The sequence below is a fragment of the Lates calcarifer genome, linkage group LG16_LG22 (assembly GCF_001640805.2).
Source record: "Lates calcarifer isolate ASB-BC8 linkage group LG16_LG22, TLL_Latcal_v3, whole genome shotgun sequence".
Lineage (NCBI taxonomy): Eukaryota > Metazoa > Chordata > Actinopteri > Centropomidae > Lates > Lates calcarifer.
This window is the reverse complement of record NC_066848.1, coordinates 13182351-13326529: the sequence shown is the minus strand read 5'-3', so window position 1 is coordinate 13326529 and position 144179 is coordinate 13182351. Positions and strand designations below refer to the sequence as shown.

At 40.4% G+C, this 144179-nt stretch overlaps 7 protein-coding genes across 9 annotated transcripts; 3 read left to right on the top strand and 4 right to left on the bottom strand.

Moving 5' to 3' along the window:
• Window positions 1–8133: 8133 nt before the first annotated feature.
• On the bottom strand, window positions 8134–10074 carry olig3 (oligodendrocyte transcription factor 3). Its single transcript, XM_018696938.2, has one exon. The coding sequence runs from the start codon at window positions 9777–9779 to the stop codon at window positions 8880–8882; it is 900 nt and encodes a 299-aa protein (XP_018552454.1). The 5' UTR covers window positions 9780–10074; the 3' UTR covers window positions 8134–8879.
• Window positions 10075–27934: 17860 nt separating this feature from the next.
• si:ch73-52p7.1 (uncharacterized protein LOC100321084 homolog) lies at window positions 27935–36248 on the bottom strand. Of its 3 annotated transcripts, none has more exons than XM_018696995.2 (2): window positions 36136–36248; window positions 27935–30453 (listed from the first exon to the last, which is right to left on the bottom strand). In XM_018696995.2, the coding sequence occupies exon 2, from the start codon at window positions 30373–30375 to the stop codon at window positions 29527–29529; it is 849 nt and encodes a 282-aa protein (XP_018552511.1). In that variant the 5' UTR covers window positions 30376–30453; window positions 36136–36248; the 3' UTR covers window positions 27935–29526. The 3 variants fall into 3 exon arrangements, with proteins under 3 accessions (XP_018552511.1, XP_018552513.1, XP_018552514.1); XM_018696997.2 differs by lacking the exon at window positions 36136–36248 and adding an exon at window positions 33272–33869; XM_018696998.2 differs by lacking the exon at window positions 36136–36248 and adding an exon at window positions 33292–33869.
• Window positions 36249–38698: 2450 nt separating this feature from the next.
• On the top strand, window positions 38699–53875 carry ifngr1l (interferon gamma receptor 1-like). The gene is made up of 7 exons (NM_001361161.1): window positions 38699–38876; window positions 46919–47036; window positions 47674–47855; window positions 48506–48702; window positions 48934–49102; window positions 49435–49550; window positions 49675–53875. Exons 1-7 carry the CDS (start codon window positions 38810–38812, stop codon window positions 50044–50046), a joined length of 1221 nt encoding a protein of 406 aa, NP_001348090.1. The 5' UTR covers window positions 38699–38809; the 3' UTR covers window positions 50047–53875.
• A 783-nt stretch (window positions 53876–54658) lies between these two features.
• On the top strand, window positions 54659–61799 carry il22ra2 (interleukin 22 receptor, alpha 2). Its single transcript, XM_018696941.2, has 6 exons — window positions 54659–56796; window positions 57253–57373; window positions 58552–58733; window positions 59133–59275; window positions 60276–60435; window positions 61043–61799. Exons 1-5 carry the CDS (start codon window positions 56733–56735, stop codon window positions 60423–60425), a joined length of 660 nt encoding a protein of 219 aa, XP_018552457.1. The 5' UTR covers window positions 54659–56732; the 3' UTR covers window positions 60426–60435; window positions 61043–61799.
• Window positions 61287–86471, bottom strand: map3k21 (mitogen-activated protein kinase kinase kinase 21). The gene is given in 11 exon segments (XM_018696940.2): window positions 61287–65395; window positions 65479–65683; window positions 65685–66313; window positions 66574–66668; window positions 67045–67195; window positions 69282–69404; window positions 69709–69949; window positions 71691–71866; window positions 72263–72411; window positions 72563–72743; window positions 84722–86471. Coding segments are annotated over 11 exon segments (3111 nt in total). The 5' UTR covers window positions 85518–86471; the 3' UTR covers window positions 61287–65030.
• A 149-nt stretch (window positions 86472–86620) lies between these two features.
• pcnx2 (pecanex 2) lies at window positions 86621–115792 on the top strand. The gene is given in 42 exon segments (XM_018696939.2): window positions 86621–87921; window positions 87923–87943; window positions 89650–89852; window positions 90688–90805; window positions 90906–90942; window positions 93326–93849; window positions 94052–94246; window positions 94446–94928; window positions 95031–95208; window positions 95988–96138; window positions 96243–96385; window positions 96796–96874; window positions 97052–97187; window positions 98185–98327; window positions 98605–98758; window positions 99176–99208; window positions 99631–99690; window positions 99692–99803; window positions 99960–100070; window positions 100688–100779; window positions 101119–101228; window positions 101387–101495; window positions 102083–102175; window positions 102302–102452; window positions 102961–103102; window positions 103206–103383; window positions 103569–103677; window positions 103787–103916; window positions 105346–105404; window positions 105528–105743; window positions 105844–106097; window positions 106898–107131; window positions 107631–107734; window positions 108578–108722; window positions 108928–109158; window positions 110368–110525; window positions 110678–110794; window positions 112331–112509; window positions 114066–114232; window positions 114337–114411; window positions 114530–114706; window positions 115345–115792. Coding segments are annotated over 42 exon segments (6417 nt in total). The 5' UTR covers window positions 86621–87789; the 3' UTR covers window positions 115519–115792.
• Window positions 115793–124416: 8624 nt separating this feature from the next.
• rgs17 (regulator of G protein signaling 17) lies at window positions 124417–136858 on the bottom strand. The gene is made up of 6 exons (XM_018696943.2): window positions 136667–136858; window positions 133744–134149; window positions 129093–129223; window positions 125753–125827; window positions 125421–125652; window positions 124417–125229 (listed from the first exon to the last, which is right to left on the bottom strand). The coding sequence occupies exons 2-6, from the start codon at window positions 133744–133746 to the stop codon at window positions 125041–125043; spliced, it is 630 nt and encodes a 209-aa protein (XP_018552459.1). The 5' UTR covers window positions 133747–134149; window positions 136667–136858; the 3' UTR covers window positions 124417–125040.
• Window positions 136859–144179: the final 7321 nt, after the last annotated feature.

Sequence of the window (144179 nt, the reverse complement as noted above, 5' to 3'; positions counted from 1 at the left end):
GTTTCAGAATCGTTACAAGCCAACTAAATACAAAGCTAAAGAAGATGGTGAAAAATACATTTGACATCAAGCTGTAGACCACCCCACCAGTGTGCACATAGATGAACTCATGGTGGCCTGACTGGGACTATTTAAGAGAATATAGTTCAGTATTTAGGGAAATAATTAATTTCCATATATAAACAAATTGAGAACACTTTGATGTCTGTGTATTGATTATGGAGTTAAAGGCGGGGGGTGATTAGCTTAGCTTAGCATAAAGACTGGGAACAAAGGAAAACAGCTAGCCAGGATCTGTACAAAATTTAAAAACATGCCTAGAAATACCTCCTAAACTGATCAATTAACACATTGTATCTTGTTTGCTTAACCTGTACTCAAACAGAAATGTATAACCCAACAGTTTGTCAGATGCTGTGTAGGTTGGACACGCAGATTGTTGTTCATAAAGAACTAGTAAGCTACAGAGCATACCTCCCCCTAAAAATGGTCATTGCTACATTTCTGTTTGTGTACAGCTAAAACAAATAGCTATGATATATCATGTTAATAAGTGAATGGTTTGATGATACATTTATTAACATATTTATAAAACGGGACTTAATTCATTGGTGTTTTTGTTAGTCCATCAACTTTTATTAAGATAGAGAGGTGCTTGCCATATCTAGCAAAGAAGTAATGGAAACTGAGAACTAAAGTCTGGAAAATTAAATCATAAATGTTACCATTAGGTCTCTATAGCTCTGGGTTGTTTGTTGTTCATGGCTGTTATGTTTATTTGTATTTTATGCATTTATATGCAATATTAAATGTCTCTTGTTGTATTTTTAATGGCTACTAAAGGGTGAAGTTTCCCTTGGAGAGACAATAACATGAAGTGACATAAAGTGAAGTGAGACTATTTTTATCTTATATGTAACGCACATGTTCTAGCTACACACATACTGATCTCTGAGGTGATATAAATGTGTGTCTCTCTTTGCCCTCTCCACCAATAACCACCCCGTCCAGAACGTCAGAACGTGTTGACGCATTATTTACATGTTTGTTTGTTCTCCAACAAGCTGTCTGGGTGTTGTTAACGTTGATATTGATCAAAATCACCAACTGTGACGGAGTCCGCCTGGCAGTGCCATCAATGAGGTCCGAGCATGCCAGCTGAATCCAGGCCAGAGGGAGGAGGCTAATGTCTGCTTTAACATCACCGCCAGCTCACAGAGAGGGTTAGGTAGCGGGCTAACGCCTGGGTTAACAGCACTGCCAGATCACATACTCAGAGACAAACCTGAGGAAATATAATGAAAAGGTTTTGAAATCCTCAGAGAAACCTTAGAGGTGGCTGATTTTCTTTGTTGAAAAACCTCCTCAGATGTACTTCTATCAGGTCGTCTGGCCCAGTTGAAGTGAAGTAACATCTGGACAGAGTGAGAGAGAGAGTGAGAAGGTGTAATGTATATGTTACTTCTGCTTCCAACTGATGGATGAGAGACAAAAAGGTTATACTAACTGCAGGGTGTGATTGTGGGCTTATGCCAAGCCACGTACCTCAAGTTGGAGGGGTGTTATGTCTGTTTTTACACTGCTCCTAACAGAGTTGTTAGTGCGAATTCCCAAAGGCTCCTTTGAATCCATCTTTTTGAGTTCAGTATCAAAAGAAAGAAAAGCTGAGGCCAAACTTGGATTGAGTCACCCCAGTCACTCACTATAAATACATTTAAAACAATTCAAAGAAATTCTATTTGGATGTTATTTTTATATTGAAATTTGAAATTAGTCATATCTATATTTCAGTTTGTGCATCACCAGTGCGTCGCACAAAAATCTGCACCTCAAACATTTGCAGTGGACTGGCATTTTAAATACATCCATTGATGCACCTGTAATTAAATTCACAAATAAACCAATGCATCTGTAGTGATTATAAAGTAGTCAGTAATCAAAGCAGAATCTGAAATCTCAGCATATTTCGGCCTCTTTCCTCAACATGCTGTGATTGCTGTGTGAAGCTTTTACTATGAACTTTTACAACATTATAGAATATTCATTCTATCATGGTTTTTATTTTAGGTCTTCATAACTTCAGCATAAAACTGTTTGAATCCATTTTATACTGGTCCTTACACTGAGAAAGAATGACACTATGAGATGTCCTGATATACTTAATAGCTCATTATGTATTGTCACTTACTAGTGTAAAGTCACAGGCTGTTTGAATGTATCAACAGTGAAAGTGATTTCACAGCAAGCGAAGACAAAGTGCAAGTCACTTTAATTACCATCAGCTACTAAAAACATGCGCTGTATCGACCACAAAAGGACGTCATGTTGCCTTCAAAGCCCCCCAAAAAACTTGGTCCACATTCAATTCATTTCAAAACTTTTTTGTCCCCTGTTTTCATTTTGTTTTCACTGAAGAAAACATTATCAAACATGTTTTTATTTCATTTTGGACCGGACCGTACAAAGACGTGGTCTGATCTCTCTATTTGTGTTGTCTGTTCTTGGCTTCAGTCATGGCTCGCTCTCCTCGCGACCATGTTTCACTTTGTCGCCCGGCTCTCCCTGCTGAGAGGGGATTGTCACCCAGCACTGTGCCAGGCCCGGGGCTGGCACACAAACATATACACACTCACTTGCAAACACACACACAAAAGCACATACATACACAATCGACTCTCCGTCTCCTATATTTAAGAAAAACAAAATAGTTCTCCTGCTCTGTTTTCCCTGTGTCATCGTGCTGAGAGACTCGTTCCTCCGGGCAGATTTGAAGCATGTGGTGGCCAGAGATTTAGATAGACGTATCGCGCCCATTAACATCTGCTCCCCTGGCCTGCTCAGCTCTTTCCAGAAGGCCACCACATACACACCCACCCACACATACATATATATGCACTCACATTCACATACACACACACTGTGGTTCATCCATGGTTGACAATCAAGGACAGTTGGTTTTGAGCAGTGTCAGGACAGTTAGACTCTCACGGGGAGTCTCCAAACTACAGGCGACTGGCACACAGACAAACACTCAGAGAGCACATTTACGGCCAAACACTGAACGCCATCTGTCAGTCACTGTAGGAGGATATTACTGCTGACACACACACACACACACACACACACACACACACACACACACACACACACACAGGCACTTTCTGTCTGGCTGAATCTGTATTTATTGCACAAAATTCACACCAGAACTGGCTTGTGTGTGACTGTGTGTGTGTTTGTGTGTGCACAAGCACGTCCTCTTGTGCATATTTTGAACATGTGTGTCAACACAGCATGTCCATTTTGTCAGGGAGGTTGTTTGTGCGGTGCATTTTCTTTATTTTACGGGCCCATAATTAATAACATTGACAATGATCATGCTCACATGGTTATTTACTGGATGAAGATATTTTACTTTAGTAAAAGTGCAATTCTATGTAGATGACATATATAATACCCAAAGCCCAAGGTGGGATGTTCACATTACTTGTTTTGTTTTACCAAGAATCCAAACCCAAAGATATGACATTTACAATCATATAAAATTAACAAAAATACTTTAACTAATTCTTTTACAGGATTGTTATTATAACTGATACATTAACATGTCAGCAGTATTGTAATGCTGTAGCTGGTGAAGGGGGAGTCATTCTAATTGGTCTGCTGTTAGCCAATGGTGGAAAACATCTAAGTACATTTACTTGTGTGTTACTTAAGTGGTACTTAAGAGGTACTTGTACCTTAATTGAGCAGTCCCATTTCCTACTATTTTATACTTCTACCCACTACATTTCAGAGGGAAATATTATGCTTTTTTCTTCTCATTTATGTGGAAGCAATAGTTACTAGTTACTTAAGCTTTTACAGACAAAACATTATCATCTTGTAAAATAAGACAAATTTGTTACTGATCAAAAAACCAAGTAGTATATTAGGTAGGTAAAACCAGCCCTACCTTTGCCAGCTACAGCAGTAAAATGCTACTTGCATGTTTATGCTTCTTAATAATCCACTACTATAATATATGGCAATGTAAGAGGCAGTTTCATTCAACCAAACCTTTTGAACACAAGACTTTTACTTGTAATGGAGGAACTTATTTAACTGCAGTTCACCTATAACATTGCATCACATGTTTTGTACATAAAATCTCAATCTCCACAGTAACTACAGCTGTCAGATAAATGTGGCTGGACAAAAAGTGTCATATTTACCTCTGTAATGTAGTAGAGCAGAGGCATAAAGTCGCGTAAGGTACACTCAAGTAAGGTACCTCAGAACTGTACTTAAGTATATTTCTAGAATAATGTACTTGATTATTTTCACCACCACTTTTCTTATCTTTCACATATTAACAAATATATGTCTGAAAAATAACAATTTTAACTACCATCCTAATGTTTTATACAAAAATCATGTACAGGTGAGAGCTTTATTTATAACACCTTAGATTACCTTCATCTATTTTCCACTGACTCGTAATAACAGATGATAGAACCAGCCTGAAACAATAATGCACATGGATGTCGTTCTGCAGCCCCATCCTCTCACTTCCCGCGACCCTGCATGGACAAAGGAACGTGTCAACACCACCTCTCTAACTGCACAATTAACATGCAAATGAGCTCAGTCGCTAATGGCGATGGCAAAGCGCTCTTATGATGGAAATATGCTTTCTGTTTTGGCAGTATGGGTTAAACATTAGTCTATGGAATCAGCTGAGGACAGGAGGGCAGAGGGCCCCAAGGCTTCCCTGAGGGCACAGAGAGAGAGAGTGAGGGAGAGAGAGAGAGAGAGAGAGAGGTAGACTCACAGAGGGAATGGTCTCTGCACCTGCTTCACTAACTATGACTATGACACACACACACACACACACACAGAGCATGACCAGGCGGTTATAATCAGCCTCGTTCAGGCTGTCAGCCCGGTCAATAACTTATCCCCTCAACTGCTTTTGTTCTAGCAGCAGCTCGGCTGATGCGGCTGCTGCCCCTTATTCAACTGAAATTTATTTTCAATTGCTGCCCTCAGGCACCGGCCCCGCAGCAGCTCACTGACCGAGCAAGTAAACAAACCAGCAGAGCACTTCACACACAGGCAGGACTCTTCAGACTCAATGCAACAACAGTCTGCGATTGCCAAATGAGATGTTTACACCAACTCTGGAGTTATAAAAGCCTTAAATGCCCCGACTGTTTGTACATATCTGACTAAAAAGCCTTACATTCACAGCTTTGTAAAGCTCATATCTATGATGGATCTGGCAAGCATCTGTCAGTGTATTTTTTAATTAAAACAACTTTACACATTTTCAGATTTGGAGGTTACGCTTTTGGAAAAGGCAGCTCAGTTCGCAGGGCCACAGACCGAGGCTGACGGCATTTGTTGCCTTGTTAGCATCAGTGTCCAAGAGTGAAAAAAGGCCTGTTAGTGTGTGTATGTGTGTGTGTGTGTGTGTGTGTGGAGAGAGGGTGAACAAAGCAGTGTTGCTACAAGTGATAAACCTTGAGTGGCTCCCAGTAACAGGTGTGTGTTCTGTAAAGGACCAGTCATTTGTCAAGCTTCATGAAAAGGGGAGCTGATGGCCACAAGTCTATTCAGTCATGGCTGAACTAAAAATACACAGGATTTATGGAGAAATTATATCTTTTATCTGCCTGTTAGTAATATTGATGTATGTTGTGTTTTAAATCGGAACAATTTAAAAAGAAGAAATTCAGCTCTTGAATAGTAGAGCTCTGACACTTTATTTTGTTTTGGTATTTTGCATATTTGACCTCTTGGTTGCAAACTTTCCACAGTTTTAGCTTATTTTATTATAATGGTGTTACTCTTTTATTCATCAGTTCACAAATGACCTGTCTCTCATTTATGCTGTGAGGTTTTGATGCTTGCTGCAGACTTTTACAAAGCAGAGTAAGTGCTAAAAAGTTGCTTAAATACCTGTGAAACAAACAATATTTCTGCATTTTATAACTTTTTTTTTTGGCAGCTCTCTGACGCATTTTTTGTTTTCTCTTTCAATATGTGAATCTTTAATATATTCTGCATCATTATCATGTCATTTCCAACTTTCTGTCTTTGCCTCCTTTAATGAAAAAGAGGAATTTGGATCTCAGTGGGATTTTCACGATTATGTAAAAAGTATAAACGATTATCATTTTTGTGAACCCATGCTAAGAAGATAAGCCCTGCCATTATGAAAAACACAGTGACAGAGAACACGTTCAACCAAGTGTATGATAACTTTTTTTTTCATGTTTACATTTACTGTATGTTTTTGGCTGGATTGTATGAATTAATTAAATGTCATCACATATATTTCACAGTGCAGACCAGTGGCCGTGGTGCAGCCCTGTCACCATATGATCATTGTAGAGTCTGAGAGAGAAATGCATGATTTACACCTCTAACATTAAAACTGAAAAATCTCTTCAGCATGCAACTGCTATGATTTGTATTAGCCTTGTGCATTCTATTTGCATGTGTGTGATTGTTCTGTGCATTATGGTGTGGCTTACTTGCAACCCCCCCCCCCCCCAATGAATCTAACAGTGCTTGATGGCAGCAGCAGCAGCAGCAGTTGTCTCTGCTTTACTCAGCTCCTAATTAGCCAGAATTAAGAAGTATTTCTCGGCCCACTGAAGAGTCCATTTCCTTTGAAACCAGAGCATAATAAACCTTAAGTAATTACCCCAACTCATGACTATTAACTCGCAAACCGCCAGCTTCCCTTGACAACATCCTCCTCAGTGTTGTGTGGTTAAAAGGCCATTGCAGCTACCCAGCTATTTACATCCCATCTGGCAGCCTGCGAGGGACAGACAAGCTATACTCATTCCTAAAGACAAAAAAGGAGAAGAAATGTAAAACGAACTCTTTCACTCTTTCTCAACTTAGCCACAGAACTTGTGTTTTCTTCCCACCAAATAAGTTACAAAAGGGCTTCTTCTCCTTTTCTTTTTCTGTCTTTCTTTATTTTTGTTTAATCCACACACTCATTTGCATGCGGCGAGGCCGAGGAGGGGGCTGAATGTATAATCTTCCGCATTTAGTAGCCTGTAATCCCGACGTCTTTCTGTGATGTGATTTTCTCCTCTTGGTCCCCCATGAACAATTAACTTGTAATCTCCACAAACATACATTCTGTCGCTCGCAGAGATGAGACGGAGAAACACCCAAGGGACCCGGGGCCGGACAAACTGCTCTGCGCTCCCCAAGGCGGGGATCACTTTCTAGCTGCTACGGGGAACAATTCAACTGAGGCTCCATTAAGGCTGCAGCCGGGAGTACCCCCCCCCCACCCACACACACTTTTTTCTTAACGTTTCTGCTCGCTGCTCGGAAATGTTAAATAAACGCTGTCTGACCACGTCTGCGGAGCTCATCGTGAGGTGATGTTACTGTGGGCGCAAAGATGAGACAGGAGAAAAATAAAATCAGCAGCTGATACAGTGGGTTTGAATGTCAGTTTAAATTTGGCAAAGTGTTTTGCAGTTAGAGAAAATCGACCTATATAGCTTTCGGCCATCTCTCACTTAATTTTAGACCTGTATTGTAAATATTAATTTTAACAGACAGACGAAGAAAATCATTAATGTGCTGCTCATATACACCCAGGAAATCTAATAATAATTTAAAGGAAATAAACAAATCCAATGACCCGAGAGTAATTTCCGCCCACTCACTTTTAAATATATATTTTCTCTGTAATCAACATATTTGACTAATTTCCAATTAAAATCCACTCTGTTCTATTAAATGTTATTATCTTCGTTTATTTCAAACAAGTGAAAAAAGGAAATATGTAACCAGAGGAAATACAGAGTCTGTTAAAAACAAGCACTTTTTAAGTTGAGGCCTTGTTTGAGTTTGCAATGATGTAAAATTATATGTTAAAAATAAGATTGAATAGAAGATGTTTTAGGTAAAATAAAGGAAGAGATTTAGGACCAACTTTTATTGATCTTGGATAAGGAGGAGTCTAATAATTAAAAGTTACATTTACAGAAACTAGACTTAAGTGTGACAGAGTTGTCGAGAAAGGTATTGTTTTTATGTTCCAAGTGGCAATTAAAAAAAAAAAAAGAAGAAGAAGAAGAAGAAGAAGGTAAGACAGTGGATATGATCCATAATTTCAGTTTTATTGAAATTTCATCCAGGGACGCTGGGTGATAATAAATATTTCATCAGTCATCAACAACGTACAAAAATAAAGACACGGGGTCTCTGGGCATAACAAATTCAGTTCAGCAAAAACAACCATGCTGTGACAGTTATACCATCATGCAAAAGGAAAAAAACAAAAACAAAAACAAAAAAAAGATAAAAATAAAAACTGGAAATTAGAGCACAAATGGACAACCAATGACCCACAACATAAAAATCAATCTAAAACTTAGATTTTCAAACAAATTTCCGCAGTGGCAGAATCATTCAACCAAACACATAAATGACATTATTTTTCATATAGAACTCAAGTTTTAAAATTCCTTGGTACAAGGCACAGAGAGCATTCTTCGTTTTCACAAAATGACGCCTGATACAAAAAAATAAGGTGAAATTAAATCAAAATGTTCATGCAGCCTCCGTCACCTTTCACATTGTGGTGTGAGACAAAAACTCAGTCAAACATAAGAGGCTCATGGCGTCTTGTTGCATGACACAGAACTTTTTTTTTTTACCCTTCAACTGGCAAAATCATCAGTCTTTATAAGTCCTTGTTACAAGGAGGAAAATAATACTTTTTTTCTCATACGCCAAACAAGAAAACAGACTAAACAACAGCATGCATCAGTGAGGTCAAATCCACCCTCATGCCCTGAATTCTTTATTTACAAACATCATTACATGTCTCTCAGTCTCTGCGTGTCTGTCAGACATCATTTCATCCCGTCCTTGCCCTCCCCCGTGAGTCTCGTGAGGCCGGTGGAGGTGATGGGGATGTGAGGAGGAGGAGGCACCTGGCAGATGGTGCAGGGACACGGCAGCCCGGCCCAGTGCTGGAAGCCGGAGCCCAGCTGCAGGGCCGGTGGCGCAGCCGGGGAGCCCTTCATCAGGGAGTGGGGCGCTCGGATGGACGTGAGCCCCGGCAGCGCGCTGGACAGGGTGGAGGACGTGGAGGAGGACAGCGCGCTCCCGAGGAGAGGGTGCACCTGGTGAGCGGCGGCCGCGGCGGCGGCGGCGGCGGCGGCCGCGGCGGCCTGGCCTCCGGAGTGTCCACCGGTGCCGCCGGCGTGCGTCACGGTGCCGCAGTGGAAGGCCGAGTGCTGCCCACCGTAAATCTCCCCCACCAGCCGCTTCATCTCGTCCAAGGAGCTCGTGAGCATCAGGATGTAGTTCCTGGCGAGAAGCAGCGTGGCGATCTTGGACAACTTCCGCACCGAGGGCCCGTGCGCGTAGGGCATCACCTCGCGCAGGCCGTCCATGGCCAGGTTGAGGTCGTGCATGCGCTTCCGCTCCCGGCCGTTAATCTTGAGACGGAGCTGGTACATTTCCTCCTCGGTGACTTGCTTCTTCAGTTTGTACTTGTTGCTGTTGCTGCTGCTGCTGCTGCTGCTGCTGCTTCCCACGGACACAGACTTGGCGTCTCCGGACCGCAGGTGCTCGACGCCGGTCATCTTCTGGCGCTGCTGCTCGCCGCTCTGCGTGGAGGAGGACACGGAGGAGCCGACGTGGTGGTGGTGGTGGTGATGGTGGTGGTGCGGGAGGTGGTCTCGGAGAAACATGCCGTCCATGTCCGGGGAGGAGGCTCTGCTGCTCGGGCTGGAGTCTGAATTCATTTTATGGGTTCGCTTCCGAGGTTGTTGGGTAGGAGGTCGCTGCTGGCTTCCTCCCTCTCTCTCTCTCTCTCTCTCTCTCTCCCTCACTTTCACTCTCTCCCCTCTCTCTTTCTTACTCCCTCTCTGTCTGTCTCTCTCTGTGTGCTCCTGGAGCCTTTGGTCAGCTGATGTTGTCTGTATCCCGTCTGTCCCCACGCTTCTGTCCCTCTTATCACATCGGTGACCACTTCTGCTGCCTCTGTGGCTGCTGACTTTCTCTCTCCGCGTGTCTCCGTATGTCTGCGGTGAGGAGGACACTGATAGTGGGTATTTATACATGCGGGCGGACAAAAGCGGCTTTCCTATTCATAACGCCTAGTTAGGAGGATGACGTGCCCGTTAGAAAGGGGGCGGTGTGCTTTGACTGTCCCAGTGACCGCGGTGCGCAGCCATTCACTGCCATTGTCAGGACACTGTCGGGGGGCACAGCTTCGTCTTCTTCTCTTCTCTTCTCTTCTCTTCTCTTCTCTTCTTATCTCCTCTTTTCTTATCCTGTCTTCTCTTCTCGTGGACCAGAAAGTTGCCTTTTCCTTGGGACAAGCTGGTCAGTTTTAAAAATTGCTTCTTTAATGAGATTTTTTTGTGTGTGTGTGTGTAACAGTTGCACGTCTTAGAATTTATTTTGAAGGGTCTTTATTTTTCAGAAGCTGCAGAAAAACTCAGTCCGTCGTGGCCTGCTGTGGCTGCTGAGGATTTTCATGCGTTGCCTAATTTTTTACGCAGAAACTACAGTAACAGTAACATTGCGCGAATATATATATATATATATATATATATATATATATATATATATATATATATATATATGTATGTATATGTGTATATATGTATAGGAATTGGAGACCATGCTGTGTAACTTCAGCAGTCTCCCTCTCTCTTCTCTCTCTCTCTCTCTCTCTCTCTCACACACACACACACACACACACACACACTCTCGAACGCAGTGTCCACCCTGAGGAGTGGTGTTTATCGGACGGTCAAAATTGAAACCAAACTCGGTGGTGGTTGCCTGAGGGAATGAGGAGGAATGAGAAGGGAAATTGCTTTTCCCCATTCAGCGGCTCCTGCTGCAGCGGGTGGTGCAGGGCCTCCGCTGGGACAGAGGTAACATGCCCGCTCCGACACTCGGCACTCTGCTGGCCATATGGCAGCATGTGGGCGTCAGGGTTTATCCAGATACCTCATGTCTGGACCCTCATAAAACTTCTCACTCATCGTTTGCATGTGTTACTGAGGGGATCTTTTTTATTCTTATTCTTATAACTTTTTTTAATCCATATGTAATAAAATAGGAACAAAGTATTTTGCTTAATAATACTCTGGTAAATCTAAAAATGTAGACTATAGTAGATGACAATTTAAATACAAAAAACAGCTTACAATACAATTATTATAGCGTTTAATTAAAGTGGTAATTTGAGGCAAACACAAAAATCCATTCCGCACACATAAAAACAATATAAAAATACAAGAGTGTTACGAATACCAAACTACAGTTAAAATAATTATAAACGTTAAAAAATCATCTGTCGAAATATAAGCTTTATTTTTTAACATAACACAATAAATCAATGTATTAAAATGAATACTATAATACTATAATTATGTTATTGATGAATGAAGCAAACAGGCAGGAGTCTTAAAGTTGTGCTGTGTTAATATGTTGGGAGATTAATCTAAATTGGGTCAGTATTGTCTATATTGAGCTGCTGAGGGAACTCTCTCCACTCTGAAGAGTCTACTCCAGATCGGTTTTGTGGAGGTGGAGTGGAGGAACGGGTCACCAACAATAACATGTGGAAGTAACTGAAGCACTCTCTCCTCTGACCACCACCTCAGCATCTATCCATCCATCCATCCATCCATCTGTCTATCCATCCACCCATCCGTCCGTCTGTACACCCACCCACCCAGCACTTCAAACCAGGATAATAAAGTCTGTCTCAAACTCTACTCAGTGCTCTATCCTTCTCCAATGAGATCCCCCTGGTAGAACAGTAAAAATGTGTATTCACGGCCTCATTGTTGGCCCAGCAAAAGAGCCCTTCTCATAAAGGTGCTGCCAATGCAAAGAAAAGCGCTGGTCGGCTTTGCTCTCTCTTGGTGGCATTTGAAAGTGTAAAGCTTTGAATACCAATTGCTTGAACTGGACATATGTGAATCCGCTGTAAGCCTACTAATCCTGTCCCCAAGTGTTTCTTTGTGTGTGGGGCAGCCTCGCACACCCAAGAGAAAGTGTTCCTAATCCGGCCAATGTGGAGAAATGTGTGAATGAGAGGGACAGAGGCGAGCTCAGAGGAGGTGTGTGTGAGCATGTGTGTGTGTGTGTGTGTGTCAGGCATCAATTTGTGCAGGAACACATGCTTTTGAACGGGTTTCTTTTGCTTTATTTATGTATTTTGGTGTTTTTCAGTGTGTGTGTGTGTGTGTGTGTGTGTGTGTGTGTGTATGTGTGAGTGAGTGTGTGTCCATCTGAGGCCCCTAGCTCCACACCACCAGGACACTGGTCTAAATGGAGGCAGTTATTCACCATTCCCCACACTACTGTCGCAGCAGGTCGCCCCTAATGTGCTCTTTTCACTGCGTAAGCTCTTCGCTTTCCTTTCATTCCTCTGTTGGCATCTTTTTATCTCTTCCCCTCTCTCCTCCTCTCACACGCTCTGTCTCTACTCCTTCTTCTCTCCACTTTTTGGCTCTGCTTGCTTCTTCTCTTGCAACCCTCTCTCCTTTTTTTTTTTTTATTATCTTTCTTTCATAAGCAGCTCTTTGCCCCATCACATTGTATATCTTGGCTGCAAAAGGACAGTTAGACACTAAAAATCACTGGGTCCAAATTGACTGATATGTCAATGGTGGTGTAAAGCAAGAAATTCATGAGAGTTTTGGGGTGAGACCTGAGTATGTTGTGTGTAACACTGAGTCAAAATAACCAGATTTTTGCATCAAGAAGAGACCAAAGCTATGACTTATAGGCTTGTTATTCTGCCAAGTTGCAGTGTTTCTTTTTACTGAATAAGAATCAGCATTGTTAAGACTAAGTATTGACGCATGATTACATAATAAAATTACTTTTCCAAAACACAACAACATGAAAACAACATGGGCTAATGGTAAACTTTACTAAATTTCGCTCTGAACTTACAGTCTGTACAGACTGTCTGGGTCCACAATTTTCTCCATCTGAGCCTTCAAGTCCCATATATTCCTCAAACCATTTATTCTTAACAATTCTCTGGTATCAAAAGTGTGAAAATCACTGTTTTTCTCAGGTATGTAAGGGTGTAGGATCTTAATTTTCACAGTATGCAGGCAGCAGATAATGTTTTTCTTTCTCCTCATTTTTGTTTCATCGGTGCAATAGATTATGTGACCACCCTGTCAGTAATTCCTTCTGAGGCTCCTGGGCGGAGTTTGGTCGTCAGGCAGATTTAGCTCACCTGGTCTGGCTGCACTATATAAACTGGTTGCAGCCAGTCTCTCTCCCCTCTGGCTTCCACTCTGTTTGGTTTTGGTTGTATTCTGTTTGTCTTAATGTTTGTTTCCTTTTCAATTATGTTAAATAAATGTGTTTTAGTAGAACTTACGTGTGGTCTTCCCTCCTTTTGTCATGGCTTCTGAGCCGGGTCGTGACAATTAAAAGAGAGAAAAAGAAGGAAGAAGCGTTTTTATGTTAACTTACTGATGGTGCAGGGCCAGTGTGTCAGGTACACTGCAGTTTAACATGGAGGTATAACAACTGTTCCCATCCCAGAATATAAAAAATGTTTTGTGTAAACTTGCCAAGTACACCTGATAGTTAGGTAGGATTGAGGTCGCATCACATTCCCACCACAAACTAACTGCTTCAGAGTTCAAGAGTTCAATTGAGATTGAGACCCCCTCCTTCATCAAGGGTCTCTGCGCAACAACTGTCTTGACATGTGCCCAAAGTGCAAGTGTGAAAACACCCTAACTTACAAACATGAAAATGTCTTGTCCTGCACCATAGTTTGTTGGATCAGCTTCTGAAACAACACAGACACATCCTTCCAGTCGACTGAGACGAAAAGGATCATTTCTGACACTTCCCTTTTGTCCCTCTATTTAATAACTTACAACTTAGGGGGAAAAACATTTTTGACCCCAAAAGTGATAACAAAATATTTTCAGTTGGACGAATTTTAATAAAAATGAAGATGAAAAAAAGGCTATGAACGTCTTTAAAATGTTTACAGGCAATCTTTAGTTCAGTCTATGTCGTATAAGTATCAGGACCCAAGGTATGTAGGAATGTTTTGACAAAACATCCTTACATTTAAGGTTTAAATACGAAGAGAAAGTATGTTCTGCAGAGACAACCAGTCCCCCCTCAGCCCCTCTCTCCTGGGTGGGCCAGCTACACTCCGTCTAATGAGCTCAGGGCAGTAAACAATGAATGGAGGTGACCCTCCAGCAGCACGTGAAGACAGTAGTCGGCAGCGGCTGTCTCACTATCACTGACACAAACAGTGTCAGCTGAACATCTCCGAGCTGAAAGGAGTGCAGTGACTAATGGGAGACAATACACACTCAAGAGGGAGACACAAGGTCAAGGTCACAGCCAATGCCATTAAAGTGTAAAAGACCTGTAACATTAGCAGTTGCTAACTGTTTAAAGCACTGTTAAAATTATTTAATGTAAGCCTTCCTTCTGCTTGAATCATGACAGTACTATTAGCAATTTTTCTTTATTGTATATGTGTAATCTCACTAAAAAAATGACACTCCCAACTCCTGTTTGTGGCTCTGTCAAAAACATAGTGACTATGACTTATCCAAAGTCTAAATCTCAACAAAAAAAAAAAGAAAAGAAAAAAGTTTATGCAAGTTTTTGAGTGGGGTTGTGGGTATTTGATATGTGCTTGTGACCCATGAGTGTAATTTTTTGCTGTTTTATTATTTGACACAAGGAGCAGTTAGTAGTAGTAATTTCTGTTAAAACTACTGTATCTACATGTACGTGTACATTTCTTTTACAATGAAATAAATCATGGTGTGATTAAGGATTAAAGTTTCTGGTACAATCCTAGAAGCATGATACTGTAACTGTCCTTTCATACTTCAATCAACATTAAAGAACTTTGTTTTTATAAGTTGCTGTTATCACATTCAGCAGACTCATCTTTCAGAAAATAAGATAAATGGAAAATAAATATCAAGAACCAAGGTCCACAAGGTCCAAATTAAGTTATTACACTACAAATAGTTGATGCTAACTTGTTTACTGATGGTCAGACTAAATCACAACCAGATATTTGCATAAACTGCACAGCGTAAAAAGGGAGGCTGTTGAATGTGTAAACCATATGAAGTTAATTTATCTACTGCATGTTGTTGCACAAATTATTGCTCATTGACTCTGGACTCCTGCAGGCCAGGAAGATGTCTGTGCTCGTCTTTAAGAATATATGGAAGTACTCTACTGTCTATAGAGATTTACTTACTGCATATTGACAAAGGGAGCCTGCACGCTGATTTTAAAATGTATTGTCTTTTCACTTTTCTCATGATTTAGAATAATTTGGAAATGATGCACATTGGGTTTTCTGTTTTTCTTCCTTTGGGAGATGAATGTCTATTTGTGCAATGTTAATAGCAAAATTAAAATATAATGACAACTTGTACAAACTTTTAAATTACATTAATTAGACTCATCAGAGAGTTTATTTAAAACTCTTTTACTTGTAGGAATAAAATCCAGGCCATTTTACAGAGAAGTGACTAGGTGCAGTATATTACACCAAATACATATGTAACTATTGATCTGCACTTCTTTCATTTTGCCCATCAAAGACACCATCAAACTGCAGTTTGAAGTTTCACAAAAAGAGATTTCACAGAGGTTGAAGCATTCGAACGGCAGCTGGAAGACAGCAACACGAGTATTGAGATCTCAGAGCGAAGCCAAGCAAAACCCTCCAGCCTCCATCAAAGTAGTTCTGAGATTTATTTTTCTAAGATTAAAGTGTAACGTGTGAAAGGTAAAACGATGCACTGCACCTCTCAGAAATATTTGGCTAACTTTTAAAAGCCTTATTTTTCCCTTGCATTTTACTTTAGGAAAATTCTGGGTAAAAGAGAATATCAATAAGATTTCTGTCTTTCTCATTCTTGTTTTGTGAAAAGTAAACAAACCTTCAAATTATAGCAAGCCTTTAATTAAGAAGACGATCAAACGATTAAAAGCTCGTTAATTACAGACCTCACAGCCATCTCTGCCAACATGAATATTGAGGTCCTAATTAATATTTGTGGGGCTGTTTTGTTCTGGGAAGACATTGGCGTTAATTAGGCAAAAACAAGTCAAATTAACATTTCAGTAATGAAGAAACATACCTTCATGTTCTTATTTCTCTCTGTCTGAACACGCTCTGATACAAATTTGGCATCTCAAAGCTTTCTGAAGCATGTTGATGATGAGTTTTATCAAACAGAGGCAATGAAGTTTTCTGTCGTGCATTTTTCATCCCGACGCACAGCTGCTCAAGGTGTGTATCTCTTGATTGTCTTTCTGAAAAGAGAAATATTTACTGCTGTGAGAAAAGTCACAACTTTGAACATTTGAATCCTTGCTTTGCCACCTATGGATGAAAGCACTCTGAAATTATTTGCAAATGATTTAACACCACATATAGTGAAAGTGCTGCATCAGGCCTCACCACAACACACATACTGCACATACATTCAAGTTGTTTATACTAATTACAGTTTTTAAATAACACAAATGTCTTTCTTCAACAGTATGACATACCACAATACAACATTTCAGTGAAAACTCTATCACCAATTCAACAGATCATATTAATGTCATAGTAACAAGCATTAAAATGAATCATTGCCTTACCATTAGAAGTTTTCTTAGCAGCTAACTTCCTGTAAAACTTCTTGAATCAAAGAATGTCCCAAAGTATGTCAGGTCAGCATTCAGTTTTGACAAATCCGCAGTGCTTACTTTGGCCCACAAGGCACAGTGTAATACCCATTGATCACCACTGTTTGGTGCTTTCAGTGGCATCGTTTTTGGCAGTCTCTTCAGTTTGCTTGTCTGTGCTAGAAGCTGCCTTTGGTGTCTTGAACAATAAATGGCCCTGTTGTGGATGTAGTGTTTTTATTTAGCTGAATTCTTTTGATTGGACAGCACTACAGATGTTTCCTCCTGTCAACAACTGATTGGTTTACACATTACTAAAATTCTTAACTAGCTAAAACATTTCTTAAATTTAATGGTGCTATCCAATTTAGTAAAATAGTTTTCAAAACTAGGCAGTAGTTACTATTACCATAGGGAAGGATGATCCATTGGTTTTTATACAGATTATACAAACTAGATCTAATTTGTTTTGGAGGTTTTTATTGGCAGATTTGGTTACCTTTAGATAGAGACAGGTCAGCAGTTTCCTCCTCTTTCTTTATGCTAAGCTAAGCTAAGCTAAATGGCTACTAGCTGTAGTTGTATATTTAACAAACAGCTGCAAGAGTGGTATCAATCCTCACATAAGCATGTTTCCCAAAATGTGAAACTATACTGTTAACCTTTATAATCATCACCTCCAATATCATCTTCACCTCGGTCATCAGTCACCCTCCTCCTCCTCCTCCTCCTCATTAGACGCACGCAGACACAAGCACACAAAGACACACACCCACAGTTAACACACACCACCAGCACTTAACCAGCCTCCAGGCCAGCCCACCAGCTTTTGCAACAAGGTTCTCCTTTTAACTGTCCCTTTCAGAGCGGGACAATCGGACACCTCCCATCGCCTCCTTTCAGGCTGCAGCTCCAGCCTCGCCTCCTCTCCTCCCCATTCTGCTCCCTGTGTCACTTTGTGTCCGCTTCGCCCCCTCGCAATGGGTGCACATGACCAGAAAATGAAGCAGGGGTCTCAGCAAGCGGAGAATGAAAGCGAGTATGTTTGTGTGTGTTTGAGGGAAAGAGAGGGAGAAGGAGAGAGATTAACATGTAGGATTTAGGCTGGCGTGATGGGTGATGGTGTGTGAGTAGGGTTACATGTAGGGACGAAAGTTTGGATCAAGTCTGGCACATGCATGCATGTGTGTGTGTGACTGACTAATGTCTATCTATCTTAGTGTAACAAGATCATCACAGAAAGGGTTGTAATCATGCACAGTCACAAATACTGTACTTTCATACAAACATACAGTACGTGGGACTGCATACACACATAGGAAAACACACACACTCCATTAGAGCAGCATGCGAGGCTGCAGGGTGTGAGGCCTGGTTACTGTTAGAGAGATTATCACATCATTAACTGCTAATGAAAAACCAATTCAGACAGCTCTCCTCCTGCGCTCCCCTCCTTCTCGCTCAGTCTGAGGTTTTCTGGGTAACAGGGGCAATGAAACATAAGCCATTCACGCTTCTCGCTTATTTTTGTCAAAGCTGCTCTGGATTGTTTTTTATAAACAACAAATTTCAGACAGAACAGGCATGGCTGATTAGAGGAGAAGAGAGGAGAACCAGCCATAAAGTAAATTTCCATTAACATTTTCCACCAACATTGTGCAAATATTAGGAGTTTGACACATAAACAGCTTGTGGCACAGACTCTCTAGACAGGTGCCATTAAATATCACAGAAGAACAGTGCATGACAAGATGACATAATTAAAAAAGAGCCAATCAAACACAGGTGAACCAAGTGGAAAACTTAATAGAAATCTGTCATTTATGTTGGTTTCATGTATTACTCGTGTATTAGTTTTCAGTATCCCCATCACTCTAAAACACAAGTAAAAAACTGTGATATTTTGGAATAGAATAGAATACAATGCCTTTCTTATCACTGATCAGCTCCATCACACCAGTACCATCTGCAAACTTGATAAAGGTGTTTGTGCTGTGGATTGAAAATGCTTTTATATTTTCTATAACAGTTCTCAGCCTTTCAAAATCAAAGAAAAATCATATTTATATCTTTACAAAAAAAATCTTGCCCACTGCAACTTTTACATCTGTCACCACTGTTTTTGGTACCAGGAAGTATAAAGTGTAGCTCAAGCAGAGTTATAACATCAAAACGCCTCCTTAATACTGTCTTATATTCAGCACAAACGATGAGGAAATAACACAGCTGGTGCCTAAGTCATCTGCAAATGAACTGAAACACAGACATGTGTATCTAGATGGGACAATGCTGCTAATGGGGCTGAAATTAATGCTCAGGTCAGAGGTGGGTATTTCACCAACAGACGGTGTTAAATTAGTGAATGTCTCAAACAATAATCACTATAGAGCTTAATCGTGTTCTGACAAATATACAAATAGATATACACAAAATGAATACACACACATGCACACACTGTGTGTGACAGACATCAAATACAACAATACACACTGTATCACACCTATTGATTTGATGCTGAATTTGTTCAAATTCAGGTCTATGTCAGTTATGTTGAGTCTCAGCCTGGGGTTGTATTGATTCAATTTTTATTTTTTTCACTTATGCACTCAAGACAAGGAGTCATGTCTCTCATATTGTTGGCTGTGTTCAGATCAAGGCCTCATCGTCCCTGCCTGAAACCGAAATACACAGCATCCCTTAAAAATGTCAGATTTGTGCAACACTATGTTGTTAATGTTGAGATTAAGAGAAAAAGAGCAGCTGCAGCAGCAGCAATAAATAACAGTGTGTAACTCCCTCTGAGTGGTATTAGTTTCTCTTCAAAAACTTTCAGTGTTGTTGCCATTATTTGTTCAGCCTGCCTGCTGCTGACCTTTTTTCACTGTCCCCAGCATTCATTTGTGCTGTAAATAATACACACTAGTGCAAGTAGATGCTTTATTTGTGTATTAAAACAAACATGATCTTTGACTTGCTTTTCCATAGAACCATGCGAGCAGATGTCATACTTTCTTAAATAACTTTTGACCTTGGGTTTCAGCAGTTTCAAAGGTCAGCACTCTTCTCACTCAAGGCCCATCAATGAATCAACCTGTGGTATAGAGGTGACAGTAGTTACTGTTAACTCACTGTCTGTTGTTGTTGCTTCTCAAAGCTGAAACCAGACCTTCTTTTCTTGAGCTGGAAGGATGAATTGCCGATGAAATGAATCGTCTGCATATTCTAATGCTCTGAGAGAAAGTTTATGGCACGAGAGAGAAAGAGACAGAGGGAGAGTGAGGAAACAACTTCATCAAACGCATCATCTGTCCTGCGACTCTTTGCCTCATGACATCAGTTTGCTCCTGTGTACAGCAGTTTTATATTTATGTGTCTGCTCATGCACACTTTTCTGTACGTGTTTGATGGCACGTGTGGCATGTGTATGTGTGTTTTGACTGCATGCAGCAATATAAAAACCACACCAGCACAGGCCACATTTTTCAAGTTTGTTTGACGCATTTAAAATGCTAATAACCAGTTTATTATGTGCTACATCAAATGCAAATGCTTTGTTTTACTGCCGTGAAGTTGGGCCGACGTTAGCATTTGCATATCTTATGTCTGTCTCCTTAGCATGCATGGAGGAACTGGATAGCGGGCAGACTCCCAATAAATAACATTAACAGGCGCATTAGATAAACAAGCTCCAATGATGCTGCTATTAGGGAATGCAGAGCCATAGCCCGCTTAAATGTAGGTGTTTGACACAACAGCATATGGTGCGCAAATTCCCCCAAATCAACCTAACGCCAGCGTTATCTGGAAATGTCAGGGAGAGCAGACGGATTGAAAAAACATCGCTTTAACGGCAGACGCTTTACGATGTTGAGAAAATGCTGCAGAGGAATTTGCCTCTTTAAGACCAACTGGCGGCTGGTGCCCCTTGTGTGTGTGTGTGTGTGTGGTGTGTGTGTATAAGTATGTGTATGTACTTGTTTGTGTGTGTGTGAATGAGAGACACAGCAGTTAAGACCATAGTTCAAACTCTAATTGTAAATGAGAAACTTTGTCTGGTTTAATGTTTAGTTCACTTTAAGTCTTAATCACCTTCAGGCTCCATTCAGAAACTCACTAAGATATGAAGTTCCATAAAGAAAGTCATATAGTCCCGTTAAACCATCTCTGGCTGTTGTATCAGCAATGCATTATAAATATGGGATGGAACAGGATGACACTTTAAGGTAGTCGATTTTTGTCACTTTTTCCCTTTTTTTATTTTATTTTATTTTTTTACAATGACAGTGTGATGTGGCATGTTGACAGGTATTTATTCATGTGTTTAACACACTGATGGAAAGCTATAAAGGAATATACCTCTGAATGTTGGCTTTATATCATTATTACAACATACTCAGAGACGAAAAAACACTTACACTTGTATGGGTTACTGTAAGTTCATCACAACAACAACAACATACTTATACAATACTATAACATAATAAGGTAGTTTCTAGTTTCAGTTGATGGTTCTAATAGCTGGGACAGTAACATAAAAATGCTACATTTACCTTTTGGTGTTTTATGATGGGATGTTAGCTCTCCTCAAATCAGCACCATAAATAGTTTTGTCAGGTACACTTGCTAGTAGTTTAGCATACACTGATAGTACCTGCAATAACTTAAAAGTTTCAGTGGCTAAAAGGCCACACACTTCATAGCATTTAATAACAATTGCAAACATCTGAAACTGACATATTTGGTTGGAGAATTTGGTAACCTAAACAAAAGAACAACAGAAATTATGGCACTTAAATTCATAGCAGTGGTGGGCAGACAATACAGCACAGATACTACTGTAGATAGATCTTGCTATATTATAGATTTTGCTTTGATTGTCAATACTAATGAAGTAGGATTAGTACCAAAAAAAAGGAGCAGTCTCATGTTAGACTGATCTTGTGTTTTGACATACCTTATGTTTGCCCAACCATGATGAAGGTTCAGATTCAGAAGTAGCATAGAAATGAAGCATTTGCCTCATAGATCATGACACATTATTCTAGACAGTACATCGGCAACTGTTAACAATAGATCTGTTTAAATGTCAGGGATTCTGGGCCTAGATTACTTGGTACTGGACAGAAATTTGTGGTATCTCTAACATAATTCACAGGGCATCACTCATCAGTTACATTTTCAATTACATTCAATTTTTATGCACTGATAACATGTAAAGTTGCTGGACCAAACTGCTAAAAACTGTGATTGAGAGAGAGCACTCAGTGAGGTTCAGTGAATCAGTGAGTTCTGAAATAGAAATTATGAAAAATGGTGCCAGAATCCAGCAATATAAACAAATAAGTACTCAACTCAGCTGTTATTCTTTGGCTTTGAACTTTGAATCAAAGTATGAAACATGGTGAGTAGCTGAGACAAAACAGTGTCATGCACAAGGCCAGCCCTGGTCACACACCTCTGTTTGTGGATTTCAGGATTTCCCTGACAGTTGAATAACACTGAACATCAATCTTTTAAAGTGTTATGGTATTGTGTAATAAATATGTAATTATAGCTGTGTTGGGATAGTCTCCCTTTAACCCAACATTATCCTCTCTCTTTTCCTCAGACCTCCTCTTTCCTCTTTTGTTCGCCTTTTCCTTCATTCGTAGTCACTGTACACCCAGGCACTCCGGATGAGTGTCTGCTACATACCACCAAACAAATGCTGAAGTGTAGATGCTAATGTTCTCTTTTTGTGATTCTCTCCTTCCTCCTTCCAGTCTGCCCAATAATCTTTGCTCCTCTCTCCTCTCTCCTCCTCCTCTCTCGGCCTGTCCCCCTGCTCTTAATCCGCTCCACAGCCGTGAAAACTCTCCATGAGAGAGAGATGACCCGTTGTAATGGGTGGAGGCAACCACCCACCCACACAACCGCGGAGGGTCCCTCCAACACACACACACACACACACACACACACACACACACACACACACACACACACACACACACACACACACACTTGGCTTAGTTTAGACTGCCCAAATAAGACATACTGAGCTGAGAACACTCTACATGATTTAAACCCCCATTTTAACCCTTAACAACTGGGTTTTAAGGTTGTGGAGAATCTGCTCTGCTCTCACCATAGACAATCACAGTACTTGTCTGGAGCTAAGACGATTTGCTGATTAGTCAACTGACAGAAAACGAATCACCAAAAATTGATTGTTAAGTAAAGGATAAAGCAAAAAGTGTCAAAACATCCTCTGCTTTCAGCTGCTCAAATGTGTGGATTTTCAGCTTTTCCATCTGTTTTACATCCATCTACATTGAATGTCTTCATGACTCTACAGCAAATTTGTATACTACAGTATACATAGCCCTGAGAAGAAAAATAAATTATATTTATTTATTTTTTAATTAAGAAATTAAAACATCAGGAAATGGACAGAGAACATTTAAAATTAACAGGTTTCTGTATAGATATAACTGAAGTCACAGAGAGTAAACAAAGATCAGATAGTGAGCAGATCTCCAGAACGAGGGAAAGACATCACAGTGTATCACGGCAGCTGTTTTGCTGAGCTGAGTGTGTGCAGGTGTTGAGCTCTCAGTGGGATCATTCAGCCATTTTCCAGAACTCTTGTTTATTAGACTGCTTAAAGGACCATACAGCTGGTTTTGAATGTTGTTAGCCCGTTGAGTGCGGATTGCATATGTTTTAACATCCCTGCTGACTGTTTTCCAAAGTATGCCACAAGTTTTAATTTGACAGTTTCACCTCTAAACTGCAAAAGTTTCATCTAGAAACTTACCTGAGAAAGACAATCACAAAAGTAAAAATAAGTCACCTTATTTCCCAAACCCACCAGTAGTCTAGAGATTAAATAATTGATCAGTGGGTTGACTAAAAAAATAGCTAATTAGTCATTTGAGTCATTTAAAAGAAATAAGAATGACAAAAATTCAGCTTCTCAAATCAGAACATTTGCTAGTTTCTCAGCTTTCTATAACAGTAAACTCAAAATCATTAATTTTCTTTGTGTTAATTACTTCATAGACATAAAAAGTTAAAGCAGTTTGATTATTAAAAAAAAACCCAAACAACATCTCAACATCAAATGACCACAATATAAACTGGATATATAATTAACAATATAAACTAAAATAATGAAGGTCTTCAAGCTACAGTAGCTCACACAGTACTATAGTGGTGCAAATTTCTAACAAATTTTCACTTTATGGAATGATCTTATTTCCTCTTCCTGGTGAGTTCCCAGGCCAGATGAGATACATGGTCTCTCCAGCGTATTCTGGGTCTAAATGATGAAATTATCTAAAGACGATGGAGTAAACCTGATACTTTTGTGGCTGGAGCCCCTGGGCAGTTGTCTTTGTTGCCAGGTTAGTGATTCAGTCTGGGGCCCAAGTTGCAAATTTAGTGTCTGTTTAAACTTGTGCTGTTGTAGCCTTTATGTCAGTAATGTTGGCATTTCAATTTTCAGATTCATGCCATGTTGAAACTGATCCAGAAATGGTACTACATCCAACTTATTAAGACTCCTGACTCCTACTCTATTGTACAAAAAAACCTCTATTGATGTTGAGTTCAACTATTTGGATATATAAGAAATAATATGACATTTTCTCATTAATAACTTACACAGACTCCCTTTTTAATGGCATGATCCTTCACAATTTAGCTTAGATGAAGAAAAATTCCTGAGAAATACACAGTCAATTTTCTTTGCTAGGGACCTTCTACACAGGGACGCCTTGACGCACACCCTGCAACGAACTCATCCATCTCGCCTAAGGCTCTCTCTCTCTCTCTCTCTCACACACACACACACACAATACCCCTGCCAGTTAGCAATGACCAGGCTAGCCACATAGCCATGCTACAGTAGCATTTCCTCTAGACCAGCTTCTCTGGTCCTGCTTCAACAGATGGCCCGACAGGTCCCTGGACAGGGCTGCAAGGTGGAGGGAGGGAGAGGGGGGAGTGAGTATGGGAGATTGGGGGACATAAGGGGGAAGGAGGGCGGGGGGGTTTGCAGGGGGTTGGCACCCTCTTAGGAGGATTGACGGGGGGGTGTAGGGTGGTTAAGGGAGGGAGGAGACATATGTCCACAGCCCTGGCCCCTGCCGATGGACTGTCTCTGCTGGCTGACTGAGGCTGGCTCACTCTCTCTCTCTCTCTCTCTCTCTCACACACACACACACACACACACACACACACACACACACACACTTTTGTACATCTATCTTTGTGAGGACACCCCTGTTTCTGTCACTTAGGAGGACACTGACTTACATTCATTCATCCCCTGATAACCAAGCTGTAACCACATAGCAAATCTTAACCCTAACATTTAACAGTTTACCGTGTGAGGATCAACTTTTGTTCCCATATGGGAGGTGAGTCTTCATGATGTGGCTGTGCAAACTCATTTTTGCCCCCACAATGTAGTATAAGTATACACACACAGCTACACAAACTTCCTACACTAAACCTGGCAGATTGCTGCAGCACAGCCCCTCTCCCTCTCCATCTGCACCTAAAAGACCCACGCGCCCTGACAATGAGGTGACCATGTCACTGCCTGAGCCGAAGCAGAGGGATGGAAAGAGAGTGAGAGAGAGAGAGAGAGAGAGAGAGAGATGCAAGAAGAAGGGGGGAGGAGGAGAGGAGAGGGAGGACACATTAACAAGCTATAATCTCAACTGCCTTATCCATAATGCATTGTGTGGGCCAATTTACATGGTGCTGGTCCCTCTGGGAGAAAGGAGATCATCCATCACATTACTTTATTAGCTCCCTCACACTCTCTAACAGATGCACACACACGCGCACACACACGCGTGCGCACAAACACACGCACATCATTATTTTTCTCTGCCTCCCCTTCTCTCTCTCCCTCTGTTTTGTGGGCCTGTTCTGTCATGGTTGTTGTTTCAAACTGCTGCTGCCTCTATAAAACAACTCCAAACCAAGTCATGGTGTGCAGACTGTGACAAGCGGGGAGTGGGGGGGGGGGGGTTAAAAAAACAACAAAAACCCAGTAGATTATTGAAAAAAATGAGACAGCCTCTGGTTTCAGTATGAGTCATGGGGGAGTCTGGAGTCAGAGGATTTAGGTTAACGTCAGAAATCTGATGCTGAGCTTTGTTTTTTCTAGAACCAAACTTTCTTTGTGTTTGAGTAAATAAACCTCACAGCTGTAAATCCACAAAATATAATTAATCCCTGGAGTATTTCCTTAAATTAAAATGAAACTCACGAATTTCTCCATTAATTTTGAAAAACTTTAACCTGTACACAACAGGCTAAACAGAGGCCCTCTGTGTATTTGCATATAGCTATTTCAGACCTGGTAATATCAGAGCTGAACACCAAGAAAGAAAAGCCCCTTTATTCTGCAAGTATAAAACTATCAAATGATTTTCTGTGCATGATCAAAATGTTGATTGTTCTTCTTTGAACATAATTCAACTCACAGAGGTTGTTTTTAATGCATTTTTCCAGTTAAAATTAATTGAACTGCACTTTTAAAGGAACTCAACTGAACATCAGTTTCTGAATAATTTAGCCACTGAAACCAGTATTAGAGATTATAGTTTATTCACAGACATTTGTGAAGACAGCATTTTGGTTGTCTATCTTTTTACACACATCCACATACATCTTTCAGTTAGTTGTGTTTGTTTATTGTGAATGAATTTCATTCAACCTGTGATAGAATTATAAGACACAAAATCTAAGCTAAAGAAATGTGATTGATAAGATAATTTCCTGTGAACTGTGAAGTCAGTCTAGATACCTTAAAATAAACTAAAAGTTCCTGAGTTTTGTTTGTGTGTGTATTCAGAGATTGAAATGTCCCATGCACTGAAATTAATTGTTGGCACCTTAGCCACACACACACACACACACACACACACACATCCATCAGATTCCGCAGTCATCCTGTGAATAAAAAGAGCTGTAATTGCAATCATATATGTGGAGCTTCAGGCACTGTGCGCCATACCGTACCATTAGTATCACAAATAAGTAATAATTTGCTAATGACAACATTATGTTGAGTCAGTTTAGGGGCAATTAAAGTGAGTGATATTTACATATGCCTAATGAATCACCGAGCGTGGCAGTTCGGGCGGGCTCTAATGAATATTCATCCAGGCATTTCTCCCCTGCGCGCTGCAGTTTATAAACTGAATTATGGCTGATTTGCCCTTTTAAAAAATGAACATGGGCGCATCTCCCACAAGGAGGCGGCGAACAATAACGTCTGATTATAAAAATGTTTTACTGCTAAACTGCCGGTGAGGAGACGGCGGCAGCGTGGTTAAAGACTCACTTGGAGGGGTGAGGAGGAGGGAGAGACCACCTAAAATCAATCCAATTTAGTCTCGGCCTGTCCACCTTTTTAGACCGACATAAATATTTACAGTGCGCATTCAGGAGTGCTCCACACATCACGAGTATCAGACTGAACATGTAATTGATTTGCTTTTTACTGGAGGTAGTTTGTCAGATTATCCCAAGTGCAGGTCACGGTTCACACACCAACCCCCCCACCCCACCCCGAAACACACAGGGCTGATTCCCATAAGGAAGAGCGACCGATCCTCCCTTCACAGCCTGCTCGGCTGCCCGGCTGCTTCACCACCCCCACCAACACCAGCAGCCACCGGTGATTTCCCCGGTAATTGCCCTCGGTGTGCGTCGGGGTGGGTGCTGACCCTCTCAGGTGCAGGATCAACAGGCGGCATCAGTTTGCATTCACAGGGGCGTTAAACAAGATGGGCTGCAGCACGTTTATCATGCAAATAAGCGGCGCTTTAGCAGGTGTCAGCGCACCCTCAACGCACGCATGCGCGTACACATGTACGCGCGCAAGCAAGCGTCTTGTGACCATAGACACATGTGGTTTCAGCCTGACAAATGCAGTTGTTCCTCCTAAAGGTGTTAACTAGTGATGTTAAATAAATATTCACCAAACAACAAAAAAGAAATAATATGGAAAATAAAATTGCCACATTAACTCTTATTCATTATAAGATATAGTTTAGGTATGTGTCCACCATGTCAGAAATGCAGCTGTATGTGTCAGGACATAAGGAAGATTTTTTTTTTTTTTTTTACTACGATCCTTTTTTCATAGATTCTATGATTGTGACTATTTCTGTCAAGTACATAAACAAAATGCAACATATTATTATCTTGAAATCACAAGACATTATGGTAAGTAAATCGTTTATTTCTGTTTTTGTTGTAAACAAATGCAAGCCATGACTCTGTCGATTTATATTCTAGTAAACAAATAAATACAAGGCAATACTTAACAACATACCTCTGTCCTAAAAAAAAACCAAAACATTCCCCATAAGCTTTTAAAGTGCTGAAATGTGTCGTGACACACGTGTTGAATGTAAGGTTAACTGGATTATTTAAGAGCTGTGGATAAGTTTTTAAAAAATAGCAGAAAAAGCAACCTCTTTCCCTCAACATTTCAGTTCCAGTCTATGTCTTTGACTCACGTGTATCTGCTGCCATCTTGTGGTTTAATATTGCAAGCAAACATGCATTTCACATTTTTTTTTTAAGAATGCCACTTATGTCACAGTTGCCACCAATAATAACTTCTATGTACCTTAAAGGAGAAAGTCTCTGCTTGCTTTTATACAGGGACCAGAGACCAGAAGCCAGAGGTCAGCTGTAGAAATGCAGCAGCAGAGTTGGGAGGAATTCATCCCTCACAGATGTCCAAATTAGCTCAATGTCCTCCTTCTAGTGGTGACATTTTGGCTCACAAGTAAATCCCTTCTCATATGGGGGAAATGTGAGGCACCACCCACAGCCCTGAACAGTGTAATCTTACATGGCCGCTATGCAACACACACTTTTATGTTTGAGACCAAACAAAACTAGGGATAAAATTCTTGAGTTTCCATTTAACTGAATGAATTTGAAAGGTGCCTGATCATTGAATGCAGCAGCAAGGTCAGAGCTGTTTTTGGGACACACCTCATGGTGGAAGCTCCTGTTGTTAGACCAGAAAACAAGGAAATAAAGAGGACTAAAATTCCAATTGGTAAACAATTGTTCTGGCTTATACCGTCAGTTCAGTATAAACATCGTTTGGAAACAAAGGACACTTCAGCTGGAGGGGGCTGGCGGATTGCTCTAGTCCCACAGCGGGTCTCTCATTAGTTGACATAGTTTGTTCTAACATGCTGATAAACAGCTGTGCAAAGTTTTCACTTGGGAAAGTTATGATTAAAGCTATTAGAGAAGAAAATGAAAAACAAATGAAAGAAATATCTCCCAGTCTCGTTCAATGTCCCTCTCAGTTTCTATCCAATAAAGTTGGACAATTTTACCAGTAGACTACTTTTAGAAATTAACTGCAGCTCTGCATTTACCAGACCAAAATACTAGGATGTTATGGAAACAGTTTCTGGTCGTATTCATTGTGTCAGTGTTTCGTTGTGTTCGCTCCAAAAATAACATTTACATGGGAGCAGATTTGGAGCAGAGTTGTGTTGTTTTCCTCCTAAATGTCAGCTTGAAGAAACAAACTTACTGGCCCAACTTAAACTGCAACATAATCCGTAAACTGATGGACACTTTATCTCCCAGTTTAAGAGGATAAAGGGATTATTTTTCAAACGTAAAACAAAAAACAAAACAAAAAAAAAAAAGACACACAATTTTTCGACTTAATCCAAAATCCCTGGAGAGCAAGGAAGTTGTTGTTTCCAGATCCTAAACACTGGCTCCTCTTCCTCCTGTTGTTCCCACCTGCACCCCTCAGAGAGTAAGTTGGCATCAGTACACAAAGCTGACATATATGACAGACGTCTCTGGTAATTTTGGCAGGTGGAGGTCAGGAAAGGGCAGCACACCATCGCTGTCTATGTGTGTCTGGACTGTGTAGGCTTTGACCACCGCCCCCCACTCCAGCACGGAGCTGTGGATGATCCCCAGTCTGGCCTGTTCGTGATACGCTGCTCCCAGCTCCCTGCCCAGGAAGATGTCTTGGATCTGGGGTGAGGACAAACCCAAGGAATCTCTCTTCATGTCTGCAGTCTGGTCAAGGTATGTGTCTTTATCCCTGTTGTACCTATTTGTGTCTAGGTGAGCACTGTTATCTCTGTCTGGGTCAGCGTTTGAGTCTGTGTTCTTGGCTCTGTTTGCATCTGGACATTGGTGTATCGGCCTCTGTGGCAGGTTTACCACAGTCAGCCTCTCCAGGTGCTGCACGGCAAAATGTCCCTCCACGGAAGAAGAGGAAGAAGAAGAAGAAGAAGAAGAAGAAGTAGTAGGTGTCCCCCTGGAACCTCCAGGACCGCAGTGGATCAGAGTGAGGTGCCTCACCTCTGAGTTGTTGAGCAGGTGCGCTGTGTTTAAGGGCGACGTGAACCAAACTGTTAAACGCCTCATCCGGAAAACGGGAGACGAGTGCGACTGGGGGTGGTGCAGCATGGACAGCTGAATGTCCTTGCACCTGCAGTCCGTGAGCGAGGAGACGCTGCAGGGCTGCGGGTCCTGGCTGCAGGAGTAGTAGAAAAAGCTGTTGTGGGTCACGTAGGCCAGGCGCAGGTCAGAACGCTGCAGGGCCACCGACACACACAGCAGCACGCAGAGGAAAGGGGCAGGAGGGCTGAAGGCTGGCATCACTGCTGGAGGAGAGTTTCAGGCAGCATGCTGATGTGTGGAGATGTGCGTCGGGTGTTCAGGTATATTTACCTGAGCCTGTAGAGAAGACACAAAAAGGTAAACCTCTACGATCAAACCCCTAAACTGAAGGATATCAACAAATTTTCATCAGACTACATTTTCTGAATATTAAGTTATCCTGTGTTCAAAGGCAACCTGTGGTGAAAGAAGTATTCAGACCAAAGTAAAAGTAGTAATGCTGTCTGTTACAAGTGAAAGTCCTGCATTTGAAAGCATATTTAAGTACAACAAGTACAATATTTCTTTCTAAAATGTAATGGAGTAGAAGTAAAAATACCACTCTTTGAGTAAATGTACTTTCTACCATTAGAGGCAACCACAGCAAACCCTGCCAAAGTGACAGTAATTTAGGTTAAATTAGCATAAATTCTGAACTATCATTTAGAGTAATGGGCTTTGGAAGGACAACACAGAGTTGAATAAATGAGATAAATGAGGAAATAAAGAGGACTTGTGAGCAGGCGCCAAAATTGAGAATTTTGTTGTTTCATTGCACTAACCACAGCTGCAAATACAAACGTCCACTTCATGTGTGGCTGGGTTGAGAAACCCCAGCCATGCTTCAGTCCCGTTTGAGCACTGACAGGCTGAGACTGAGGTTTACTGTTTCACTGGCTTTTTTCTTGGCAGCTTCTTAGAGATTTGACATTTGTCCATGGCAAGATTACTAAAGGCCATGGACATGCTACCCGTAGCAATAGATAAGCAGGATTTGTCATCATTAGTTCAGGCTGCCTGTTGTGATGTGAAGCTGCTTCCTGATGCCGCCTCGGTCAGGGTCTGTGTATTTAGTATAAATGTTTTTATTTCTTGTCTCTGTGTTGCTGTTTGACCCTTCATCACACTTGGATATACTCAAACTGTAACTGAAACAGTACATAACATCAGAATGCCAGTGGTGGAAAGTAACCACATATGCTCAGTTACTGTGCACAGTTTTGAGAGACTTTGAGAATTGAGTATTTATGCTACTTTATGCAGTGTTTTGTACTTTTACATCAATACTAGCAGTTGTAGTTACTTTATAGACTCTGATTTTAAATCAGACTCTATAAACCAACCAATAGTGCATACAGTTCAGTTAAAAAAACAGCTCCACCTCGACCAGCTACATTTCAATTCTGCTTTCATGTTAATGCATCAGTGTTAATAACATACAGAATAATATAACACACTATAAGGAGCCATTATGCACAATAATGTGAACTTTACTTTTGATAAGTACATTTTGATAATAATGATAATACTTTAACTGAAGTACAAGTTTTTGAATGCAGGGCCTTTATTTGTAATGAGATTTATTATATATATATTTCAGCTTTAAAGGAGTACTCCAACAAGCAAATAATAGCAAATATCAGAGAGCAAGTGTTCAGGGCCTGCATGGCATAGGGATTAAAATACTATTTGTATATTTTCTTGCTGGCTCTCGGGGCCCTGCATTGACAGTCAGATGGGAGTAGCTCATACTAAAAGCAAAAACATTAGCACCGCAATTAACAGCCAAAAATCAACAAACAAGAGTCTTCTGTGATCGCATCACTTTTTAAGGTCTACATTAATCAATCAATGTTGGCAAGCAGTTGCTTATTTACGTATTCCACAGGTACAGAGCAACACTATCATTCATTTGGAGTTGTGTTTCTGTCTACTTGATAAATGGATTTCATTATTCTGTACCAACTCCTGAGGGAAATGTGAAGCTCTTCAGCTGCTAAACACTCCATTATGATCACCAGCCAGTGTCTGACCGTGTTTGTCTGCTGATTGGTACCGAGCATGTAGTGGGCTTTTAGAGCTTTGTCTCTGAAAACAACTTCTTGAGTCAAAACAGTAAAGTTATGGGCTGGACAGATAAACAGTGAGCAGAGCTTTGTCAAACTGAGAGGAGCTGCAGATTCAGTTAATCAATCTCTGTAGGTTGAACAATGTCTTTAACATTGTCATGTTGTGTTCACATTGTCATTTGATGCATTGTGATGATTAAAAAATACTTTTTAAAAAGGTTTTTAAAAATTGATGCGTTTTTTTTAAAATTCCATGCATCCATGCCTACATCACCCACAATGCAACACAACCACTGCCAGTTTGGTAGGAGATTCAAGTGTGTTTTGCTATTGGTTGCAAATGTAGCCATGAGCTGCTAGCCTCAAGCAGAAATGAGGAGCAGGCTACAGAGGTCTGGTAAACTCTCTAAACTCTTTTTTTTTTTTTTTTTTTTTTTTTTTTTTTTACCTCCACACCCCCAGATGTTTTTTTCATTTTCAAACTCATTGTCTTGAACCCCAACCAATGCTGACTAAAATAACAACAGTTGAGGTGATTTATCCAACTTTGCACAACTCCCTCCACAAAAGGATTATTCAACTTTTTCCACATATACAATGCTACTCTACAAGACCTATAAAAAGACTTTGATGCATAATAAAATAGGTGAAATTTTTATGTTGTAATTTTATCTTTTGGTAACATATTTGTCCTCGTCATGTCCCAGCTACTTTTAATTCAGTTCATGATTTACAGGAACAGCTTTTGACTGACTCCAGGGAGCGGGTGTGAACGTGTTCCATTTTACTGCGGGATGTCGTACATCAGCACATACAGTAATCAAATTAGCTTGACATCGGATAATAATCTTGACATTCTTGTGGCAAAACCACTGGTTAAATTCAGCACGACTGAGGGAAACAACTGTTTATATGAAAACAAAACACTCAGGTTGAGTAAGTAAACCCTGCCCTCTTACAGTTCAGGTCAAGTTTCATACAGGAGATTGTTGTTATTGGATATTGGAGTAAAATGGTCTGAGGTCGCTCCCCTGTGTGTTTCTCACCCATTAAGTGTTTTCTTTACCAAGATGTGAAAAGAGGGGATGTGGACACACACTGACAGCTGGTTTGGATCACAGGGACCCATCGTAGAATCTGCAATGGGTGTGCTCTTCCTGCTCTACATTTAGGGATGCATTGTTTGGCACTGGGAGCCCACATTGAATTTCACACACACACACACACACACACACACACACACACACACACTCTTAGAAAATTACAACTGTGGACACTGCCTTTGGATTCCAGGGAAAACATTGTTTTGAAATCTTGGCTTTCACAAAGGTGTGGGCAGATTTTCTGGTTTGGCAATAATATCAGACCAGAAACATGACTTTCGGCCTCATTTTGAAGCCGGGACAGAGCTGACCACTACATTCTTCCTTTGGCCTTGAGTCACATTAAACAGAAGTGAATTATCATCTACATTGTGCTTAACATCCTGTTTTCCTGACTTTTATTTTGGCTTCAAATCTGAAGAATCCTCTCATTGCTCAGTGTCTGTCAGCATCACAGGCTGTACTGTATATTCTATATTGGTTTGTTTCAGGTCTTCATTGAAGCTCTAAGATTTTTACACTAAGTAAAATATTCAAACCCAAGACGCCATGTTGTTTGGCTGCACGGCATGAATTTGTACTTACTGACCTGCAAGTGGCTCAGTGAGGTTTAAGGGGCTTCTAGGGTTCTTTACTTTTCTCTGTTATGCTCACTAGCAAATAAAAAAAACATCTCACAGCAGATACTTTATGAAGAGATGTTAGATGAACTATTTTCAATGATGAAAAGAAGTAATACAATTTTATGACAGTATGCACAAATAAAATGGGCTTTAAACTGTGTTTTCTCAGTAACTGCAGATTGTGATGGAGGAAGTTTTTTTCATACGTCTAACACATTTCTTCACCATCACCACCTGAATCAGTAGTAACTGTTGTGAGTCCAAGTGGCAACGGAGCAAGACAAAAAACTTTTCAGAACCAACTTTCAGGCATACAGGCAGGAAGCTTAGGATTATCAAAAGATGATCAAGTATTTTCAATGAGTGCCAAATGGAGCTTTAAATATTTCTTCTCACTGTCCTCGCTCCTGGAAGCAACACTGTGTGTATGATAATGTGACATATTCAACTGAGAATGGGGCATCAGGGGCAGACAGATGATTACATAAGACTCAAGATTAGAAATAATGTTAACTTATGTGTAACTTAGTTGTGGCTGACCTCCCAATGTGTGTTTACATTCAGGTGACAAAGCCCAAAGACCACAAGTCAGTGTTGTTGTTGTTGTTGTTGTTTTTTTTAAATGCTTGCTCCCTAAACTTAATCACATGTTTATTATTGCAACCACAACCACAAAAGTTCCTTGACAATAACAAAGTAGTCATTTCAACCCAAACCATGATCTTTGTCCAAACCTACCCGAGTTATTTTTGTGCCCACACCCAACCAATCCTTAATCATCCCATCATAAAGCAGAATTATTTTTCATCAGTGAAGCATCACAGTGTTGAAAGGCACAGACAAAGGATGTCATCCTGTCCATACGGGCGACAGATCAGAAAACGTAATCTTTCTCCGCCTGTAGCTTATGATAGTGGTGTAGTGGGGATCTCATTATTACAGTGAGAAAGAAAATTAACTAAATTCACAGTGGTTTCTTTTAAAATATTTATGTAATGACTTTAATCATGGACTCTCCATACTCAGGAAAGCTGTCCTGGGTGGATGCACTTACCCCATTTTTGAGGATTAAACTTCCCAGTAGAATTTAAGGTAAGAAAAATCTACTCCACCTTAACCAGATGTACCATTAAAAGGATGATCTCTGTGATACATCAATAATTAGAATCCAATTATATAAAATACATTCATGTTAAACAAGCCATTCTGAATAATGAATACTTTTGGTGTTACAATGTGTCTCAATCACAATTCTTTTGTATTTTTACTATAATTAAATTACTTGTAACCAAGTATTTTTTACACTGTTTTATTGCTACTTTTACTTAAATCATCTGAGTACTTCTTCCACCACTGATGTTGTCATGCCAACCACAGATTCCTTTTACAGATCAAATCCCAGTGTTATTTCACATACTTTGCACAGCCCAGCTTGGAAATGTATGAGGGTGGACAGAAAGAGTGAGAGTCAGGATTCAAAACGCCTCGATTTGCTTTTTCCTCTGGCCTCAAAACCATTCACTCCACCTCTGCTTATGTCAAGAAATATGAGTTGCAGTCCTACAGGACAGTAACACATCTCTCTGTCTGCTTCCCCTGCTGTAATGACTTTCAGACTTTCTACTCATCAAGATCAAAATAAATAAGTGTCTGATTACATATTTGGTGTGGCCACAAATCACTGATCTGGACCTGAAGTGACTCAAGGCCTCAAATATGACCACAGACACATTTTTTCTGGGTGAAGGGTGAAGTTTCCCTCCTTTTAAACTCCACAAATGCAATCCCAATTAAATTAGTCACCACTTCTACCACCTCATTCATTCTCAGGAAACAAGTCATCGGAGGTTACAACAGCATGACAAGTGATATAAGACAATGGATAAAGGATCTGTTAGTCCATCATCACAAGCAGTTTCAGTTTATTTGTGACACATCTTACTATTTTTCATCTGAACAGATCTGCGAGAATGTTTCCATTACATAACACAGACGCAGGAATGCACAAGCTATGTAATGTAATATGAGAATATACAGCAGACTTGGCTTTTCTGTTCCCTTTATAGGCTACATTAGTTAACTGCAGGACACACACATACACGTATAGCTTTTACAATAAACTAAACGGTCATCAGTGCTATTACACATACAGTTAGTTTCCTAGTTTTCTGGTGTGTAACTCACCTCAAGCTGCTGCTGAAGAGCTGATATGTGAATGCGTCAGTTTGAGGCTGGGATGGGGAGGAAAAATCACACACACAATCCAGCTGACGTCAAGATGGGGGGAAGTATCACACAGAGGAAGCTGTAACTCTCATCAAATGCCGACAGAGTTCAGCTTCAAGTGTTGTATACAGTCAGATGGGTATGTTTGTACTAATCAGAAAACACCAGATCCAAACAGCAACCCACAGTTGTTTTAATAGTTTATATTACTTTTTATTGTCAAACAGTAGGCTAGTTTGCACAACAGTAGGCTAGTTTGCATATATATCTATATCTATATATATCTATATCTATATCTATCTATCTATCTATCTATCTATCTATCTATATTTATTTTTATTTATTTATTTTTTTGGGGTCAGACATGCTCACCACATAGGCAAAATTATATGGTACATATTGTAAACTGTGTTTCATAACATAACCCTTAGGGTACTGTAAATGAAAGATCTATTTACTATAATAACTTCACAAAATGTTTTTTCAATCATTTATCTATCAGTAAAGTTAACACAATAGCTCAATAATTTACTTCCAGAAACAACGAATGTCTTTCCGAACAGGATAAGGAGGCATTTTTGGCAAAAGTCTTCGGAAAAGCTGGTGATTTCCCGGTACGTAATGTAAACACGAAACAGTTTTGCTGCATTCAAGTACTGTCGGACATATCAATATTTGGGCTTGAGCGCGATTTAATGCGGCAGAAATAACAAAAGACTGAATAACATAGTTCATTAAAGTAAATAACTTGTATCTGACTTTTATTTTATTTTATTTATTTTCTGTGCTACAATAGACTTGATGCTTTGCTACATTTCAGAGAGGATATTGTAAATTTTACTCCACTGCATTTATTTGGAAGCTTTAGTTGGTATAGTAACTGTATTTTCAGAATAAGATTTTATGCAAAAGATATGAAGAGCTGTAAATTATAATGCAGTATTTTGCTATTACAGTATGTTAAGTCCACACAATTGCCTACATATTGAGAAATTGCTAATTAACACTGTATTATTAATAATATAACTCTCTGAAAGGGAGATATTCTGCATAATGAGTGTTTTTACTTCAAGAACATTTAGCTAATAATACTTTTGTACATTTCTTGTGTAACATTTTGAATGCAAGGTTGTTTTTAGACTGTGGAAATTCTACTTTTATTTAAGAAAAGGATGTAAATACTCCTTCCAAAGGGAATTATGGAAGACAGTCTCGTATTAGTAATGTGTGTCTTCAGCTTTCTCCATCACTTTGGCTCCATCACTTTAGCAACGTCTCAGTTCACGACTGATGTTCATTTAAATGGCACCAGTGCATTTCCATATGATGGAAAAAATACAGTCTCAAGCCAATATATGCAAGGTCAGTGGTCAGTAGTATGTAGCCACTCCCATTCCTGTTAAATATCTGAGTCCACAAACACACACATGCATGCAGTACTTAACAGTGTAATTAGTTGTGAGGTGTTTGTTGTACATTTAGAAAAGCCTGCACATTCAGAATTTCAGTATCATTTCTCTACATACTGTAATTACTATGTGAGGCTTTAACCGGGATGTTTTACAACATTAAACAAGGGTTATAAGGCATAGGAGAATAGAGTTACCTTTCTCTGGCAACTTACACAAAAAGAAAAAAATGTATTTCATTATAAAGGACTACAGGATACGATTACACTGTTTTATTTGCACAGTTAAAGTGAATTTGTTTCTAAGAAGTGCTCGCCCAGGCTGTTGCAACATGATGCAAGCTTTGGAAATTTACAGGGGCACTTAATGCAGTATATACATATACAGTTTGTGCGTGTGTGTACACAGAAAAAAGGTACCCTGGGTGTCTATAGCTCCTTTATTCCCCTCACTACAAGGCCCCTGTGCACAGTATACAGTTACTATCACGTGGGGTTACACACACAGTGTTGCACCAGTGACACATGGTGACTTAGCTTTTGCTTGTCCTGGCCCCCAGGGTATGAGTCAGGCTTCCTCTGGGGTTCAGGTCAGTAAACTATTCATTCCAAATTATCTCAAGATGTTCATTTTATTAATGGTACCTTCCCTGATTTGTTTGTCTTTGTTTTTGCAATTGTTGTAAATTTTTTTGCATGTCTTTATTTATTATGTATTCATATGCTTTCAACATTGTATGTTTTCATTTGCACTTTGCACGTTTTACAAGGAGTGGCTATAGATAAAGAGTTACTTACATGCTTACTTTAAAAATGAAATGAGTTGTGTTAAATTGGTCAAATAAATAGCAAAAAATGTTATTATCATTTGAGGGAATGATTTGGGAATGTATCTAACTTTGTTGTGATGTTTAATTATCTCCACGGCACGTCTTTTTCTCAAATGTAACAGCGGCAAACTTGTATTTTGATGCGTTACTTAGATTTACGAGGTTTGGGAAAGGCAGCACCCGGGGCACGTTGCACGGTTTGTATCCGCCTTTTAGGAGCGTCCAGTGGAGGAGTACACCGACTTATACAGCAGCGCCTGGAGAGAGAGCTGAGTTTAACCCTGCGTGTTGTTGTTTCTCCGCAGCGTCACAATGAAACGTTTCATTTGTTAGTTTTATATCACCATACGTTATTAAAGTGTAACAGCAGCGAATCGCGGGTTGTAAATCGACAATGGATTCGGTGAGATTTTATCCCGTTTTCCACTTTCTCGTCTGGTTACCAGCTGCAGTGGCCCTGGGTAAGTAACTACGTTTCTCTATGTGCACTAGCTCCCACTCTTAATTGTGTGCTGAATCCAAACATATCCAACAGTTTGCGACATGGCAGCATAGTCTGAATGTTAGGATACTCTTTTGTATGTAGAGGTGAGACAAGGAGGGGTCGCTGGCCTCCTCCTCTTCACGGGAAAACACGGTGAATCCCTGCTAGCTAACCGTTAGCGACCTGCCTGCTGCTATCAAAGGAGGGAGTGAGTGGGTGTTTTCCTGTAACTTATCAACACAGGATGCGGATTCTTTGTGTGTGTGCAGGGTGTTTTTAGGTTAAAATAATGCGACATCGGCAGCCAGGGTTTATGTGAAGTCACTACGGCCAGCAAGATGTGCTCTTTCTGCTTCTGTTTGCACCTCTTGTTTTGATTCATGTCTAGTTCCTATTTAAGTGCAGAGGCTATGGATTGATCGTTGAACGGGCCTTCTGGGCCAGGTTGTTCAGGGGCCCGCTGGACCAGAGCCTTTGTGTTTGATATTTCTCATGGGAAAGTCAGTCAAATAACTATAATGACCATAAAGAGACCCAGAACAAAGAAAGTCTCCAAATGACCTAAGAAACACAAAACGACTTCCAAAAGACTGAAATCAATCTCAAAGAGATTGAAAATGATCAAAAAGTGAAACTAAATGAGTTCAGAGAGACACACAAGATACAATCTTGTGTGTCTCTCAGAGATACACAAGATAAAGACAAATGAGAGGAATACAAACAGATATAAAACAACCATAAACAGATGCAAAATAACCAAAAAAGATGTCAAATGACCAAAAGGGAATACTTTAAGACCAAAGAGATGCAAAATTACCAAAAAGAAAACACAAAATTACCAAAAAGAGAAACCAAACTACCACATAGACTCAGTATGACTAAAAAGAGATATAAAGCAATTAAAATTAGATACAAGAACACTAAAAAGATATACAAAGATATACACTTGTTGACCACAAAGAGACATGATCACGAAGGGGCACAAAACCACTACAAAAAGACACAAAATGAGTGTGAAGACACAGAGCAACCGCAAAGTTACTTTCTTCAGGGTACAATGTGTGGGGGGCTCTGTGCTCAGGGCCTTGTTGCCTCATAATCTACCTGTGGTTAAGGTGCTAAGCTAAACATACATCATCTGCTGCATCTTACCATGTTAGGTAATTGCCAAGTCCTTAGTTCATTTGCTATCAGTCATTGTTGTTTATTATTAATTATTAGTAATATCTTTGATTGATGTTTGTCATCATTGCCTTTTTATGGCCTTAGTTGTTTGATTTTCACTTGTTTGTATTGCCTGTGCTGAATAAGCTAATGGGTGGGGGGGGTTTCTTTGTTTCCTCTTTGTAGTTTTCAGTATTACACAAGACTGTGGTTGTGTAAGGTATTGCTTTAGTAGTTGTCCAGTTTTTTTAGTAAGAGGATGTTAGCAGATTCGTTATGTATCCAGAGGAGTGGGAAACAAACCCTGCACGATGCAGAAACACCTGCAGTTGTACAAAGGAAAAGTACAAAAAAAGAAATATGACATATCCTGCAATATGCAGGTATCAGTAGATATTTCTGAGAATGAGGAGCTTTGAGTTTGTGAATGTGTGGCATTTTGCTTTATTTGATGTAAAACACTCATATAGAGAACAGCCTTAAGAGGGAGGGAGGAGACAAATGATCCAGAGCAATTAAAATTTGAAAACAGGATTCACAACTTAGGGTGTTGCAGTGACTGAGATCGTGCTGGAGCCAAGCGGATGTCTAGACAATGCTTCAAATATCAGTTTACGTCAGCTTTGCTGGACCCACTCAGTGGAATAATGCTTGTGATTATAGCCATTGTGGACGATGGTGATAAGGGAGTGTCTGCTTTTGGAACATAATCAATCATCATTTAAAGAGGCATCAAGAGAATGTGTATCGATCCTCTGCAGTGTTGTGGGAGTTGGTAGAGCTAAAAATAATGCGTGTAGCCTCTGATGATGCATTGTATTCAGCACTAAGCTCAACCTTAAAAGCCATCCAGACTGCATTACAGATGCATCGAGACACTGGTCACATCGACTTGGTACCTGCATGGTGAGAGCACAAACCCATCCCTGATCACCTTGAAGGATCCCTTTGCCATCTCTCTAATCTGCATGTTGATGCTGAAAAACTGATGTTTTGATAACTGATTAAGTCAAATTTCAAGCAAATCAATCTCAGCTTTCCTTTATTCTAGTGTGTGTTTTCTGTCTTGTTAATAAATAATGAAAATAATTGTTAAGTGCTGCAGTTCAGCCTGAGGTGAGGTAACCATTACAGTCTTCCTCTTCACAGCCTGTGTACTTTTTACTGTTTACTTAAGCAGTAGTCATGTGTAGCTTCCTCAGACATGAAGTGAAATTTGTGAGCGGAATTGAAATACTCTCAGGGTGAAGGAAATCTTGAGAGCTGGTTAACTTGAGATGGAAGAGGTTTCAGGAGATGTAGATGTTGATTATTGAAGAGAAACTAGATGAGCAAGACAAGTTAATACTGTGCAGTTATCGTCCTCACAGGGAGCAGTGAAAGTCATGCAGAACTCATACAAAACTTACCTCACATCCAAATAAGCATGTATGTCATGGTATCAAATCGCATTCACCAAAGTCACCCTGTGTATTTCATGCAATACTTTTCTAAGGGAAGACCCTCTGTCCCGGAGCTGAGGGGCACCAGTGCTGTGACTCTCCTTGGTCCATCATATCTTTATGACCTTGGGTGTTTTATGACAACTGCTACTGGTCCAGCTTAGCTTAACTCTATCAGTGTCTTCACTTCTTATTCCAGAGACAGACAATGAACTGTTGCTTTTGGAGCCTACTGGAGAGTGACCTGTGGAAACACTGCCTATTATTTCCCAGTTCCTCCAGATTGAGAAGCTGCCAAAGAAAAAGAATTTTCTTTTGCCTGTTGTAAACTGGTGTTGGTTTCATCTGACGCTGACACAATCCTGACGTCCCAAGCTGATGTGAGTAGTCTGTATCTGGGTCAAACCAAGCGTATGTTAAAGGAACATAAAGAGGGGTCGCTGGCCTCCTCATGTTCACAGGAAAACATGGTGAATCCCTGCTAGCTAACAGTTAGCGACCTGCCTGCTGCTATCAGAGGAGGGAGGGAATGGGTGTTTTCCTGTAACTTATCAACAAAAGATGTGGCTTCTTTGTGTGTGTGCAGGTGTGTTTTTAGGTTCAAATAATACTGCGACATCGGCAGTCGTCTCTAGGGTGTATGTGAAGTCACTATTGTCAGCAAGATGTGCTCTTTCTGCTTCTGTTTTGCTCTGCACATCCACCTCTTGTTTTGATTCATGTCTAGTTCCTATTTAAGTGCAAAGGCTATGGATGGATCATTGAACGGGCCTTCTGGGCCAGGGACCCAAGTTGTTCAGGGGCCCGCTGGACCAGAGCCTTTGTGTGAAGTGCTTGATGATATTTCTCATGGTTAAGTCAATCAAATAACTATAATGACTATAAAGAGACCCAGAACAAAGAAAGACTCCAAATGAACTAAGAAACACAAAATGACCAAAAAGCAATACTAAATGACTTCAGAGAGACACACAAGATACAAATACAAATGAGAGGAATGCAAACAGATGTAAAATTTAAAAAATTAAATTAAAAAAGAAACACAAAATGGCCAAATAACCCAAAAGAGATACTAAACTACCACAGAGACTCAGTATGACAAAAAAGCAACTAAAAAGAGATACAGCGGGGTGAGCTTCAGTGAAGCTGCTAATTCATCTGCAATCTTCACATTGACATGATATCAGATGGATGTGTGCAGACAGCAGGTTAGTCAAGAGAAAATCTGAAATAGCCCATGAAATAAAAAATAGCAGTCCAACATTAATCATTATGGGTTTTTTTTCAGTTTTGTGGACTGGGACTTTCAAATTTGACAAGATGATCCCCAAAAAGTCAAGTGCCAGATACGTCAAAGGAAACCGGTACATTATAAATCCACGAGTTGCTGTGGCCCGTATAGCCAGTCATTGTCTATTTTCCTTTTTAATGTCAACACAAAGATATGATTCTGTGTATTGTGGCGGAGGTGTGTATACTGTAACCTGTACATCGGTTAGACAGGGGGTCTTGTGGGCACATCTGTTGACCTCTGGCACAGTGTATGATCACATGCTGTGTGGGTTTGATCTTTCTGCCTTGGCTTTCACAAGCTCTAGATTTGTTTTATACAATGAAGAGCGTAGACACTTTGCCATAAAAATGGAACAATATCTTATTGTGTTGTGTAGTGTTGGCAGATGAAACTGGAGACTACAGTACTGAGATATTTAAATGTTTAGTAATCCCCCGATGCCTTGTACATAATTATGATGAGTCATATACGATAGGCTAGTGCAACTTGTGGCAGTACTGGGGCTTTCCTACAAAACTTTGCTTTCATTTAGCCTTTGAGTAGATTTGCCATTTTAACTTAATAGCTCTCTGCGCTGCTAGTTGTGGAGATCATGAGATCGAGAACAATGAATAAACAGCTATTGAACAGTTTACCAGCTAGACATTTTATAAGAAATTTAATGGCCATGGTTGGTTATTGTTCTTTGGTTGCTTACTGTAATTGAATAATTTTCTGAGCAATTCTTCAAGTAAAAATGTCAATTTCAAAAATTTAAATGACCAGAGTCCAACTAAAAAGCAGTTTAATTAGAATATTATTGGGTTTAGGACTGTGGGTCAGACAGAACAAGAAATCTAGATATGTCAACCAGAGCTGCAAAGTTATTTTCATTATCTCCTGAATATTTTCTTCACAAATTGTGCTGTCTATGAGATGTAAGAAAAAATGTGATGAAATGCAAATGCAAATCACAACATGTTGATGTCTTCACATTTCTTGTTTTGTCTTACCAAAAGCCCAAAACCCAAAGATATTCAACTCTCTGTTAGATAAAATCCTGCCATTTGTGGAGCTGGAACCTGAGAATGTGTGGAAGTGTTTTCACAATCTTTGCTTGAAAAATGACTGAAAGGATTAACTGACTGCTAAAATAGCCGCTGATTATATTTCTGTTAATCAGCAAATTGTCTGCATGTTTCTACCTGGGCTTTAGAAAATGGTGTTTGGCATTTTAAACTATGTTTTAAATAACTCATTGAGAACATAATATGGCAACAGCTTGACGCCGTCATCTAATGTCTGACCTTGATTGCATTGTTTTGCTCTCAGTGGGGAAACTGAAGTACCTACAAGCCTTTAAATGCTACTGACGCACACCAAAAAATCTCAACATGTTACCCCCTGTGTCGAAATCACCCCACTGACTTCCTATACAGCACAAAGTTCAGTACATATCCTCTTCCTCGTCCACAAAGCATTAAACATCCCGGCCCCACAATATTTAACTAACTGCCTATATTCCAGCTAGATCACCCTGATCCTCTTGATACTGGCCTTACCCAAAAATACAGTTAAATTCCACTGTGGTGGCTTGTAGTTACTCACAAAAAGTCAACTTAAAACCTTTTAACTGTCCCAGACTTATGGCTGACTCCTTGTTTCTTTTCTGTCTTTTTCTCTCTTCACTTCTCTCAGTTTCGTCATTTTTTTTTTATTTGTGTGCGTACTTAAGTGATGTAACTTGTATGTTGCAATTTCTTTTCTATTTTAAAGCAGTGAATCACATTGAGCTGTGCATTGGGTACCGAAGTGATCAGTAATGTTAATTATTATTATTATTAAATGGGACAGAGCCATTTGTGTCTGTTGCTGTGTTGACGCAAACTGTTGTGAGAAAACATATAACAGATGTCTTTGGCTCCCACAGTTTACATGAGTGACAGGAAAGCCATGTGAGCTGTGTAGCTTTCTGCTCTTTGTGGTTGGATAGGTGATATATGTTGTTTTGTTTTGTTTTTTGTTATTTACTGTATTTGACGTTTTGTCCGTTTCTCGATGAATGCGAATATATTTGTGCTTTGTTCAGTTTGTGCCTTTGTCTTTAGTAACCTGTCCATCGCTTGTGTTTTCTTCCTTTTCCTTCCTTCTGTAAAGCATTTTGAAGTGACTGTCAGTGGCTGTGGTTGAGACGAATTCTCAGTTTTACCGAAAGTACCAAGGGAGCTTTACTGTTAATGGTATTGGAGTTTCATCTCCAGTTTGTTACAGTCAAAGATATAAAAATGAAAGTAGAGTACAGTTTCGAATAAAAATATCAAATGTTCAGTTTTCAATGATAAATTCAACCAGAGAGGAAACCATTGAATAAAAACAAGGGAACACCATTAGGTATTAATATGAAGACATAAACGGAATATGTGGTGACATGTGGGATAATGTAAACCTGTGATACTTGCATGCCAACATTTAAGTACATAATTGTTTTGTTGCACATGATTATTGTACAACACATTGTGGGTCTTGCTGCTTTCTATGCAAAATAAACATCTCTCTACATGCATGTTTGTGCAAATGAGCTGATTTTGAAAGTGTTTTGCAGCAGCTCTCAGGGAAGGTTTTCAGTCATTTTGCACACATCAAGTGACCTCCTTTTTAAGTCTGATAGCATCTGCTTTCTCTTCCTGCTTCTGGATGATGGTTTTGCTTTGTAGGCACAAATCTATCAAGCATGTCTGCTACTGCTACTGTTTTTTGTTTTTTGCCTCCATAAGGTGACACTTAACACCCTGCTTCACTCATGTAAACTTTTCAACAAGCCCAGTGTTTAGTAAATTTTCCTCAGTTGGGGGTTTGATCTTATTCCAAAAGTTGACATGTTGAATTTTTTGCAACTATCTGATTGAACGGAGTCCCTTTGTTTTGATTTTAAGTGCATGAAAACTATGTAAAAACTGTCAATTTTAAATCTTTTTTTTTGGTGTACATAAAACAGGATTTAATAGGTGAAACCTGCTTTAATAAGACTGTGAAGATATGTTGTGTGGTATATTTGCTGTGGTCTATGTACAGAATTTTTCACACTTTTAGGTCAAGTTCCCAAAATATCTATCAGCCTGTTTAGATGATAAAATGGAAGTTAAAACTGTTAAGTAGTGTGGTTAAGTGTGTGAGTGTGTTTCAAGCTACCTTGTGGGTAGAGGCCTCAGCAACCAGTTTTCACCGTTGCGGTTATCACTTTTTTTTTTCTTTACAGTATGCAGCTATCTGTGATTTCTCTTTCACTCTTCTCACATCTCTATATATTCTTTAGCCTCTGTGTTTGTCTGTGGGTGTATGTTATCATGTGCATGCACGTAAATGTTAGTTGGTAGAGGAAATGAAACTGAAATATGTGGGGGTTCTTTCTTTTTTTTTGTGAGTGGTGACTCATAAATATGAGGGTGTGTTCAGTAACTTACCTGAAACGATAATTGAAGCCTGTATTATCTTCTTTATTGAAGTTTGAAATGCCAAACCAGGACAAAGAGCAGTTTCATTCACTTAGTTTTCTGGTAAACTGGATTTAGAGTCCATTTCATGGCCTGAAGCTGGAGTGCTAGCCATTATTACCCCACCGCTAAAATTGATTTATACCTGCAATTTGTCTTCACTGAAAACCAAATTATGCAGTGTGCTGTTGAACACAGTGTTACGGGTAATGTGTCTGTGGAAAAACACTGCAAGCGGCTGACTAGGAGTATATTATGTACCAGTTTTCATGCAGTGCCCTCTAGTGGAAAGTTTATGGTAATGAATACCCAGCCACCCTCGCTTTTACAGACTCAAACTCATTGACAAGAAGGACAGTGTGAGGGTTGAGATGAGTCTCTAAATTACCTAAATATTCATAAAGGCTCTTCTGTTCAGAGAATGAGTTTCTCCTCTTTCAAAGGCTTATTCATTGTATTTCTGGACAGTATTCTGCTGCCGGCGGTAAAAGAGTTCTGTTGTTAAAAGGGGAGGTCGACCTACGATGTAATAATTTGGTGACCTGACATTAATTCCATGGTTTTGCTTTGGTGTTCGAAGAAGTTCTTTGTCCACTTTGAATGACTGAAAATATCTGCAGTCTGACATCTGTGTCTCTTGTTTCCACAGTCGAGGTGCCGTCCAATGTGACCTTTCACTGCCACAACATGCACAACATTCTGGAGTGGAGTTACAGCCAACACAGGCCAGGGCTTCGATTCAGAGTTGATATCTTGCGATATGATGGGTATGTAAACAGGTTTTTGTGTCTCTTTGTACACATTACTAGTTTTGTACGTTGTGTTGTCACACTGTAGTTTAAATCATTTATCCACCTTCATAATCCTGGATCAGGCCTTGGTTTTACATGTACAGTGCACAGTTATTGAAAGTACGCACTGTGGAAGTGTGAATTGAATTGTTCATATTTATAATCTTTTAATTAAAGATAAAAATATCCTCTCTAATGGCTTAATAAAGTTTGGTGTTATTAACATTTATATATATATATATATATTATATATTATATATAACAGATATATAACAAAATGTTTATTATTGGTTTGTGTTTATTCACAGTGTGTTGTATAGCATTTATGCTGTACATATGATTATGCGTATGTACAGCAGGTTTTAATCTATAACTGTGACTAAAACTACTGTAGACATGATTATAGTGTACTGTATACTTTCAGTCCTTTCTGTTGGTCTGAATTTCGCATAATGTAACCAATAGTATTTTTTCATTTGATCCATCCTGCCTGGTTAACACTAGCATCTTTCAAAGTTCACACCTCCAGTATGTAACACAGGCCTTTTGCTATTGATGTGTAGTATTCAGGCCCAAGCTAAGATAACTTGTCTTGTCCCATTTTTTTCTCCAGTAATGCTACTGAGTTTTGGGTGGACTCACCAGCCCTACAAGCCAATTTATCATTTCTCTCTGATCCAAGAAATGAGTACAGTCTCCAACTAACTGCTGTGATGGGTGAGGAGGAGTCCGAGCCCATTCCTACCGATGGAATCAGTTTCAGCTATTTCATGAACTCTCTTGTGCCTCAGAAATGTAAGTAGTGATGTCGGAGACTGTTGAAAATGTCGAGATGCTGTATTTCACCTAATTGCCAGATCCATCCTCTGGGCTCCACAAATGTCTCTACAATATTTCATGGCAGTCCATCCAGTAATTGTTATTGGACTAATCAATAAAAATCAGCCATTTGTTGGTCCTTTTTTGCAATTGGGTTGTAGTCTCAAATCGTAAAGGAAACTGTATGACTTGCAGGCAAAGCCTTTGGTAAAATCACTACGAACGACACTAGAATTTGTGGCATTAAATAACGTGCATCAGCTGCCACCATGTTTATACATTTTCTACTTGTATATTGATTTTTGCGAGTGACACACCATTTAAAAAAGTGGACCAGAAACATTTGGCGCAGGAGATGCGCCTGATTTTACTATGGATGTAGACAACATTGATTTCATAATACTGACAAATACAGATAACATTTTAAAAGAGACAAAAAAGATAATGGAGGATGCCCCCAGTGCACTTTAGTGAGAAATAATGACTCTAAACATAATTGTGTAACATATGATTTAATATTGTATTTGGGTTCAGGCTGTAACATATCAAGTAAAAGTTAGAATCCAACATGAAATCAAGGTTCAGCTGACAATTAATGTTCGTGCAATGTTTACGCTGGCTTCCAGGTTATTTGGACCTCCCACCAGTCAATGTCACTACTCAACCAGATGACAAGATCCTATTCCGCTTCATCCACCCTGCACTGTGGTACGGCCAAAGGTTGACTAGCAGTCAGAATCTAAAACCACGACAGAGGAAAAGCCATGGCGCACAGCACAACAAACTGCCTCTATTCAAATGCAAAGTTGTGATCGACGGCCAGGTCAGACTGCACACATCTTCACATCTTCGACAGTTTGTTAGGACATCGATGATGCAATAATCGCAGAGGAAAGTAGCTGTAGACTTTCTGTGTCCATTTCCATGTACAATTATTACATAGTCAAATAATAGCATTGTTTATAGAAGCAGGAAATACCTCTGTTAATGTAGCATCATAATTTACTAGTGTGCTAGTTTTTCTGGAGCCTCACTGTTTGTTGTGTGTGTGCAGAAGGAGCCACCCCATCATTGCCACTGTGTGGAGAGTGTGTGTGAGGGAAAGCTTCCAGTGCACAGTTCATTGGAGAAACACTGTCTGAACATTACGGGAGAGCTGGAGTACATGGCAGTTAAATCCTCACAATTATACTGTGCCATGCCAATTTCACCTGAGCAAAACAGTTGAGTAAAATTGTATTTATTTATTCATTTAATACATGTGGCCTGTCATATTTTGTCAGTTACGAGATATTGTGGTTTGTGGAATCTGCTGTGCTATTCACCGTACAAGCAGAAGAGTGCAGGCTGAATGTTTGAAAATCTGCTGCTGGACACATTTTACCCTGGAGTGCATTTGAAGCCTACCTGACAGTTGTTTCACGAAGGTCTTCATGCTTTTTTGCTGTATTAGAATAAAGCAAATCACCTGCTACTTAGTTTAAGTCAGACAGCTGTTTATATATAATGGCTATTTGTCTTTAAACATTTTCACTTTTATATCTGTTTTATCTAGAACATATCATCTACATCGTGGTCGGCTTGTTGAGTGTGTGTGTGGTTGCTTTTGTCCTCTTCTTGGTGTACCAGAAGAAGACCAGGCCCTCATCTGCTTTACCAAGTCCTTTACGTGTAAGTTCATTCCACCAAATCAGATTTTATATGATGAGCCTCATTTAAATGTGCATTATTCCATTTCATTGTGCTGAAATTTCAGCACTGATCTAACCTAACTATTCCTCTTTGTGTCTTAAAGTCATTCAGCAAAAATATACAGAACACCGCGGGACCACTTCAGGAGAAGATCACTGTGGAAAAAGTGGAGCCCTCCTCTCCTACACCTCTCCTGCCATACCCAGAGGAGAATGGATTCACACCGGCTGTTACTCCCTCCACTGAGGATCAGTTCCGTATGCCCATCGGGGTGTCGCCGCAGGATGAACAAGCAGATGATGACATTGAGGTAGGGGAATCAGGTTATGAAGAACGCGGGTACATGGGAGGCAAAGGCTTGGATGAAGATGAGATACTTGACCCCTGTCTTGGCCCGTCTGGTTACGAGAAACGTGACGTTTTGGTTAAAATGGGGCCAGATGATCCAGCTGAGGGCTACCGCGGTAACCTCTGAACATGGCAAACCCCTGTATCATGTATCGTTAGAAAAGAGTCTTAAGCTGTTAAGACTGGAACCTGCAGGGGAGCTGTTGTTACAAATATCTGTTTGTTTGGTTTGTGTCGTTTCCTTATCAATGCCAAGTTAAAGGTGAATCAAAAACTTTCCTCCTGCACTTATTGGTATTTACATTAATATTTCAAAGCAGTTCAAAAAAGCAGCATTTGTTGTTAAATTCCCACAGAACAATTGCAAGTCGCAAGATAACACAGGGCATAGCAATTACCACCAGACAGCATAGTAACACTGTACATCTGTAAGTTACCTCATCTCTGATATTTTGTGTCCTTTCTGCTGCACCAACAAACTTTGCATGCCTAGCACTGCTACTAGGTGAGAGAACATCTTGCTCATAATACTCTGGAATTAGATGCATGATGTATTTACAGTATATTTATATACCAGGTGCTCAAAGGGACTTTAAGTGCATTTAACTTAGAAGAAGTTCCAGCTTGTGGTGTTGAGGTAACTACTGTTAAGAAAATCCATCATCTCTAAGGGAATTATAAGCAGTATCCCCCAAAAAACAGACTGCAGTAAAGTGTTTTCGGCTGCAGCAAATCAGTAAACTGTCATACATGACGACATTACATCTCGTCTTGACTGTTAAGCTTCTCCCTGCTCTTGCATTGTTAAAAAAAAAAAAACATTCCATCAACTTGTGCAGAATGTATTGTCCAGGATTTACTGCTGCAAAAGAGCGGTATGATTAAAAGAGACTAAAAGACGTCCGTCACTGGTTACCCGCTACATTTCACGTCCCTCACATCCACAGATACAGACATGTGCGCTTATTTTATTCTGGCGGTTTTGTTTATTTATTTATTCTTTTTTTCTTTGCAAAGGTGCTTTTGACAATGAAAACAAAGGTCATTGATATTTTTATTTTTAGATCACTGCCAACTGCCCTACCCCTTGAATTATTTTATTCTCCCCACATGTCAGAACAAACAAAATGAACAAACAAAATGAAGAGAAAGAGAGGAAAAAAGCCCAGAATGAATGTGTTGCACTATATTAGAACTGTTCCAACTCGAGCAGTGTAGCCGCCTGTCATGCTGTCTTAAAATGACCGAGCACTTTCATATTATGTGCCATCATCATGGCAAAGACAAAGTCAAAGAGTGGTGCATTTGTTCTCAACACAAGTGAGCAGTGTTTACTGAATCATCTTTGAAATTCATCCCATTGATGAAATTAATTTATAGAGGCGAGACCTCGTAAATAATTGTTGGTGGGCTAAAAGGAAAGATGCCTTAAATATATTAAGTTACTTTTAAATGTAGTTGATCATTGATCAACAAAAACAAGAAAAAGCCTATAAACATACTATAGCAAAGTGAGTTATTATTAAATAATGACAGAGTCACAGTGTGATGTGTAAAGTGGACTGATTTGCCTCACTGATTTACCTCAGTAAGTGAGCTTTGACCTTCCATCATGTACATACTCAACATTCAGAACTTACTTCAGAACTGACACAAGGACTCGAAGGGACTTGACCTAGTAGTCAACAAAAATGACATGTACATACTGTTTCATAATCCATGTGCCTAAGTCTCTGCTGATTTTGGAAAATAAAAAACAGCTTTTTTTGAATCATTGATATTTGTAACAGAATTTTAAAAACTGATATTAGAGCGGTTTTTGCATTTCATTTTGTTCTCAGAAGTATCTTTGTTATCAAAAGGTGGTAAATGCCTTGTTTGTGATGACCGTAGTTTTAACTGCTAGCACCTAAGCTTTGTCCCATTAGGCTGCTGTTTACTGATGAGTGGATGCAGTATATTAACAGCAGATGTGCAGCCATTTTACAGCCACTTCATGTTGAGGTTCTCAGTTTGAGAAATTAAATGGGCATGGATAGACTATTAAGTTTGTTTGAATAGTTGGGATATTGCCCTGCATGCTGGAGGCAGACCTCTTGTCGCTGGCATTTATTCTTTGCAGGCTGTTCTGTACTTGATTCTGTGGACACAGCCTAGGTATAAACTAAACTGATATAAAATAGATAGGGAGTTCCTTATCAAGAAAAATGAAACTTGTGAATGAAAAACAGAATTTCAAGTCTTTTTTTTTTTCAGAAAATGCTTCGATATCACTTTTTTACTACAGAATGACAAAACCGTTTTTAGAAAAAAGATGTTTTTCATTTTCTGATTATCAATCAATCGAGACGGAGGAACATGAATTTTCCATAAAAAAATCAGTCCATCTTACAGTAATATCTATTCACACCTGTTGCTTGCATGCATGCAAAGATTACTGTAGTCATCAGTTACTGACCTGAGTGGTCAAAATACTGTATTTGCTGTGAAATAGTGTGTCTTCTAAATGTCCTTGCGCATTTGCACTTCTGTGTTGTCTGTGATTCAGATGCTAAGTTTCTTATTAGATTTGTAGCACCTTAAAGTCCCTGGAAAGCATTTGTTAGAGAATCTTTAACTATAATGTGACAGTTTTTGCTGAGTGAAATATGTGGATGAGTGTAGCCACAAGATGAATTTGATCAAGTCCTTGACAGCAGATTTGATTAGATCCCTGATATAGAGGATTGTTGGCTCCTTTCTTCACCTCCATCATCTGCCACATGGAGGAGGAGAACAAGGGAGAAATTAATTAATTCTGAGTTATTTTCTCTCATGAAATGAGTGGCTATTTTGCTCAGAGGATAAATTGAAGTGCTGTGATGTGATATAACATTATACGTCTATTAGACTTTCGGCCTTACTGTTGTATTTTTATTCAGTTTTGAACTGAATGCCTTGTACATATGTTATGTATACATACATAACATTGTATTTTGTGTTAATGTGCAGTACTATGCAGACATTTTAGATATTAAAAGTAAACTGAGGATGCTTTCAAAATTGATGACATGAATAGTTTTGTCCTGTGAACTTCACACAAAGTGCAGTTAACAGAAAAAAATTTTAATGGTACTTGTCAGGTAGGTTGTTCCAAGCATCTTGGAGGACTTGCCACAGTTTTCCTGTGGATTTAGGCTGTTTAACTGTCTTTTGTTTCTTAATGAAATCCCAGACTCACTGACATGATGTTGAGATCAGGGCTGTGGTTGAAAAGTCAAAAAGATGTTCTCTCCTTGCCAGTTTTCATTGGCTGCTAGAGAATGTAACGAAAGGACAATTCACAAGGACTTAAGAAAAGATGACTGTGGTGCTTAGAGAATCCTCCTTGAGAATGCTCCATGTTTCTGTCTCTGAAAATAGTTCTTTATGACCCTGGCTATATTTTAGGGGTCAGTGTCCTGCTGCAGAAATCTGCTTCTGTGATGGTATTGCATTATAGTGAAAACTTTTGCACTGTACTGTCTAAAACATTTGCACAGTACTGTATCTCCGAACATCCCAGATTTGTTAATGTCCATCCTCACAGTAAATGCACTATCTCAACAAATCAACAACAGACTTTTTTTTTTTGTAAATAATACTGATTATGTAACAGGAAAAAATGGAGTGTATGTGCAAGATTTTATGGTCCACCTCTTTCTAATAGACAGACAGATCTAATCACCAGTGTGAGTAATTGTCAATAATGTTTGTGTATGTTTAGTCTGCTTTTCAAAAAGCGGCTAACTGCAGCTAGCCGCGATTGTCTCCAGTTTTCAGCTGCCTACTCGTTATTCACATACCTCCATCTATAAAATGTTTGCTTTGCTATCTGCAAGCTATTCTTTGTTTGATTTTTCTCATTGTTTTTTCAGCATTACATCATTTTAATAAACATGTGGATTTTCTGCCTTGTCCTGTTTCTGTCCTGTTCTAATGATGGATATCATTTGATAAATGTAAACTGAAGTTCATGTACAGCATCCTGCAATTCAGATAGTGTCCCACATCTTGTGTTGTGTTCACCACATTACTGTATGTGAAATGCCACCAATTAAGGAAGGGAAGTTGGTATTTCATTGTAGTTAGGCAGCCAAATTACAACTGGATTATTACTGTAGGGGTGACCTACTATTTAAATCACTATTAGATTGTGTCACATAACATTACCATGTAAGGGAAGAAGCACATATGCCATGATGCTTCATGACATTTGAGCAATCCATGTTCCTTCCTCTGAAACCAGTAATTTGAGCAATGAGGGAGATGGTTTTTTTTTGTGTGTGTTTGCATAAATGTCTGTTAGTTATATTTCCTTCCTCTTTGCAGTGTGTGTGGGCGTAGGGAGCCCTTATTGTTTCCAGTAACAGTCGATAACAGACTTCACTATTAGGTGTGTGTCCTCAATTGATTATGGTACCTGGACTGCAGGTAGAAGAGCGCAGGATTTCTAGTAATCCTCAGCAGTGGTTCCCAACCTTCTTTGCCTGATACCTCCCCAGTTAGATGACCTGAAATACCTCTCTACATGTTTCATACAGTTTAACTGTCAATGTTAAGTCATTACTTTTATTAATTTATTTTAGCCAGATATTTTTAAACATTTATCGACTACTTCTAACTAACAATTTTATCCATTACCTGTAACATTTTCACTATTTTTCCATTATGGATTTTTTTTTTTTTTTATTTTTTTTTTTTTTGTCCATTACTTTCACACATTTATCCACCATATAGCCAACCATTTTATCCACATCTTAGCACTAGGCTGCTTTTAGCTTTTCACTATTTATCCATAGTTTTTAGCTATTTCAATCACTTACCCACAACTTTTATCTTACTGTTTCAAACATTTATCCCAGCCCAACTAAACTAACTCCTCTTAACTTTTAGCTAGCTGTTTTAACTAGTTATACAGTACATTTATCTGTTACTTTTGTCTTTGACTATTTTTTATCCACTATCTTTAGCTCAACCATTTTCAGCTATTTCAATCATCTGTCCCATTACATTTAGCTTTTTCAAACATTTGTCAGTTACTTTTAGCTAATGTATCCATTTAGCCTAATTTAATCTCTTTTAACCATTTATCCATTACTTCTGGCTATTTCACCGATTTCCATTATTTGTAACTAACTTTTTTTCAACCATTGTTCATTGCTATTTGATTTCTTTTAGCTAAGGATTGCTACTCTTTATCCTTTACTTTTAGCTTTCCATTTATCTATTATCTACTAGCCTCTTTTTAAGCTTTTTTTCCACCTCTTATCCTTTATACTTCACTATCTATTGTAATCCAGTTCATTTATTTAGTAGCTATTTTAAAAATTATCCACTGCCTTTAGTTATTACAAGTACTGAGTATGAAGTGCACAAAAAGAAGTAGATAATGATGTTTCCCCTCCTCTTTTTTTCTCTTAACAGGTAGTTGTTGCACTGGCATTGAGAAGAAACATTTATTACGCAACACTTTTCCCATCAACTGTATTTACTGTATTTACTGTTTCCAGTAAATCATTTGGGGAGCAGATAGTTATCACTTGTTCCGGTAACAAATACCTGTAACTGTGTCAACCTGAAGCAGGACATGACAGTAATTCTCAATTTCTGAGAACGAGAGCCTTTAATGGGAATACATCCTTGCAGAACTCACAGGGCTTCATTTGAAGAATGTAATAATAGGCCCTTTTGACATTTTGACAAGTCACAGCAGGAGTAACACAGGTGTAAATTATACAAATTTCAGGTTCAGTTTCCTGGTTTTGTGCATACTGATTGACCATCATATGGTGTGGCTCACCGGGAAACTAGAATAGAGCCAACATTAAGACTTGCGCTTTTCCCTCCGTGACAAGTCAAACTTTATGCTGTGAAAAGGCTTGTTAAAATGATATACTCATGCCTTTAAGCCTTTGCTTTGTGTTCAGGAAAAAAACAAGTTATGCTCATCAAGTAAACACATCAGTCAAATATGAATTAGAATAAAGGATGAATTGACTGATCTTGGTTTTAGGTTTACTGCCAGTGTATCAGGAAAGCTTGGTTTTTGTATCAAAAAACTGCCAATTTAGGCAAAGTTTAACTGGTTTTTCCCCCCAATTGCACAACACAGAAACTAATTAGAAACATGTATGAAAAGCAAAAAACTGCAGTTCTGTTTCTAGATAATGTTCTATTAATAGAACTAAAGGAAAGAGTTCATGCATTTTTTCAGCTTTTGAGCAATTAATAGTCACATTTTTCCTTGCTATTTTTTAAAATAATTTTTTTAATGTATGACATTGTGTTGCGTGTCTGCAGCGTCTTTATACCATTGCACCTATCAGAAGCAGGAACAAAGACTCAGTCAGCCTCAAGACCAGAAAAAGGCTCAAGACTGTTGCAGGAATGTGGAGTCTTTATTGTTACTATTCAGTCAAGGAAATGTATCATTAGGCGTTTGAGGTTTGCAAACAACATGATGGGTCGGAAGTTGTATATAGACATACAATGTGATAGCACAGATAAGGCTGGAACATTGGTAAAGTGATCCATATGTTGTCATGGGACCCGTCACGCATAAATTGCACAAAATGTACTTCTGTAAAGAAAATGTATAATGACTTTGTTGAGCTATGTAATATTGCCTCAGTGTCCTCGTTATGTCAGAAAATGTCGTAAATGATGTATGCACAATGGAATTTCAAAAGGGGGAAGTTGAAGGCATGTTAAAGGTGACAGTTTTGCTGTCAGCATCAGTGGAGTGTGGCTCGGCGTGTGTGCGTGTATGTGTGTGCGCATAGCATCAACACCATGACCTGTCTGCTGCTCGGAGCCGTGTTGCTGGGAAACCTGGCCGCCTGTGTCACAGCACAAGGTAACATCTGATATATTTCTATTTCTGTTTCTAAGCTAAGAACAAAGAAGACATTTCACCTACTTTTAGCCTAAAGAATGACGTGAGAAATAAAAATACAGAGAGTAACGAGAGTGTGTAATGTGTTCTGAGGAACTACTTTTATGTTTACATATGGATGTGCAAAGGAATCCCGAATAAGTTGTGACTGGCCATTACTAGGTACACTGTTGTTATCCTGTTGTGTGTATATATTTATAGGATAAATCCAGGGTTGTGTGCATTCATTATTTTTTCAGTGTGGTGGCGCTAAAGCACTTTTCCCTTGCATTTTTAATGAGTTCAGTAGTTCTTGCTCTTTACTTGGGAGCTCCTGTACAGTGAACACTAATGGAATTTCACTACCTCCTTCATGAATTCAACTGATGCTCTTATCTACTGTAAACCACCACAGTATGTTATCATTAACCTCTTTAGATCCCGTGGTGCTTGCTCCACCTGCCCAGGTGAGGTTTGACTCTGTGGACTATAAAAACATCCTGCGCTGGACTGCACCCCCCAACAACAACTCACTGCAGTACTACGTCCAGTGGAAGATGTGAGACATTACATGCACATACTATACTAATTATACTTATTGTACTATACATTATACTTGGAAAAAAAGTAGCAATGCCATACTGTGGAAATGAATTATTACAACTAAAAAGTTTTCAAGCACTAAGCAGCAGAATGGCTCCTGTCAGTGTCACCTTACTACACCATATATTGTACTATGATGTTATAATTACTGATATATCTGTATGTAAGTAGTGTTTTACTATTGTAGCAGGTTGAGGTGGAACTAACTTTCACCACTTTATATACAATAGTGTTGTTATATATTTAAATATACAGCTTTTCAATTAATGTACTTAGTTACTCTCCACCACTGCACTCACTCTGTTTTGTTTTTTCTTTTCTGGTGAGTTTCTTTAGAGATTTGAGTTGTTTACAATATTCTCTCATTCAAAGATAATATATTAAACAGAAGAAGAAAGTGTCAGCGTTCATCATGAAACAAGAAAAGTCATAGACTTTTCTTGTTTCCACCATGTTATCTCTGCAAAAATCTGTATTCCAAATTTAGTCTCTTCCAAAGAAAATCCTTGAATTTTGAACTAAAGACTGGTACCTGTTAATAAGAGTCTTGTAGTGGAGATCACCCATAAGCAGTGTTGGAAAGAAACTAAGTGCATTCACTAAACTACCATACACAATTACAATTTAAGGGTACTTTTTTCTGCTACTTTATACTATGCAAATATTGTACTTCACTACATTTATTTGACAGCTGTAGTTAAAAATTCTCTGCAGATTCAGATTAGTGATACAGATGCATGAATTATCTGTATTATTATTATGTTTAGATAAATAAACTTTATCGGTACCCAGGGGGAAGATCAAAAACAGCAGTATAAACATCATTAGAATAAGTCTAGCTGCAACACTAAGGTGGTGTGCACATAATCTCATCAATAATTATAGTAAAATAATATATATAATTCTTAAAATGGCTATTTTTCATAAAGAGTAGTTTAACTTTTAGGACATTAGGTATATTAAAAGATCACTGTCAGTGCAGGACTTTTACACATACAGTAACACAGTATTTCTACACTGTGGTATTGTTACTTTTACTTAAAATAAGTAATAATCCATGTAATCCAGAATGAAATAAACAATCGCCTGCTGACATCTTGATTTAACACCCATGCTCTCTCTGTTTGTCCTCAGTTATGGTGAGCCTCAGTGGTTGGATGTGGACGGCTGTCAGGGGATCCAGAATCATCAGTGTGACCTCAGTGCCGTGACCTCTGACCTCAGAGAGTGGTACTATGCCAGAGTGCATGCTTCCTCTCTGCCCTCCAGCAAATCAGCCTGGGCCCTTTCCCCCAGATTCAGCCCCCGCTGGGACAGTGAGTGTTTACACACCACCACCTCCTCCTCCTCCTCCTCTTCCTCCTCCTCCTTACTGCTTCTACTGCTACTGCTCCTTGTAGTCATTTGCATCTTCTTATCTTTGTCTTCATGCTTCCCCAAACTGATGCAACAACAACACACAGAAGAATACACAACCTGAAACAGACACTATGAAACTAAATCTTTATTCTCCAAGGAGTGGAAAAGCACTCAAATATTTGACTCAAGGAGGAGTAACATTAAAAACTAAACTCAAGGTTAAAGAGTAGCATAACATTAAATCCACTTTTTAAGTTAGGAAGTGCTCATCTTCCTTTGTTTTAATTTGATTAAAAACAAAAGCAGCTACAAAATAATCACATCTGCTTCCTGCTTTCTTCTTGTACTATCTGCAGCCAAAATCAGTCCCCCTGCACTGAGGCTGAATGTCACAGAGCAAGGGATTGTGGTCCGTGTGAAGCCCCCCCGACTGCTGGTCCGGAAGATGCCCAGCAGTATGCACTACAACATCTACCTCATACCCACCAGTGGAGAGGAGGTATACACATGCACACGCATACACACAAATAATTTCTAACAACGTTCATACTGCACATGGTCATACACATATTGAATATATGACTTTGTGACAGACAACTGCAATATGGCAATAATCCAATAATCGTAGAATCTTTAATCTGCTAATAACATGGAAAACAATGTAAGGTCTGTGCACTTACAATGAATTAGTTCCAAATAATTGCCAGTGTAACCAGAGAGACAGTATCAGTGCACAGCAGGTCAGCTGAACATGCAACAGGCAAATAAGACTCAAGTTTCAAATATAAAATGAATATTTACTTTGCTTTAATTTACTTTGCTTTAATTTGAGCTTTTCTTTAAGCAACATTCTTATTTTCCAGATAGTTAGAATTAAATCATCTAAAAAAAAAAAAAAATTAAATTAACAACTAGCAATTATTTTCAGATTTTTTATCCAATCGTCTAATTTTAGGTGTCAAAAATGTCAGAAAAGGTGATGTTTTCCTATTCTGATCAGCTGTCCCAAACTTATTGAACAGAAGAAAACATAAGAAAATCCTCACATAGGAGAGGCTGGGAGAAGGAGGGTGATTGGTGTTTTTGCTCAACAAATGATTTAAACCATTAATTGATTATTTAAAGTGTTGACGATTAATTTTCTGTCAATCGACTAATCGATTAACTGTGTCAGCACTTAGTATATGTGGATTTTTCCTGAAGCCTGGAACAAAAAGAATTCAACAGTCACACAGTGTGTAGATACAGTGTGACAAAAGAACTACTACTATTACCATTACGCAGTAGAAGAGGAAGAAGAACACGAAGAAGGAGAGGAAGGAAGGGGAAGAGGAAGAGCAGAAGAAGAACAACAAAAATAAGAACAGTAACAACAACAAAAAAAGAGGAACAAGAACAATTTAAAAAAAAAAAAACACATAAAAAGGCTTGTTATGTTACGTAAAGACTGTTTCACATGTTCGACTGTGCATCATCCTGTCTTATTCTGTCCTCTTCAGGAGGTGTTTGAGATGGACTGTTGTTCTAACAAGCTGACTCTCAAGGAGCTTAAGCACAAGGCAAATTACTGCTTCCAAGCCCAGACCGTGATAACCTTGCAGGCCAAGAGCAGCGCTCGTAGCTCTCTGAAATGTGCTACTATGCTCTGATCACACACAGGTATGTTGACACACACACACACACACACACACACACACACACACACAGACATATCTGCATCATAACAACTGAAATATGTCTCCTGAAGCTGCCTCTCCTCTGTTGTTCTCTCTAGTTCAGTGCATATTACTGACACCAAAGTCTTTTAATTGTGCAGCTTTTATTAAAACAACAGAATCCCGCTGCAGTTAAAAAAGAAAAAAAAAAGTCACTTCATCCGTGAGAAAATGTTACAAGTGGCTGTTTTGTGTGATTGTGCATCGCACAGTATCGTTAGTGAGTGAAAGGTAACCTCTCCTTTGTAACAAAAGATTACCAAATGAGAAGTCAAGTATCAGCTGTCGCATAACAATCGCCCGAGGCAGTTGGACAGAAAGAGGGAGGGAAAATGAAACTCCTGCAGGAGAAATCTTAGCAGGAGAGTTTCTCCACAATGACTATAATTACCTCTGCTCACCCCACCCTTTTCACTATTTTTAGATCTGCACGTACGGATGCATAGAACAGCGATAACGTAACACTCATTCCTTTGTGCAGCTCATTAATCTTTTTCGTCTTTCTCTCCATTGTCCCCGTCCCCACCCCCACCCCCACCCCCTTGCTGTAGACAAACTCTACCAACATGATACACTAAATGAGTGGACCTGTCATCCATCAGTTTTCATTATCCATCGCTACCTCGACGGCTGCAGCCACAAAAATCCGTGCCAATAAAAGTGATGCACTTTATTACTCAAAGCATTAAGGATCTGACAGGTGGTTTGAACTGTGTAGGTTTAACTCTCACTTTGAACTGAACATTTGACTTGAATAATTTCAGCCTCCAGGACACTGTAACTGCACTGTTTCACTTTTCTTTTTTTTTTTTTTTTAAGTTAAATTAATAGCTTTGTCAAAGGTTATGTAGAAATCTTATTTTATTTTGGTCTTTACTTTTCTATCTACATTTGAAACAGCTTACTAGGATTATCACAATAATTGGCTATATTGTTGCATTAAAGCTAAATGATATTTAAGCCTAAAGTTTAGGCTTGCTGCTGCTTACTGCTGCTTTTGATCTTCCCCCTGGGTACCAATAAAGTTTATCTATTTAAACATAATAATAATAATAATAGTACAGATAATTTACTCAGTTTAGGACCAAAACTGATCTATTTTAATAGTTTGCAGAAGTTACCTCAACACTCAACTGACCAGTGCAGCCAAAGCTGGTTTATATCCAGATCAGCCCACGAGGATCAATGAATGTAATCTTTTAGTTAGCTTTTATCACAGAGCTTTTCTTAAAATTGAATTAGCATTACTGTGAAGAAGCGGTTCTTGCTGCATGTGCCTCGTCACAAATAAAAGCCACAGACACTGTTTGCACTGCTCAATTCTTTCTCTCATGGATTTAGATGAACTTTTTTTAGTTGTAGGAAACTTTTTGTTTTATTGTCAACAAATGGCACAAAAGGATGATCAACAATATATCTCAGCACTATTTGACTTCCCTATCCTGTCTGTGGCACTCAGGCCATTAGTTCCAATTGCAGTTCTACTACATCCATCAAGGTTATAATGCTCATTTTTGTTGCTGCTGAACTGTATTGCATTATATTAAGAGGAGAGTCTGTTGTTTAGCCATGCCTAACTGATTTGAATAGGGTGGACAAAATAATAGGAACACCTGTCAACATAATGCAATGCAGCTTGTACGATTTTTTAATAAGTAACTTGTAATGGAGTATTTTTACCTTGTGGTATTGCTACTTGACTTGATCTGAATCCTTCCTCCCTCATAAAAACAGAAGCAAATACTTGTGGTCCTTTTAGCCTAAAAAAGGAAAACAAAAAGGCAATGTTAGTCTTGATGTAGACTTTATTCAAAATGTTGACAAACTTGATACTCTTGATCAATCAGGCGTGAAAGAGCCAATACTGTAATGATAACAAAAAAAAAAAAAAGGTTCACTGAAACAGATGTACTCAAAGCTAAATCTGACACATTCAGTGTGACAGAAGTGTTCAGTGATTTAAAGGAAGTCTTGTTATTTGATCAGAAGGTGACGGGGGTCTTTCAGCAATAGCTCTGCACCGCGCCTCTGAGGTTGTGTGTGAAGTTTTCATACGGAGCACTTTTCTTTGCAAGAACTCCTCACTAGCAGCTAGTTCATTTAGTGGTTTTGGTCCTGAAGACAGAGAGGCCTTAGTGCTGGTAGAGGTGAATTTGGTCCCATAGCCAGAAGCCTGAATGCACCATATCGATAGACTGGTTTCACAGATATTATCGCTGCAGTTTGTCAAAAACAGTGGAATGTTTATTTGGGTATGTCGAGTCATCTTTAACCGTAACAGACAAAACCCCCAACTGCAGACTTCAGCTTCAAAGTAAAATACATTATTTTAAGGGGAATGTACAGTACCAGTGCATTGTGGTATTTACAGATACCCTTAATTCTTTTTTAAAAAATGGGTAAATCCAGTGGTTTGTAAACTGCACCTTTAACAGCTTGATGATTAGATTAGCAAGGCCTTTACAGTGTTGGACCTGGTTTGAAAGTCAGCGGTCACAAAGTACAGAACATGGGATACTTCACATTCTACATCATCATAAGATGCCACAGTGATACACACATCAGGAATCACAATTATATTTACACCATTCTTATTATAAATGAGCCCTTGTTTTGTCCTTCAAAAGTGGGACACATTTTCTAATGAACTCTCAAAAACAGACAGAAGTAAAACAGCGATAAAAAACTGGAGGAATATAATCATCAGTTAACATTTAAGAATGGGTGTTAAGTTATTTTGTTGGTTTTGGAGAAGAAGCCCAGGAGTGACCATGGTATATATCCTGCATAGAGAGACCTCTATAACATCAAATTTACAGAGGTCCTGAACGTGTCATGAGCCCTTTATTAATCTTGAGGAAGCCAAATAAACTGGCTTTAAGTTTACAGTATAATAATGAAAGGCAAACTGTGTCTTCACCGTCTTTAGTCAAAGTCTGAACTCACATGTTTCCAGACCTTCCTGAGCTTGATAAGAAATTTAGCTACGTGGGTTGTTAATGCTTAATATGTTACTCAAAAAGTGAACAAACAGAAATTAAATGTTAACAGTGCACTTAGGTCTATTGAATGAATGACAGCGATGTGGTGAAATTGTACAAGCTGAGTAATCAAGTCAAAGTTAAGCTGAGAAGAAAAACGAACTTCTTTGCATAAATTATAAAATAGTGTGCACATGATAATACGGAATAAGGACATTAATTAGACATAATTATCCTTTTGTATTTAAAGGCACAGGGTGAATCTGGTTTATGGTACAGGTATAGCCATTTTGTGTAATTCTCCACAGCATCTTAAAATAAAAATTCTCCCATGTGGCCACTCCTGGGCTGTGTGGTAATCTGTCCACAACTTCAGGTCCAGCCAATCAGCTGTCATCAAGGGGATTAGATTATAAATTCAGTGATTTGCGGGCAGGTTTTTCTGACACAAACATTCATGGCGAACACTCTGCTGCAGTGTGCTGTGTATACTTAATATTAACCAAAAAAACTTTTCTATAAATACTCTTAGAAAAATCCATATTAGCAACACATGATAGCAACAGTCAAATCATCCCGAGTTTTAAGTGAAAAGATTCCAAGTCTGCTTTGTAAGACTTTCAGTGTTTTTCTACCTGCATCTCTAAAATCTTCAGGGCATTCTGGGAGGAAACATACCTCCGATCCAGTATGTAACCTGTCCCTTAAGCACAAACTGTACTGCAGCAACGCTGACTTTTAAAACAGTCATAAAACAGCATATATATACGATACAAAACATCTGCCAGCATTAGGCTGATAATGGATAAAAAGAAATATTTACAAACAAGGCATAATGATTTTTTTTTTGTTCAACATTTTAAGCTTACATGCATGCATGATTCTCAAGTCAAAAAAAATCTAAAAGCGTGATCGCACAACTTCGAAACTGACATGGAATGTATGTCCTGCTGGTTGCTAAGGTAAGGTCAAGTCTTTTCATATTAAATTACCTATAAAAATATATATATAAATAAAAAGGTGAGGGTATTGTGTTGCGAAAGCTGCAGCAGCGGTCAACGTTTAGCTGCACCGACAGAATGAGAAAGGAAGAGGGTGACAAAGGGAGAGAGACAGAGAGAGATAGAGACACGAGTGAACACGGGTGGCAGTTGAGCACCGAGGGATCAGAGGAAGAGCTGCTGATCCAGCTCTTGAATGTTCTGCTCAGGTTTTAGAATTATGTGTATGTGTGTTCTAGAATGAGACACGGCAGTGTGTAAGGCCTCGCACGTAGTAAGACCATCCTCAAACTGAGATAAAGGTGCACATTCTAGAACTCCCGTGATACAGATGTCTTCTAGAATTCTCAGACTTGGTTATGCTCTAGAACACTGACATGACTATGTTCTAGAACTAAGATGAAGCTGGGTTCTATATTATAGAACTTTTTTTTAAAAAGGCAGCCTGGTTCTAAACCCTCCAGGAGTTCTAGGCCAAAAAATTCTGTCTGTATGTTCTGGAAAGCTCTAGATTGTATGGAATAACTATGACCACAGCAGATGAATTGTTAAGGCTCCTAAGAGAGGAACTCTTTCTCCAGCTCAAACACAGAAGGCCGTGCCGGAGAACTCTGAATGCGGCAGAGCGGCACAGTGCAGTCTCGTTTCTGGCCTTCTGTGTCCATGTCCAGCAGGGAGCAGCCCACCTCTGACGACAGCACCATGTTTAGGTTTTGTGCCGTCTTCTCTCCAGAGTAGTGGCCCAGTGAGTAGCTCTTGTTGCGTCCTCGCAGCAGGGCCCATGCGTGGGGCTTGGCCCGGAAAGACACGGGCCGCGGTCTGGAGAAGGCCTCCCCGCCGGAGGGCTTCTCTGATGCTCCGTCCTTTTCTTTCTCCTGCTTCTTCTGTGGGGCTGGAGGAGGCAGAGTGGGAGGGCCGTTGGCTGGAAACAGACAGAGATACATTTAGCACTTTAGCACACTGTACACGTGTACTTACTCCCTGACCCTGTTGTGTATTACTCACTGTTGTGGTTGGTGGTGTACTTCTTTCTGCGTAGTCGTGTCCCTGTATTATGGTTGCTCTGCTCTGGTGGCTGGCTTTGGGTTTGCACTGGTGTCTGTGTTTTAGCTGCAGTCCTGTTACTCTGGCCTTCTGTGGATGCTGCCGGGCCTGGTCTGTATGGCTCTGTATGATGATTGACAACCACACGCTCAACTTTGCCAGGGCTAGGACTCAGACACCTCTGCCTCAGACTGTAAGAGACACTTGGTGGAGTTGCATTCCATAATGGCTGACATGGAGATGAGATTGACAGGTTGGGTGGAAGCGTGGTTTGATGAGGCCTCGTCTTTGCGGGAGCGCCCGCTCGGCGGTGACGTGCTGCGTCGGAACCGGGTTGCGCGCTGAAACAGGCCCTCCTTCTTCTTTTTCTCTTTCTCCTCGCGCTGGGGCTCGCAGTCTTCGCCGGGGGCTGAGTTTCTGAGCGCCTCCCTGATGTCGTAGCCGAGCACGACTGAAGCCAGCAACGAGCCGCAGCCGTACAGCACAGAGTCAGTCTTGCGGCGAGCTGACGTTCGCTTCAGGCTGTTGGTGGGGGTGAGCTGCGGGGTGGTGGAAGTGGACGAGGTGGATGTGGTGGTGTAGGGGTCGTCTGGGTTCTCTTGTGGGCCACCCTGACCAGCTGTTCCTCCGACCCCGGAATCTCCCGGCCCACAATGCCCACCGGGGCTCTGAGGCTGCTGGTCGTCCCTCCACAGAGGTAGATCGATGTACACCTGGTTGGGGAACTTGAGCTGCTTTGGTTTGGAGCTGCTGTCGGGACATTCCTGGGCAAATGCCTCGTCTTTACCTGCCCCCGCTGAAAACACAGAAATAGAAATTACAAACAAATGACTAATTCCTTCCCTATATTCAAGCATCACCGGTTACATTACAATAAATGACTTGATTGCATTTTGAGTGCTTCTTACAAGTAACAAGCACTCAGAAAACAAAGACATAAAAACCTATTCAGAAAAACAAATTATTAATCACTTTAGACAAAATGTCAACTGCTGAGCAAAACACAATGAATTCAAATTTTGAAACATACAGCATCACAATGGATTTCCAGCTCACCTTGATCGGCAAACAGGGCAGCGAGAGGGACAGACCTCTGTGGCTTCATCAGGCTGGTGGACCAGGGGTTACTGCCGTCTGACAGAGGTCGCACTCTGTGCACAGGTACAGAGGACACAGACAAGAAGGGTAAGGCATCTGATTGTGATGGTTAAGGTTTGAGTGGATGTTGTTAAGTTGTGAGGTTTGAGGTTTGCTGGTTTCAACAGCAACACTGTCTTGTGGTTGTTGTGGTACCACATGTGTGAAAGAAGAGAGAAGTTGGGAGTGATGCAATAGGCAACTGTAATGGAAATGAACTAAATGCAATGAAGCAGCATTGATAGTATTTTCACTTGTAGGATAAAATATTAAAAACTTTTTGTAATAAACTTTTCATATGTTGTATATTACTGTATAAAACAGGTGAGTCAAAAATAACACCTAAACATGAGGTATAGTATATATATAGACTATATATATACACTCTACCTCTCAGCAGCAGCAGGCCTTTCTTTGCTCTGTACTGAACTGGGGCCCCAGGTTCTTCCTTTCTTCTTGATTCCCTTTTTCACATCATCAAACTCCTCTGGCCTGAAGAGGGTGCTGCGGCCCCATGTTCGGTTGCTCTCATCTTGGGTAACTGTTAATACAGGGACCAGAAATGTTAATACAGACTCAAGCAACTGTAGCAGAGCTGGCAGGGAACCTGCTGCAGACATGTTAATAAGATTATTAAAGATATTATGCCATCTGTACAATCTCAGTAATGGTCTTTCTCTAGAACGGTAAGCTATTATCTCCAACTGTGCAGGATTTTAGGGCCATTCTACACTGGATGGATATACACATTTAGCTGTTTTAATACCTAAGTCTGATTTGGGAAGACCCAGTGTGACTATTTCACTTTTTCATACTAGAAAATATCACCTATGTGTATTCATTTCTGCACATGTAAAACCAAAAGCCCCAAAAAGCAGAAGCCAAAAATCAAAAAAAGGCTGTTTTTATAAAAGCTTCTTATACATGTGGGTTAGTCATTGCGAAATTGTTATCAAGATGTGAGGGAAGGCAGGGTCCACCAAACATATCAGAGCAACAGACTAGGGCCAAAATTGCTAGAATTAGGAAAATGTTCATTAACAACATTACCAGTATATTTTTAAAGGCACCAATTATTTAATTCAAGCCAAATAATATAGGATGACTGGCCCAAGTCTGTGGCATAAACCTCATCATTGTCTCTTCTCAGTTCAGGGTAAGTAGAGTACCTGTTAAACAATTTTAAGCAGCAACAAACACCACAAGTCTTGTTACAATTCACACGTCAGGAAACCCAGTCAACACGTAGAGTTCCCAGTAATGACAAGGTGTTAAGCATCAAACCCGTTCAACTGTCAAAGTTAACCAAACACCACATTCAGCGCTCAGTGCTGTTAGCCACAGAGTCCACACCCACGCTGCACGTGGGCAGCCAATAGCTTGCCTTTCCTCCTGAGCTCAGAGCAGGCTGTGAGCTCACTGGTCAGATCAACATCCTGTTGGTAAACAAACAACCTGTCCTTCGGCATATAGGACGTCACTGAGGAGGGAAACATACATGTTACCTCTTATCAACATGAGAATTATGACAGGGGTGTTGCAGTTAAAATGCTCCTAGCTTGTAACCTGCTGTGAAGTCTACTTGTGTAAGAGCTTTACTACTTCTGCTACAGCATCCCTAAATGAAACACCTTGTTAATCATTGTATGTATAGGTGCATATGTCTGTAAACATATGTCTCAGGTTTTCCTTGAGGCAAATTTGTGCTTTTGGATTCAGGGCCATATAAATAAAACAGGTATGTATGTTATATGTACGGGCATGAATGTATACATGTATATGTGTCTATGCCCACAGGTGTAATTTGTGCATTGCATGTGTCTGTATGTTTCTCATAGAAGAGGCTGTGAAAACAAACTTTTCCCAGTATTTCCTGTGACAATAAAACTTTGTCTACTTAAAGAGAATCTTATGGCTGTTAAAAACTCTGTTCCACAATCTTTAATAAAGTGTATATTTCATATTACTGTGTGGAATATATACATGCAGTGAAATCAAATCTTCCTCTTGGACACTTAAAGACCATCTATTTAATCCTGTAACGTCAAAGCATCTGTTCCAGCTCAATTAACCAACTGCCAACAAAACTGATCAGAAAGTAGCATATCAGTACATTAAAACATTTTTGGGCTGCTGTTGAGGTATGTAGGTAGCTATTTTTTGCACCTCACCCTCAGATTTAAAGTCTCCTGCGAAATTTCTTGTGCCATTTTGGACAATTCTGATCCATATAAATCATCTCCATTAGGGCCAAGCAAAACAAATGCTTCTGAGCAACAATCTCTGCCCTCTGTCTGAATGTCAGGATCTACCATAAATGCTCAAGAGGAATTTGTTCCAGTTATTGCAGGGGCGTTGGTGCGTGACTAACAACATTATCAAACTGTTCAAACAACTGGCTGACTGCTTGTGGCTCTGGGGCTTTTGTTCACACAGCTCCTGCCATTGTGAATGACACTGTTCCCATGTTCCCAGTTCCCATGACGGTCTCTGTGAGTTGAAGTGATTTCTTCAGAATTATTTTATTTTTACTGATGCAGAGGTGGGGGAGACAATCAAACCTCACGCCAAAAAAAACACAGACACACGCGAAAAAAAAGAAGAAAAAAAAGAAAAACTGAACTTACGCTGAATGGCTCGAAGCCGAGGGATGAGTGTGGGACTGCTGGGAGGAGAGGAGCTGGTGCTATGAAGACTACGTCTCTTGTCCATGGAAGGCGATGCCTGCACGGTGATCTTATGCTGGAAGTCTGCAAAAGGCATCAAGGACAGTTACAATCTCAGAAGTGTTACCATTTGAGAGATTACACACCTACATGTATCCTTAAATGTTTGACACAATGCAATGTAGTAATACTGGCAGCTAATTAGAGCAGCATGAAAATACAATTTGTTTATGCAGGGTACCCACTAGACATTGTTTTGTCAGTGAACATCTCTTATTAACTGCCTGTAATTTCCATCTTGAGGTTGGGCACAGTTACAGTTTAGCTTTTATCACCACTCCAGCTAGAAGACCACCAACACAATCATTGGTTCAGTCTGTACGCTCACCTGAGGGCAGGCTAATGCGGTTTCCATCCTTCAGTTTGAGGCGGGAACGTTTGAATTTTCCCTTCCTCTTCTTCACGTTGGGCTTGTCTTTGTTGAGCTGGAAAATGAGGATGTTGAGCTCTCTCTCCAGCACGTTGATCTCTCGCTCCGCCAGCTGCTGCTCCCGGCGCTTCAGCAGCTCCTCCTGAGACTTCTGCTGGAGGGCGGCCCGTGTCAACTCCTCTTCCCTGGAACGTAACTCCTAAAGGAAACAGGTATTAAGATGACGTATACAGTTAAATTGGCAAACTGACTATTTGACAAATCCTTGGTTAGGCAATATGACAGACAATCTTCTGCTACAGTGAGGTAGGGTTTCTCAGGTCACCCTTAAGAAACCTTTTCTCTTACAGTTGAGAAACTACAATTGCTTATGTGAAAAAGTTTTGTATGAAGCCTTTTCTCATTATTTGTGCTTGAAGCTAGCAGCTTGAGACTACATTACCTGCTTCACACCAAAATCTCTGGTCAACCTGTTGGCAGTTGGATTGTATTGTGTATAATGTAGACATCAATGCAAGAGTGCATGAGACAAAAAAAAAAACAAAAACAAAAGATGACAGCCCTGGTTCTGCTGGATCCAAACAGTATTTCTTTCACCTCTGGATTATTATTTAACGGTCATGTACTTTTACAGTCTTTTTTTCCTGTTTTGCATTTGTACTAGTTAGTTGCCCTTTCAATGAACAGTATTCCACATAACAAAGATCATTCAGGTGTCCAAGAGATTTTTGATGGCCTGGGGTATTGGGGTTTAGACATTATTCTCTTTTAAGTCAGGAGAGACACATTACAGAAAGACAAACAGGTAGAAAAACATCTTATAATGCCTGTATAAGAACAGAAAAGCTCTTGCAGACAGACATCTATAAGGCAAGCAGGCGTGTTAGCCGGGTATTAGATACTGTAACTCCTTCTGTAACAAGTTGGTTTCAGTAGATTACTGCCTGCTGTTTCAGGCTGTGTTACATAGCTAAACAGTCTTGTCTCCTCCCATGGCTTACTCTGTCTTCATTCCCTCTATTTTCTCTTTAATTGCTCTCAGCTGAGGAATAATAATCCTTACTGGATGACTTCCATAAAGCTGCTTTACAGTCAAGCCCCTTCAGCCACCCACCTAGACACAGATTACTGAGAGATGTTAACAGGAAATCTGCTGATGTACTGGCTAATTCTACAAGGAATCTTGTGAAATTTGCGATGGGAATACGTGAGCTAATGCTCAAGGTTATATGTGATTTATAAAAGCTTTACATGTTGAGCAACCTTATGAGGTTTTGTTAAGTGAGTTAATGTAGATTATGTCACTTGAGTGTTCAAGTGATTAATCTGGATGATTGTAAATTACATAAGAAAAATGTAAACATTCAAAAGATGGGTTGAACCATAACAAAGCAGAATACATATATCTATAATGCAAGAAATAAAAATAATAATTCTAAGGCACAAATTAAAGCTCTTAAAACACCACCACCAGCTACCACCTGTGGAGATTTCAGTACCCATGTCATTCAGTTCACCATTCACTGACCCAGGTCTGAGTGCTGATCCTGCTGTTTCTCCAAACACTAATTAACCTCCCTCTTCTTTAAGCCAGTGACAGGAGATTTATACAGGAAGCAGATTAAGGTCTTAACAAGGGGAAGTACGCTAAAGCACCTCAGCATTAATGACTTGTTTTGTTAAATGCGCGATTAAGCTTGTCCACTGAAAGTAACCAATTCAACTTTTTAGTCCTTAAAAGCTGTCCCAAGTGATCCAGCGTGGTTAGACTGAATCTTAATAACAGATTAGTCAACGTGTATCATCACTAAAAAAACTAAAAGAGCAGAGAATAGTACAAGGAGGATAGAAGGTCTGCTACATATACTGTACAATGTAAGTCAGTGGCTTCACATGTATGTTATATGAATGTATCTCTGAGTCCCATCCCTCTGGCCCACCTTCTCTCTGGTCCTGAGCTCATCAAACATTGCCTGGATCTCCACGCGCCAGTCGTCCTGCATGCTGTGAAAGGAGTCCTGGGGCATAGTGGCCATCACGGCCTCCTCGATGGCAGACAGCTGTTCCAGGATGCAGGAGAAGGAGGGACGCACATGGGGGTCCTGGTCCCAACACTCTGGACACACACATCACAATGTATAGACTGAATCACCAGTGTGTATATGTACTGTTTCATCTATGTTACGTTTATGTTTAACCCTGCAGAAAACTAATGATGCCTGCCACAAACAAAGTACTTAGCATTTTTTTAAATAAAAGTACTGCAGTGTTATACTGATAAAATGAAGATGTGCAACATGATAATATTATCTATATATAATCAGTATAAACAGTAAGCACTTCAGGTTTTACAGGCCTGGAGGCAAACTTTGGTGATGGCAGAAAAGAATTTAACTACTCTGGGATTTGGTCATGGGATGAAGGACAAATAAAACCGTAATAACCAAACTGTATTTTAGGACATGCTTTCTTACATCCTGCAGGTGTTACATGCCCGCCTCTACTGATTTACCTTCCATGAGCTTGGAGAAGGGTTCAGGGCAAGTGGAGGGGATTGGAAGAGTTAACTTATTTACTGCCACGCCGTAAGCAACAGCAAGGCCATCTATCCCTCGGTATGGCACCTCCCCTGTTAACAGCTCCCACAGCAAGACACCATAGCTGGTGGATGACGCACATGCAATGGAGACAAAAAGAAAGTGAAGGAACGAGGAAGGAATATTTAACAAAGCAATGAGGAATAATGTCAAACAACTGAGAAAAGTCGATATTTTACTCTTGGGTATGTGTGTGGGAGTGTTATTTGTCATACCTCCAGACATCGCTGCCTTTGGAGAAGAGTGATGACTTAATGACCTCAGGGGCCATCCAGGAGTAGGTGCCTGCCGCTGACATTTTTGTGGTTTTGTGCCACTCCCTGGCCAGGCCAAAATCTGTAATCTTCAAGGTCTTCCGCCCGATGTCGTCATTCTCAATCTTTTCAAGTAATAAAACTGAAATGAGGGAGGACAGGAGATTGTAAGTGGAGTGAAGGCAAAAAAGGGAAGATAAATAAAGATACATGAGGGAAAGGGAATAGCAAGTGATGAGTGATTGAGAGAAAAGGACGAGTGGAAAGACAGGATTGCGATGGAAGTGACAGATGTGAGTGGGGGTAGAAAGGAGAAAGACAAGTGAAAGAAAAAGGGTAACACAAAGAGTGAGGGACAGAGACAGAGACGACCGTGCAGGTGAGGAGATGATAGTCGATATTCAACAGGGCCAACAGCGGTATGCAGGTCATTTATTACTGTAGAAACAGAAGGTTGACAGCGCCACAAAGCACCTGTCCTCAGGTCCTAAAACTGTTTAGCACATTAAAGACGGCCGGAACCCTCCAAACCTCTCTGTAACGCTACACCTGGCCAGAGAGCCCTGCCACAGTGAAGACACTACCACCTGATGTGTGAAGTCAAGACCCTCTCCACCTAATCATGTGTTGAAAAAATAAAATGACTTACATGTACATTTTCTGTACATACAGTCCATACATGATAACTTCACTTATATCAATTTGAGGAAGGAAACTAGGATTTTTGATACTTTACAAGTCAAAGAGGATCTGATAATAAACATGTGTTGTTCAAGGACAGGAGTATACACACTAAAAAACATACAGCAAAAATGCTCTTATTTAAAGGGATGCAGATAATTTAAGATCAGTTAAAGTAGTACTGTAGTTAGACATATGCTATTCTACTTTCATTTAGTCATGATACAACAAGTTTTCTACTCCCTGAATTCAATTCAAGAATATGAAGAAAATGCACAAAAGGAAAATTAAGTAAAATGTATGGCTATTACTGGCTATTCCTATTAATGTAACTATTTTCATTATTGATTAACAAGTTATTTCTTGATAAACTGATTAATAATTTGTTCAATCAAAAGTCAAAAAGTAGCCTAGTAAAAGTAGAAGTCGACATCTTCAAATGTGGCTTTGCTCTACCAACAGTCCAAAAATTAAAGATACGCAGTCATGATATATAACAGAGAAAAGCAAACCCTCAAAACTAATAAGCTGGGACTAGGAAATGTTTTATATTTTTGCTCTACAACAACAACAAGAGTAGAACACATTGATTATTAAAGTAGTTGCTGATTAATTTTCTATCAACTGACCAATTGACTGTCTCAGCTGTAGAAAAATGTAAAAATTTAAATGAAAAATAAAGAAATTAAATCTCTGGGAATGTCAGTAAAAGTTACATATGTAAAGTTAAAGCCACAAAAATCTGAACAAACAAAACAAAGCCCAGCAAACAAAAAACTAGTAAGAGTAAACACTTGTATCACTTATTCCTGTATCATTAACACATTCAGGAGTCAACATCAAGACAATGGGAACATTTAAGTTTTTTTAAGCTGCCACCCATGACGAGGTGACAACTGGGGAGTAGTAACATTCATCTAATGATCAATGTTTCCTTTCCAGCAGCAATAAACCTACTCTCCATGTGCTGATACACAAAGTACCAAATATTCTTGTTGTCAGTTAACAAGAAGCAACCTTTCCACAAAGTGGTGTATCAAAAGCCAAAACAGACTCTTTGATCCTTTCATCCTCTTGGTATTATTTTCAACATTTGCTTTTGCTTCTGCCAAGATCTCCTCACATTACAAACTGTCCCATTTCATTATTTACATGCAGTTATTTTGAACGTCTATCAGCTGTGTTGATTCTACAGAAACTAAAACTTGAGAGGCCCTTTAGGTGAATTGACAGAGGCACAGTTTACAATTCAAGATCAACAGTAAGGATTACCCAAAAAAAAAAACAAAAAACAAAAAAACAACTGAGTGTTGTGCTGGCACGCACACTCTGATAATATTTCCCATGGGAAAAAAAGAATGCAATGATAAAGATACATAGTGGAAGTGTTGAAAAACACATCAAGGCATTGGTGTTTCTTCACCTAGTGTATCACAAAGTAAATGACTAGCTGTCAACAGCTTTCAACAGAGGCTCTGTTATGTGTGTGTGTGTGCTGTATTATCACACACTGACCTTGGACTTACTCCTCCACAGCAGCACTGAACAAAAACGTGCTGAACCACACGCACACAAACCTTTTGTACAATTCTCAATCACAGAAATGCACAAACGTGCAACTATACCACACGTATGCACTTATTTCATAAACATCTGAGAAACAACTGGTATGGTTTGCTTATAATACGCTTAATGATGTTCAGTCTTAGTTAAAAATACATTGTGACTAGTTACACAACATCTGTAACAGCTGAACTACATCTACGGAAAGATGTAGGAGGGCTGCAAAGGAGGATGACCGTTGACTTGAAAAACAGATAGTGGGGTAAGAAAATTGACTAAAAGACCTTGGGTCAGATGCATAAAACTCAAGAGACTCGTTACTGAATATCTCAGAACTGGCCATAAACTATACAACAGCACTTTTTCCACTTTTCACCTATACTCAGGAATTATAGATACCACATATATCTCATGTCAGGCTTCTTTTTATATGTAAATAAGCCTTTCTTACACACATTCACTTTTAAGTGTAAATGTTCATAGATGCAGTATGTACTGATGTACATTCAATTATATTTCTCAAGAAAGTTTATTTAATTGTGCTGTTATGATTCTATAGCTACGGTGACTGAGAAGAAACTATAGCTGAAAGGATAGGTTGGTCAATTAAACAGAAAAATAAATATTATATATATTGATAACTGGTTAAATCATTAAAGTTGTTTTCCAAGCAAAAATGCGTTTGCTGGTTCCAGCTTTTAAATTATGAGGATCTTCCATCTGTCTTTATGTAAATAGTAAACAGTGTATTTTTTCAGACAGTTAGTCATTTTGAAAAAACAAGCAATTTGATGACATCACTTGGTTGTGAAAGGAATTTTCCACAATTTTCTGACCTTTCATTGACAAAAAAAAATTATCAGTTAATTGAGAGAATGTGCAATTCTTAACAATCATTGTGAAATAGCACAAGCAGCACTACAGCATCCAGCTAAACTGTATGTTACCTCACTATACTGAGCTGGATACTGACTAGTCTCTCCACTGACATCCATCCAGTCAGCATATGTAAACAATAATCCCAAAGGCAGGCTTAATTTTGAATTCAGTAGACACTCATCTTACTCCCCCAGCACTATTATCTCATACTATATACATATATTCTAAGTCTGCACTCATTTTTGCACATATAAGCATATACGTATACATATAACAAATAATGCAAACCCAGGATATTTAGGTTTTCTACTATAAACATAACAGCATTTTAACACATTAGGAAAAGAACCATTTTACTTCAACTATCATTGCAGTTAATGCTGGAAACACACAAACACAACACAACTAGTTCCTATCAAACACAAAGTGTTTTGGGACATTTTTTAGCCTATTTAATAAACATTTTCATGGGCCCTGAAATGATTTCAAGCAGCATTTTAGCCATAGTGTGACTTCTATGGGTCTCCACTAATAACAGGGCTATTGGTGCCATTACTAGCCTAGGGCACAGAGGGGATCCTCTACCCAGGCTGCAACAATAGGAATTCCATTACAAACAGGTTTCACTAGACCAATGATATACTCCTACTTCCTGTTGTCAAGTCCTCTCTCAGTGATTCCATAGATTCCTCCCAGCAGGCTCTGTAGGTTTATAATGACTTATGATGGGTTAGTTACACAACCTAGAAGAACAGTGGTTTTGGGATAAACCCGTCTATGTTGATTGGCCTATAGAATATCATGCCAAATACTTTCTTTGTAGCTCCATGATACTTCAGTGTCAGCCCTCTAGAAATTTCTGATAAAAGACCTAGGTCCTGTCTACATGACTCCATGCTGACGTTATGCTACAAAAACACCTTTAAACCCCAGCCAGCCATTTTGTTTGGTTACTGGAGTCTATTAGCAGCTAAGCTAATAACAGAAAACTGCTTGTTAACCTGCGATCATCATAAAACATAGAAAGATGCTTTTTACTGCTTCAGCTCTGTATTTTTTTAATCAAAGAATGAGCTGAGAGATAAATGCACATCAAGGTTATTGTAGCCTCACTAAATAAACAACTAACAATTATTTTCATCATTGACTACATTTTGGTCTATAAAAAGTCTGAAAATGCTTGTCAATTTCCCAATGCCCAAGACCTAATACCAGACTCAACGATGATGATGATTATCAAAATAGGGTGTAGGCAAATTATTTGACTACTTGTTGCAGCTCTAGTTAAACACACTCAACACCTAAACATCTGCTGAGACACCACTTCATTATAGTTTTAAACACAATCTGTTCAAAATATGTTCAAATCTTACTAGCTTAACTTGAGCAGTGATCAAACAGACACAGTTAAGGAGTCATCATGGTCTCTTCATCGCTGAGTAATGGCTGACCTCAAGCCAAAACATGCCACCAGCCCATCTTTGAAGTCCACCTCCCATGACCTCTTCACCCTCTTCTAATTTCTAAGGTTTTCTAAGAAAGGTTAATCTCAGAAGCTTTTCAATGAGGGGCTCCATTTCAAGTTACTAAGTCCAGACTTGTAATATTAAATCTGCATGTTAAAAGGAAGTCATTTTTTAAAACACCTTAAAAGTTTCAGTCAATGTTTACATTTTATCTATGTAACCAGGAAATAATGTGGAAACACTGCAGCTATGTCTGTACATGTCAAAATTCATATAAGCTTGCCATCTCAAAAGAAAAACAAACATTACAGCAACATAGTCTTATGACAATTTCTTCAAAATTGCATTCAAATAGTAGAGAGCAATGCTCTGGTTGACTTCGATTTAGCATCATCCTAAAAGTCAAGCCCCAGGCCAAACCCCACCCTGCACTGGAAAGATAAATCCAGTGCTTGTGTTGACGCAAAAGTTAGCTCAAGTAAAGCCTTTACAGCTGAGCTAATGCACAAAATCAGGCTGTGGCTAGTCACTGTTGTGTACTGTTCTAAAGACATGCTAAAGCATTGTTTGGATAGGATATGTTTAACAGGGGAAGGTGGAGTAAAAGCAACCTAATCATTACTTATGTACCTCTTGATTTTAATCCCACATAAATAGGTCGCGTCAGTAAATCTGTTCACTGACACTTACATGCCAGTAAAAATAGCCCAAGGTTATAGCAAATGCACAAAAACTGTATACGCTGGTATACTGGGGTAATTTCTATGGGCAAGCAACCTAACCTGTCTATTCCTCTGTTTTTTTTCACCCAAGTCTTAGACCCTAATTTTTGGCAAGGAAACTAAGTGTAAATATAATAGGACAATGCCAATACCTGAGCCAGCTATACCCCAAACATGTTTATGTTACTGTTAGATTATTATGCTTGCCAGCTGCGTAAGCTACACATGGTGTGAAATCTGTATGGTGTGACAAATATAATTCAATGGATCAGATACTCTTATTTCAATTTACTTTAGGACTAGTTTACAGTCTGTTTTTCCACTGTGAATTCATCAACATTACAAATGCGATCCCTGTCCTGAAAAAAGTTATACCTCAGACCCTCAGTTGTTTTCCGTGCTTCCGTGCTGCTGCTTTCACTCTATACTTTCTTACTCCTTTGAAAAGAAAATGTTTTGAAGCAGACAACAGTGCAATGCAATTGGAGATGGATATGCCTCCAAGGCAGACCCCACCCTCAGTCCAACCCCCATTTAATTCCCCTTTTCCAACAGTGGATCTTCAGGCAGACCCATCTTTCATGGTGGAACAGTGGGAAGATCAGAAGCAGAGCTGCTGCCTTCAAAGCAGGTCCCACGCTTCTTCCCATTGCTTTCTCCCCCTCAAGGTAGAAAAAGAAAAAAATGCTCTTTTTGGGCAACATTGGGCACACATTTGTCTCTCCTCAGTAAACCAAAATTATCTCAAGTTTTATTCTGCCTGCAACTGAAATTCTACACAAAAGTAATTAATGAAAATTAAAAGCCAATGTTGGAAAGTTTTGGAAGACACAGCTGAGAGATGCAGTCTATTTTCAGTGCATTAAATAGTCTTAAACAGTGTTTTAATAAGTGTCTTCATCCTCATTTGTAAATGATAAAGTCAAGAAGAGCAAGTCTTGAGCAATGAATCTGCAAACAACAACAAAGCCAGGAAAATATTTTTTCAGCATAATCCTGAGGTTTCTTTTATTTTTTTAGTGGCATAACAAGACGTTGATGCAACATGGTTACTGTAAACATTCTGAGTGTAGCCTCCTAACTTGACGTGGCAGTATTTTCGTAGTTGTGCCAACAGACAAAGCATGAGAGCAAGAGAGGGCTTCCCGTAGTAAGCAGAAACAAGGCTGCTAAACATTCCCCGACTAGTCTGTCTCTCCCGGTTGAAATGAGAGTGCCCCCAGGCATTCTGGCTGATGGGAAAAGGATCAGGGCTAATGGCTGGCTAAATCCATCTATCATGGTCACGTCTCTCTGGGCCACTTGCTCCTTGTCTGTCCTCTTCCTCTCCTGGTTTGTGTCTATCAAAGCTTGAATTAACCTCTAACTAGGGATAATTAAAGCATAACAAATGTAAAAGGTGTACAGCTTGCACCTTTTGCTGTATTAGTATCTATCAATGTGCTGGGGGAGCTACGGAGGGGATTGGTTGATTCGGAAGGCAGCTCTCCTCAGCTGTGGGCCCTTTTCCTTTTCACCCTGCCCTGCAACAATAGGTGCAGTCAGGGAGAGGTCATAAAAAACACAGTGAAAGCATCTCCACTCCTCCTCTCTCCCCTCTGCCCATTCTCTCAACAGAGAAAAGACAGGCAGTAACTGTCTGCGTGTCACCAGGGGTAATTGTGGGAAGCCAGAGAAAAAGTTGCTCTGCAACACCTAGTCAAGCTTTGGTAACTTTTCCTCTTAGATCCTACTTCTTCCACAAGTAGAGCAAGACAACAGAAAAATTTGAAGCAGAAAAAAAGGATCCTCTTGAGAGATACTTTTTAAAGTTACATCAAGCCACTGTTTTCTCTCTTGTGCTAAACTTATTATGACCTAGTAATGAAAAAACAGGGTTTAAGAGGGGTTCTTTTGCAATGCTGTTCCTACAGAAGTAGGGTGGTTCTCAGGGAAACCCAAATCTACTGATACAGATAACAAGCTAACAAGGTCTGCTTTGTATTTTCATACCTAACAGTGGGAGTGAGGTAAAATGAAACAGAATTTGGATGCAAATTAGCACTGGTGTTGAACTGGTAGTTAGTGTCTGTCTGTATTCTAATAATTTGGGTATCAGGATAGAAAATGTGTGATAGGGGGATCCCTAATTTTTCTCAAGATCTATTTTTAATTGCAATAGGAGCAAAGTAATGGCTGTGTTTTAATTCAACTACAGGGAGAGAGAAAACGACTAAAGCCAAGTGAAGATCCACCTTTATGGACAATCACATAAACAGGGTTATAATAGGATTAGAATTATTAGAATTACATTATATTCATCAGGCAAATGCTTTTGTTTAAAGCGACTTATAGTCAGTGCATTTGTCACTTGCTACAACAATTTTATTTTGCTATTTGAGGGCTGCAACTATTTTATTTATTGAATAATATGCAGATTATTTTCTTGATTAGTCTTTAATCTATAAAATGTTATTTTGAAAAAGTCCATTAGCAATTCCTCAAAGTCTTCACATGTCCTATATTGTCTGATCAACAGTCCAACGATGAATTAAATGATTAGTTTCTTATGAAAATAATTGATGATTATCTTACTGATTAATCAGCTAATCGATTAACTGTTGCTACTCTAACTGGAACTACTGTTTAAAAGCTATGAGACAGCTATTGTGACTGGTTCACCCAACTATGATTCATCACACAACTCTCCTATTTTATATCTGAACTTACTTTTCTGCAGTGTGCTACATATACAGGGATGGAAATAACAAGTGCATGTGTCACCTGCACAAGCCTTAACACTTTGGTTGCTGCGACTACTGGATCAAAATAGGGTCATTCAGTGGTGTGATGGTTGTCATTCTAAACTTTAAACTTTAAACTTCTGCCAAGTCTCCACAGATCTACAGTGGGTGGGTGTGAGACAGGAAGAGGGAGGGGAATACGGGGACAGCGTGATGAAGTCTAACAATAGCTTAAGATTGATGGGAGAATGCTGCTGCACACGCTCCAAACAGAACTCTATCAGTTTCAGTGGCGCTCAAGCACACATTCCTGGCATACTATCTCTCGCACCAAGATGCGAAACTCCAAAGTTAATGTGGGTTATGCGTGCTGGCTCAGGGCCAGGTTTCAGTGAGATTTCTTGCTCTTATCTACCGCTCTATGAATACTACCACTCCTAGCTACAGGGAGGAAAGTTAAATCAAAGTTGTGAAGTGGGGAAAAAGGAAAAGGTCAATTAAAGGATGGAGTGAATAAAACTGCAATGGAGGAAAGGAAGAAAACAACATGTACCATTAGCAACAAATCCCTCCAATTTCCAAAACAAATCATACATTTAGGTATTGTATGATATAACTTCATTCAATATTACTATCACTCAAATAAATATACTGAAAAGCCATCCAATTGCATTTAAGTGACACTTTCATTACAATGAACATGGAAAATACAGTTTACTACGCATATAAGACATGTGCCTCACATGAAGCTACTCTCTAGAAATTGTAAATGCAGCTACATTGTTTCATAGAAAAACTACACTGCACATATTTATTGTAATCAATGAATATTTCCATAGGACATATAACAAGCATTAGTAAACAGTAGTTTTTGGATGAAAGCATATGCCGTAACAGGCTACACTTGCACTTAAGCAGGATAAATTCAAAGTTGATTCTGATCTGTTCAAGGAGTTTGCTGATTGATATTAAAAAGAAAAAGTAACTCCAGCATTATCCTTTAAAGTTTGAAAATTTTGCTGGACAAAAAGTAGACATGAAAAATAATAAGGAGCAAGGAGGAGCAGAAAGGAACAAGGGAAGGAAGGTAAGTAAGGAGAAAAATAACGAAGTAAGAAGAAAAACCCCCTCAGTTTGTGGCAATAAAAGAGTACCGCTGCTCTCTGGGAGATTAAATATGAACGGAACAAAACAAAACGAGGGCTTTGAGACCCTCCGAGTCCTAGCCATTCTTCTGGCCACAGTAGCCTAGCAACCGCTGCTTGACCAGTCCATTGTGCAAACGTATGTTAAGCTTTTATCCCTCATTAGCAACATTCCTCCCTGCAGGCTGGGATTTTACAGATTAGGTTGAAAAACACAAAAGAGAGAGAACAAATCTTGCTGACTTCCAACATATTACTTTACAGGCTAATCATTGATCAAATAGCTGTATGTTTGTCTGCGTGGAGCATGTGTACACTGCAAGTTGATAAATGACAGGCTGAGTAGTTGAGTGAAGGTGGAGAAGTTTAGGTGTTTTTCTCTGCCTCTGTATATGTGTACCTGTCTATGTTCTGAGAGGAAAAACACTGGAGTGAAATAACCTGACAACATATATCAGAAATAGAGAAGAGATACAGCCACATCAAGAGATGTTGTGCTCATTAAATATTAAAAAAGTGACAGATTGCTGATTAACAACTACTTATTGCAATGTATCCATTTTCTTTTTACCCCCCCATGTGGATAATTCTCATTCCTTTTATCCATTTAGACTGATTGACGCACACACAACGCCAAGACAAACAGACAACAGGCCCACACTAGCAGATGCAACAACTTCTCTGAGCTGCATTATTCTAGGTTTTTACTGGGAAAACAACCCAACTCACCACAGGGTGCCATTTGTATGTTTGTGTGTGGGAGAGTCTTTTGTGAACTCACTGCCCTGGTTCAAAGCAAACACATACAGTTTCTTTCATTCTCTCTTTATTTAGATAAGGCTGTATATTGACTACAGATGTTCAGACTTCTGACCCTGGACCAATCAACCACCTGCTACTAGTAACAGTGCTGTTGCAAACTGGTAGAATTCAGTGTCTTTCTTGGTCTGGTTTTGTGCTTAACAGCTTAGCAGCAGGCTCTAGTGCAGTTGAAATGGGGACTAATTTAAAAAAAAAAAAAAACTGATTTTTATTCTAGTGGCTTACAATCTTAAGAGTTCCCTGGTTTCATTACAGCCCAGAAATGCAATAAGCACACTGTGAATGGTCTCTAAATGCTCCCTCTTAATTTAAAGCTTATGCTATCTCTTGGTCACAGTGAAGTGGCAGGACAAACACATCGACTTGTGTTGGCAGCACTGTGTCTGTTTGGAGGGGTAGAGGGGGGGAGTTTGTTTGTGTATATTCACCAAACATCCGATTAGCTCAAACAGTCTAAATAGCAGTTAAATCCTTTCTCTCCATCTGCCCTATAATTAACACAAATCTTCATCTTAAATAAGACTCCTTTTAGGGTTGGGCTCTTTTACACTGCTCATCACATTGTGTGATCATAGGGCATTATGTGCACATAAAACACATTATATCAACATTTGTTTCAAACTGTTTGTCAAAACTACTTCTCCAAACACAATGACTGATGTGATAATGTTGTTTTAGAGTGAATCAGGTTTATTCTTAAGTTGGAAAACTACCTATTAAGTACAAGCAATTTTAGTGGATTTGCTGGTGTCCCTGGTGTTTATTACCTGAAACTATAAGCATGCCTACAGGTCATGTTTGTAGCATATAAATGTTGTTCATAGGCATATGTGTGCTTGACCTGCAAATCTGTCCACCACTGGGAGGCCATGTTTATTTATGTATTTTTTTTAATCTTATCATAATATCTTTATCTAGTGATCATGGAGGGTCTGGTCTGTGTACATTTCATATGTTTTCTCTCTGCATTTACACACTGACCGTCACAGCTGGAGATAAACAGACATCTGCTTCCCACATGCTCCCCCCACTAGGTTGATAAGACTTCTAGTCACAAAGGGAGAAATAGTGTTTGGAGTCATATTACACACATAAACACACCTGAGTTGAAGTAGGTAGCCTGTGTCAGTAGGTATGTGACTCAGACTCTTTTTCTCATCAAGTCCTGCCCATTCATTATTCAGTCCTGGGAAACTAAAGTTTGCTGGCCTGTTGTCAATTACCAGTCCATGGAGGAACTAGCACAGTAGTTGGGCTTCTGTGCTGAACCAAGTTCAACTACATGATCCTGCTAAGTTACCAAGAAACACAAAAGTGAGACTTGCAAGTACCCAGAAGTCTACTTCATCTCATTTATTGCAACTGTGAAACTATACGGACATTCCCTGCTCAATGAACCATCACTTGTATTCCTGAATTACAGAATACCCCAAGTATGTTTTCCTCAATTACTATATCTCGATTGATTATCTGTCTGGCTTATTTTTACCCTATGACCTCTGGTATTAGCTCTGATTGATCATTATGGCCTGCTTGTGGACCAAGTGTGTCTAGTTATGTGTTTGGTAAATCACTGACTTTATTTGAACAACATTTCAGCTTGGGTGGAGAGGGGGCTAGGAAGGTGTATGTGTGTGTGTGTTAAAGGATGAGAGGGTGAGTGCGGGGGGTGGGGGAGGGCCCAGCTGAGCAAACTCAGGCTTTATTTCACATCCTCTTGATGGTATCCCCCACCACTTCATACAACCACAGACCTTTTACACCTCCACACAGTAGTGTACGTGTGATGTTGTGGAATATATGAGAATTATGAGTTTTCAGCAGCCTTGCTTCAGGCTATGATGACAAAGTTGTGTTTTCCTAATAACCATAGGGTAGAGATTATCTGGGGTGGATGGGACTTTTTACAGGAGGCTATGGAGTTAGTTACCACAGTTACTTAAGCAGGACTGAACCAAAATGTAGCTATAAACAACTAATGGTGGGATATGTTGCATGTGCAACAGGTGACTTTCTCTCAAAGTTATGTTGGTTATCTTCATTTCTTAAGTGTGCGCACGCACACACGCACACACGCACACACACACACACACACACACACACTTCAATCTTTGCTTACTGTTACTAGACTTCAGGTCACGATGTATAATGGGTACCACGGCCTCCTCGTGTAGATAGTGCATCCCGCGTGCAATCTGCACGGCCCAGTTGACCAGGATGTGTGGAGGGATGCGCCTTCCGGTCAACGCCCGGTTCAGTGTCCCGCCTCGGGCATACTCCATAACCAGACACAGGTTGGGCTCTTCCAAACACACTCCTTCCAGTTTAATAATGTTGGGGTGCTGCAGCATGGAGAAAAGTTTTGCCTCTTGCTTAACACTGGCGGCGGTGGCTGTTATGTCCTCGTCTGGGTCTTGCCGAGCCGCCTTCACGGCAACCTCTTGGTTTCCTTTCCATGTGCCCCGGTAAACTTTGCCAAATCCACCCACGCCGATGATCTCCTCTAGTACCAGTTCACTGAAGGGAATCTGGACGGGCGAGCTCGGGACTTGCTCTTGTGCCCCCGCTGACCCGCTCGTAGATGGGAGACGGTAAATAGCGGGCTGGTAGGTGACATAGTTTGAAGGGAAAATCCCGACCCGGTGGTTGATTTTACCCGTCCACCACCCCTCGTCCCCGGAGATCGCTGCGTCCTTGGACAGGACCTCCACAACGTCTCCTCGCCGGAGACTGAGCTCGTCCTCGCCGCTTGCCTCGTAGTCGTACGCGGCTGTCCACAGGGACAGAGTCGGGCAGAGCGGGGCAGAATGAGCCCACGCTCGAACTGTGGGTGACTCTGTCCAGGCATGCTCCCCGGTCCCACCGCCGCCCGGCCGCCCTTCACCGTTTGGGAAAGCGGCCTGCGAGACATCCATTTCTCGGTGGCCGTAGCGGCACCATAGGGTGCAGAGCTTTTAGAACAAAACGAAAACTTTAAAACGGTAGGAGGTAACTTTTTGAAATCCGCATGCTGTCACATCTATGAGGCTAGCTGATGAGAACAGAGGGGGAAGTCCCTGCGCAGCCCACGACAGGGTCAAACCGTGTCCAAAGTCCTGTGGGAGAGTGCGTCTACAACCCTGTATCCACGTCGCCACTCCGGTAAAAGTGTATGAGGGTCAGTAACTAGCTAGCGGGGTTGCTGGCTAAGACTAGCCGAAATACTTTTTAGTTAGTGTCACCACTCTCTGGTCTGACGACTAAAGAGCAATATAAAGTTAGAACTTAACAATTCAAGTCTTTAACCTCAAAAACTATCAGCTCCGAGAGAAAATTTGTTCCAAGGCATAGCCTCTGCCTTTGCTTCATGCTAACATGAACAAGCTAAAGTTAGCTCTCTACCGATGCAGCTAAATTACCAAGTTTTCGCAGGTGCCGCAAGAGGTGCACCTGCACCGGCCACTCCGACCCAAATAAAGAGAGCTTCCGCGGGGCAGGTTTCCTTGTCAAAGTTGCCAGTAAATCTCATCTAGTCGCGTAATCGCCTGATGTAAAGTTCGCTTGTTCGTTTGTGGACTTTTAACGATAAATTCAAGACTTTTGGCTAATGGGTTAGCTTAGCATAGGTCAGCCCGTTTACTAGTACGGCAGTTGAAAAAAGTTGCTCCTCTCCGTTTTAAGATCGGTTATTCCCAAGTTTATTTGTCCGTCGGTAATGTGAAGAACAGCCGAGGGTTGAACGCTTAGGGAGCGCATCGAACATCTTGGATTTCAACGCAACCGTACGGGAATGGAAACAAGAAGGGGGGGAAAAATCCGTCAACCTTAATCAAAACAACCCCCCTCAGTAGCCGATGTCGCCAAGCGGAGTCGGACCCAGCAGTGGCAGATCTGTGGGACGCTGCTGATGCCGCTGCTCTCGGTCCTGGCTGTGGTGCTCTCTGATTGGTGGGTTCTTTGACACGTGACCGCAGTGTCAGAGGGGTCGGGGATTTGGGGGGTATGGCGACGTAGGGAGGAGCCACTGTAGGAATGTGTGAGGAGAGCGCGCCTTCAGGGAAATTATGGGAATAGTGGACCATATAATCTCTCTCTCTCTCTCTCTCTCTCTCTCTCTCTCTCTCTCTCTCTCTCTCTCTCTCTCACACACACACACCACACTTGTGCAAACACCAGCCACGTGAAGGAGAAATTTTATTGAGAGTTTTATACAAACAATACACTGTCCATAGAAATCATCACTAGGTTTAGAATCAGCTTTACTAGCCAAATACATGAAATGTATGCAGTAAAATATACCAATCCTGCAGTACTACTTGAGACACCTGTCTGCAGCCAGAGATGAGTCAACACCTCTCTGAAACAGTTTCATCACAAACTAAATATTATAACCTTCATAAAGGTAGAATGCTGGACTGCTGTATTAGACTGCATTCATTTTAGCTCGGTGTACCTAATAAACTGCCAACTGAGTGTATGTATAGTTGTATGCAAACGTTTGTGCATCCCCTGGGCAAATAACCTACTTTATTTATTCTCAAAGTGAAAATAAATACAATCCTTTAACCGTATAGTAAAACACAACGTTATAATATAATATAATATAATATAATATAATATCAACTCGCCTATTTACAATATATTTTATATTGGTTCTATATACATGCATACTGAGTATATACATTACGAAACATACAAAGCATATAAATACTGTATACACATATATAGACTTCTATATAGGCCTAGTCGTCACATACATACTGTGCACAATGGCTTGCATGATTGTTTTTTCCTGCAAACCGTTTGCGTTTGCGCAGATAAACACTGAAGGTGGGAATCACATAATAGGAAAGGATGGAGAGGGGGCGGGCGGTCAGAGCTGCGCATCTGTGCAGGCAGCCAGAGAGAAGAGGGAGAAGGAGAGAGACAAACAGGACAAGATGAGGACCGCGGCAGCAGCAGCAGCAGCAGTGGACGAATCGACATTGGGATGGAAAAAGGCAGACGAGAGGACAACGCCGAGGAAGACCGACGAGGCATGAGAGAAAAGACTCTGGAGACGTGCTGTATCACCCCAACATGGAGGCGTAGCGATTGTAGCATGCGTTAGAGGAGATCATTTCATTGTAGCCTAGCAGCAGCAGCAGCAGCATCAGCATCATCATCCGTCCGTCCAACCTGAGCGGTGAGGAGGAGAGAGGAGGAGAGATGGGCTCCCAGGTTGTGCAGACCCTGCGTCAGGGAGTCTGGGCATCTCTGACCGGGGGCTGGTACCACGAACCGGAACAGAACAAATTCAACAACTCCTGCCACCTCTATCTGTGGATATTTCTCCTGATTGTTGCCCCTGTCTCTCCATCTGGTGAGTTTTTATCAGGGAACATGACGTTCAAGGCCGCTAAGGGGGTGTGAGGTGCTGCTCACGGTACCTATAGGTAACGTTTTTTTTTTTTTTGCATGCGGTCGTGTTTCCATCCTCGGCTCAGCAAAGAATCAAACATCCTTCATTGTCTGGTTGCTGCTGTGGGGAGAAATAGGCTAGAAAAACGGCACTGTCGCAGTATCTCTCCCTGCATGCAGTGACTGAACGCATGGTTGCCCCTGGATGGGGTAGTGTGTGAGCCAGAAGGCGTGAAACTGTGGTTCACTAACATTTTCATGTCATGGCCTTTAGAGGCTGCCTTACTCCCAGTGATAATATCCTGAGTGGGGCACTTCCACAAAGATACAGTTGATGTGGTGGAAGAAAAACCAGTCTTTCAAAATGATACAGACGCTCCTGCTTCTTTTCTTACTGCCCCACCTCAGCTGAGCGATAAGGTCAATTTATTTGACTCTTTTAAGGGACATCCCAGTGACCTTTGTGTTCCCTGTCCCCATTTTACACTACCTTATACAGCAGGATGGTGGTATGAATAAAGAATGAATACATTAACACCTTGACCTTAGCTGCTGAATGGTGAAAAGCATGAATGATAGGTATAGTGTATTCACAAGCCTCACCTATCTCCTGAAATTAATAGATGATATGACGGCAATGTGCAGTATTGAAATGGATGGACTTAATGGATCCAATTTGATCATGCACCCCTACAGTGTTAGCTTTTATGTTAATGTGTGTCTCTCAACACTTTTATGGAACAGAGGATTATTTGTACACCAAACTGTTTTATCCAGGTGAGATATGATTGATTGCAGATTATGATTATATAATGATTACTCCCCGCATCTCATCAGTCTCTGTTTTTGATACAGTAAACCTCTCATTGATGTTGAGTCAGGTCCACTGTGTTCAGATAATTCCCAGTTAGCTACCCATGAATGAAAGTTAGTGAGGCACAGTAACAGATTCTATGGTGCGAGTGACAGCCCAGACCTTTTTTTTTTCAGAGCTTTGCCGCCGAAGCTATATTAAAATGTTGTTACAAACAGTTTTCGCAGTCTGTTTGAAAACACCTTCTGCTTCCCCTGTGAAAACAACACAAGCTTCCTGGGGGAGATGTTTCAAATTTCAGGCTTATTAGCACTGAAGGTCACACACAACACGTAGCGTCTGTTTAATGATGGCAGAAAGTTGGGGAACAGCCGAATATAAACACAAATGTAACCAGACCAACCAGTAAATTTAGATTGTAAATTTGTACCAGCAGACATTAATAAGTGTCCATATCCAACACAGCAAGAACTCTCTCCAGACCAGTATGACTCATGTATCAGCATGATGCAGATGCTTTGACTTTAATCTTCCTGTTCTTTGCCATAGGCCGTTCCTCCCCTGGGGATCAATAAACGTCATTAATCTGCCAATTAATCAAATTAGTTCTTGTGGTTCACTGAGCCTGTAATATGCTCAGCGGAACAGTGTGGCTGTGTGAATGAATAAGCTTTACTTTTGCGGAATTTCACGTACATACACTAAGATGGGAAGAGACAGTTGGTACTTTTCCATCAGGAACAGACTGCTACAGCTTGAAGGATTAAATCAAACACTGTCCTGGTGGAGTCAGGAGACTTGTTGAGAGATGTCGGTTTGAATATGATGAAGCTCCTCTCCTCTCCTCTTCCCAGGCTCTGCCCCCCACCACCATGGCTTTGAGCATCTACTGCACCTCCATCACCGTCTTCTTCATCCTCATCAAGCTGGCCAACTACCGGCTGCACCTGATGTTCGACGAGGGCGAGGCGGTGGTCCGCAGCAGCCTCTCTGACCTCAGCAAGGCCCAGGAGAAGAAAAGCAACGCCTCGGACTCCTGCCTGCCTGCCAGCATCAGGTAAAACCCCTGCACTGGCACGCCTATAATCCTGAAGCTTCAGTCAGTGGTATCAGTCTGAAGTCGCTGAAGAGAAATCCTTCTCAAGACTACAGGCGTTAGAGGCCATTCAGAGAGAAATGCAGTGTATTTACATTCAACAAACTGGCATTTTTGCTCCTTGTGCCTCGAGCTGCTCCCCTGCCAGGTTAGTCATTACAAAATCTAGGCCAGAGGGCTAAATCCGCAATGATACAATTTAATTATTAACTTGGAAGTGTACATTTAGGCCCAAGACCTCCTTTCAGAATAATGCCACTAATACTAAGTATAGTATAACCTGTCTTACCATGCTTGAAATCCTCATTTTTAGTCTCCTCTTTCTGCCTTTGTATGTGTCTGTTTTTCTCAATCCTCTCTGTCTTGGAGATCAGACTGCTATCTTGATCAAGTGTATCAGGGTGGGACATAGGCGCTATCCACTTTATTTCAAAGACTCAGTACAGCTTTGGTGAATGAGCAGGCTAATGAGGGGAGGTCACTTGGCTCTGACACGCTTGATCTGCGCAGAGACTAATAAAAGAAATCCACCGCTTCCTGTTCCCCACACGACTGTATTTCTTGTCTTTATAATCTTTGAAGTGCTCGTGGAGAGATGAGCCCAGACACTACTTCCTCAGCTCTATAAATCTGTGTCATTTAGCATTCCAAACATGAGAGAGTGAGAACGAAGGTCAGATGATTTCCTCTAAAATTGATGTGTTGATGTATGCGCTTCCATAGACGCCCCATCATTCTGTCTCTCTCTCTCTCCGTCATTTAATTTCTCCCCCCATCTCTTGTCTTTGTCTGGTAGGAAGAGCAGCACGGTCCCCGACAGTGTTGCCATGACGATGTTGGCTCGCAAGCGTCCCAGTCCGGTGATCCAGGTGACAGTGAAACAGACTGAAACCGACCCGGGACTGATCGGGGTGGTGAGTGAAAGTTAAAAGTCAGACACCTGCCAATGTGAACATACAGTACAAAGTGCTGACCTGATTTTAATCACGTGTTTCCAAATTCTACTCCACACAGGACTGTTCAAAGTCAGATGAGGTGAAGACCTTGGAAGGTGATACTGATCTTTCATTAAGGTTTGAATAAGATTAGGATGGGTAACTCTTAAAGGAAAAACCTATATAATGAGCAGAGACATGATGTTTGCAGAGTATGATACGCTGTGAGTCATAAACTTGACAGTCAACAGGGGTTTCACAAAGATAGACCTTGACTACAGCTTACATCTCACTGATAGTCATACTTTAGATAGATGTCTGAATTGACCCGTGGCATAAATCTTAAGTAGGACTTATGTGCAGTGAATTCTTGGGAAATCAGACTTTTTTATGGCTAACCTCCAGCAGAAAACCCTCTGAGAAAAAATTCAACCACTGCTATACAAGGACATTTCAATGGGAAAATTCAGCAGAAATTGTAACGTTATAAAAGACTTACTGTGGCATAAAATCTTACCACGGTGCAGATCTGCAGCAGAGCTGAGATGCTGTGGTGTCTTAATGTGGCGGGCCTCTGTACTTCTACTACTATCAGTCGGGCTCAGGACAGTAGCTGTAGGCAAAGGACTCAGATTGACGATGCTCTCACTGCTGTGTATTTACTGACATCTCAGAAAACCTTTTCCCATTTTCATTACTCATAAGACTCAGTTATGATACATTGCCATTTGACCTCACTGGTCGGCAGGTGTTGCTGATCGTTACTGTGGAAACATGCCTCTCAGTGCTGAGTTAGCTTGGGGGTACTGTGGCTAACTTCAAACATCAGAGAGCAGTCTAAAATATCCTTGTGAAACTGACCCTTGATCTCAACCTAGCAGGCATAGATTTTAGACAGATGTATTATGCAGCATTCTTTACCACCATCATCCAAACACTTAAGGAGCACAACTATAAACCTTCCAGAGACACTTCATGTTGGTTTTTCCTATAATACGTCACCCATCTGTACGTGCCATTGCTCACAATTACAAACAATAGTGCATGCTATGTCTTAAAATAATTCATTGGCAGAAATGAGGTAAAGATGTGTAACCTGACTCATTGTTTACTGCAGGAGTAGAAGGTGAGAATCAGTCTGGGTATGTTTGGCTGAATGGAAAGTACAAACATTGCTTCCGACATATTTTAATGTTGCCTGCTTTACATACAGATAACAATGATTTAGTTGTTGCTCAGTTTAGCAATTATAAAGTGCTTACAAGAGCTTAGATGACTCATCTACATCACCTTAACCCACCTAATTTCCCTGTATATCTGTCACTCATATTTATGTGATACTGTGTAAACGCAGATTATATATCTCCCAGGTACTAAATGATCAGATTGAGAGAGCTTGTTTTTGAAACATGATGCATTTTCTCTAAATGTCAAGTATTAATCATCAAGCCCCATTTTAAGATTGGTACAGTTGCAGAAGAATGAGTTTCTGAGCTGTGGTAAGGTTTGTCTAGTGATTTGCATGAGCTGAGCTTGATTAGTAAAGGATCTGATTTTAGATTAGAAGTAATGAACAGAAATGCTAGACTAAAGGACTGAAGGGGCCCAATTTGCTAGAAACACAGATGTTTTGTTGTTTTATTTTCAAGCTCTTTCCCCCATTTTGTATTTTAAACACTTGCATGTTTCCTACAAAAGTTACATCTTTTATTGACATTGTTAAGTCTGACATCTGACAAGTATCTATAACCTGCAGAAATGTTTCCTCCAGTTTTGCAAATTAATCATACATGAAGCTATTTTTAAATCAGTTTCGAGAGAAATGACTTCTTAGTGATTCTGTGGAGTGCTAAAAACGACACCGACAATAAGATTAAGTGATAAGTATACACTTACAGAGTGAGGACAGGATGTAGAAAGACTAGTTATTGTTGCTATTGAAGCCATGTTGGTAATTTGGAGGGAACAAGTGTTCAGTGTATTGTATTGTCAGAATCAATCACAGTGGAATCCAACCCTGTTCCTCTTCTCTAATGCACCAATCTAGACTGACAACTTCCTTTTCTGCAAACACATCATTTGATGTAAATATGCTCAGATGTGCAGATGAACTAGCAGCCAGCCAGATCGCCAGCCACAAACACCAGATGACTGCTTCCAGTAAATTTATGACCTAATGCACTGGTGATTAGTTAGAGCAAAGTCAGCTGATCAAAAAAAAGGGGTATTTTCACTGTGGTGCGTTGCATCAGATGACTGCACAATTGTAAAAAAATGTTGTTTTTAATAGCAGAACGATTGATCTGCTTTCTGCAGTTCATTTTATTGCAATTGGAAGATCTGTTACTGTCAAATACTGCTGAACACAATAGTGTGAATTTTGTGTGTTGTGACTACAGCCAAATAAGAGATCACATTAGGGATTTTAGGATTAGAGCAGTTTTCTTGTTATTATACTTTATTTTCTGTAACTTTAATTTGCATATCATTTCAATCCAGGACAGGGTGAGAGTGCTGCAGAGGAGAGGCCTGTGGAGGGAGGCCTGAACCCAAACCCGGAGCCTTCTCCAGATGACCTCTCCAGCCCCAATCCCGACCAGGCCGCCCCCCTGCTGCAGGCCCAGCAGAGACCCCCGTCCCGGGCTGAAAGAGAAGAGATGCGGCCTGGATCTGGTAGTGGGACAGGGAAAATGGATGAGGAGATCATTGAAACTGGAGCTGTGAAAGAAGGACTGGACATTCAGGGCTCCTCGACGGGGGCTGACAGGGAACAGTCTGAGCAGGAGAGAATAGCAGAGAAAGACTCCGAGCAGGAGAAAATAGAGGAAAAAGACTGCGAGGACAAAGACACTGCAGACAGGGACACAGCTGATGAAGGTCTACCTCCCTCCAAGGGAAGTGAAGATGAGAGCGAGGAGGAGAGTGAGGGCCAAAAAGATCCTTCGGATGCCAACAATAACTCACTGGACACTCCCAAGGACCACCAGGACAATTTCATCGACGTCCCAGAACCTCCTGCACAGGTAGCCCTCACAGATGAAGAAGAAGATATAAGTAGTTATGTTTGCAAGGTTTTCATTTGATGTTCTGGGACTTTTATAAATGGGTATATGATACTGACCCCTCATGCTTCCTGTATCTTAATGAAAAGCAGTGTATCTGTCACTGTGATTTGATTATTTTTTTTATCTCTTCCCTCTGTCTGTCTCTTGTGTTGTCCATCAGGCTGAGCTGCCGGAGGAGACATACTGTTCTGACGAGATTGAAGTGGTTCTGGTAGACAACTCCAGCTCCGGGCCTGCATCGGTTCACCTGGACGACAGCGACACGGTCAAAATCATCATCACCATGAGCTGCGACCCCCAGACTGCTGCTCAGCTGGAGGAGAGCGTCAAGCAGAGCATTCTAGAGAATGCTCAGGTAAGAATCTTTTGGGACCTCCATTTTAATGTTTACCCAAAATTCAGTCTGATATATTTTTAGCTTTAGAATCACTACAATTTGAAATGCATTTCTTTGGGTTTGATTCATATCTGATCCGGTGGTTAGGTAGTTCTCGTCAAGGTGTTGTTACATGTAAGGGATAGTGCGTGAGGCATGTCTGTGTGTGTCCTGCAAGGCCCAGAAGGATGCAGGAGAATGTCACATCAAGATCCCCGTCATCACCTTTGACTCCCCCGAGGAGGAGAAGCAGGAGGCGGAAGAGGGAGAAGAAGGGGCCGGCTCGGAGGACGACCCCACCCCGAAACAGCAGCAGACGACAAGTCAAAGCGAAGAGTTTCACCTCTGTAAAGAAACAACCAGCTCCGACTCGACCACGCTGGAGTGTCCAGATCCCGACCAGGAACATCTCGGCCTGCAGGTGACCACTGACAGCACGCCGAGCCCACAACTGACAAATGATAACAGCTCATCGGGTATCGATGTCCACTCCCACCCCGATGATACGGACCCTCTGGATCCTAACGTGGATTCACAAGGGTTCCTGCGTCTGCCACCGGCTCTGGGCCGCTATGGGCCTGGCGGAAGGACTCACATCCGAGGGCTGAGCATGGACAGCGGGAAAGATGCAGTGCTGCTTTCAGACCGCTCACATAACACAGTATGTTGGCAGTTTAGCTCTGTTTCTATTTCTGTATCTTTATTCTAGTTATCCCCCATCCATCTGTCCATGCATACATGCAAACATTTGTTTCCCTGTCAGACCACCATGACCAGTTCCAAGTCAGATCTGGAAGCGAAGGAGGGTCAGATTCCTAACGAATCCAACTTCTTGGAGTTTGTCTCCTTGCTGGGGTCACTCAGCACCAGAGCCAGTGGGGCCAGCACACAGGAAGAGGAGGGTCCGGAACGAAAACAGGATGTGGGAGTTGCAGAGGAAGGTGAATCTGGGCAAGAGGGTTTGTTCCTTTACCTCCACCTCCTTTATCTACATGTTTTAAAGGCTCTTCACACCCACACAGATGACTCAGAGCTGCCAGTCAAATACAATCTGTACACACTCACAAAGTGTTTTGAGTGGACTTTGAAGGTGTAGGGGCTTTAAAAAGTTAGAGTTAATGCAGATGTTTAGACATAAGTGCATGGAAAAGTGAGAGGTCATCATTGGTTTGTGAGCTGTTTTGCTCATGTTGCACAGTCTCATTAGTCAAACACAGTTAAAACCCTCGGTGTGGTGGCTAATTACTGCCATAATGTAGCTTTACAGTGCTAATATTTTATTATAATGTATTGAATTTTACAAAATAATATCTTGACTTCAGATAACTGTTGTGTTTTTAGCCTTGCTAAGCCCTAGCTCTCCTTTTAGCTTTTGGTCTCCACCAACTCCTGAGGGAAAATTTTGTCACAGATTTTTCTTTGAGGTGCCTGCTAATAAGGGAAGTGAGACTGAACCAAAATAGTAAGGTTTTAAGCCTCAATACCAAAACAAGAGGTGAATGACGCTTTAAACTCTCCAGTGAACTTCAGGGGAACTACCGAGTTGAGTGATAGTTCTCTGTGGGTTTGTCAGTGTTGACAACTCAACATGACAATGACACAGGCAACATTTTAATACCAGCAAAGAAATATGAATTGTCTCACCATTAGCTGGGGCTTTACATTTAAATCTTTTTCTGTTAATTTAACCAGAAAACATTTTCGTTTGATCTGTTTGCAGAGAACCTGAGTACAACTTCCAGACCAGATGATACAATAACAGAGACCAACGTGGAAAACAAACCAGAAAGACCCAGACCGCCAACCAGCCTGCCTACCAACACACTACAGGCTATACCTCCTACACACATCCCAATAGTCTCTCCCGACAGGTACATATGCCTGTAGGATTACACGCATCAGTAAAAATGTGCAAACAGCTGAATTCATTCTGACACACACACATTTACAGTATTTATACTTTTTCTGTCAACAGTCCACAGACAGACAGAGAGAAGGATCCGGACTACGATTCCCTGCCCTCGCAAACCTCTCAGTCCGAGAGTTCCATGCTGCAGGTCATCTGCAGACCAGAGGCTACCAACAAAGAAGAGGCCTACACCTTTCACACTGTACACAGTAAGCAGCTACCCTTGAACAAAATTAACAGTTAAAAATATTTGTGGTATTTACACACTCTTGTCGTTAGTTTCTTTTCTTTGTGCTGAGATGAGTCACATACTGTCAGGAACAACAATGATGTGCTGCAAATACACCCAGTCAGTGTGCTGTGATGGCCTGATATTATTTTGATCTTTTCCACAAATATACGGTATGTGTGGAAGGCTTCCCTTTTGAAACAGCTCAAAAAGCTGGCAGATTAAATGACATTTTTCTGGAACGGCTCCAAGATGTTCAGCTGTTCAGTCATGGTCCAGTCTCGGGTGTCTGTCTGTAATGTTACATAAACCCCACACATCAGTTAATGCGCCTCACTTATCCAAATAGAAATTTCCTGACAAGTTGTATGCATCTACTCGTTTCGCCAGGAGACAGGCCGCGTAAGCTGTACGCAGAGAGAGCCCTCAACCTGCCGCTAGGAGCCGAGCTCATCACTGGCAACATGTGGTACTGCTGTCTTACTGTCTTTTCCTCCCCTGCTTCATCATCTCTTCCTTTACTTACAACAAGCCTTTTTTTCCCTCCTGTTATTCTCTTCCACTGGTTCAGTGTGTTTCTTGCCATTCCCTCATCTTCCACACACTGACATCAGCCTGTTACCTTTGTGCTTGTGCGTGCCTTTAGCGACCTGCTGTCGACCTCCTCCAACTCAGAGTGTCAGGACGGCCTGGTGGGCGGTCACGCTGACTGCCCTTTCCAGCGACGCATCATCCCTGCGCACAGGCTTCGGCCACGGCGCACGCACCCTGAGATCTTCCAGGTGTCCGTCTACTTTCACTTTTTCCTCTTTTGTTTTGTAGACTAGTGGCATCCATGATTTATTAAACCTGATTAGTTAAAACTAAAGACAGCCATACAGCATATGCATGGACGTTTGGTGTCTGACATCTTCCTAGCAAGCTGTTATTCAGAGGTACCCTGTGGGTTTTTGACAGCTATTAGCACTATTGAGCTATGTTGTTTACAAATTTGTTTGTATCCTGTGCATGCACACAGGGGGATATGATATCCAGTTCTCCTGGTGGTTTCATATTATTTCACTAATTGACAGCTGGTGGAGGTAACATGCTGAGAAATGTAGCAAGGTGCCAAGAAAGAGAGTGAACAAGAAGACTGCTAGCAAGCAAACATGGGTGTAAATTATGTTTTGTAGGTTTCAAATTCTTCCAAAAATTGTTTTTTCAAATGTTTTTAATAGTAGTATTAAAAATATAAAACAACTGTCAGTTAGCAACAATCAATAAATTGATCAATAAATAATACATAAATTAATACATAAATAACACAATTAAACAATACAGTTTTAAAAGAAAAATACATAAGTGAACCCACAAATAAATTTGAAAAATACCAGTCCACAGAGGATGATATAAATGATAAATGATCAACCAACTGGTAAACTTGAATTAGTGTTTTCTCTTAAAAGGTCACTGCTGAAACAGTAGCCATAAGATCAGTCCTGAATCAGACCACATCAGGGCTGGATGCAGACCAGCAGCAGTGACATAATGTGCCTGGATCAGTTGTTAAAGCTGAAGCAACACAGACTCGCTGCTGAATCATTAATGCACCACTTTGTGTGTGTGTGTGGACTTGTGTTGTACATTGTGAAAAAGATGTTGCTACAGTGACCCCGACTGTGTTTTGAATTATTGTACACAGGAAATCATGTAGATATAAAACATCAGACTCCTTTTCTTTCCAGTATTATTGCAGTTGAATTCTTGTGGGTGTAAATGATTTGTGTTTGTGTGCAGGAAGAGGACTCTTTGGATGAGTCATCAGAGACTTCCACCCAGGAGAAACCGACCAGGAAGATTTATTACAAACTCAAACTGTTTCCCGGGAAGGGGATCAACATTTTATATGACCGACTCACCCTGCTTGCTCTTTTGGACAGGTAATACACAAATCAACTGTCTTTTTTTTTAGATGTTTTCTCTGTGTAAACAAATTAAAAAAACAACTGCATTCTTTTACATTCTTTGAATTTATTCAATATAATCACCAGTTGAAGTATAATTCACTAACTTTATGTCTATCTTTCCTTTTAAATACAGCAGCAAATGATCATCAGTCTCAGGCAGATATTATGTTCTTCATGAGTGAGGTTATACTGTATGCCGGCTAAGCTACTGTAACTAGTCTCTACCTTTGTATGTGCTGTTTTCATACAGAAACCAGGATGTTCTGGAGAATCTAGTTGCAGTCTTCATGGCTTTCCTGGTTTCCTTCCTCGGTTTTGTGCTTCTCAACCACGGCTGCTTCAAAGACTTCTGGGTTTTTCAGTTTTGCCTGGTCATTGCCAGCTGCCAGTATTCCTTACTTAAGGTAAAATAACCCCCGCAAAAACTCTGTGGAAGTTAGTTAATACCACTCCTCCTTTTGCAGATTCTCTGAATTATAAGCAGTGTTTGTTAACTCTGCTCTGTGGCTGAGTGAACATTTACTGTCGGGCAGTTAAACCAAATTAAATTAAATTGTGAGGGAAAACCATTTCACTTACTTAAACCAACTTGGATCGTTCTTAAGGAATAAATTATGTGTCAGCTAAAAATGTCTGCCATTGTGACTTAATGTCAGTTACAAGTAAAAGTGACCTCAGACTCATCAGTTCCTGTTTGCTCCCACACAATTGTCAGTTGTCTGGTATTGCTACTGCTGCTGCTGCTGCTGCTGTTCTCAGTTGTTTTCATGTTAATTTCCAAAAAGTGATTCAGTATTGGCTTTTGTGGTTTTGTTCTCCAGAGTGTCCAACCAGACGCAGCTTCACCAACCCATGTGAGTTTAATGTTACTTTGTCACTAAAGGAAAGAGGAAATATTACAGATGAAGGAAAAAACTAGCTTTATATTAGGTATGATAATAATCAATATCTTAACACTCATGATATGCTTGTTGGTTAGTTTCAACTTGTGTCAGCTGTTCCTCTTCAGTGATGCATGTTGTCAGTCTTTGGCATATGATGTCATTAATCTCAGAACAGTTCCCTTTTCCATATTAAGAATTTTACTTGTTTAGACTGATGCACCAGCACTGTGGCCACAGAGGATGTGGCCTTTTTGGCTCTCCTGGTTGAGAGATTTCATATGACCCAAATTTGTAGCAGTGTTTGTAGTATTATCTTGCTGTACCTATTATATCACTGTGCTGAACATGAGACCGAACCTCCTACCATCCTAATTTGTGTGTGCTCACCCTAGGGTCACAACCAGTTGGTGGCCTACGGTCGAGCGGCCTACTTCTGTATTTTCTGTGCTCTGAATCTGGCTGCTGGAGCAGCTGCTGAGGCGGAAGGACCTGCCCGTCTCCACCCTGTACGGGGTCACCATCGTCTGCCATGACGCGCTGCGCTTCTTACGAGACCTGTTAGTGGGTAGGGATAAATATACCAGGATAGCTTTGTTTCAGCCAGTCCTTCAGCTGCTATTGCTCAGCACCTATTTTTATTATGTTGTTGTATATTACTTTATTTCCTGTTTAAAACAATACCTTGTCTTTGACATTTTTTTTATTTGTATGCATAATACAGGTTTTACCTACTGCTTCCCAATCACCTTCCTAGTGGGCCTTTTTCCTCAGATCAACACCTTCACCATATACCTGCTGGAGCAGATTGACATGCATTTTTTTGGAGGGACAGGTTGGTAAAACTGTCTAATCTTGTTCTTCAGTCCAGATCCAGTTTTTTAAGTGTTTAAAGCCTGTGAAAACTTGGATTTGAATCTCAGTTATTGCTGTTTAGCACCAAATATTTGTGTCAAAATCGAATTTTTAAAAATATCTATCTTTAGGTTTATTTACTAAGAATTGAACTCTCAAATTTCAGGTAACCTGCTTTGCCAGGACTGTATGGGTGTGGTTTGGTCAGATGTGATTGACTGTGACCAAACAGCCCACCAATTCTCATCACATTATGGTTCACAAGTTTCTGAATCCTGACTGATTCACTAATAAAATATATGATACCACCTTTTTCCAACTGAGACTTGCCCACTTTAACCCCTTAACAGATACTGCCATTTTGTGCTCTTCAATTTTTTTTTTCAAACAAAAAGTCAGAATGAGTATAAGAGACACTGAGCCAAAGTTACAAACATGGTAGAAATGTAGTACCATTTCTGTGGAAAACACTAGCTAGTCTAAAAGTTTAACCCAATGAGAAGAGCTCTATGTAAAACCATTACATGCTTTGCTTTGTTTCTCCTTGTTTAAAACTACTGTTTAATTTTCATCCTCACTCTAATTTGTGTGTCTTAGCTGCTACGAGTCTGATCTCTGCAATCTACAGCATCCTACGCAGTCTGATCGCTCTGTCTCTGCTGTACGGCTTCTGCTTTGGAGCTCTCAAGGTAGACATTCATAAAACAAAAACAAATAAACAAAACAAAAAAAAAAAAAAAAAACAGAGCAAAGGCTTCTTCTTTCTCCTTTTTTCTTAATTTGTGTATATGGTCATCCTCCTGGTTATATGAATAGAAGAAGAAAGGCAGTTATAAATAGCATGCAGCCAGGGAGTTTCACTGATGGAACTAAGCTGAGCTGCAGCAAAGTACAAAGCGTTGCTAGTCATCCTTCAAAAGTGACTACAGGATTGTAACTGGAGGAAGAAGTTTTTAGACTGTGACCAGCTCAAAGAAGTAGCTTTAAATGGTATTATTTTATTTGTGCGTGTGTGTGTATGGTTACAGGAGCCGTGGGATGAGCAGCACACCCCAGCTCTGTTCTCTGGTTTCTGTGGCCTTTTGGTGATCTTCTCCTACCACCTCAGCCGACAGAGCAGTGACCCCTCCGTACTACTGTGAGCATCTGTGTGTGTGTGTGTTTGTTTAATTTTGAATATACACATTGGGCCTGATTGCCATCCACTTAATACTCTGTATAGAGTTAATTTACTTTAAGATTTGTGATAGAAAAATCCTAAGCCCCATCCTTCACATGTAACATTTTTAATTACAGATCTCTGATCAAGTCTAAGATAATGCCTGCTTTGGTGGAGAGTGAGGAAGAGGAGGAGGAAGCCACAGACATTAAAGACCCACTGCCTGAGAAACTGCAGAACTCCATGGTAACTAAGGATTAATGTAGAAATAAACAGATGTTATGTCGTTTTTTATTATCAGCAATTTGGATAATTTAGCTGAATGTGAATGCATAAAAACTCTTTTCCAATGTTACGTTTGCTCCTCTGAGCTTTAATTAAACAGTTTTTATCATTTTAAATTGTGGTAGCCTGGAGCCATATTTGCTCACGCTTAAAATAATAATCATTAGAAAATCAAAACTCATTTACACCATGCACCTGAGTTTTGGAATTCATGCTGACTGTATGTGAGAGGACTGTCTTAAAGTCAGTGTTGCAAGCGAGATAGTAAAACAGTGTTCGCTGTTGATCATTGTGTGCGATTACAGGGAATTATGCATCAGAGGAAACAAGCCTCCCACCACCTTTTACAGTATTAATGGGGATTGTAAAGCTCTTAACTCTTCTCAAGCTGCTGCGTCTTTGATCTCCAAAAACTGAAGGCTCGGAATGATTAAACAGAAATAATCAGACACCTAAATGAGCCTGACAAACAAATGTGTTTTCATTCAGTGCAGATTATTAATGATTGCAGCTTCCCCACCCCCACCCCTCCCTCTTGTGCTCTGTAGAAGGAGATTCTGCTGTCGGATGTGGTCGTGTGCTCCGTTGCCTACATCTTAACCTTCGCTATAACTGCGAGTACTGTGTTTCTGTCTCTCAAGGTGAGATTCTCATCTGTTTCCCCTTTTTTTATACACTGCCTAACTTAAGTCTAATTAATTTTTGATGTTGTATTTGACTATTCATCTTCATCAAGTTTCTTTAATTATATACCATCTCGTATCCAGCCCTTTGTGACCATTGTGCTGTACGCTCTGGCGGGGACAGTGGGGTTTGTCACTCACTACCTGATCCCCCAGCTGAGGAAGCATCACCCTTGGTTGTGGATCTCCCACCCCGTCCTCAAGACCAAGGAGTACCATCAGTTTGAACCCAGAGGTCAGCATACCTACAGCATATTAGTCTGGAGCTGTCTTTTAATTATTTACTAAGTATGTAAACCACCAGTTCAGAGAGCAAACAGCATCTTCAAGAGCACGCAATTCTCTAAATTTGTTATGCGGATGATAGAAAATGTTTATCTCTTAATCTGTATCAGGATTCATATCTGCATACAATGAAAAATCAACATAGTGGATAAACAGTAATGATGATTTTATGGTGGTTTTTAGACATGTTAGCAGCACTGCTAGTTAGTCGGTCAGTCCATCCCTTTGGTCCAGACAGGAAATATCACAAAAACTAGCAGATGGATTGTTATGAAATTTGGTGCTAATACCCATGAAATTTGTTACACACATTCATTCCCTCCTTGGGAAGATGCCATCCCATTTTACCGAAATATCAAATCTCACTGAAATCTTTTAGCTAGCTATCCTGTCCTCGTAAGGACCACACCAACATCCCTGGCTGATTTTGATCTCCTTTATTCTTGCTTGTGTTACAGAGGACGCTGTGCTCATGTGGTTTGAGCGACTGTACGTGGGCCTCCTGTGCTTTGAAAAGTATGTGGTGTACCCCGCAATCGTGCTGAGTGCGCTCACTAATGATGGCTTTGCCCTCAGTCACCGCAAGAAGCTGGGAATCCAGTGAGTAGACATGTACAGCCACAAACACATCATCAGCATCATCAGAGAGTGCGTGGTGAACCAGCTGTTGAATGTGGTGTCTGAACTCTTGTGCCCTTTCCAGCTTTGATGTTCTCCTGACGACAGTCGCTGGGCTGAAACTCCTGCGTTCATCCTTCTGCGACCCCAGCTTCCAGTTCCTCACTCTGCTCTTCACGCTCGTCTTTTTCCATTTCGACTGTCCGCACGCCTCTGAGAGTTTCCTGCTGGACTTCTTCATCATGTCTATCGTCTTCCACAAGGTCAGCCATCAGTTGACCACACAGAGTTTATTCTATCTATGGTGATGTGTGGGAATGTAATAGATTTGACTTTATTTTGCTAAATGTGACAAAAGTTGTGTGAGTCAGTATCCCTTTAATACAGTCACTGTTTTGTTGAGCTCTTTTCATAAGGGGATTGACTGTGTGTTACTGTTTCTGTCCAGATGCGTGAGCTGTTACTGAAGCTCCATTTCATCCTGGTTTACATCGCTCCCTGGCAGATCGCCTGGGGCAGCGCTTTCCATGCCTTTGCTCAGCCATTTGCTGTACCTCGTATCCTTTCTCTAAGACCTGTGTGTGTATGCGTCTGTGTGTATGTGTGGGTGGGAGTGAAAGTGTATTAGTACCTGCTTTTCTTTCCTTGACTGGAATGTGTGCCCAGACTCAGCCATGCTGCTGCTTCAGACTTTGCTCACCACTGTCTTCTACACCCCGCTGGCTCCCTTCCTGGGCAGCGCCATCTTCATTTCCTCCTATCCACGGCCCATCAAGTTCTGGGAACGAAACTACAAGTAAGGCCCAGACAAGGCGTTTGAGTGAGTGTGACGTGAGCTTTTAAACAGCCTGGAGGTGTCTCTGAAAATTATTTGCTTGCACTGTGAGTCTAGACTGAAGAAATCTTGAAAGCTTCCACATAAAGAACAGGTTGAATTGTCAACAAATCCTCTAAGAAGACCAAAACCAACAATGAGATAATCATGCTAACAAGTGTTGTTAGTCAGCCTGTACTTTACTCTGAGTAAATCCCATACACAACATCCTGTTGCTGCAAATACTCACCAGTGTATTAATCCACAGCTGAAAACAGTCCCCAATCAATGCACTATTTCCCCCTGTTTCAGTAACATTTACTAAAACATACAGTTACCAGCTGTTTTGGTTAATTATTTAACCTTTTTAAAAAAGACACTACAGACCACAGAGTTGGTGGGGAAGTATTGAGAGACGGACCAACGTATTGTTGATTTTGGTCTTTCAATGGGATTTGTCGACAGTGACAAAATATATTGCTTTTGCTTCCTCCCTAGTGTTTACCAAACAGATAGATTAGAAAAATGAACTCGAAAGTTTGTCATCAAAATCAACATTTAACACCTCAGAAGTAACATAACACATGCTAGCCCTGCCTCAAATGTGTTCCTGCTGTCTGTATATTTAGAAAGAAGACAGTTCTTCGATTCTGGACTTTTTTCTTATAATTTAGGAATTCTAACAACAACATTAACATTTTGTGTGTGTATTTCTCACATCTTTTTTCTTTTTTTTTAAAATAATGACTCAGTAGAGAACCAGTCTCATCTTTTTTGAGCTGAGCTAGGCAGATTAATAGATAGACACAACACCCCCTCATCCCCTTGCTCTGTCTCACTCACACTAACACAACATAACCCCTCTGTTCCCTCTTACTTATTGATGTGAGAGACTGTTTGTACTCCAGCTCACTGAAAGCGCTCCAAAAATACTCTGACAGCTTTGTTGTGCAGACTCCAGTGATTTGACACGAAGTAGCCTATGATTATATTTAGACTGTGTTGTCAGTATTTGAACTGAAACTCATGACATTAAAACCACTGACAGCGTAATTTCTGCTGGAGTGAGATCTCGGTGCATGGGCAACTGAAAAGTACATGTGTTATTCAGGTTCCTCATTTTAAAATATTTAGGTTCAAGCATTTCTGATTGCTGTAGGGGTGTTAATGTGCAGCAAGTGTGATCTGTTTTGTTCCTTTGAAGACACTGAATAAGATGGACTACAAGCAATTCAAGAGGACTTGTTCTTGATCAGTGCTTTCTTTCTGAGAGACAGTTCTGCTGTCTCATCAGCTGCAGCATTTTATTCACAATATTTTACATCAAAAACACTTGGAAATGATTTGTTACCATAACATAAATGCTACCTCTTGACTTCGTCTTAATGTTTCTGTCTCCTGTTCCTTGCAGCACAAAACGTATTGACAACTCCAACAGCAGACTGGTGTCCCAGGTGGATAAAGAGACAGGTGAGTTCTTTCTAAAATCACATCAGTTATTGGCTGCATCCTTTTATAAAAAATTCCTTTATGTCAATATTGTGAATTTATCAGAGTTGACTACTCATTTTCCCCCCTGTCCCTCTCTTGCAGGATGTGATGATAACAACCTTAACTCCATCTTTTATGAGTACCTCACACGCTCACTGCAGCATTCACTTTGTGGCGACCTCATGCTGGGCCGATGGGGCAACTACAGCGCCGGAGACTGTTTCATTCTGGCTTCTGACTACCTCAACGCCCTGGTCCACCTAATCGAGATTGGCAATGGGTTGGTCACTTTCCAGCTGAGGGGTCTGGAGTTCAGAGGTAAAATTTGGCTAACCACCTACCACCTTCATACCTGTCTTCCGTTTTCCATCTCCCTGTCTGAATGGATGACAAAATAACTAGGTTTTCACCATCCCAGGTACGTACTGCCAGCAGCGAGAGGTGGAGGCCATCACGGAGGGCGTGGAGGAGGACGACGCGTGCTGCTGCTGCGAGCCAGGCCACTTGCCTCACATGCTGTCGTGCAATGCTGCTTTCAACCTGCGCTGGCTGGCCTGGGAGGTGATGGCCACCAAATACCTGCTGGAGGGTTACAGCATCAGTGAGAACAACGCCGCCACAATGCTGCAGGTGTACGACCTGCGAAAGCTGCTCATCACCTACTACCTGAAGGTACGTTTTCACTTCAAACTGAAACACGCAGGAGAGGAGAGTATGTGTGTACACTATACTGAGGAAGTGTGTTGCAGATCTACAGTACATGTACAGGATTTTCAGATGGTTGCATTGCTGAGCCCTGCTTGCTTTAACAAATAGGTTACTTGTTGGTGTCAGAACAGCAAATACACTTAATACAGTTACCTACACCAGGGGAGAAGAAAAAAATCACAACTTCTTTCTTCAGTGCAGATTTAAATAGTGATTTGAAGGTGGTAGTAATTCTGTAGAAGATCTTTGATGTACTTCTTTTTTAGCTGTGCTAGTGGCATGGCTCTGTGGATTGAAATATTGATCCACCAGTTTGATCCAGACTGAAATAACTCAAAAACTTCTGAAAGGATTGTAATAGTCCCCAGATGCTGAATAACAAATAACATATGGTAATTCCCATATGACTTTTGCTCTTAGCGCCACCAGCAGGCTCATGTTTGTTTTAGAGGGAAGCTTGTGCAGTTTTAATAATGCCTCCACTTTAAACATATTCAATCACCCTCTCTCCAGAACACTGAATATTCTACTTGTCTGAACAGGCTCCTAAAGATTTGCCTGCCAAAAGGTTAAAAACTTTAACTGGCAGATAAACTAATATCTTTTGCATTAATCATAGTTACACATGGCATCTTGCCAGTAGTGAGTTCAGATATGGTCAGCAGCTATAACACTCTTTCTTTCTCTTTTGCTTATTTTACTTTTATCTTAACCCTTTTCCCTGATCCCTCTTCTTCCCTCCCTTCCTCCCCCTCTCCTCTTAGAGTATTATCTACTACCTGGTCCACTCCCCCAAACTGTCCACATGGCTCAAGGACACCACCATCCAGGAGGCGCTGCAGTCCTACACCAAGTGGCACCACATCGAGCGCGACCCTCAGGTCTTCAGCGTGAAGATCGATGAAGACTACGTGCACTGCCTGCAGGGGGTGACACGCGCCAGCTTCTGCAACGTCTACCTGGAGTGGATCCAGTACTGTGCTGGGAAGATGGAGACGGTACATCACTTAAAGATTATTCTGTCAGACTTCATCATCATGGGTTAGAGCAGCTGAGTGATTTTCTGCTGCTGTTCATCTTGGCTGCAACTCTGACTTATTTTCATTATGGATTAATCTTTTCTTATCTTTAAAATATCAGGGAATAGGGAAAAATGCTCATCAAAATTTCCAAAAAAACTAACGTAATATATTTTGTCTTACCAACAATCAAAAACAAAATATTCACATTCGAGAAGCTAGAACTGGTGAATTTATGACATTTTTAAATGATAAATGGTTATACAAATTCAGCACAGCTATTTTTATTTATTCAGTAATTTGAAATGAGTAAAAGGAAAGCAAAAGGAGAGTGAAAAGTTGCACATTGTCACACAACTCTTGTAATCCTTTTTTCATAAGAAGAACAAAACGTTTTAACACCATAAATACATCATGACAGAAAGCAGAATCTTTAAATCTAAATCTATTTGTCTCGTGTCTTTGTATTTGTGTCCAGCCTGTGGACAGCGATGAAGACTCTCCTCTGGTAACTCTGTCATACGCTCTCTCTGTTCTGGGGAGGAGATCCCTCGGCACGGCATCGCACAACATGTCCAACAGGTAAACCCTGTTCGAGTCACAGAGCTACACAGATGGATTAATAAACGCTCAACTATTCAACTATTCTGCAGGACATTAGGATTTTACTTGTGTTGTACTCCAAGTATGGACTGGTGAATTCTAGTAAAACCCACAGGTACAATGACTGAAAACATTTGTCCCTTGGATGGCTCTCATTCCTGTATGCTCATAATAATGTCAAAGTTACTCTGTGTAACTTTTGCTGAGCAAGGACCTCTGTGGCCACAAGTGACAGTTATAGGTGAATGGTAAATTGTATGCTTTGAATTTCTTGTATTTCTAATTGCATTTTTTTGTAGGTTGTGCCATTGCAAGTATATTGTGTGATGTATGTTTTTATGCCGCATTTCCTTCCAGGAAACAACAAAAGCAACCTTGACTTTGAGCTTGATATTGTTCAAATTGTATAAGAATTAGTTAATTAATCTAAAAAGGCAGTAAGATTTAATCTAACATGTTTGTCTGCATTCAGAAATATCCTGAATGACACGCTGCTCAGAATGTCTGTGCTGTGTTAATTATATAATTGCTTTGAAAAACTGCTTATGTAAAAACTAGATCAAAATCAGCAGAAATATATTATCAGTAGACGTTTACCTGCAGTTAGACACATACACCAGAAGAGGGCATCAGCATCTAAATCTTTACACATCCACATGATTCAGACACATTACTGTCACTGCACTCAAGTGACTTTTTTTCTTCTTCTGTGTGGTTTATATTCTAAAAATACTTCATAGTTTCATAACCTCTCTCTCCCTCCCTCTTTCTCTTTCTTCTTCCCTCTTTTTTCCCCTCCAATGCCTGCCTTCCACCATAAAGTCTGGAATCATTTCTGTACGGTTTCAACACCCTGTTTAAAGGTGACTTCCGTATTGCTACAAAAGATGAGTGGGTGTTTGCTGATCTGGACCTCCTGCAGAAGGTGGTGGCTCCTGCTGTCAGAATGAGCCTCAAACTGCATCAGGTAAAATGGACTGTGTTTTTAAATGGCTGCTGCTGTTGTGCTATAACTCTGAGTGCATCCTGTCTGCCTCAGAGTGCGTCTGATTGTGTTTAGATTTTTCTTCTCTTTCTCAGAGACATCCATACTGCGTATACAGAGATATTACATCTTCCTAAAATCTGATTACATTCCACATCAATCCATCACGTCTTTCCTGACCTTTCAGGATCATTTCACGTGTCTGGAAGAGACCGAGGAGGCATCTATCTTGTACGAAGCCATCACAAACTACCGCAGCAGCCTGGTCATCTGCCACGAGAGTGACCCCGCTTGGCGTAAGGCGGTGCTGTCCAGCCGCGACACGCTGCTCACGCTGAGGCACATGATCGACGATGGCACGGATGAGTATAAGATCATCATGCTGTACAAACGCCACCTCAGCTTCAAGGTCATAAAGGTAAAAGGGCTGAGAGGGGCTGTCTGTGGACATGGGGTGTTTGTAGGGTGTTTATAGCATGACAAACCTGTATATATAAACTTATCATTGAGGTGTGGTACCAAACAACCACCACAATCGCTTTTCTATCTGTATGGCTGAGCTCACATGTACTTTTCTTTAGAAATGGCTACAGTTTTAATCATCACTAAATTAAGTATCATCACAAGTGCTCACCCCAGGCCTAGTTCAGGTGCTGTCTGAATGATGCAAATTTGAATTCCTCAGCATTAAGAGATGCCTTAAATATAACTTTTATCAAACTATTGCACTAAATGACCACAACAGGAATTTGAACAATGTTTTTGACTCTGCAGTTACTTTAAGTGCTCAGATTTCTGCTTAACTCTGATGAGATGATCAATACCACTCTCATGCCCAGTCTCAGTAATTATGAAGCTAATGCCAGCAGTCAGTTAACTTCAGTATTAGCATTAAGACTAGAGACAGCTAGGCTGGCTCTGTCCAAAGGTTACAAAATCCAGCTACCAGCACTTGAAGTGATATACAGTTGAGACAGAACCAGGCTAGCTGTTTCCAGTCTCTGTGCCCAGCTGAAATGAATTTTCAAATATTCAGCTACAGCTAAGAGGCAGTCTGCTCGGGTTAGCATTGGGACAGGAAACAGCTAAGCTGGCTCTGTCTTAAAGTAACAAAATCTACCTATGAGCACCTCTACATCACACCACACTACAACTTGTAATTTTTGCACATCTTGTTTTCTATAAATTAAACAAACAATGTATAACTTTTACCAGTGAGCTTTAGAGGTGCTGGTGGGGGGATTTTTGACCATTGAACAGAGCTAGGCCAGCTGTTTCCCCCGTTTGCAGTCTTTATTGCTAACCTGAGCAGACTGTCTCTTAGCCATAGCTTTGTCCTACAGACATGAGAGTGGTATTGATCTTCTCATATAACTCCCTGCAAGACATCCCAAAATGTTAAACTACCTGTGTGAGTTTTAATAATGTTATCTCTGCAGGTGCTTTGTTTAGTGCACTGGCTAATACTCTGCTACATTAAGTGTCTTCTGGATGAAGCCAAAAAAGCAGAGCTCTTCATTTCAACCTTTGTTCTAATTCACATTGTCTGGGTCTTTCCTCTTGTTTAACTATGAGCCCCTGTGCAGTCTCATCTCTCTGTCTCATCTCTCTCTCTCTCTCTCCACAGATCAATAAGGAGTGTGTGCGAGGTCTGTGGGCGGGCCAGCAGCAAGAGTTGGTGTTTTTACGGAACCGAAACCCAGAACGCGGCAGCATCCAGAACTCAAAGCAAGCACTGAGGAACATGGTCAACTCGTCCTGCGACCAGCCGCTGGGATATCCCATGTATGTGTCAATGTCTAGAGCATGGCGCTAGCATCACAGAGTTTAGTTTGCATTCACAGAATTACTGCTGTGTTGTTGCTGCTGACCTTTAACTTCCTTGTCTTCCCTTTCCTTGTGTCTCAAAGTATGATATTTATGTTCTCATTTTTAAGGTATGTGTCACCACTGACGACATCATACGCAGGAACACACCGCACGCTCCGCAGCATTGGAGGAGGGGCTTTAAGTCTGGATGCCATTCGTTCCTGGCTCTGCTCTAAATGGTTAAGGTCAGTTCATTATTTCCTGTCTCAGTCTGTCTTTTCCTGCTTGCCTCTTCAGGCTCAAGTGCTTTTAGATTTTTTTTTTTTTTTGACTGTGCTTTCTAATTAACATTCTCTCAGACTCCCTGATCATTTTTTATTTAGTTCAGTCAGTTGGGTAAAAAGACATTGCTGTAACTGAAAGGTCACGGGTTCAGTTCCTGGAACATGTTGAATAAGGCTTGGTTTGATTTATTAGGCCTCATTTAAAGCACACGCTTAAAGGGTTATTGGTCAGAATGCCCTTTGTCTTGTGCAGATGTATCGGAGAAGACAAAATATGATTTAATCAGTGAACATTTTGACTACCTGCAGCATTTTCCAGCACAACATGTGATGTATAGTATGTCCATCACTTCATTCATAGTCCATGTAGCATATGGCCAGTGCATAAACATATACAGACAACACAAAAAGAGATGTACAGTGTGTTATCCTACATAGCGATGTTACATATGGGTTCCGTTATACTCAAATAGCAGAGATACAAAAGATTTATTTCCAAGTTATAAAGGATTAAATAAAATTCAATCACAGATATACAGCATAATCAAAATCCTTTGAATTTAGCAATGTTTTACAGCTTTGGTCTCTGCAGCCAGAAGTAACAAGTAATTCTTATAAAGGTAGGAGAATTTGTGAGGTGTCAAGCTGATAAAACATGTATGTATGTGTTTTGACTAATTTTGGTGTTTGGTGTAAGTTACTCTGGATAAGGTGCAAACCTCAGTGTAATGTTCCAGCATGCCTGCTGAGTGAGTGCTTCTCTGTGGATTTACAGATATTGACTTGGTGCAAGTCAGTGCTGGGGAGAGACTTCCCCGCCAACTTAATGTAGTTTTAAATACACGTACAGGGACAGTGGGAGTGCTGAGTGGGAGGGCAGCCAAATGTTTTGACTTTCTGCTGTTGCAGCAATGTTGCCTCTTACTTCCCTCCTTCTCTCTCTCTTCCTCTGTCTTTACATCCTTCCTCCACTTTCCCCCTCTCCCATTATCCTCCTTTTTTACGCATTACCTTATTGTATATGATCTGCATTAACCTCCGCAGGTCAGCTAATGGGGCGCGTATGTGAGTGTGTGTGTCTGTGCCTGTGTGGTTCTCCCTTAAGCTTCTTAGTGGCTGAGTTTTTCTTTCAGATTAGATTAGATTGTTAATCCTGTTTCATCAGCCTTGAGTTAAAGGTGTTGTCTTAATTTCACTAAGTAGCCAAGGAGCCAAGGAGACGAGCCGCGCCTCCTAAGCCAGAACACATTTAACTAATTTAAGAGGAAGACAGCACTAGTGTGTGTCACATATGCCAGCACAGTTACATAACATCTCTCTCTCTCTGAATCTAAGTTTATGTGTGTGTGGTTAACCAGCTGGAATAGTCTAGGCTTGCTAAATTTTTGATGGCCCTTTGCCAGTTTGTGTCCCTTGCACTGATGTGGACATGAATAAATAAATCAGAGCTCTGTGTGTGTTTGTGTGTGTGTGTGTATGTGTGTACGTGTTCTGCAGGGTGCGTAAGGACAACCTGACCAGCTGTAACAGCGGCGTGAACATGGAGGATGTGGACTGCGGCGCCGGCGGTTCGTCCTCGCTGAGCCACAACCGCCCGTCCTCCGTCACATCCAATAGCCTGAGCCTCTACCAGCACAGAGCCAGGACGACACACAGCCACAGACACCACAACGCAGGTACACACTGACACACACACCGACACACACACAGTCCCACAGAACATAGTGTTTAACTTGTGCAGAGCTACTTTTGGTTCTCACAGCGCAAGTGAGCTACCAGGTTTGGATACGAACAAGGGTAAATACACACACAAATGTGCACACACATACACACATACACACAGTCCCGATACATGAACAGGTACCACAGTTTAAGCAGAGATATCATAGTTATAGCTAGCTTTTTCAACTGTTATTTACATTTAAAGTGAGACTATGTAACATTTTGAAAGTTGAAATGATGTATTACAAATTATTGTTTTAAAAATGAAAAGTCAAATTTATTAATAGGCACTTAAAGTAGGCATTAAAAGGCAATATTCATTAGAGTATATGATGACAAATTGAAATCCCTATTCCCATCCCTAATACCCTCCCACCCATTCATGGGATTACAGGTTATGAAATACATACAGGTAAGGGAGGGAAATGCTATAGTAAGATAATCAAGTAAGTGTATTAATTACTCAAACAAAAGAGCTCAGTCCAAGGTGTGATCATGCAATTTTATTGACTTAAATGGAAATGAATTTAATGTCTTTTGCACTTAGCTCCAGCTTTTAAAAGATGAAAATATGTTTTCTATGTATAGATTGTGGAATGGTAAAAGGCAAATGGAGGGTCTGTGCAGGAGGGAGTGAACATGTGATTTGACTTAATGGGGGAGATAGCCAGAAGTGCCTTCTAAAATGGGCCTATGTTCTTATTTAGTGATTCACCATCATATTTAAACTCAGATTAGCTACAGAAGAGCACAGGCTGCACAAATCATTGAGCTGAAGTGGTAGTGGCATGATGAGAAGACCAATCATACCCAGTCTGCCTTTCCCGCAATTGGTATGTCTTCGTACTTCTGAATGTTACATGCCCAGTAATGAAAAATGAAATTAGGTATAGCCAGACCTCCTGAGCACTTTGTTCTTTGGAGATGGGTCTTGCTGATTCAAGTGCCCTCAGGAATTTTGATGCTGCAGCTTTACTTCGCCTGGTATGACCAGTAGCTTTACGCTGGCAAACTTAGCAACAGATAGCAGGTAGATATAGATGTTATTGCTGAAATTACTGAGTCTGTTTGCTCGCTTTATGATTCTTTGCTACTTGTGCAGCTGTTTAGTAAACGTTACTGACTTTATGTTAGGTTTTTAATGTGAGTTTGCTGGTCATTTTATTTCACTTTTGCATTTAATCAAAGAAAAAGAGAGAAGCTGGAGTGCATTGACTAACACTTTTTTGGGGGTGGGGTGGGCAGGTCTTTTCATAGGATTTGCTGACAGTAAGAAAAACATTAATGTTCAAGTTATGTTCAAGTTCTTGTTTGACTACTTTTAATGTGGACAGTGTTTTTAAGGCAGTTTGGCACTGGTAGTTTTGGCATTGTTTCATTGTATTCCCTTCAAAACGACTGAAACGATTAATCGATTAATCAGTTAATCAACTAATGATTTCAGCTCTAATTAGATCATTAAAGTATGTATTTTTTGAGTGTGTGTTCATGTGTCTGTGTGTTTCTGCAGCAAGAAGAGAGTACCGCAGTCGTTCAGTGCAGCCTCAAAGTCAGCGTCCCCCTGTCAGCAGCCAATCAGGTCCCATCCTGGACTCCGGCTCCACCCACGGGCTCGTCCAGCGTCTATCCAACAGTCAGCTGTCCTTCAACACATCCATAGCCTCTATTTTCTCCCAGGTATATGCACACACACACACACACACACACACAATATGAAGTTTAAGTTTAGTTTGCTTTTACTAGGAGAATAATGTGATAAGAGGATCTTTGTATCTCTTCAGGTCCCTCGTCTCTCCGGAGCAGGTGGGATCAGCTCGCAGCTCCAGGCAGCACAGAATCAGCAGCGCTCAAGCCAGGTTGGAGCAAAAACTGACAACTTTTAAGATTTGAGAGAGTCAGCCTTTTCTGTCATCTCACAGTACTACTCCATATGCAAGAACTGCATTTCTGTCATTTTGCATCGCCATGCCCCAGGTCTCCTCGTCTTCGTCCACTCTCAGTCTGCTGTTTGGGAAGCGTAGTTTCTCCAGTGGTTTGGTTATCTCTGGGCTGTCCGCTGCTGAAGGGGGCAACACAACCGATACGCAGTCCTCGTCCAGCGTCAACATCGCCATCGGGCCCTCACACAGGTCCAGCAGCAGGGCCACACAGGTAGGGAACACATCAACGATTAGACACGCAAAGCTCCTGCCTCTTTATACACAGTGCTGTCTGAAGGCCTGTACCCTCCTCATGCAGGGGGTGGTCCTCTCATTATAACACGGCCTTCAGTCAGGGCAGCAGTGAGATATACAGAACAACAAGTGTATTTTATACATTGTTAAAAATAATTATTTAAATGCTCATTTAAAGCCCTTATGTCCCCCTACCTCTAGCCTTTATGCTAAGCTAAGCTAGCCATCTCCTGGCTAATCATCTCATCTCACTCTCATTAAGAAAGCGAATAAGCGTATTTCCCAAAATGTCACACTTTGCCTTTAAGAAGTACTAGACTATAAAGGACAGATCATCATGACGTGTACTGTAAGCGCATTGTTAGAGTTCCCCAATGAAAGAATGTTCCATTTTGGATGTATGAGCTCACCTACGCCACTTTGAGGCCAAAATGTCAATGTTCTACACAGCATTAATGTAGCGTAAAAATGATTTGCACTGTGCCAAAGAAAAATGCCTCTTGCTGCTCTTTTAATTTGGGATGCAAAATGACAACACAAAACAACACAGGCTATAAAAAAATTGCTCTCATGTGTCTTTGCCATGCCTCTTCTGTCTCTTCTTGTCCTTTTCAGTGGACATCAGAGCCATATGAGAGTATAGATGCGTCCTATTCCAATGCCGCCATCACGGTGAAAGATGGCACCCAGTCAGGTGACCGTGGCTGTAGCCAGGGATTAGACAAGACCCAGGAAGACTCAGCATCTGCCTCAACAGCTCCAGAGGCAATGGATCAAAAGACTGTCTGAGAGAGAGAACACATGCACACACACACACACACACACACACGCGCACACACATATATAAGAGTGCCCATACTCATGCCCATATACAGAGAGGACTGTATGAAAAGTTACACATACACACAAACATACAGAGGATTGTATGAGAGAGCACCCATGCACACAAACCTGCCTCCTCTCCTGTCCTCAGCATGTGGTCTCACCTTGTTGTCTGAATGTAAACCAGTCTGAAAACATGATCTTGGCTCCGGTTGATGAATTAAAGACGTTTTTAAATGAGGCTGCCTCTTTCTACCTCTGGTCAGGTCACCTATGGTTAACAGGTTTTGTTTAAGTGTGTGTGTTATGATGGAAGGTTCATACTTGTGTCTGGACAATGCCTTATTTTTACTTGGATCTCTGGGGATGTGTTAACTTGGTGGTTTTATCCACTCTGCAAAACGCCAAACATTCCCACTTCTCAGTTTGTATGAACGAATTTAGATAAGAGCTTTTCATTGTACATAATTCTGTACCATTTGAAAGTATACAGAGCGAACTAACCAAAAATGCTTTATATGTTTTCACTCTTTAGGATCTTGGTCCCTATATTATTTAAGGCCAACATGAGATCCTTGAAACTGTTTGGCCTCCTCACCTCCTTTTAACACTTCTACCCAAGGCAAAGGATACACTAGGAACACACAAGGAAAGGACTATAGTACCTGACTGTACTTACCTGTGATGAATAGCTTTAAACTGTGGCTGGAAAAACATAATTTGTGGAGGAATTTGACAAATCAGCACCTACAGCCTAGAAAATCTGTGATTAAACACTTAAACATGGTGGATATTTTATAAACTCCCTGTATTTTTGAACACATAAAAAAAAAAGTTTAAGTGCGTGGGTAGACTCATGAACTCATGTTTCTAAAATCTTGGCTTTGGCCCTGAAATGAATTAGCCCCAAACACAATACAGTGTGCAGCTGGAGCTGATGGGAATGTCATTAGTTTAAGTATGTGGTCAAAACTTTTCATGAAAATTCACTTAATATTTGCTAAGACATATCACTTAACTAAAAGCCTCATGTCAACTTCATGGTGGCACTACAAGAAGATCATGGGTAAAAGTGAGGTGATCACCAAAATAAGCAGGTTGTATCTCCCACACCCCCAGTCAAAGAAAGACACAGTCAACATTTGGCAAAAATCTATTAAGTATTTATTGTAAGTTGTTACATTTAGATTTCTTTCTCTAGCAGCACTATTTAAATTACAGATATTCAAGGGCAGTTACCATAGATTGGAGTTTTCTCTTAATGCAAGATGTCATTGTGTAAACAGACAGAGACTGAACCGTAGATCAAAATGTACCACAACTGAACACGCTGTTAACCTGATGGTAATTCATATGAAGTCAAAAGGCTGATGAACAACAATTTTTTGTGTCTTTTGAGATGAAATTAAAAAAAGAACAATGACTGAAATAAACACCCTGTTAAAATAAATTAAAACAGTACAAAACAAATAAAAAAAATAGTGAACAGCTTCTTCTGTTACACAGTTACAATTTCAGTTGGATCTGATATGGTTGCTCATAGTCCACATCAGTCATACTTCAAAATGTTCAGTGTCTGTTTACAAAGTCTTCAGGTCTGTTGGTTACATGTTGATCAAGTAGATTATATGTGGATGATTCAGAGAAATGACACAAAATCTACAACACCAATGTGAAAAGACATAACAAAATGTGGTTTTGTAAGAAACATTTTGTGTCCAGCAGAACATGTGATTTTATATTCCAACAATTTCCTTTGACCTCCTTACATTGAAACAAAAGGTAGAATAATTTTGGCACATTCTATCCACCAAAGAAGCATTGTTGTTCTTACTGGGACAGTTGCATTGACCACTGTGTAAGGCTCAACCTTGTTTGTCTTTCTGTGTTTTAAAATTTTTCATAGATCAATTATTTCTTTAATTGATTTTTGAAAAGAATAGACATCTTGGAAACATATTTAATACCACCAGTCTGTATGATATGAAACTGGTACCAGCAGACAGTTAGCTTACCTTAGCAAAAGTATTTCTTGAGTCGCCATCAAATAGTATGACATGTAACTCCCCACAAAATAATTAACTTGTTATTTTTACATTTGTTTTTGTATACATAAAACGTATTAGATAAAATTTGTGAGTTCCAGAGGTGGACTGTGCCAGCTGCAGTTAGGCTTAGCTAGCTAGTTAAACTAACAGACTGCTGGTTGTAGTTCAAAGTTAGCATACAGAAATGAGAGTGGTATTGAACAAAAGTGAATATGTGTATTCCCCAAAAATGTCAAACTTTTCTTCACACCCATCTGATTGCAACTAGTGTAAATGTTTTTATCAAATCCTGATTTTCTAAACTAGATTTAAGTGTAAATATTTCTTTCTACTATCCTCAGTGGAAACTAAAGTCACATCTGTGTTATACTGTCATGCAGAGAATTGCCAATACCAACATAAAATGTTTCTCATGATGGACAAATTCCCTAATGCTCAGTGCTGTTAATTTTGTACCAGCTCTGTCTTGAATTACAGATTTACAGCCCTGTAAGACGAGGCTAGATGAGACAAGTGCCTCCTGTGCTGACACAGGATGGTGTTTCATCAAGGTTGGACTAATAAGATAGAAAAGTCTTTTCAATGCTACAGTTAAGGGCTTCCTGCAATCAAGGATTGACGATCAGTTTCCTTTGATAAAATTCAAAGTCACAATGACAAGCAATCAGATCCTTGGGCAGCACGACCCTAAAGGTTAGGGACACAGTGCTCTGAGATGTTTGAAGAAGTTGCGCAATCTATTGAGCTCACTCTTACTGACTGCTGTTTGAAGCTCAGCTGTCATTTTCTCAGCATCTTGAAAACTAGAGGTCACATCTGCTTTGTATTTAGAGATGAGGCTCTGCAAAAGAAATAAATTTCACTCCATACTGCTGTGATGTAAATAAATCGATCTCGGTCATCATCAAAAGTCGTCAAGCAGCCAGTGAAAAATTGTGAAAAGTTGAGCTTGACTGACCAAAATTCTTGATTAAAAAGCCCGCTGCACTATCCTGGTAAAGTTGCTCTGCAGGTCATGCATGTGGAAATAACCAACCATAGTTTATATTTACTAATACAAAGAGGGTCCTTTAGTCATTCTGGTAATTCATGAGACACTCAAAACAAGAATTAAGTACCCATAACCTTCGATATTAGTGAAACATACTAGAAGAAAAATATGAACCTCTCAAAAGAGTTTCTGATATTTTTAATTGTCTGCATACTGCAGTACTTGAATACATACTCATACAGTATCGTTTATAGCAAATAACTGAATTATTTCATTTATTTAGCAAAAGCATGCTGAATAGAAAAAAATGTCACTTTTTTGGTCGCCCAAAGTGACAGTAAAATTCTTTTTATTTTCACCTGCGGATCATCTCTCAACTGTGATCTATCTACACAGGCATGACAAAAACCAAGAGGCTTAGGCATCTAAATCAATAAAGAGAAAAGTGATTGCCTAAAACTGTTGAAAAACCAACCTCAACCAGTACCTGCTCAAACATAATCTCCTTCCCAAAGTAGCACAAACACCTCTGGAAGAGGTACGAAAGAGATGATATGAGGGTGTCAGTATTCATGTAGGAGGAACAAACAGCAGTGTGATTTTTGCTGTAAAACGTCGCCATCTCTGCTCTAACTGCTATTAACAGTGTTGCATGTGTGATGTTACAAAGAGAGAGAGAGAGAGAGAGAGAGAGAGAGAGAGAGAGGCAGTGAGACAGACAAGCGAGACAGAAAGAGATCTTGAGGTCTGTTGTGAAGCATAAAGAGGCACCAAATCCAACTGAGGCAAAACACAAAGCAGGTTGAGTTTTGAACCAACATCAGTCGATAAACCTGTCTTCCCTTAGCCACGACGCACCGTGAGGAATTGTGGGAAAAATCTACACAACGTACAACTCTCTTATTCTCATTTTCAGAAGCTAAATTTTCTGTACAAATAAAGAATGTAAAACAAAAAAACAAAACAAAACAAAAAAACATTATATTTAAATCAAACCTCAACTCAAAGCTAAAAGGGCTTATAAGAGCTGAGTGAATGGTCTCGTAAGTAACTTATTATCAACTTTTCTTAAATTTTGCATTAGTTGAATATTTATTTAAAAAAAGAAAAGAAAACCCACTTCTGCTGATGTGTTCCACATCAACGCTACTGTATTCACACAGTGATAGTCTGACTGGATGTGGCTACAAAAAAAGCACAAAGTTGAAGAATAGAAAAATAAGTTGCTGCTGTTTGCTGATGACATTGTGCTGCACATTTACAAATTCACAACAGCTGTGCAGTGTCCACTGACAAACAACAGAAAGATAATAAAATGCTAATCGTTTCATGGCAAGTGGCATTTTTGAAAATTTTATTTATGAATTACTGGTTAGAAAATGTGACTTATGTATGGACAATGCAAATCTCAAAGGCAGATACCAATAATAACTCAGCTCGTTTCTAGGTTTGCTCCAACTCAGCCCTTCAAACTGAGACTATGTAACTTTTGCATGAAAAAAATAACACAGTCCAACTCAGATGAAAAGTTGAATTAATTTGCTCAGTTGAATACACTCAATTGTTTTGGTGTTGGAGCCTCACTCAGTCTGTTGTGACTACCAGCCTCCCAACTTGAATATGATTTGACTTTTCTCTGCTTGTGCTACTTTTACACAGTGTTTTATCATTTGCCCTTATCCCTTGCCCGTCACCTGTGGCAACAATGGACTTTGTTTAGCAAAGGTTACATAGTCTTGCTTTTAAAATGACCAAATGTTACAGTGAAAAATGACAAGGACAAGTCCTGGGCACAGGCTGGGGCTGGATAACAATATTTGTCACAGAAAGTCATGATGTGGTTTGTTCCTTGAATAAATAGTTTTCCCCCCTTCAGTTAGGAAATACTGCACAGGGTCAGCTACCAGTGTTGTAGCCTGAGTTGTGAGAGTTTTTCCTGACAGTCAAGTCAGTCAACTTTCCAGTCAGTCGCTTAACTGTCAGTTGAATTCCAGTCGTCTATATCATCTTACCAAGACTCCAGCACACAGCCACATAATGTCAGACAACAACACATTTATTTGTTTTCAGCAAGGTTTCTTTTTTATCATCACGAAGGCATATACTATTTTCTCTGTATATTACTTGTTTTATATATATTTATATATATAATATTTATATAGAAACAAAAATAAGCGTACATTTTTGCTGAATAAGATTGAAGAATATCAGCAAAGGGCAATGTAAACCATGGTCCATCTAAAACAGGTGAAAGGTGCGGTAGCTCGCCCTTTCCCAACTCACCCACAGTAACAGATTTGCATAGGCAAAAATGGGATTAGCCCTTAGACAGTGGATTCCTGAATTCTTTATAGAGATGCAAAATCTAGTTCAGCTCAACACAATTAAAAACAAACATACATACAAACAAATAATAATAATAATAATAATAATGTTGACTAGGCCAAGCTCTCTTTAACCCCTCTGGTCATATACATAGTCATTTTTCTGTGCACATTTTTGTTTACAGTGTTAGGCTTCAAGTAGATCTAAAAACAACTTGTACATTGACAACTAGATGTGAAATAAATTAACCAACATGAGAGGTAGTGAAAAGCCTACAGAGACGTTTGTTGTTGTTTTTTTGTTTTTTTTATACAAAGGAAAAAAATAAAACGTGTCAGTAAGGCCAAAGCTTCGCAAACCTCCTCCATCCCATCAGGACACTTCAGCTCTCAACCTTTTTTTTCTTTTTTTTTTTTAAGTCAACAAAACCACAGCCACGTTTCAAAAACCCACTCACTTGGAACCCATGGAAATTTAAAGACAAAAATCTAAACTCAGCGATGACACTACATCACTTCACATCATCATCATTGCTTGTAAAATCCACATTTGAAATGCAGTTATTAAAAATAAACAAGCGTGTACTTTCCCCCACTGTGTAAAAGTCACAATAAATTAAGAGGAAAGGACGTAAGCAGAAAAGCTGGGTTTCTGCTGTGTCGGTCCTCCCTGTAAAACACTCCCAGTTTTTAACTCATGACTGTCCGTTAGCACTGGGCAGAGACTGGCGCCAGCCTTAAACCTGCTGGCGTCTCTGCTAACACTGGGGACACTTAGCTCCCCACTGTTACGAGTATTTAATAAGGTACACACATCTCACAATTTATAAATGTAAACTTGGTTTAATTGCACCATGATTTCATTATCTGGTTCTTGGTGAAACATTCTCGCGTTAATTACTGTATAGACTCAGCAACAAGGAAACAGCTGTACTGTGCAGAAGAGGGATTTGTTTGTAAAAGAGCTTTATGAGTGACAGGCATTCTTCTACTGACTCAAAAAGTTACAGAGTTGTCCAAATACAAACGTCTAAAATGCTTATGTTTCCTGGTAATGAAAACTTGCTCCAAAGGGCAAGTGTGAAAACGGATCCGTTAGTATCAGAATTGGTTAATTACTCTGTATTCCTCTGCTTCTGATCAACTGGGCACATGCATGCACAGCTCTTCATTAAAGCAGCTAAGCAACATCAATCAAGCCCTTGTGGATATTAATGTAGTCTGCATGTGAGTACTGTATTGCCAAAGGTTAAATATAGTATATTTTCAATAAGGAACATTGCAAAACTAATGGGTGATTATTGGTTTAGACTTGCCCTCTTGACTTTACAGTGGTGATTTTGCTGATTTATAACCAGTACTTCCCAACAAAAAGCTTTTGCAGAGATACAATTAACTCAGTTTTGAACTGGCAGCTTCATCTAGTTACTGCAAGTGAAAATAAGTCTGGAGGAAAATTCACAATCCCATGATTCCATGGACTCTATGCTCTAAAAAAGGACCTGAATTTCTCTTTTTCAAAATAAATTATTATTATCTGTTCTTTAGTTCCTCCAGTAAAACTTGCAAACGCTAACTAGAGGCAGACAGTTTCTTGAATAATCCAAGAGTGGCATTAAAATATTTGGAGTATCCTGAAAGGTGTCGCGGTTAATAATTTACAAGATAACCTTCTGAACAATTCAAAACCAATCAAACACAGTGGGACAGAGCTTCAAATAGACTCCAATCTATTATCACTAACTACTTCCAATTGCACTTCAACAGTCATCTAGACATCCTGCATCGTCTACTCTTAAATTTAATCTCGACCAAACTTGGCACGTGTACTTCAGGTAGTTAAAGGAAGTGGCAACGTGGATGCCTACATTTATCAGTGAGGAGTGGCACTGTGTTCAATGACACTTTAAGACTGCACTGACCACCAAACCAAAACATCAGCTATCCATCACGTGACATGATGAATACACTTGGAGGCCAGGTAAGTTTAAAAAAATAGCGTATACTGCACTCATGCACTTTCTACTGCACATCCACAGGCCAGGAACAAAGTTCAAATGTTCACATCATCAAAAAACAAAATGTCCTTTTATATACTAAAAATGTTAATGGGACATTTGGCAAGACCCCCTTAAAAGTTTTTTTTTCTAATTTTTTTTTCTGTTAAGTGTGTAACTGTACCATACACACACATAGCCATTATCATTGCATGCTGTCAAAGTCAGATTAGAAAAACAAACCAGAGTGTGTGAGGGCTGGCAGTGGGATGGAGGATTAGCATGGCTAGCACAAGCATGCTAACTGCTTGCCTACAGCATGCTGAAACCTAGCTAGCCTTGTTGAAATGGCTAGCATGTTAGCATTAGAATACCAACCCTTTTTCACTCGCTGGTTAAAAAAAAAAAAAAAAATCAGTGTCTTAAATGGGCAGCAGCTAACTGAAGGACTACCACACACTCTCCCAACTTCATCTGCTGGAGAAGGAGACATGACAGAGACTCTACAGCCTAGTGACAAGTCACATCTGATATCTCTTCACAGCATCTTTGACATCATGTTTGGCACCTGGTTCACATATCTGCAGCGAGATATTGGACGTCCAACTCTGGGGACTGTCACAGTACCAACAGCTTCTAAAGCTAAAGCCTTACAGACAAAGGCCAGGGCTCAATACCCCCTTCAATAACATCAGTGCCTGCCGCATCTGCTTACGTTCTCCAAGCAGAACCAGCTTTCCATAATGCTCAATTCATGGTGAAACACTACAAAGTAAACCCTCTTCTTCTGCTCAAGACTTTCAAAAATGTAGATGACTATTTGGAGTTGATGTGGGTTTCTTTTAATTTTCTCCAGTGGTGCCCCCCCCCACCTTTGGGCACCTGTGCTTGTCAGGCTGTGATGGTCTGAGTTGGAGGGAGTAGAAGGAGGGAGGGAGGGAGGCGGAGGGTGGGGGGTGGGGTGGGGGTGGATGGGAGGTAGGGATTGTTGGACAAACTGTGGTTGCTTTCCAGAAAAACTCCAGCAGCGCTTGTGCTGCCTTTTCTTACACGTAAAGGCATTGTGATTTTCTCAGTAGAGAGATTTTTTTTTGTCTAAAGTTCATGAGTAATAATAATACATGTAGCTGCCCAACCACAATTCTAGCCCTTACTTCTCCCAGTTAAAGAATCTTAAAGAAGGAAAGTGCTTGGATGGACGGACGGACGGATGGACAGGTGGATGGATGGATGGGTAGGTGCTGCTGCTGCTGCCTTTGCTGCAGAAGCCATCAAATCTCCTCAATAAAAAACTGCAGTAAGCTTAAAATTGGCAGAAGTGTACTTTTTCCCTTCACTGAACATAGACAGCCAGACAGAGAGACAGGTCCCCTGTCTTAATACATCTCAATATTCAAAAACGGTTGCAGTCCACGGCTTACATCGTCAAGCTACTGTAGAGAGAGAGAGTTACATGCAGAGCCAGTGCTTCTACTGGTTAAATGGTAGAAACGAACTCCACAACTAGGTGTCATGTTTGGACAGTAAAGAAATTAATAACAAAACAAAAATTAAACACATCTGAGGAATGGGACAGAATTAAAAAAAAAAAAAAACAAATGAAAGAGAATGAGTAAAGAGAGAGAACATTAAAGTGAGGGTAGAAAGCATGAGGTCTAAATATTACAGTACAGGAACAGTTGGCTTGTCCTTTTTGTCTCTCTCTTTCTCTCTCTCTTTCTGTCCCCACTGCCTGAGGAGTCCTTGTCCACAGGTAACCAACAGCTGGCCAATCAGGTAGACCATTTCAACCAACAGCTGACATGCGGGTTGGCCAGTCAACCGAAACAAACAGCACAAATTGCTAGCAAAACAATCACTGGCCAGCATTAATGGTCTTAAATTGACCAATAACCAACCAGCAAAAGGCCGACCTGGCTCCAGTGGAGAACTGGATATAAATTGCTTAAAAAATATAAATAAAAAAACAACCAGCTATCTCGGATGTCATTCAGTCTTTTCAATCAAAAAAGAGGGAGAGATTTCCAAACCCGACTTCTGGCACCATAGTAGTATCTGAAGTTTAAGTAGTAGTCTCGTTGGTGTACGATGGCAATGAGGGAGGGCGGAGGGGTAGGGAGTGGGGGGGTCTAGGTGTCGAGGCAGGTGCGCCTCCTGCTGGCCAGGAGGTCTCTGTAAACGGAGGAGTTGAGGAAACGGGGGTAGGAGTCGCGGTGCATCAGGGTGTAGATCTGGAGCTGGGCTTCCTCGTACATCAGGTTGCTGGGCTCGGCCAGGCTCTGGTTTATTCCTTCTCTGACCCGTGAGTCCAGACTCACCTGTGGTAAGGAAAACAAATTAAATTTATAAACTTCTTTGTTAATGATGTCCCTATATAGGAAGTCATGGGATCAGCAAAGTGATTAGGATTCATCCTCCTGGGGACCATGAATGTCTCCACCAAATTTCAGATCAATTCATGTGCTTTTTTTAATCACTTCTGATGATCTAACACAAATACAGTCTGTACCTCTTTGGGTGATAATATGGACACGTAGTCTTCATATATGATCCTGGCCTTCTCATCCACCACGGAGGGATTTGTCTCCTTCTTCAGTTCTTCACATGCCAACCAGAAAAGCAGGTTGTCCTCGCTGTACTCTGAGCGCAGGAACTCCCGGAAGATCTCCCGGCCCTCCAATGAGCGCAGCATCATCTCAAAGCTCCGTGCCCACGACAGCGCCTCTTCTAGACTGGGGTGTCTACAGTCGGACATAAAAGAAAAAATTGAAGTGCGGGACTGACACGAGACACACACAAACAGACAAATATACTGACACAAATATGCAAGACTTGACTTACTGTTCTTCTGCAGCTTCAATACTGTCCATCTTGGTGCAGGTTTGTCGTTCACTCCTCTCCATCCTGTCTTCATTCCTGGATTGGAGACAGGAAATGATTTTGCTTGCCAAAATAAAAAGACTGGATATGTGTCTGACAGCTAAAATGGTTAAGTTTGAGTTATGATTAGATTAACTAGAGGAGGAGTTCCAGTTTTATTTTGATACATTTTCATCCACTTTTGTCTTTAAGGCTTAACATGCAACAATACACTGATTGTGATGAATTCATCACTTCTAAAGGATATGAAGTGATTTTCTATTTTCTCAATGCAAATAACTATTTACCATTGAAGAATAAAATTCAGAGATGTTTCGAGCCAATCAGCAAGATCAGTATCAGGGCTGATCGAGTAATTTTGAATTAATTGATCAGCTGTATAAAGCCAGATTCATTTCAGATCCTTTGTCTATTTTCCAATGGGTACATCAACTGTCAGAATATTCCAGCATTCGAGCATTTAGTTGGTGCAACACACATCTAAAGTGCTTCTGTTGCCTCTGTTCAAAAGTCACATATGTCTTATTACAACTGCAAGGACCAAACGTGAGGATCTCTGTTGTTTTAATTTTGACTGTTCTTTAAAAAAAAAAAAAACACAGTCACTTACAAGTCTCCTAATTTGATGAAAGTGCAGTACTATGTTGCTGGACTATACTGTATGCAGCCTGTCACAAGGGGTCAAGTCAGCAGTGTTTAAAAAGACAAGTCACAACCCAAAAAGGTTTTAACCCATGGCTGCGCGTGCTGTAATCTCTCTGTTTTAGAGCTGAGACTACTGCTTAAATGTCACTATTCTGATAATACTAAAAATATACAAACATTATCTACTCACTCACTTTTGTTTGTCTAATGTCATAGTAATCTACATATGTTAGGGTCTTCAACTGTTGGTAAGACAAATCAAGACATCAGAGGACATTACCTTGCTCTATGGGAAATTGTGATGGTCATTCTTTTCAATTTTCTTACATTTTGTAGCACAAAGGATTAAGTGATTGATAAAGAAAATTGGGCAGATCAATAATGAGAGTGACTGTTAGTTGCTGCTCTATTATATTTCATCTCTTTCAGCTGTTAATCATGCTGGGAAAGCATCAGTGTGAGCCTCAACCGTCGAAAATAATCTCCACATACTCAAAGTCGATAAAACAATAAAGCTTCAGTGAAAGCCTTTATGTAAACACTTGAAACGCACACGGTAGCCTCTCTGTCTATCGCAGCGAAGTCACACTTGCTGAGTCCACAATGCAACACACACTGGAGCTGTCTATTTTTGTCCCACCATGGAGGATCTTTCCTTCCTCTTGCTGTCTCTTGTCAAAGTCCCCATTGTGCGGCGGTAATGGGCTAAGCTAGCCACAGCCCCCGAGCGCCCTCACAATACAGCTAAATATACAGGCTGTTCTTCACAGCTGTTTTGCATGTGATGTGTGGATGGAAATAGAAGGCACCCCGACCAGATAAGGGCCCTGTGTGAGGGTGGGTGAGGAGAGGTTGGAGGGTGGGGGGCGAGTGTGTAACGGTTTCGTACACACTCACCCTCAGTCTCTAAAACTTCACCACGGCAGCAGACAGGACCCCTTCATACACTCACACAGATCTCTACCACTTGACTGGGCACGATAGCAAAAAACGGGGAAAAAAAAAAAAAAACTAGTGACACAGAGAGCATTCAGTGATTTACATGTAACTTCTTTAAGGGTCTCGGCTGTGTAACACAAACTTGTGCTGAAAAGGCACATTATTCTTCCCCAGCGTTCATACCAACATAAATAAACTTTAGGGTACCAAAGACAGTTTTCCAAGCTCGTTCGGGAGACGCAGACGCTGTCATTTAACTGAAAAACACACAGCGGAGTCACAGAGCACTCACTACGGGCCCAGTCCACAAGCTGCCACCACTTCAGATGAAGTGGTGTGAAAGAAGCAGCACATTCACCATTCACTGCCTGAAAACAATGTTTCATTCACTCCTCTCTCCGGGCAAGAGTGTAGCCACAGCAAGGCAGCTGTAAGGAGCTGCACAGTTAGTTACAGCTTTTGGTGCCTTGCTCAGGGGCGACGTGGCGCACTGAGTCTTTATGCAAGTTTCTGACATTCAGAGCAATTGCCAAGTATTAGGACACTGCCACACTTTTTTTGTGTTGGCTGTGTGCTCCTTAGTTTGAGAATGTAGGAGAAAGTAGGAAATAAAGCTGCAACTAGTGATTATCACTGAATCTGGCCATTACTTTCTCAATAAATCACCAGATCATTTGGTTTATAAGATTTACAGATGTCAACCACAGTTTCCCAGAGCCCAGTCTGATATATCTAAATGACAGTGCAGTTCAAATTCAGTTCAATCATAGAGGACTGAGAAAAGCAGCAAATAGTCACATTTCAAAAAGCTGGATATTTATCATTTGGGTGCAAACTGTCTCAAGTGTACAACCCATGAACAGCAAGCCTGAATCCTGACCTGTGCCTGTGCTGCAACCATTTTTTTTTCACTTTACTTCAAAGCTAAAAGTCAATAGTTTAACATGGAATTCATACTGTAGTTAAACTTCAGACTCAGTGGGCTTAAGCTAAAACAGTGAAAACTATTGTATATCACTGTCAAACTATTCACACACTGAACTATAGTTATTTAAATGCAGTAATATAACATAAAAAAGTGAAATACCTGGGTTGCAAACAAACACACCAACTGTGAAAACTGGCATGGCCCTTCACAAGACAAAAAAAAATGCCTGTAGGAACAACATGTGGGTCTTGACAACACTCTGAGTTGATCTCCTGAAGTTTTCATGACTGCACAAATTTGTATTATTAGCACAAACATACTTAGACATGATCCAGCACAGCTTATGTTGTGTTTTGTTCAAGGAACTCCCAGTATTCCTAATCTAAACCATGAGGACTAAGGACAGAGGAAGCCCTTTGAGGCAAATTTTAATTTTGCGATTTTGTGACTTGACTTGACACCGGGGTTCATAATTGTTCAACTCTTCAAATCTGAAAACTGTTAGCATATGGGTCGGTTTGCAGGAAAGGTTTAACAGGTCCCAGGCTGGATCACGCACCAGTGCTGTGTCAGTATAAAGTCTGAGTTGAATTTCTAGGGAGCTCAACATCAGTGTAACATCACAGATTAAGCAACAGGATTAAGGGCAGGACCAAATGTTTGTTGTTTCAGGCACTGGGGGATTTTTTTAGTTGGGTGATACAACTAAAACCACATTTAAAAAGGGCAACATCTGACTCTACAGACATGGAGGGTATAGTGTAGTATAGCTGTGTAATAGTTTCTTACCAGAGACACTTGCAGCAGCCGCACCAGCAGAGGCAGCAGGTGTTGGGTCGGGGCTGTCCAGGGGCCTGGGGTGGGGCCTCGATGTGTGCCGCCTGCCTTTTTCTCATCTCCACTCCACTCACACTCCGGGGCTTCACAATGAATGTACATGGAAAATGAACACAGTTAAACACACTTCAAATGAATGACAGTATAACATAGAGTACAGTTGCAAATGCAAATTTGGTCCCCATGTTTTACTTTTGGCTCAGTAGTAACATATTATATTAGAGGAGGGGAAAAAATACAAGAAAATAAATGTATGTATGTGTGTGTGTGTGTGTGTGTGTGTGGGAAACAGAGATGAAGCGAGAGGGAGAGAGCACTCAAGCAGGACAGAGAGGATTCCCTTCCTTGTACGGTACGAGGGTTTCTGGCATCAAGCCAAGTCTTTCACTCAGCTTTGACAGACACTACACATACATTTCAATAGGCACAGACAGGAGAAACAGGGTCTACCCATCAAATTCACGGACAGAAACATGTGTGCAATAAAATACACATATTCATGCACACACGCACACTCATATTAACCCATCCAGCTGTTTCTGCATTCATGCTCTGTCTGGCCTCAGAATGAGCAACAAAACAGTGATACACCACAAAAACTTGCAGTGTTTCTTTTATATTGCGACCCTGTGGTCACATGAATGCGTTGCTGTTGGCTGATGGACTTTGATTCGCTCTAAATGAGACTGATGCGTCATTCCACTGCAGATACACAGCAGTGCGGTTTCTGCTAATGCTTTGATGTTCCTGTTTCAGAAATGTGCTCTTTAATGCGTGACACATGCAATGAAAATGTACAGTACATGGTAATATTTCACTCAACAGTTAGCAAGGCTGTGACGCTGCACCCAGACACGAGCAGCACTTTGTACTAAGTGCTAATATCAGCATGCTAATACGTTCACAATGACGATGCTAACATGCTGATGTTTAGCAGGTATAATGTTGACCAAGTTGTTAGCATGCTAACATTTGACTAATTCAATACTAATTCATCACTAATTAACAACATGCAGCTAAGGCTGATGGGAAGTACTCATTCATTCATTCATTCATTATCTATACCGCTTATACTTAAGGGTCTTGGGGGGGGGGGCTGAAACCAATCGCGGCCGACATTGGGTGAGAGACAGAGCACACCCTGGACAGATCACCAGTCGATCGCAGGGTCAAGATAAATGGATAAACGACCACTCACACTCACAGTCACACCTACGAGCAATTTAGAGTCACAGAACCTGCATGTCTTTGGACTGTGGGAGGAAGCCAGAGTACCTGGAGAGAACCCACACAGGCCCAGGGAGAACGGATCACCAAAGTCACTGGGATTCATCTTCTGGGGACCATGAGATGTCCACATGTCCATTCAAAATGGACCAATGAAGAGGACCAACTGACCCACAGGCTAACACTGCATGGTTAGAGTTGCACCGCTAGCATTTGAATGTTGAATCTTCTCAAAATTGATGTTTGGCTCCATATTCCTCCATTTTACTGTAAACCAGTCACCTCGAAGACCAAATAATTAACAAAACCTCAATGTACAGTTGAACTACCCACTATATGAGATTTGACAAACTCAGAAACAATGTCTCAGTTACTCAGACAAATCCCACATCGACCTTAAATATGTCATATAACCAGACTCTTTGTTATTTTTGCTTGTTTTATTATTAAATTCCATTATCAAAATAGTGTCTTATTTTATTTTCACTTAGTTGACTGATCTACTAATTGTTGCAGCTCTCTCTCACCATTTTTATTGGGTGTATTTTCTTCCAAAATAGATTCAGCTTGTCATTTTAGGCATTTTGTGGAGTGGAGATGGCTAGAGTTCCTACAAAAAGTTATGTGATGTTACTGAGTGTAAGCCTCAGAGAAGAGGGCCATTGTTGTTCTTCAGCACTAAAATGAACACAGAGAAAAACTATTTGTTATCATTTTCACAGAATATCACCTTAAGCTGCTGAAAACCTGGGCATAGACTGCGCAGGGTTCAGCAAACCTTTCCAAAACAGTTCAGTGAGCGAATTATTTCTCTGCCATTGCAGCTACCTAATCAATTTAACTGTACTTAAGCGTGGTTTGACCTAGACAACGAACTCTGTTCTCCCTTTAAAGTCTCTGTGAACAGTCCTGTGCTGGTTTTTGCCTGGGGTTTTCCTCGGCCTTTACAGAGACTTTGAAGGTCAATGTGCCAGTTGCCTCAGCCTTGCAGGTAGGAGGGATGTGAGGAGCTACTTTCACATCACACAACAGCCTTTATAGGCAAACACAGGGCTTTTCAAGCCTAAATAAAAATACCACACTCTAAAAAGTCATTCCTATCCCCAAAATGATAATATACAGTGTAGTCTGGTAATGCAATTTTTAACCGTCATCCATGTAGATGTTAACAACACTTGGTGGTCTTTTTATGAGCTACACAGGCCAGTAAAACCTGTCTCCCACTGTGCAATAAGCTTCAACTATAACAGCTCTCTCTCTCAGATAGTCCAACAGCCAACATTTATAACAGGAAACACTACCAAGATCGGCTAAGAAGAGGATACCATGTCTGAACTCAATCTTTTGTCACCAAATAATGAAACTCCACTTCATAATTTGAGGTATTTAAGCTTGATTTGACAGAGGGATTCTGTGTGAAAAATTAGCTTATTAATTGCAGTCCTGTAGTCTGGGAATCAAAAGTAGAGTTAATGAAACCAAACTCTTACCTGTAACGTCATGGTTCAACTTAAACTCCTCATTAAACTCTTATAAATCCAAATAAAAATAACTCGCGCTCCAGTACCAAGCCTTCTCTTTTCTCTCTCGTTCCCTCTACTCTGCATACAGACACGCAATTTACTATTCTGATGATGCATGGCAGGTAAGGCTGAGACGACCTGTCTAATATGCAAATGTCGTCGCCTGACCAGTGGAGTGGCCATCAGTTATTCAGCGACCAGGCAGCGACTGTGGAAAAACAGGCTGCTAGATGCAAACGACAGCAAGGCTACGGCTTTGTTCTAAACCCGGAGAAGGAGGCCGCATTGACAGGACATGCAAATATGGAATGGAAATACAAATACAGTGAGATGAGAGAGAAAAAACAGGAAAAGGGATGACGAAAAACAACATGTATGCAGCGAAAGTATAGTAAGTAGAGTTTTTGTGAATTTTGTAAATTAAGACATAATTCAAATTGCTTGAGGATGAAAAAAAATTGAAATACCAAAATATTGGACATCGCATCAGCCAAAAAAACAAAAACAAAAAACAACTGATTACATTCATTTAATCACCTCCTAATCTACTTTGAGGCCTCCATCTTGGTTTACCATCAGGTTATTAGGCAAGGAATGAGCCATAAATAAGATTAAAGAGTAAATACGGACAGGTTAAAAATTCTATTGTATTGTTTATGGGTTAGAGGTTGGTTTATATAATAAGATACAATCAAATAATCTTTAAAAAAAATTTTAATGTTTTTTTTTCCTCCCAGTCTTTTGCATAATGCTGCGTTAAAAGTCTTCCATTACATGAACAGGTATAAACTTTTACAAGTCTTTTTATACAGAGCTATGACAGATAATAATTTGAATATGGAAAACAAGAAAAATGTTCCACCTGACCAGTTACCAGCCACTGCATGTCAAGTCCCACCTACTGAATGTAGTGTCCTGTCAATCAACCTAACTAGTGGAGAGGAGGAACCAGTTTATTGGAATATAACCTGGACTTTTAATGAAGGGTGGAAACCGCAAAATATCATATTAAATAAAAACTAGTCCATCTGGATGGTAATCCACCCAATCTGCCAACACTTGCTACAAGTCACAAACTCTGGTCTTTCACTTAAGGAAGCTGAGTGGAACATTCATTCATAAACTTCCACTTGGAGACAGTCATTCATAGGCGGTGATAGGTTATGTCAGTGAGAGCTCAAAGCTGGACTGAGCAGGACTCCTGGCCAATGAGTAATACAGAACTGGGAAAGAAAGGATTTTGCTAAAGAGGTTTATTTAGCAACATCTTTGCAACCAAATGTGTGAGTGGATCATGCTATAATATTTTTTTTCTCTGATTTTCCTCATCTTATGTTTTATCAGTAAAACAGTACACAAGCAAAAACGCAGTTTGTGTCTTAGAGAAAATATAAGACCTTTTATTTTCTCCTTTTTTTAGTGCAAATGCTGAAGGCCACAGGACTGAGAAGTATCTAGAAGTATTTCAGTCAGCTTTTTTGGTTTATCAGCAATATGTCATATCAACTTGATCACAACAAATGGCTTACCCTGGCATTACAGGCAGCGGCTTACAAATCATGTTGTAAAACACTACTTGAATTTTATTCATATTCTCCTAAAATCCAAGTTTGCCTCAAAGGGCTTTACAATCTAGACCTAATTTCAGTCTAAGTGGAGTCAGGTTAGCAGTAAGCTGTGAATGTAACAATGAATGTTCAGTATGAGCCGTGAAGTTAGCTGGAACAGTAAAGGAGACATCCGGCTGCTGGGATGAAATAGAAGAGGCGATAATATTCTAGATAATAATAAATCTCCTTTGGACGCTATAAACAACAGCAGTCACAGTCATACCGGTCAGAGGTCAAACTTACCATGAATTAGTGAGTTCCTAAAAACAGGTCAGACAGAGCAGTCATGGCGTGAGGTAATAGGTTGCTGGACGATAGCAGGCTGGTTGACAGAGTGACTGACTGGTGGACTGTCTGAGCGTCTGTTTGGCAAACGGACTGGCTGTTTGGCTTGCTGGAGATGCGGGGCAAGGCAAGGAGGTTCTTTTCACCACAGAGAAGAGAAGTTACTGGTCTCACCATCCCTGACCGACTGGCACAGAAAGGGACTCGAGAGCTGAGGTGAAGCGTAACGACTTCCTCTCCTCGTTTCCTTATTTCGCTCGCTCCTTTTCGTTTCTCTTGCCGTCGCCTCCTCAGGCTTTCTTGGATTGCAGTGAAAGGGTCATTTATGGACTTGAGAGCGCAGGGAGCAGTTAAAGTACAGCATCTGAAAATCACAAAGGGCAAAGAAGAACAGATTTCACAGTCAAAATCACAAGTAAAACAAAGGTGCATTAATGAGAGTGTGAGAGCACAAACTGATTTTCACGACACATTTTATACTGAGTATAACCTATAGCTAGGAAGATATCAATTTTTGAGACTTAAAATCATCCAGTAGTGATTTACTGTATCAGCCAATATTCATTTTAAACATTTTTTTCATGAGAATCCCTTGTTTGTGTACTGAGCAGAAAACTCTAGAGTGGGAAGATAAACTTGCTTTCTGGTGGACACACTACATAATGACCAGACTGTCTAAGGGCTGAAGCGATTACTTGATTAATCAAGTTGCCTGACAATCATTTTGGTCACCAGTTTCAGTTCTTTCTGCACTGTTTCTTGTTTGCCAAAAAGTGAGGATTTTCCGTTTTATATCACCAAAAGCTAGTGAAGTTATTTCAAGCCATTTCAATATGCTGTATAATCAGTTAACCTGAAAAATAATCAATAAATTAATCAATAATGAAAGCAACCATTTCTTGCAGCCCTACACTGCTTCTAAACTATCTCAAACACGTCTTTGATACTTCTGTGCTGCTACTTCCTGTAACTTATCAGCCAACATATATGCGTATATGATACTGATGTATCTGTGATAAGCTACAGGATGTGGTCAAAATAAGATGAAATAAACTGAATTAGGAAGTGAATCAGGAAATGAACCACATGCAGCAAATGATATATGATACACTTAGCTTAGACACTCATCATGAAAGGATTAAGCCTATCACTGGTGCCACAACCCAACACTCAATCACAGTCAGATGGCATTTACTGGATTTCACATGGAGCTACCATCCCTCCCATATGACACAACACGCTTTCCCAATAGCGTTCTACAGTAAAACCGTTCCCTTAGTGAGAGAAGCATCGATATCGGCTCATGCCAGTTTAAACTGGTTTGAAAACAAAAGTTTCCCTTGTATATTAAAAGTCTATGAAGAATGATTTTGCATAGCTGTGTGCAAAGATAAGGCTTTTGTGTTGTACTTGTGAGATTTTCAACTGCCTGTTCCCAGGGAGGACAGCAACAGAGTAACTTTACATGCTTCCTTAAAAAAAAAAAGAAAAAAAGAAGGGGCTTATGAAAGTGCTGAGGGTAGCATTTTGCGTCATCTTATGATGCCTGTCTGTACTGTGTCTGAACTATCGACTGTTTTCTACTTTATAACACTGTAAACTGAAAACCTGGGATCTGGGATTTGGATTGTTGGTCAGACAAAACAAAACATCACAAGATGTCATCTTGGACTCTGAGGTGGAGATTTTTCACTACTGTCTGACATTTTACAGGCTAAACCACTAATCAATTAACTGAGACAATAATCAGCTGATTAATCAACAGTGAAAACTATCAGCAGCCAGACTGAACCAGAAAACGGTTATAACAAATGTAAATGCAGCAGACTGGGATTAGATGAAGAGTCAGAAGACAGTGAGACAGGTACCATAATAACTGTGTACAAGTTTATCAAGAAGAACTGGCACTGTTTTAAAGCTAAAGGGTGGCGACACCACATTTGATTTGATTTAGGTTGCTTCTGTTTACTGCACTTTATCTGAAGCTAACTGAGTAAAAACTATTCATGACATTACTTCTGAATCCTCACCTTACTTTTAGTGCCTAAAATGTTTGCTCAGTACTCAGAACAAATAACATCAGTCTCAGGTTTGCTGATAGTACAGCTAGTATTCTAGTCAGCTTCTCTGAATGAAGAGTAAAAGCTGCATGAGACGAATCAGGAAGTCACTCAGGATGTAGTGGCAACATAACCTGAGCTCCTCTGACTCAACACACCCATGGGAAAATTGTAGTGTGGGTGCTCCCTCAGCTGTGCAAGACATGATATCGTTCCAGTGCATGACAGTAGAGGGAACAGGACTTTAAATAACTGTATGCTGTGACAAAATGAAATGGAAAGTGAGGAAGTTGACTAGACAGTTTCTGATGGAGCGTGCTGTCGCAGCACTGAATCTGTTGCATCTGCCTGAAGGCCCCGTGCATATCTTCAGATAAGAGGCAGGCAAGCTCATCGGACCCTGCTCTCTCCCTCCGTGCACTAGCTCTGCTGGCTAGCTGCTGGGCTGGGTGTTTTTGCATGGTTCCTTCTGCAGCTGTCCGAACCGTCTGAGCCCAGGGCGCTGCAGGTCCGAGCAGCCGGTAGAGGAGATCCCTCCACCCCCCTAACCACCACCCCACTTCCCCCCCTCCCAGGTGACACCACGGACCGGTAACGCCATTAGAGAGATAGTTGCACGGTGCTGGACTGTCCGCACCGATTTTTTCCCCCCAGAAATCAAACACCACCCACTTTCTTCTTGCTAGCTTTAGCCGACAGCCTGAGATCCGCTATCTCTCGCAGCGAGAGGAGGCGGTGGCAGCCGAGCAGCAGCTAGCGCCGTGCTAACGTCAGCTAGCCATTCCGTGTGGAGCATTAGCGCAGAATAATCAGCATCTTACCCCTTAATGTCGGGCTTGTCAGTGTCCTAGGGTGATAGCCGTGTAAACGCGATGTCCCGATGCTTATTCAACGACATCGTAGGTGGGAATCCTGCGGTGTAACGTCCATCGCCGCTGTTTTTTCTGCCATCCGCCCCACTTCAGCACCGAACGCCGCCGAGCCCCTGGATGCACTGCGCAGGCGCGCTGCCGCCGCTGCTCTGTGGCTGCAGTCGGCGAGAAGATGCACTGCCGAGGCTCCACATACAGTCTAACACACACAGGGTCACATTACATCCCTGCTGTGCTACTACTGCGTCAACACCCTCCGAGATATTCCTCTAGAAACACTGCTGCGTCGACTTCATTCAGGCATCAGTTATTTCCCTGGCAGACATGGTCGCAAAAATCCATTTAAATTCTTCAAATGCGTAAATTCGTAATAAAGTTTAGAAGTCCACTTGTCACACTAGAGGAAATTTATCCTCAGCTTATACACCCGCAAAGAAAAAAAATCCCTCTATAAACTCACACACATCCTCCTCTAGTGTTACATCAGAGCAGTTTCTGTGAGAGGTAGTCCCTTCAGTTATGTCCCATAAATGAATTTCTGTTACACCATTTTGCATGAAATTGTGTCACTACAGCCTACTGTTGCTGCAGGCTATGTTTATACAGTGAGTTTATAATGTCCTTATCATGATGTGCATATAGTGCTTTATGTACACATATGGGCACCAGATATTTTGAACACTGAGATACAGCATCTGTACTCTACTTTTAAAAAATTGTCCTAGTGTCTTTAAAGACTAAATTTATATTGACAGTGTACTGTCTTCTAACCTGTTTCTAAATGAGTGTTACAGAAGCAGCAGATACAACCTGCACAGAGCTATGGATCACGCTAACAAGTTAGCTGAACTCAGTTCGAGGCCCTGTGTCTGTTTTTTAAGCAGTGCGAAATGTGACATAAAGATACAGAGACAGGTTACAAAAACATCCTCTCAGTAATCTGTTTTAAAATGTCATTTTATACCGAGGGCAAGCAGCAAGACCTGTAAATGGCTGTTTGAGCAGGAAAGCACTGTATAGTGAGAATTCAGTGAGAAACTGAGACAGCAAAGGTGCCAGAAATTTGCTCAAGAATTCCTGTAAATGTAAAGATTCATAATGAAGTTATGACCTGAGACACGTAACTGCTGAGTACAGCCTCCATCTGTCCATGTCTCTGCTATACAGCAACAGAGATGTGTATACACAAGGTGAGTCAGATTTATCCTGACATACAGTCATGTTTGATGTGTTCTGTTGAAGTCACATTTTCAAGAATAAACCATCTCAGAGTCTCAGTCAATGTGCATCTGCAGCATGAGCATGAAGCATCAGCAGTGATGGCTGCTCAGACTATATTTTCCTACTGTTAACACAGGGGGGCACCAAAACACTCTGCTCTCTCTCTCTCTCTCTCTCTCTCTCTCTCTCTCTCTCTCTCTCACACACACACACACACACACACACACACACACACCTGTTCGGCTGCAGCTGTGACACGCTTGAATGTGTGTAAATCTACTTGGTAACACTGTGTGGAAGAAAAAGACAGGAGCATTATTACCTGCCACAGTGACAATTAGTGGCTTTTAGTTGTCAAAAGCAGATTTAATTGCCATCTTTACACACATGCCAGGGTGCGTGAAGATGCCTGGTTTGATGCTTTTCAAATCATGTCATATGTCAGAACTATTTATAAAAACTACAAGGACTGAAATGAACACTGCTCTGAAATAAACATATTTAATCAATAGATTTACTGTCTGGTCATCCGCCATCCTTATGCATCTGACACACTCAATATTTAGATATGACAGAACTAGGACTCTCTGGGGAGAATGATGAAAAGGTCATGAGAGAAAAGCCAAGATGGAACATTTGTATATCCCTTGACACCACTGGCTCATTAATAGGGATCTGAAGTGACCTGGATCAACTCCGGTTTTCTTTCTGAGGAGGATTGCAATGATTTGCATGTGAAAAGGTCAATAGCTGCAAAAGCACTACTCCGTTTCGACGTGGCACTCAGACATGCGGCAGTGAGTCCTAAACAAGACAAGTGTGTGTAGAGGGGATCGACATGTCGGTACATGCAGTTCTGTGCATCTGGGTCCATACATTTGCACATGAATTGTGATGATGAGTGTGCATGAAATTTGCAAAGGAGTGGTGATGTGTGGATATACATGAGGGTGTTTGTGTCAGAACTACTTTCAGAGGAAAACGAGACTAAGGAAGACATAATGTTTCAAAAGAAGTACGTGTCTAAGGGTTGGACAGCTTTGGACAACATCTGTAACTTCTGTAAAACCAATTATTAATGCCCACTTCAAACATGTTTTCACTATCAACTCATCACATATGGACACTTGGTCAGGAGTCCTTGGCATCACATTTTAACACACTGTTCACCCCTGTAGTGTTGTTTTTCAAGGTACTGGATAGTCCAATAAACTTCCATTGTTTTCTGCTGTACTGAAATTTAACAGACTACAGACTAACAGACTACACCCTGTTATATATGGGGCGATCTCAGAACTGCAGTTTTTGAAGTTACAGTGAATTTATTCTAACCAGGTGCTGTGAGTGCTTAAACACACCCATGAAAAAGTTTCATAACGCTGTAGAGCATCCTGTATGTTGAGAAATGATCTTAAACATACCCTGTGTGTAAAAAAAATGACACCAAGGGGTCCTGACCAAGCGTCCATATGCAAAGTGTTGATTGTCATAACGGGTCTGGTCAAGTCGTCAGAGTTGTCAACAAAGTCATGAGGATACATCATCAGGGAGCCATAAATGTGCAAACTTTTGAGGCAATCCATTTTGAAGAAGTTGAAGTTGAGATATTTCAGTCTGTACTGCTGCAGTGGATCAAATGACAGGCCGACATCACCATCCCTAGAGCCATGCCACCAGCAAGGCTAAAAACGAGGATGTGTATCTCTTAAATCAGACTCTAACCTGCAGACCTCAATACCATCTTTGCTCCAAGACATGTCTCTGGAGTTATCTTTCCCCCTGTGGTCACTGTGATTCTGTGATTTATCGAACCAAGCTCAGACAGCCTTCTAGGGCTTTTCTGGAGTTAAGTCATTTGATTGCTGTTCACACACACACATGTGTGTGTGAGGGTCAGCGAGAGGGGAAGTGAAAGACAGATTGATGTGTAGAGAGTGGCACCCATGGTGGCTGGAGCCTGCAGTCAAGCTACTTATGGTACCTGTCTGCTTGTCTGAAAGTCTCACAGAGAAATCATGAGGGCTAAATGCATTTTTACAAGGGCGTGACAGGTCAGGCAAATCAATAGCTAGCAACGACACCAAGTGTCTGGTTTCCTCTTTGTGTGTCCGTGCACTCAAAGAAAAACAAGATTTTATCAGGCTGAGTCCAAGTCCATGAACAAAATTGAAGGGTAACTGGGTTCAATCCGATCAAGAACTATCCAAGTCAAAGTGCAATACTGCCCTTATGTAAGACACAAATTCAATAAACACTGCCTACTGCATAACTGTTCTAACAGCTGTCTAAAAGCACTTATACCACTTAATTTACATTCAGTGTATGCAGTTCAAGCCTGGTTCACATACGTTTTCCCCCCTTCAGCAGCTCAGCTTGGGGATGTTAGCATATTCTAAATTTTAACCTTTTAAATTACACAGAAAAAAACAAAAACTCATGAAAAAGAAATTAGATGTTAAAGATGCAAGAGCTGCCTCTCAGCAGATCTGTCACATTCGAGGGCTCCTGTTCAGTAATAAATTCAGTGTAGCCTTTTTTTTCTCAGTGATGGATCTGAGGCCTGCCTGGACGAGTGTGAAGAGTTTAATGCTTTTTATTTATAAGAAGGATAGATAATAGGTTTAATACTCCTCTGTCTGTTCAGGGCTAAGCTTTAAAACTGCACTTTTTTTATTTGTAGAAATTTCGAGCAGGTTTCAGCCATCTACCCATACATATGCTCTGCATTGACATTTCATATCACTCTTCGATGTTGCCTCTTAAATACTTAAATGTGTCGCTTTGTTTCAGCATAATGAATGAGCATCTTCACCACAACTTTTAAACATGCAGTAGCTCAATGTCCTCAACCCTTTTTAGTTCCATTCCAGCTATAACAACTTTAAGATGGATTGCCATTTCATTTTGTACTGACATTCAGATGACAATAGGCATAACAACTTTGGTGATCCCCCACCCCCGTAACGCCAAGATAAGGTTGACATTTGTGGTTTTGCATAAAATGTCTCAGCAACCATTGGATGGTTTGTCATGACATTTGGTTCAGTGATTCATGTTACCCTTCAGGATGACTTAATAACTGTGGCGATCCTTTAACTTTTCATCCAGCTCCACCATCAGGTCCACATTTTCATGTTTCCAATACTTGATTTGACCCAATACCTGCAAAAATGTTCCATTCTAGCTTGCTGATGTCAGCCGATGTGCAGCCTCAGAGCTGTTTTTCATGGCAGGTTAAACAAGACTCTTAGGGCTAGACTTAATAAATGGGATTGCAAAAAGGTTCAATGTGGCTCTTAATGAACACCCCATTTCTACGGTACAAGTACCATGAGTGCTTGCAATAATTTTCTGTGCCAGTTTTTTGTGAAATTTTCCTGTGGCACTCAGATATGTGTGTGATATTTTGGGATGTTTACCACAGGACTGTAACATTGATTCCTTGGTTCACAGCATCTATGGAGTGTTGACCATCAAAAATTGTGTGATGTTGGTAAATCATAACCTCTGTTAACATGTCTCTTCTTATTACATGTGCAATCTTTACCTTTAACACACATGCAGTAAGGAGAGAGATGTACCTTTCAAATACAAATGATATGCAAAATGCAACTTCACTCCTGTGATGAATAGAACTGAACTGCATGTGTATTGGCAGAAATACAGGCACGTTTTCAAAAGGGGAATGCAAGACCAATTTCACACTGGTTTCCATGGCATTTCTGCTTTCTTCAACGCAGACAAAAGACAGTAGCAGGGGTGATATCAGCCTGGATTCGAACTCCAAATTGTTTCAGTTTACCTGGTAGGGATCTTATGTCAGTGAGACATTGTGACAGCTCTGAAATTGCCCTTTCGCAGGATTTCACTGCTGCCTCCCACTGAGCCTCTGCATGCTGGTGTCCTAAGGCCTGACTGTCAAAGCTGATTTGTCAAAAAAAAAAAAAAAAAAAAAAAGCCATACTAGTATTTTATATTTCTATATGCTATCTGATGGATGTGGTGCGATGTCTCTGCAAGTGTTAATGAGAAAACTGGTGGTTTTTTGTTTTGTTTAGTTTTTTTCAGTATAAAACTGTGTTGTAGCTGTGCTGCTGCATGGCCTCAGTAGCATCTACTTGCATTACACTTTGTAGATGCACTTTAAAATGACCAGGGATGCTGCAGGTTCATCTGCGAAAACATCCCATGTTTATTAGCAAGAAGAGTGTTCTTGATTATAGGGAAAGCACTAATTATACTGTACACAATGTTATTATTACAGAACATAAGAGTCATAGAAATGGCCTGTACAGCTGCTGTGAATACCCTCTTCAACAGTATGAAAGGATCATTAATTGATGTAAAGCTTGTAAATGAGCACAGATGCATTTTTATTATACTCTTTCCCTTTTTTCCTTTGCTTCTCTATCTTAGGCTATAGTAAATGATGTATCACATTATAAATGATGTGTCCTATATATTTGCAATGTGCTCCTGAGAGAGAGAGAGAGAGATAGAGAGTCGGAGGGAGATTAAAAGGACCGTCTTGCACATGGGAAAATGTATAATCCAAGAATTTTTCAAATAGGAACAGAACAACATTGGAGTACTCGTCCAGTTTTTATCATTATTTTACAAAAAAATAAAAATAAAAAATAAAAAATTCTAAGACCTGAAGGTGTGAGTAACAAAGCCTGGGTTTCTCTGTGTAATTGCAAACTGTTATTACAGTGTTCTGATGCTAAAACATTATCTTTCCAGTACATGCAGTAATAAAATGGGGAGCGCTTCAGAGTCTTGAACCCAAAAGTAGGAAGATTAATGGGTCTCCAAACTACTGAGAATTGTTGTGTATTAATGTTGCAGCCCTGTCAAAGGTAGAATTAAAATAAATTAAACAGGGGATATAGAGATGTGTGTGTGTGTGTGGGGGGGGGGGGGCACAGTCTAGCTCACAGGAGAATTGGTTTTTACTCTGAGAGGTGTTGAGGTAGAATACAACTTATTTCTGAGGCACAGGGAGCTGAAAATACAGCACAGTTAGAATTTTAAATGGGTTTCTGTGGAAGTCACCCTGAGCCGTTGCAGCTCAAGTAACGATTGCTAGGAAATAAATTCTTGTCTCAGTGTTTCCCATTTAATTGGGCACATTTCTCCAAAGGTTCACACTCTAAGCCAACACAACCATTAGAGGAGACTCTCACTTCTGCCCAACAAGCCTGCAATTAATCGCTGCTGCTACTCAGATAACTTTAACAATCAGATAAAATGATTTATTGATACATACAGCCAGAGACACAAAGAGCTGCTGGTGGTAAAATATGGCTGGTGGAAAGTCAAATGGAACTTAGTCCTTGATGAGATGACATGTGTGTCCATCTGATTCAAATTTAATTAATGAAAAGTGCAATGAAGATCCTGCTGTCAAAGGTTAACTGCATTATCAAAACCACAAAAATGTCAGGAACTTAAAAGTCTATGTGTTTATTCATGTCCACAAATCCCATGTCACATTATCAACTGTGTATTAAAACCCTGATGTATCTTATTTTTCTATGCCTTAGATCTCCACTGGTCACCAAAGTCATTATGATGCCTATTGTCAGTACAAAAACCTTAAAGTTGTTGAGATATAGCTGGTAAATAACAACCCAGACTGGAATGGAACTAAAGAGGGTTGAGGACATTGAGCTACTGCATGTTTAAAAGTTGTGGTGAAGGTGCTCATTCATTATGCTGAAACGAAGCGACACATTTAAGTATTTAAGAGGCAACATCAAGGAGTGAATTTCATATGCAGAGCATATGTATGGGTAGATGGCTGAAACCTGCTCGAAATTTCTACAAAAAAATTGCAGATTTAAAGCTTAGTCCTGATCAGACAGAGGAGTATTAAACTTTATATTATCTACCCTTCTTATAAAAAAAGCATAAACTCTAGTCATGTGTTTCCCAAAACTGACACTCTCCAGCAATGTTAGATTTGCAAGTTTGTTTTCTCTGAAAAGCTGAGATTCTGATGATGGGAGATTTTTCATCAATAATATACAGCTATGCCACAGAGCAGCAGGATTTCAGGAATCGTCCTGAAGTTCAGCTCTGCAGTAAAGCGGGACTAGTCAGTGCTGTGGAGCTGTCATCTCTCATCATTTATCAGTGAAATGTCAAAACCTGTCTACTGCAGAGCGCTGCTTGGGTGCTGGAGCATCAACCAAACACACCCACACACATACACATGAACACATGCTACCTCTATTTG

Bases quoted from the DNA above. Each gene is read 5' to 3' on its own strand.
- olig3 (XM_018696938.2), bottom strand. From the start codon at position 9,779: ATGAATTCAGACTCCAGCCCGAGCAGCAGAGCCTCCTCCCCGGACATG.
- si:ch73-52p7.1 (XM_018696995.2), bottom strand. From the start codon at position 30,375: ATGCCAGCCTTCAGCCCTCCTGCCCCTTTCCTCTGCGTGCTGCTGTGT.
- ifngr1l (NM_001361161.1), top strand. From the start codon at position 38,810: ATGGATTCGGTGAGATTTTATCCCGTTTTCCACTTTCTCGTCTGGTTA. The intron at 38,877-46,918 runs GTAAGTAACTAC...TTGTTTCCACAG, and splicing joins ACCAGCTGCAGTGGCCCTGG to TCGAGGTGCCGTCCAATGTG. The intron at 49,551-49,674 runs GTAAGTTCATTC...TGTGTCTTAAAG, and splicing joins CTTTACCAAGTCCTTTACGT to TCATTCAGCAAAAATATACA.
- il22ra2 (XM_018696941.2), top strand. From the start codon at position 56,733: ATGACCTGTCTGCTGCTCGGAGCCGTGTTGCTGGGAAACCTGGCCGCC. The intron at 57,374-58,551 runs GTGAGACATTAC...GTTTGTCCTCAG, and splicing joins TACTACGTCCAGTGGAAGAT to TTATGGTGAGCCTCAGTGGT. The intron at 58,734-59,132 runs GTGAGTGTTTAC...TACTATCTGCAG, and splicing joins ATTCAGCCCCCGCTGGGACA to CCAAAATCAGTCCCCCTGCA.
- rgs17 (XM_018696943.2), bottom strand. The intron at 125,828-129,092 runs GTAAGAAACTAT...TCTCCAATCCAG, and splicing joins GGCTGCTGCAAGTGTCTCTG to GAATGAAGACAGGATGGAGA. The intron at 125,230-125,420 runs GTACAGACTGTA...TCCTTACCACAG, and splicing joins CCATATTATCACCCAAAGAG to GTGAGTCTGGACTCACGGGT.